The sequence below is a fragment of the Lotus japonicus genome, chromosome 4, assembly GCF_012489685.1.
Source record: "Lotus japonicus ecotype B-129 chromosome 4, LjGifu_v1.2".
NCBI classification, from domain to species: Eukaryota; Viridiplantae; Streptophyta; class Magnoliopsida; order Fabales; family Fabaceae; genus Lotus; species Lotus japonicus.
Genome location: NC_080044.1, coordinates 16006469 through 16149661, shown reverse-complemented (window position 1 = coordinate 16149661; position 143193 = coordinate 16006469). Strand labels below are relative to the sequence as shown.

Sequence of the window (143193 nt, the reverse complement as noted above, 5' to 3'; positions counted from 1 at the left end):
TCGTCAGGAAGGTACAGTTGCTTTTGTACTTGGATAGCGACTTGACCTTTAAACCTAGGAGACTTCTGATCCGGAGAAAGCTTCATGTTGGAACTTGTGAAGCCGGTTGATCAGAGTCAGAGGGAAAGCCCAGATCCTCTGACCATTGTTTCTTCTGATTCTGAACTCAGAGGGAAGTACATGGTCTTCAGAGTATCTTGCTTCTGGACATCAGAATTTCACTAATCAGCTTCTGGATCTTCAGAGTCTTCTACACCATCAGAATATCTGAGCCTTCAGTGTTTCTTGGTTATCAGACCTTCTGGATCTTCAGAACTTCTAGTGACTGAGTCCACATCAGAGTTTGTATAACTTCATAACTTCTGAAGCTTTTCCACTGTTCATACTGAACATGGTGAATGCGAAAGCGTTGCTTGGGTCGCTCTTTATACACAGTGCTTCTGATTTGTGTGAGATTGAGTTGAGGTCAAAGCATGTGAATAGCACACTCAGAAAAACACGTTAGAGTACCACAATTGTTCATATCAAAAGGTTAACTTGTAATCATCAAAACATAGAGTTGTACTACTAGATCAAGACTTGATCTTACAATCTCCCCCTTTTTGATGATGACAAAACTAAGATTTTTGATGAACAATTCTTAAACATTAAACTGAATTCACTCAGAGTTTAGAGATATAGAACAAGACTTATCCTGATGTGAATAGTTTATCTTGCTCATTCTGAATTCAAGTCACTGCTTGATTCTGAGCTTAGCTCCCCCTGAATCTAATACTTGATGAAAACATTAGTAAAGTCTAGATTCTGAGCTAAATGATATAAGAGTTCAGAGTGAAAAACTTATGACATAGATGAAAATAGAGTAATCAGAGCGCATAAGTAATCAGAGTCACGGACAAGGTATCAGAGTTTTGGATATCAGAGTCAAATTAGAATCACTTCAGAAGAAGTGAAATGTATTCCTTGTATTTGCCCAGTGACACATCTATGGTCATAAAGGTGGAACTCTTAAATTCTCCAAAAGAAAAATAAATCACACTAACACATCTTACACATCAAAAACTGGGTTTACTCCCCCTTTTTGTCATAAGCAAAAAGCTTGGGGTGTGAAAAACTTAGCTTGAAGTACAAGGTACTCCCCCTTAGAGAAGGTCTAAGTTTAAAGAAAATGAAAACGATGCATGAATCAGAGTTAGGCGAAATAAATAGAAGAGTTAATGCAAGATAAGAACGTTTACCACCGGCCAAGGGAGTAAAGAGGAGGGTCAGTTACCAAGAACTTAACCTCGATAAACTGTAGGAGCATTAACTTTCAGAGAGAAAGTGAAGCCTATATAAAGCGTTGGAGAGAGGGGTAAGCTTCACAACATCATACCAGAGAAAAATGGCGTCAGACATGATCGCATTAGAGGAGCTGAAAAAGAGAGCCTTTGAGGAGGACTTGTTTCTCAACATTAGGCATCCAGAGGGTACAACAACCATCTCAGAGCTAACACGGACACTGCTGGAGGAGGACCTGCGTCCAGAGTTGAAGAGAGACTTGAGGGAATTTCTCGCCTTCGTGGAGGAGGTGCAAGAACTCAGCCAGCTTGAACTAAAGCTGCTGGAAGAAAAAGAAATCTTGGAAAAGAAGCTCAAGACTGCAGAAGAGATTCTGGAGAGGGATGAGCTAAAAGACAGGCTCAACAACATCCAGTATGCACTGGAGCGTCTGGAGAAGGAGAGGTCAGAGCAGCGCCAGGAGTGTAGAAGAATGAGGAGGGATCCTCCATTCTAGGATTTTAGGAAAAAGAGAGAAAATGTATGATGTAAAAGCGGTTATGATGAATAATAATAAAAAAATTGCAAACATAATGTCAGATATATATATATATATATATATATGCATAGATAATCACAAACGAGCAAAGTAAAGATTAACAAGAAAGAGCCAGAGGTTAACGAAATAAAACACAGATAAAGAAAAAGAAATCAAAACGAAGAGATCCTAAAGCTAGGGTTTATCAGATCGACGCAGAAGTTCCATCATCATTTGCTTCATTTCAATCAGCAGAGACTCATGAGCGTCAAGACGTTATTCCACAATGTCGAGTCTAGACGAGTTTGGCTGTGTAGAACTAGAAGGAACATTCTGAGCAGCGTGAGGAGCTGGAGTGGAAGCAAAAGCAGCAGGAGTAAAAACTACGGGTGCAAGTGCTTGGCATCTAAGAGCTTCAGCCTCAGCTTCAAGTCGTTCTGTCTCTAATTTGGCTTGTTCAGCTTGAGCTGCTGCTTGACGTGCAGCTTCTTCTGCTTGTTCTTTCTTTCTTTTGGCTTCTTCAATAGCTTCAAGTAGCTTATGTCTCTGTTCTTGTTCATGAAGAGCCACCCTTCTAGCAAACCTTTGCTTTGCAGCCTCGATCCTCTGACTTCCCTCTGCATGCAGGAGCTGCATCATAACTGGAACTTGAGCCACTAGCCAAGTGCTCAGATTGTTCCACTCTTCAGCCACATGTTCAGCATTCTCGCTTAGGTCAGTCTGACCTTGCACATTGCGTAGCATCAATGAGGCTTCATGATAGAAAATATTGATGCACTCAGAGAGAGATGTGGGTCGGAGGTGAGTGTAAGGAATTATAGAGAGGTTGGTTTCAGGAGAGGCTGGGTGATTGCTGCTGTGAGCTTCAGAGGCACCTTGTGGAGAGTCAATGTTAAACATTTGAGCATTTGGTTCAGAGGTTCCAAGGTGAGGTTCTGAAGTTTCAACCAGAGGATGGGGTGATCTAACTGAGGAGTGGTTAGACACAGATTGTTCTGGTTCAGGTTCTGGTTGAACATGCTCTTGTTGGTTAGGGGCAGGGTGAGCTTGTTGAGCCAAAGGGTCTGCCTCATGTAAAGGATTGGCCAAGATAGGTTCATCTGGGTCAACTAGACGTTCAGGTCTAGGGCCAGGATATCTCCTAGGGCTTGGACAAGTGAGGTAATATTCTTCTAAGGTAGACACCTTTTCTTTTCTAACTTCCATGAATTTTCGAAGGGATTCAGAGTTGTTGGAAGGAGAAGAGTCAGCGACATTTGTTGGGAAGGATACAGGTGTAAGGGCTGTGGAAGAGTCTGTATCCGTGGTTCTGGGAGCCAGACGTTCTGATGCTCTTGGGACAGAGTGATCAGAGGTTCTGGGTCCAGGTTCTGTTTGGTTAGGCTCTGGTTGCTCATGGATGATGGGTTCAGAAGTTAATGGGTTGTACTGGATGGTAATGGGAGAGGTTGGTTCATCTGGCCTAGAGGGTTGGTTCTGGAGCAAATTTCAGAGAGGTGCTTCAGTAGGAGAAGGTTGAAAAAATGAAGACCTTGGGGAATGTGGTGGGGAGGTGGTTTGTGCAGCTGGTTGGGACTCAGGAATAGGAGTGAGTGGATTTGAAGATTGTTTGAGCATGGCTGATATGGGGAGTGCATCAAATAAATTCAAATCATCATCAGAAGCAACTGCAGACTTACTTGATTGTGCTGATGATCTTGTCACTCTAGCAGGAGTTTCAATCCTTCTGATCACTTCAGCAGCTGGTTCCACCCGAGTAGGCTTCACCACAATTCTGACCTGCTTCTTCTTCTTCTTAGGAGAACGAGGACCATCCTCATTATCACCATCATCACCATCATCTGGCTTGCTGGTTTCATCATGTTTTCTCTTGGATTGACCAGCCTTCTTCCCTTTGGTCAGAGGGACATCTGATTCCTCAGAAGATTCTTCTAGGATCATCTTCCTCTGAACTTTCTTCTTGATAGGAGAAGGAAACTCTGGAGCTGGCGGTAGTCTGCTGAAGAATTCATCGAGATCAATTTCATAGCCTTGAGCCCTTAGGTCTTCAACATAGCACCTAATGGCTTCAGGATTGTCTGCCTGTGTCCACATAGGGTAGTCATTCAGAGGCACCCTTCTACTTCTGATTTCAGAAGATGTGTCTTCATGGGCAGGAGCAATCTTCTTCTTGACTAGGCCCATTTTCTTTAGAGAATTCGCAGTGAAGACATCACTGACAATGGTGGTCAGATCCTCTGTGCATCCAGCATTTACCAGATCTTGAATGAGGCCACTCTCAATGAAGAGATCACACAACAGTCTCCCAAAGGGAATATACTTGATTGCTGACTTGATGAAGGAAGTGGTACGAGACTTCCGGATACACTCCTTCAAGTAGGAGAACAGGAAGTAGGGAAGGCAGATCTTCTTCTTGTCTTGGATGAAGAACAACATCGCCTTCTGGTTGAAGTTGATGTAGTCTGGGGAACTGCCCTTTGGTCTCTGGTGTATGCAGTTGAGCAAAATCTTGTGCCAGATCCTGAGCTTGGGATGAAGGTCCATCACTTTGTAATTAGTCTTGCCCGGTTTGTAATTGGTGTACAGGGCCTTGTTGGTCTCATCCTTCGTCTTGGGTTTCAGCTTCGATTCAGTGAATTGGAAACGATACCCAAGAGCAGTTTCTGCACCCAGCAGATTCACGAAAGACTTCTCTGTAATGATGATCTTCCTTCCAAGAATGTGAGATACCACCTGAGTATCATCGCAGTCGGCGTGCTTCCAGAATTCCTTGATCAGTTTGTCATACACCGGTCCTCGAAGCCTGTTGAAGTAATTTCCCCAACCTTGAGCTTGGACTTCAGGACGAAGATCATACCCATTTGTAGCAAGGTTGTCGAGGTCGAATCTCCATTCTGCCAGTACTTGAAGTTCCTCAGGAGCATATACGCAGTGAACGGCACAGCCCCATTCTGCAATCGGAATAATCTGCTCTTGAGCTTGACCTTGATCTTGATTCGGATTCTCAGGACCCCTTTGACCTGTTGCTAGACCAACTACCATATGAGGGAACTGGGTTGCATCTGCAGTAGCTCTTCTGGTTTGACTCACCATTTTTGGAGCGGTTGAAGGTTTAGGTAGAAGATGAAGGTTGAAAGATGAAGAGAGATCGAGAGAGAAATCGAGGGTAAGCGGTTTTGAAATAGCAGAAGAGAGAGAGAGTAAAAACCGAAAGTGAAGGAGATCGTGTGTGTATAGTGGGTTTTGACAAATAACCGTTGTTGATTCAAAAAGCAATTTAAAATCAACGGTTGAAAATTAAAGATAGATAGTAACAGTAAATACACATATCACACACAGGAGAGAAGCACATCTACACGCAACATGACAGACTGTCACACGGGCACAAGGAACTATGCATCAGAAATACTGACACACGTGTTGCTGTCTCAGCTTCAGAGTCAGTACCAATGGGTACACACACTCTGATTGAGTTACCTTCTGGACTAGACATCTTCTGATCAAGAAGTATCATAGTCAGAGGTTCTGATCCATCTTCACTCTGGACAAAAGTCCATGTTCAGATTTTTCAGAATAAAATTAAATCTATCCGCTGCTAAGGGCTTTGTAAAGATATCTGCCCATTGATGGTCAGTATCAACAAACTTCAGAAGAAGTACGCCCTTCTATACATAATCTCTAATAAAGTGATACTTTACCTCAATGTGCTTTGCCCTTGAATGCAAGATAGGATTCTTACTCAATGAGATTGCAGCAGTGTTATCACAATAGATTGGGATATTGCTCTCAAGGATCTGATAATCCTCCAGCTGATGTTTCATCCAGAGCATCTGAGTGCTGCATATTGCTGCTGAGATATATTCTGCCTCTGCAGTTGATAGTGCAATGGTTGATTGCCTCTTGCTTGCCCATGAGACTAGATTGCTTCCCAGAAATTGACAATTTCCAGAAGTACTTTTTCTCTCTGTTCTATCTCCAGCATAATCAGCATCACAATAACCTGAAAGCTTATACTCTGATGTTTTCTTATACATCAAGCCAAGGTTAGTGGTGCCTTTCAGATACCTTAGGATCCTCTTAACAGCAGTTAAGTGGGTTTCCCTTGGATCTGATTGGAAACGAGCACATAAATGAACACTAAATAGTATGTCTGGCCTAGATGCAGTTAAGTATAGAAGTGAACCTATCATGCCACGATAGAGCTTCTAACATACTTTACCACTTTTATCTTCTTTCTCCAGAATGCATGTAGGATGCATTGGAGTCTTGGCCACTGTAGATTCCAGCATATTGAACTTCTTCAGAAGTTCTTTAGTGTACTTGCTCTGATGGATATATGTTCCTTCTGGTGTTTGATCAACTTGTATTCCCATAAAGTACTTTAATTCTCCCATCATACTCATCTCAGATTCAGCCTGCATCATCTCAGAAAATTCTTTGCATAGAGATTGATTAGCAGAACCAAATATAATATCATCAACATAAATTTGCACAATTAAGATATCATCTTTATAAGTTTTGCAAAAAAGAGTTGTATCTACTTTACCCCTTACAAACTCATTCTCCAGAAGGAATGAGCTGAGTCTCTCATACCATGCTCTGGGAGCTTGCTTCAGACCATAGAGTGACTTCTTCAATTTGAACACATGGTCTGGCTTCTTGTCATCTTCAAAACCTGGGGGTTTATGAACATAGACTTCCTCTGAAATATAACCATTTAGGAAGGCACTCTTCACGTCCATTTGATGTAGAACTATGTTGTGATTCACTGAGAAAGAGATCAACAGTCTGATTGCCTCCAGTCTTGCTACTGGAGCAAATGTTTCAGTGTAGTCTATTCCTTCCTGCTGGCTGTAGCCTTGAGCAACTAGCCTTGCCTTGTTTCTGACTACATCTCCTTTCTCATTCAGCTTGTTTCTGAATACCCATTTTGTTCCAATTACATGGACACTCTCAGGCTTCTTCACTAAGCTCCAAACATCGTTCTTGGAGAATTGATTCAATTCTTCTTCCATGGCCAGAATCCAATCCTTGTCCTGAAGAGCTTCATCTATGGACTTGGGTTCAATTAAGGACACCAATCCTTTCAGACTGAGCAAGGTCTCTTCAGAGGGTCTGAAGGCTGATCTGGTTCTGACTGGTTCGTCTTTGTTGCCCAGAATCAATTCCTTAGGGTGAGCAGCAGTGATTCTGCTCTTCTTCAGAGTTTGTGAGTCAGAGGGACCAGCTTCTTCCTCTGGCTCAGCTTCCTCTGGAGCTTTGCCTTTGTCAGAAACATTAATGCTTAAATCTGCAAACATCTCAACTAGCTTTGACTGGTCAGAGTCAAGCTTATCATCAAATCTAACATGAATAGATTCTTCAATAGTCTTGGCATCAGTATTATAAAATCTAAAACCTTTAGATCTATCAGAATAACCAAGTAATAGACACTTAGAAGACTTAGCATCAAATTTATGCAATCTATCCTTAGTATTGAGAACATAACAAACACAGCCAAAAGGATGAAAATAAGAAATGTTGGGTTTTATGTTCTTCCACAATTCATAAGGAGTCTTATTCAGAATTGGTCTCACAGAGATTCTGTTCTGAATGTAACATGCTGTATTTACTGCCTCTGCCCAAAAGTGCTTAGCCATGCCAGTTTCTTGGAGCATGGTTCTAGCCATCTCCTGAAGAGTTCTGTTCTTCCTCTCAACAACACCATTTTGTTGAGGAGTTCTGGGACAAGAGAAATCATGTGCAATTCCATAGGAATCAAACAGACTCTCAAACTTGTCATTCTCAAACTCTCCACCATGGTCACTTCTGACACGCACAATCCTACAAGCCTTCTCGTTTTGCACTTGGGCAATGAAGGTAGAGAACACAGCATGAGACTCATCCTTGCGGGTTAGAAACTTTACCCATGTCCAGCGGCTATAGTCATCAACGATAACCATCCCATATCTCTTTCCACCTATAGACTCAGATTTCACTGGTCCAAAAAGGTCGATATGCAGAAGTTCCAACGGCCTTGAGGTTGAGACAACATTCTTTGCCTTGAAAGGGACTTTTGTGAATTTGCCTTTCTGACATGCTTCACAAAGAGCGTCTGAAGCAAACTTCAGATTGGGTAAGCCCCTGACAAGGTTTAGCTTGCTCAGCTGAGAAATCTTTCTCATACTGGCATGCCCTAACCGTCTATGCCATACCCACTGCTCTTCATTAACAGACAGAAGGCACTTCACATTCTGAGCCTCCAACTCAGATAATCTGATCTTATAAATGTTGTTCTTCCTCTTGCTGTTAAACAGAACAGAGCCATCGATTTGACTTACAGCCCGGCAGGACTTTTGATTGAATATAACATCATAACCCTTGTCAGCTAATTGACTTATAGACAATAAGTTATGTGTTAAGCCGTCTACCAATAACACATTATCAATGCATGGACTACTATCTACACAAATAGTACCAGTACCAACAATTTTACCCTTTTCATTTCCTCCAAAGCCAACTTCGCCTCCAGGCTTAAGTTTTAGCTCTTGGAACATACGCCTTTCTCCCGTCATGTGACGCGAGCATCCACTGTCCAGATACCATGATTGGTGTTTCAGTGGAGCTATCAAGGATATCTGCAACATAGATAATCTTGTCCTTAGGTACCCACTTTCTGGGTCCTTTCTTGTTAGTTACCCCAGAGGTTCTGATCACCTTGGGTGTCTCAACATGATATTTTAAAGGAATATTTGCATGATATTTAGACATAGAGAGGGATCCCTTTTTAAGAGGGTTTTTAGCAACTTTAGCAGGTAAAGGATCAGGCAATATGGTACCAGAGGGAACAAAGCATTCATACAAGGATTTAGCTTTAGACACAGAGGGCTCATTTCTAATTGGTTTAGAATAGCCAATGCCATGCATTCCATTTCTGCTTACGCCATAGATCATTGAAGCCATTAAGCTTCTATCCACGCTTTTAGCTAGGAATCTTTGAAAATACTTTTCATACTTAGACTCATTTCTACAATCAGAGGCATCACAAGCAACAATTTCTTCTAACTTAGCAATCTGGTTCTTAAGCACAGAGTTAGAATTGATCAAAGCATGATTATCATTTTTCAAATCAGGAATAATTTTCTCATGTTCAGAAGGAGTCTTGGAAACAGCAGATAAGTCCTTTTTCAGCTTCTTATGCTTAGACAAAAAGGAGTTATACTTATCCATGATATCAGACAATGCATGTTTCAGTTCAGAGGTAGAGAAAGAAGCGAATACCTCATTTTCATCGTCTGAGTTAGGATCTCCTTCTGATTCTGAGTCAGAGTCAACAGCTCCCTTTGACTCTGCTTCTTTGTCTTTGACAATAGCCATGAGTCCTTGGACTTCACCATCAGAGTCAACATCCTCTGACTCTGATTCATCAAATGTCACCATCAGACTCTTCTTTGTCTTGAAGTGCTTCTTTGGCTTCTTGTCCTTCTTCAACTTTGGACAGTCACTTTTGTAGTGCCCTGATTCTTTGCACTCAAAGCATGTGACTTCCTTAAGTGAGGACTTCTTCTGACCTGAGGATTCAGACTTTCCTTTTGCCTTTCCAGAGCCTTTGTATTTGCTCTGCCTGTGCTTCCAGATGCGATTGAGTCTCTTGGAGATCAGAGTCATCTCATCTTCATCAGAATCTTCTGATGCTTCTTCAGATTCCTCTTCTTCAGCTTGAAGAGCTTTTGACTTCTCAGCCTTAGCCTTTTCAGATTTAGATTTCAAGGCTATGGACTTTTTCCTCAGATCTTGCATCTCTGAGCGCTTCAGCTCATGGCATTTCAAAATGCTGATGAGTTCTTCTAAACTCATATTCTCAACATCTCTCGTGAGCTCTATTGAAGTCACTAAAGGCATCCAACTTTCAGGAAGACACCTGATGACCCTTATGACATGATCTTTTGTTGTGTAGCTCTTGTTGAGAGGTCGTATGCCAGCTACAAGCAACTGAAATCTCGAGAACATTTCTTCAATGGACTCATTTGGCTCCATGATGAAGGATTCATACTTTTGGATCAAAGACAATGCCTTTGATTCTTTGACTTTCTTGTTTCCTTCATGAGACATCTTCAGAGATTCGAAAATGCCTTTCGCAAAGTCACGATCTGTAATCTTCTGGTACTCTTCATAGGAAATAGCACTTAGAAGAATTGCTCTTGCTTTGTGATGTTGTGAGTACAGCTTCTTTTGATCTGCAGTCATCTCTGACCTTGGGATCTTCTTGCCATCTGCATCAACTGGACGCTCGTAGCCATCCACAATAATATCCCAGAGATCTGCATCGAAACCCAGAAAGAAACTTTCCAGTCTATCTTTCCAATATTCGAACCTTTGACCGTCGAACATAGGAGGCTTTGCATTGTAACCATCTCTTTGAGTTTCACTGGTGGTGGCAGCCATTGTTTTTCACACCGGCCCGGATCACTGAACACTGTTAGGTGTGGTAATCAGAACTTGCGCTCTGATACCAATTGAAGGTATGAAAAACGGTAGAAAGGGGGGGTTTGAATAACGTTTTCAAGATAAAGCTTCCACCTTAAAGATTTTGACAAATCTTTCGAGAACTTAAGTGCTAAAGATAAGAGATAGAAAAGCACACAAGGATTTTATCCTGGTTCACTTGATAAATCACTCAAGCTACTCCAGTCCACCCGTTAAGGTGATTTCTTCCTTCTTAGAATGAAGGCAATCCACTAATCAGGTAAGAGTTACAACTGCACTTGAAACCTACAAGTGACTAACAATTACACTGACTTAGCTCACACTAAGATTCACTGTCTTAGTCTTCTCTAGGATCCGATCAACCTTGATCTCCTAAAGGAACTAAACAAACTGTTTATCAAAGAATTGTTTACAAGAGATTTGCTTCTAAAAAGCTAATAGTAAACTCAATGAATTTCAGATGAAAGAAAGCTTAGAAGAATTTGAATTTGTCTTGCGCGTATGTGAATGCTTCTCACCGCTTCTTTCAGTCTTCAGCCTCTTTATATACTCCAAGGATTAGGGTTGAGCGTTGCATGGGAAATGCTACCGTTGGAGGGCAGTTCTGGAAAATCCAGCTTCTGCTGTGTCTGAGACTGTTAGGTAGGTCGTCAGGAAGGTACAGTTGCTTTTGTACTTGGATAGCGACTTGACCTTTAAACCTAGGAGACTTCTGATCAGGAGAAAGCTTCATGTTGGAACTTGTGAAGCCGGTTGATCAGAGTCAGAGGGAAAGCCCAGATCCTCTGACCATTGTTTCTTCTGATTCTGAACTCAGAGGGAAGTACATGGTCTTCAGAGTATCTTGCTTCTGGACATCAGAATTTCACTAATCAGCTTCTGGATCTTCAGAGTCTTCTACACCATCAGAATATCTGAGCCTTCAGTGTTTCTTGGTTATCAGACCTTCTGGATCTTCAGAACTTCTAGTGACTGAGTCCACATCAGAGTTTGTATAACTTCATAACTTCTGAAGCTTTTCCACTGTTCATACTGAACATGGTGAATGCGAAAGCGTTGCTTGGGTCGCTCTTTATACACAGTGCTTCTGATTTGTGTGAGATTGAGTTGAGGTCAAAGCCTGTGAATAGCACACTCAGAAAAACACGTTAGAGTATCACAATTGTTCATATCAAAAGGTTAACTTGTAATCATCAAAACATAGAGTTGTACTACTAGATCAAAACTTGATCTTACACATAACACTTGCATCCAACTTTGATGTACAATTTGCAATACTTGTTGGCTTGGAATGTAGGTGATGGAGTTCTTGTTTGTCTAATCTCTGTGGAAAATGAAGTGGTTGTTTTCTTGCTCATAAACCTGAATTTCTACTTCTCAAAGATAAGTGTGAGCTGAGTTTTTATGTTTTAGGAAGTACTTGTTATCATAATTGATTTTCTGAATCTTATTTGAAGTTAAGTTTTGCCCAGGAGTGCAAAAGGTTAAGTGTGGGGGTATTTGATAAGCGCATAATTAATGCACTTTACGTGTGTCTTTCTAAGCTTCATTATATATATTTTTGTGCTTAATTGTTATGACTTAGCCATGTTTTGACCATTAGGGTTTATTTGGATTATTCATGGAAAAGTGCTTAATTCTACACTTTTAGTTTCTGTGACTGTTTTGCTAGAACAGATTGAATATGGAGCTAGAAATATCGAAATAAGGCCTATAATATGTCGTTGGAAAGCTAACTCGAAGCCCTAACACTTTCATGTCAGAGAAATTCGAGAACAAGCTTCTAACATGGTCAGAATTGCCTTGCAAAGTTGCTGTCGCTAATTCTGCGAGTCTGGAACAGTCTGCACTAAAATGATCATATCTTGGGCTACAGAACTCCGAATTAGGATCCGATTGAAGGCCCGCGAAGCTGACTTAAATATATACAACTCTCATGTTTGCCTCAATTGAAGATTCAGACTTCTTGTGAGACCCGCGAATGCCTGATTGTTCAGCAGCTTACTCCTTTATGTGGGCCCGATTTTGTGAAGATTTAGAAAAGATTTAGATAACAAAGATTGTTACTTGATGAACAAGTTTATTTATTAGTATAAATAAGTGAGTTTAGGCTTTTGTTAGACCTAACCACCTCACCACATCTCACCATCACCTCCTCCACCTTCTTCTAATATCTCTCTCCATCTTTTCTAGTATGAGTTGCTAAACTCCATAGTTAGTCTTAGGATTTTTAATATTCTTGTGTTTGCAAACTTGAGGTTTTGTTCTTAATGCAAATTCCTTCTTTATTAATTCTCTTCATCTTTATTTCTGATCTAGGGTTTGCTTAATTCCGTAGTTTTAGAAATAAGAGTTGATGCATGTTCGCTTAGTTCATGTTAGTTCGTAACTGTTTCTTAATCGCTTAGTTTAGGAAACTGAGAATTGATTTTCGCTTAGTTAATCAACTCTCACGAATTAGGGAAACAATGAGGAAGATTTAATCTTTTGTAACCGATGAAGGTTTGTTGCACTTGAATGTTATAATCCGATGACTAACGCTTTCTCTCTTCTGTCTAGTCTATTTAGTTATTGCTTTGTTACTTTTCAATCCAATCAATCAACCCCCTTTTAGGTTTTTTTGTTTTACTCTAATATCATTTGATAATTTATCAAGTCCTTGTGAGAACGATCCTGGTGTTAACACCTTGTACTGCATTCAAAGCAAAAATACTTTGACACGCACCCGCGACAGTGCGTTCGTCAACTCTGAAGACCATGTACTTCCCTCTGAGTTCAGAATCAGAAGATACAACGGTCAAAGGATCTGTGCTTCCCTCTGACTCTGATCAACCGGCTTCACAAGTTCCAACATGAAGCATTCCCCTGATCAGAAGTCTCCTAGGTTTAAAGGTCAAGTCACTATCCAAGTACAAAAGCAAATGTACTATCCTGACGACCTACCTAGCATTCTCAGCCACAGCAGAAGCTGGAATTTCCAGAACTGCCCTCCAACGGTAGCATTTCCATGCAACGTTCAAACCCTAATCCTTGGAGTATAAATAGAGGCTGAAGATTGAAAGATGCGGTTGGAAGAATTACACACGCGCAAGCTATATTCAAAACCTTCTAAGCATTCTTTCATCTGAATTCATTGTGTTTACTATCAGCTTTTCAGAAGCAAACTCTTTGTAAACATTCTTTCTTAAACAGTTGTTTAGTTACCTTTAGGAGATCAAGTTTGATCGGATCCTAGAGAAGACTAAGAGAGTGAATTTAGTGTGAGCTAAGTCAGTGTAATTGTTAGTCACTTGTAGGTTTCAAGTGCAGTTGTAACACTTACCTGATTAGTGGATTGCCTTCATTCTAAGAAGGAAGAAATCACCTTAACGGGTGGACTGGATTAGCTTGAGGGATTTATCAAGTGAACCAGGATAAAATCCTTGTGTGCTTTTCTATCTCTTATCTTAAGCACTTTGTTCTCGAAAGATTTGTTAAAATCTTTAAGGTGGAAGTTTTATTCTGAAAACGTTATTCAAACCTCCCCTTTCTACCGTTTTTCATACCTTCACTTAAGATAAGAGATAGGAAAGCACACAAGGATTTTATCCTGGTTCACTTGATGAATCACTCAAGCTAATCCAGTCCACCCGTTAAGGTGATTTCTTCCTTCTTAGAATGAAGACAATCCACTAATCAGGTAAAGTTACAACTGCACTTGAAACCTACAAGTGACTAACAATACACTGACTTAGCTCACACTAAGATTCACTCTCTTAGTCTTCTCTAGGATCCGATCAACCTTGATCTCCTAAAGGTAAACTAAACAACTGTTTAATTGAGATTCGTTTACAAAGTGATTGCTTCTAAAAAGCTTGTAGTAAACACAATGAATTCAGAGATGAAAGAATGCTTAGAAGGTTTGAATATAGCTTGCGCGAATGAGATTCTTCCAACCGTATCTTTCAATCTTCAGCCTCTATTTATACTCCAAGGATTAGGGTTTGAACACTGCATGGGAATGCTACCGTTGGAGGGCAGGTCTGGAATTTCCAGCTTCTGTTGTGGCTGAGAGTGTTAGGTAGGTCGTCAGGATAGTACATTTGCTTTTGTACTTGGATAGTGACTTGACCTTAAACCTAGTAGACTTCTGATCAGAGTAATGCTTTGTGTTGGAACTTGTGAAGCTCGTTGATCAGAGTCAGAGGGAAGCATGGATCCTCTGACCATTGTATCTTCTGATTCTGAACTCAGAGCGAAGTACTTGGTCTTCAGAGCCATCTTGCTTCTGGACATCAGAGTCTCCACTTTTCAGCTTCTGGATCTTCAGAGTCTTCTACACCTTCAGAACATCTGAACCTTCAGAGTGTCTGGGTTGTCAGAACGTCTGGATCTTCAGAACTTCAAATGACTGAGTCCACATCAGATCTTGATATACTTCAGATCTTCTGAAGCTTTTCTATTGTTCAGACTGAACATAGAGATTGCGAAAGCGTTGCTTGGGACACTCTTTATACACAGTGCTTCTGATTTGTGTGAGATTAGATATAGGTCAGAGCCTGTAAAAGCACACTCAGAAAAACACGTTAGAGTATCAAAATTGTTCATACTAAAATGTTAACATGTAATCATCAAAACATAGAGTTGTACTACTCGATCAAAACTTGATCTTACAATCTCCCCCTTTTTGATGATGACAAAACCAAGTATTTTGATGAACAATTCTTAAACAATAAACTGAATTCACTCAGAGTATAAAGAATAGAAATAGACTTATCCTGATGTGAATGGTTTATTTTGCTCATTCTGAATCCAAGTTAGAACTTGATTCTGAGCTTAGCCCCCCCTGAATCTAAGACTTAATGAAAACGTTAGTAATGTCTAGATTCTGAGCTAAATAATATAAGAGTTCAGAGTGAAAGCGCATGACATAGATGAAATGAAATAATCAGAGCGCATAGGTATTCAGAGTCACAAGCAGGGTATCAGAGTCAAATTAAATCACTTCAGAAGAAGTGAAATGTATTCCTTGTATTTGCCCAGTGACATATTTATGGTCATAGCAGTGGAACTCTTAAATTCTCCAAATAATTAAATCACACTAATCAGCATATACATCAAAAACTTTGAGTTATATTTCCCCTTTTTGTCATAAGCAAAAAGCTTGGGGGTGTGAAAAACTTAGCTTGAAGTACAAGGTACTCCCCCTGAAGGAAGGATTAAGTTCGAAAAGACGGAGAATTAAGTACTGAGATTAATGAATTAAGGAGTTAATTAATGCATGTGTAGAACGTTTACCACCGGCCACGAGAGTAAAGAGAAGCTTCAGTTACCAAGGATTTATCCTCGAGAAACTGCAGTAGCAAAAACTTCCGGAGAGAAGGGGATTCTTATATAAAGCAGGTAGAAACGGAGTAAACTTCACAACAAGCTTAATTCCATAAAGATAAATGGCTTCATACATAGTTGCATTAGAAGAGCTCAGAAGGAAAGCCTTCGAGGAAGATATGTTCCTCAACGTCTGGCACCCTGATGGTTCAAGAACCATACATGAGCTGACGAAGACACTGCTGCAGGAAGATCTTGGTCCAGAGCTGGAGAAAGATCTGAAGGAATTCCTCTGCTTCGTGGAGGAGATTCAGGAGCTATGCCAGCTGGAGCTGAATCTGCTGGAAGAGAAAGAAATAGTGGAAAGGAGACTCAAGACGATAGAAGATGGTCTGGAGAAGGAAGAGCTGAGTATCAAACTCGGCAACCTAGAGTATACACTGGATCGTCTGGAGAAGGAGAGAGTGGAGCAGCGCCAAGAATGCAGAAGAATGAGGAAGGATCCTCCATTCTAGATATAGGGATATAATGTATGATGTAATGATTATGGATGATATATGAAAAAAAAAATTGCGAACATGTGTTATAATTGATGCAATAATAAACACAGAATGAACAAATACTTAAGAAATTAAACAAGTATAACTCATAAAGCAAATATCTTAAAATAAAAGTAAAATAGATTAAAGAAGAAAAATGAAAGAAATCCTAAAAACTAAGGCTTTTCAGAGCGACGCAGAAGTTCTTGAAGGGCTCGATTCATGTCCATCAGGAGAGTCTCATTGGAGTTGAGACGTTGTTCCAAGATATCAAGTCTGGAAGAACTTGGCTGTGTAGAAGTTGAGGGAACATCCTGAGCAGAGTGAGGAACTTCAGCATGTGTGAAAGGTACTGTGCAAGTGCTTGACATCTGAGACCTTCAGCTTCAGCTTCTAGCCTTTCAGCCTCTAACTTTGCATTTGCAATCCTTTCAGCCTCTGACGAGCAGCTTCTTCTGCTTGTTCTTTCTTTCTTCTGGCTTCTTCAACAGCTTCCAATAACTTACTTCTCAGCTGTTGTTCATGCAGAACCACTCTTCTGTTGAATTTCACCATTTTTGAGCGGTTGAAGGTTTGGGTCGAAGAGAGGGGATGAAGAGAGAGAGAGAGAGAGAGAGAGAGAGAGAGAGATCGTGGGGATACGGGTTTTACAAACGAAGAGAGAGAGATAGTATAAACAGAAGTGATGGAGATCGTGTGTGTATAGTGGGTTTTGAAAATAACCGTTGTTGATTAAAAACAAAATAAAATCAACGGTTGAGAAAATAAATTTATCATAGCAGCAGCTAATACCAATAGCGCACGTTGGAGAGAAGCACATCAACACTCATTACGACAGACTGTCAGACGGGCACAAGGAACGATGTATCATAGCAACTGACACACGTTTACTATCTCAGCTTCAGGGTGAGCACCAATGGGTACTTAAACTCTGATGGAGTTACCTTCTGAACTAGACATCTTCTGATAGAGAAGCATCATAGTCAGAGGTTCTGATCCATCTTCATGCTGGACAAAAGTCCATATTCAGATTTTTCAGAATGAAGTTAAAGCTATCCTCTGCTAAGGGTTTTGTAAAGATATCTGCCCATTGATGGTCAGTATCAACAAACTTCAAAAGAAGTACGCCCTTTTGAACATAATCTCTAATAAAATGATACTTTACCTCAATGTGCTTTGCCCTTGAATGTAAGATAGGATTCTTACTTAGTGACATTGCAGCAGTGTTATCATAGTAGATTGGGATATTGCTCTCAAGGATTTGATAATCCTCCAGCTGATGTTTCATCCAGAGCATCTGAGTGCTGCATATTGCTGCTGAGATGTATTCTGCCTCTGCAGTAGATAGTGCAATGGTTGATTGCCTCTTGCTTGCCCATGAGACTAGATTGCTTCCCAGAAATTGACAATTTCCAGAAGTGCTTTTTCTCTCTGTTCTATCTCCAGCATAATCAGCATCACAATAACCTGAAAGCTTATACTCTGATGTTTTCTTATACATCAAGCCAAGGTTAGTGGTACCTTTCAGATATCTCAGGATCCTCTTAACAGCAGTTAAGTGGGTTTCCCTCGGATCTGATTGGAAACGAGCACATAAGTGAACACTAAACAAGATATCTGGCCTAGATGCAGTTAAGTATAGAAGTGATCCTATCATACCACGATAGAGCTTCTGACAAACTTTACCACTTGCATCTTCTTTCTCCAGGATGCATGTAGGATGCATTGGAGTTTTGGCAACTGTAGATTCCAGCATGTTGAACTTCTTCAGAAGTTCTTTAGTGTACTTGCTCTGATGGATATATGTTCCTTCTGGTGTTTGATCAACATATATTTGCACAATTAAGATATCATCTTTGTAAGTTTTGCAAAAGAGAGTTGTATCTACTTTACCCCTTACAAACTCGTTCTCCAGAAGGAATGAGCTGAGTCTCTCATACCATGCTCTGGGAGCTTGCTTCAGACCATATAGGGATTTCTTTAGTTTGAAAACATGGTATGGGTTCTTCTCATCTTCAAAGCCTGGGGGTTGATGAACATAGACTTCCTCTGAGATGTAACCGTTTAGGAAGGCACTCTTGACATCCATCTGATGAAGAATTATATTGTGATTCACTGAGAAAGAGATCAACAGTCTAATTGCTTCTAGTCTTGCTACTGGAGCAAACGTTTCAGTGTAGTCTATTCCTTCCTGCTGACTGTAGCCTTGAGCAACTAGCCTTGCCTTATTTATGACTACATCTCCTTTCTCATTCAGTTTGTTTCTGAATACCCATTTGGCTCCAATCACATGGACACTTTGAGGTTTCTTCACTAGGCTCCAAACATCATTTTTGGAAAATTGATTCAGTTCTTCTTCCATAGCCAGAATCCAGTCCTTGTCCTGAAGAGCTTCATCAATGGACTTGGGTTCAATTAAGGACACCAATCCTTTCAGACTAAGCAAGGTCTCTTCAGAGGGTCTGAAGGCTGATCTGGTTCTGACAGGTTCATCTTTGTTGCCCAGAATCAATTCCTTAGGATGAGCCGCAGTGATTCTGCTCTTCTTCTGAGATTGTGAATCAGAGGGACCAGCTTCTTCTGGTTCATCTTCCTCTGGCTCAGCTTCCTCTGGAGCTTTGCCTTTGTCAGAAACACTTATACTTAAATCTGCAAATTTTTCAACTAGCTTTGACTCGTCAGAGTCAAGCTTATCGTCAAATCTGACATGAATAGATTCTTCAATTGTTTTAGCATCAGTATTATAGAATCTGAAACCTTTAGAACGATCAGAGTAACCAAGTAATAGACATTTAGAAGACTTAGCATCAAATTTATGCAATATATCCTTAGTATTAAGAACATAACAAACACAACCAAAAGGATGAAAATATGAAATGTTGGGTTTTATATTCTTCCACAATTCATAGGGAGTCTTATTCAGAATTGGTCTCACAGAGATTCTGTTCTGAATGTAACACGCTGTGTTTACTGCCTCTGCCCAAAAGTGCTTAGCCATGCCAGTTTCTTGGAGCATGGTTCCTCTCAACAACCCCATTTTGTTGAGGAGTTCTGGGACAAGAGAAATCATGTGCAATTCCATAGGAATCAAACAGACTCTCAAACTTGTCATTCTCAAACTCTCCACCATGGTCACTTCTGACACGCACAATCCTACAAGCCTTCTCGTTTTGCACTTGGGCTATGAAGGTAGAGAACACAGAATGAGACTCATCCTTGCGGGTTAGAAATTTTACCCATGTCCAGCGGCTATAGTCGTCAACAATGACCATCCCATATCTCTTGCCACCTATAGACTCAGTTTTCACTGGTCCAAACAGGTCGATATGCAGAAGTTCCAACGGCCTTGAGGTTGAGACAACATTCATTGCCTTGAAAGGGACTTTTGTGAATTTGCCTTTCTGACATGCTTCACAAAGAGCGTCTGAAGAGAACTTTAGAGTGGGTAAGCCCCTGACAAGGTTTAGCTTACTCAGCTGAGAAATCTTTCTCATACTGGCATGCCCTAACCGTCTATGCCATACCCATTGCTCTTCATTAACAGAAAGAAGGCACTTCACATTCTGAGATTCCAACTCAGATAATCTGATCTTATAAATGTTGTTCTTCCTCTTGCTGTTAAACAGAACAGAGCCATCGATCTGACTTACAGCCCGGCAGGACTTTTGATTGAAGATAACATCATAACCCTTGTCAGCTAATTGACTTATAGACAATAAGTTATGTGTTAAGCCATCTACCAATAACACATTATCAATGCATGGACTACTATCTACACAAATAGTACCAGTACCAACAATTTTACCCTTTTCGTTGCCACCAAAGCCAACTTCGCCTCCAGGCTTAAGTTTTAGCTCTTGGAACATACGCTTTTCTCCCGTCATGTGACGCGAGCATCCACTGTCCAGATACCATGATTTGTGTTTCAGTGGAGCCATCAAGGATATCTGCAACATAGATAATCTTGTCCTTAGGTACCCACTTTCTGGGTCCTCTCTTGTTAGTTACCCCAGAGGTTCTGATTACCTTGGGTTTCTCAACATGATAGTGTAAAGGAATTTTTGCAAGATACTTAGACATGGAGAAGGTTCCCTTTTTGAGAGGGGGGTTAGCAACTTTAACAGGTAATGGATCAGGCAATATAGTACCAGAGGGAACAAAGCATTCATATAATGATTTAGCCTTAGGCATAGAAGGCTCATTTCTATTAGGTTTAGAATAGCTAATTCCATGCATTCCATTTCTGCTTACGCCATAGATCATTGAAGCCATTAAGCTTCTGTCTACGCTTTTAGTCAGGAATGTTTGAAAAGATTTTTCATACTTAGATTCATGTTTACTATCAGAGGCATCACAAGCAATTACTTCTTCTAACTTAGCAATTTGGTTCTTAAGCACAGAGTTAGAATTCACTAAAGCATGATTATCATTTTTCAAGTCAGAAATAATTTTCTCATGTTTAGAGGGAGTCTTAGAAGCAGAAGAGAAATCCTTTTTCAACTTTTTATGCTTAGTAAATAAGGAGTTATACTTATCAATAATATCAGACAAAGCATGTTTCAGTTCAGAGGTTGAGAAAGAAGCGAATACCTCATTTTCATCGTCTGAGTTAGGATCTCCTTCTGATGCTGAGTCAGAGTCAGTTTCATCTTTTGACTCTGCTCCTTTGTCTTTGACAATAGCCATAAGACCTTGAACTTCACTATCAGAGTCACCATCCTCTGACTCTGATTCATCAAAAGTCACCATCAGACTTTTCTTTGTCTTGAAGTGCTTCTTTGGCTTCTTGTCCTTTTTCAGCCTTGGACAGTCACTTTTGTAGTGTCCTGATTCTTTGCACTCGAAACATGTGACTTCCTTGATTTAGGACTTCTTCTGCCCTGATGAGGATTCAGACTTTCCTTTGGCCTTTCCAGAGCCTCTGTACTTGCTCTGTCTGTGCTTCCAGATGCGGTTGAGTCTCTTTGAAATCAGAGTCAGCTCATCTTCATCAGAATCTTCTGATGCTTCTTCAGATTCTTCTGCTTCAGCTTGGAGAGCTTTTGACTTCTCATATTTAGCCTTCTCAGATTTAGATTTTAAGGCTATTGATTTCTTCCTCAGATCCTGCATCTCTGAGCGCGTCAGCTCATGACATTTCAGTATGCTTATGAGTTCTTCTAGACTCATACTCTCAATATCTCTTGTGAGCTCTATTGAGGTCACTAAAGGCATCCAGCTTTCAGGAAGGCTTCTGATGACCCTTATGACATGATCTTTTGTTGTGTAGCTCTTGTTGAGAGGTCTAATTCCAGCTACCAGCAACTGAAATCTGGAAAAACATATCCTCAATGGACTCGCTGGGCTCCATGATGAAGGATTCATATTTCTGGATCAAGGACAGCGCCTTTGATTGTTTCACTTTCTTGTTTCCTTCATGAGACATCTTCAAGGAATCAAAGATGCCCTTGGCAAACTCACGATCTGTGATCTTCTGGTACTCTTCATAGGAAATAGCACTAAGAAGAATAGCTCTAGCTTTATGGTGCTGTGAGTAGAGCTTCTTTTGTTCAGCAGTCATCTCTGATCTAGAAATCTTCTTACCATCTGCATCAACTGGACGCTCATAGCCATCCACAGTGATATCCCAGAGATCTGCATCGAAACCCAGAAAGAAGCTTTCTAATCTGTCTTTCCAATATTCGAATCTTTGCCCATCGAACATGGGAGGTTTTGCATTGTAACCATCTTTTTGCGTTTCACTGGTGGTAACCATTTGTTTTTCACACCGGCCCGGATCACTGAACACTGTTAGGTGTGGTAATCAGAACTTGCGCTCTGATACCAATTGAAGGTATGAAAAACGGTAGAAAGGGGGGGTCTGAATAACGTTTTCAGAATAAAAACTTTCACCTTAAGATTTTATCAAATCTTTCGTGAACAAATAAAGTGCTTAAGATAAGAGATAGGAAAGCACACAAGGATTTATCCTGGTTCACTTGATGAATCACTCAAGCTAATCCAGTCCACCCGTTAAGGTGATTTCTTCCTTCTTAGAATGAAGGCAATCCACTAATCAGGTAAAGTTACAACTGCACTTGAAACCTACAAGTGACTAATAATACACTGACTTAGCTCACACTAAGATTCACTCTCTTAGTCTTCTCTAGGATCCGATCAACCTTGATCTCCTAAAGGTAAACTAAACAACTGTTTAATTGAGATTCGTTTACAAAGAGATTGCTTCTAAAAAGCTTGTAGTAAACATAATGAATTCAGAGATGAAAGAATGCTTAGAAGGTTTGAATATAGCTTGCGCGAATGAGATTCTTCCAACCGCATCTTTCAATCTTCAGCCTCTATTTATACTCCATGGATTAGGGTTTGAACACTGCATGGGAATGCTACCGTTGGAGGGCAGGTCTGGAATTTCCATCTTCTGTTGTGGCTGAGAGTGTTAGGTAGGTCGTCAGGATAGTACATTTGCTTTTGTACTTGGATAGTGACTTGACCTTAAACCTAGTAGACTTCTGATCAGAGTAATGCTTCGTGTTGGAACTTGTGAAGCTCGTTGCTAAGAGTCAGAGGGAAGCATGGATCCTCTGTCCATTGTATCTTCTGATTCTGAACTCAGAGCGAAGTACTTGGTCTTCAAAGCCATCTTGCTTCTGGACATCAGAGTCTCCACTTTTCAACTTCTGGATCTTCAGAGTCTTCTACACCTTCAGAACATCTGAACCTTCAGAGTGTCTGGGTTGTCAGAACGTCTGGATCTTCAGAACTTCAAATGACTGAGTCCACATCAGATCTTGATATACTTCAGATCTTCTGAAGCTTTTCTATTGTTCAGACTGAACATAGAGATTGCGAAAGCGTTGCTTGGGACACTCTTTAAGCACAGTGCTTCTGATTTGTGTGAGATTAGATATAGGTCAGAGCCTGTAAAAGCACACTCAGAAAAACACGTTAGAGTATCAAAATTGTTCATACTAAAATGTTAACTTGTAATCATCAAAACATAGAGTTGTACTACTCGATCAAAACTTGATCTTACAATAACCAGTTGAAGCACCTCTTCCCTTTGGGTCCAAGAAAGAAGATCCACGGTATGATGGCACTAGAAACTCCCCACTGAAGCTGTCTGGCTTCCCAGATGCTACCAACTGTTTGATGGTGAAAAGGAACGGAACACGCTCGCCACCGGGAAGCTGAACTGTGACAGCAGCGTAGTCAATGCCATCTTTCTCCTCTAACTTGACAGTGAAATCAGAGGAAACCTCAAAGGATCCTTCGATCTCGTCGAGGGTGTAGGTCAGACTGAAGGTATGAAAAACGGTAGAAAGGGGGGGTTTGAATAACGTTTTCAGTACAAAACTTCCACCTTAAAGATTTTGACAAATCTTTCGAGAACTTAAGTGCTAAAGATAAGAGATAGAAAAGCACACAAGGATTTTATCCTGGTTCACTTGATAAATCACTCAAACTACTCCAGTCCACCCGTTAAGGTGATTTCTTCCTTCTTAGAATGAAGGCAATCCACTAATCAGATAATTGTTACAACTGCACTTGAAAACTACAAGTGACTAACAATACACTGACTTAGCTCACACTAAGATTCACTCTCTTAGTCTTCTCTAGGATCCGATCAACCTTGATCTCCTAAAGGAACTAAACAAACTGTTTATCAAAGAATTGTTTACAAGAGATTTGCTTCTAAAAAGCTAATAGTAAACTCAATGAATTTCAGATGAAAGAAAGCTTAGAATAATTTGAATATGTCTTGCGCGTATGTATTACTTCTAGCCACTTCTTTCAATCTTCAGCCTCTATATATACTCCAAGGATTAGGGTTGAGCAATGCATGGGAAATGCTACCGTTGGAGGGCAGTTCTGGAAAATCCAGCTTCTGCTGTGGCTGAGAACGTTAGGTAGGTCGTCAGGAAGGTACACTTGCTTTTGTACTCGGATAGTGACTTGACCTTTTAACCTAGGAGACTTCTGATCAGAGAAATGCTTCGTATTGGAACTTGTGAAGCCGGTTGATCAGAGTCAGAGGGAAAGCACAGATCCTCTGACCATTGTTTCTTCTGATTCTGAACTCAGAGGGAAGAACATGGCCTTCAGAGTTTCTTGCTTCTGGACTTCAGAGTTTCCACTATTCAGCTTCTGGATCTTCAGAGTCTTCTACACCATCAGAACATCTGAACCTTCAGTGTTTCTTGGTTATCAGAACTTCTGGATCTTCAGAGCTTCTAGTGACTGAGTCCTCATCAGAGTTTGTAGAACTTCTGAAGCTTTTCCACTGTTCATACTGAACATGGTGAATGCGAAAGCGTTGCTTGGGTCACTCTTTATACACAGTGCTTCTGATTTGTGTGAGATTGAGTTGAGGTCAGAGCCTGTAAATAGCACACTCAGAAAAACACGTTAGAGTACCACAATTGTTCATATCAAAAGGTTAACTTGTAATCATCAAAACATAGAGTTGTACTACTAGATCAAAACTTGATCTTACACAGACGTGTCATGAGCTTGGTGTTTTGGAACTCAAGTGGGGCGTTCTTGGCTACTCCCTCTGCCTTCACTGTGAATGAAGTGGGTTCAAGGCAGAACTTCTTGGCATTGTACTTCCCGGCCTTGAAGGAAAATGATTCCACTCCCCCTTCAATGGTGGGGCATTGGTTTGCGGTTCCGGTTCCCTTCACTTCCATGTATGTCTTGCTCTGAATTTCATCGAAGGTTAGCCTCTTCGGAGCACCTTCCGCACTTGCTCTCTGATGGCGAAGAAGGAATTTGAAGAAACTGATAGCGGCGAGGGCGGAGGAACGGTTGAAGCAACGAACACAATCGCTGGACGTTTCGAAGTTTGCAACGACGTATCGGCGGAGGGTCGGGAGACAGTGGGGGCGACTGCATCGGTACATAGTGATATGGACCGCGGATTTCGAGGGAATAAAGGCTCATACTGACGATCTGGTAGTGGTAATGGTAAGAATAAAAGGTTTCAATGTATAGAGGGTGCTTTTAGACCAGGGCAGCTCGGCGGATATAATCTATGAGGACGCATTCAGACAGATGGGGCTGACGGACAAGGATTTAAAGCCATACGCGGGAAGTTTGGTAGGTTTCTCTGGGAAACAAGTTTAGGTACGTGGCTACGTAGAGTTGGATACAGTTTTCGGAGTGGGCGAGGACGCCGAGCTCTTGAGGATAAAATATCTGGTCCTACAAGTCGCGACCGCTTATAACGTCATCAAAGGGCGAGGTACCTTAAATCGCCTCCATGCAGTGATATCTACAGCCCACCTTGCGGTAAAATATCCCCTACTTTGCGGGAGGATAGGGAAACTGGCAGTAGACCAAAAGGGGGCGAGGAAGTGCCATAGCCACTGCTTCAACCTGTATGGCAGAAAAGGAGCTGGCGACGGGCACAGGTGCCACGAGATTGGGACGTCTGAAGGCGGTGAAGGCGAACAAGAGCGTTTGGGAGCACAGAGCCAGAGTGACAGCGACGAAGGGAAGGGGAGGAATCAGGGCGAAGAATCCCGTAGGATAAGAGAAGGCAAGCTCTACGCTCAAAAAGATAATGAGTGGTATGACGAGGACTGGGACATGAACGCTACCAGTAGAGGAATACTGGCAATCGAGCCCAGACTCACCAAGGACTAAGAACAATGCTTGAGTGAACTCGTAGAAGATAACGTTGACCTCTTCAATTAGGGGAAAAGAGGAACTGTTTGTGGGGAGCCGCCTGCATTTGCTTGGCCCCCTCGGAAGACAGGAGAGGGAGAAACTCATCGTCAGACTAGGAATGAAGGAAAGAAAATAGCACAAGGAAGGGGTAACAAGAGGGAGGCCGAGCGATTAAGGGATGTGGGCGGAAGACCAACGAAGTCAGCTCGACCCGCCAATCGCGAAGAAGAACGGGGACAAATCCCTCGCAACGGCGGGAAAGGCAAAGAGGGCGAGGAAGACAGGACGCTGGGAGTTATACTTTAATCGAGAAGGAGACCCAAAAAGCAAGGACCAAAATAAAGATGCACTCTTTTTCTCCGACACGGGAGTTTTTTAACGAGGCATCCCTTGATGTAAAATTTAAACAAATCAAATAAAAAAGGATATTCTTAGCAATACTCCTAACTATCGAACTGAGACGGCAACCTGGTAGGAAAATTTTCCTGAAGGTGGCGATCCCAACACGACCATGATGTGTGGGGATCGCTCCGGAAAGTTCGGCGCTGACCGTAGCCCCTGCAGGCGACGTGTGCGGATGAGCTTCCTGCCGCCACCCGTTGGCGGTGTGCGCGAATAAGCTCTTTATCCAAAGAACCTCCCCGAAATATGGGCGAGTCGAGTCTTCCCGAAACGCGGGAAGCATTTTTAACTAGGCCAAAATTCTCGGGTACACTCATATGGCCATTGGGCCCCGAGCAACTCTAAGTCCCCACCTAATAAGGCTGGAGGGGCCACACCTGCTCTTACGGGAAATATTGGTGCGAACAAAAGCCTCAGTAAAATACCGAGCGAAAGTCCTAGTTACACGTAGCACACTCTCGAAAAATTACTCACGCAAAACTGGGAGGCTAGCACTGAAAACACGTGCTAAACAGCGATGAACAAAAGGCGAAGATAAGTAGCGGGCCGCCCGCCTCGCCCGCTTAACTATCCTTCGCTCATTTAATTATTCATCTATTCCTTCATTTATCTGTTTATATTGGGGCGACTTACTAACTCGATTATTAGTTTGCTCGTATGTTCATAATAGTGCACGTCAAAACAATTCGGGAAACAAAACTTTTATTAAAATACTTGACTTAATACATTTAAAAGGGGGGGTCTCTCCTCATTTTCCTACATTCTTTGCGCTGCTCTGTCCTCTCAAGCTCCAACCGGTATTGCCTGTACTCTAAGTTGCAAAGTTTCCGGCTCAGCTCCCGCTTCTCAGGACCTTCTTCCACCGTCTCCAAAGCTGTTATCACCGTTTCTTTCTCCTCTAGCAGATCTAGCTCCCGCCGACAGAGCTCTTGAATTTCCTCCACGAAGCAGAGAAAATATCGGAGGATAGCGTCCATCTCAGGACTCAGATCCATTCCCAACAGTTTGTTGGTCAGGTCGTAGACGTTGGGATCTTCCGGATGCCTGACGTTGATGAAGAGGTCTTCATCAAAAGCTTTCTTCCTGAGCTCTCCCAAACAGGCAATGTAGGATGCCATTTCCTTGATGTTTTAGAAAGCAGATGAGATGTGAATATTGTGCGTTTTGGTTCTTATTTATAAGCCCGGTTCAGTCTCCTGAAGTTATTGATGGAGCAGTTTCTCGAGGAGTTTTTCTTAGAAAAGGAGCGACTTGCAATAAAGGCTTGAGAGTTCGTGGCCGGTGGTCAACGGTGAACCGTTGGAACGTGGGGAAGAAGCACATGGGCAGACGTTTAAAATTCCCTAAGAGGAACGTCCCGCATAGTTTATCTCCCGGCGGGAGGCATACAATTAAGACTCATAGCAAAAGCATTAAAAACTTGGGGTAACTTGGGGTCCTCATTCGAAAAGAAAAAAAAAAGAGAAGAGAAAAAAAGGAAGACCCTTGGTACAAAGAAAACAAAGATAATCTAAGGACTCCTAACATTTTGAGTTGGCTCTACATGTTCTTCCGTCAGGAAACGCTCGGCGACGAAGCCTGGAGGATTGTCGGGCCCGACCAATCCTGTGGGTGTAACCCTCTTAAATGTTCCCATCTGGCTGAGATCAATCAGAGGATGGAGATGGTCGACTTGGGCTTTGGCAAGGAAGAAGCCTCAGCCGCGTTCAGAAGCGGCAGCAACAGCAGCCTCTGACCTCAATCTTTCTTCTAAGGCCTTCGCGTCAAGAAGGGCTTGAGTCTTCCCTGAGGATAGAAGATCATCTTTCTTCGCCAGGTCAGATCAAAGGTTTTCAAGGTCGGCCTTCGTCAAAGCTATTTGGTCTGCTTTCGCGCTCGATTCTAGCTGCGCCTCCTGTCGCAGCTCTACAAGAGTTTTCTCCAATTCAGAAATCCTCCTGTCGCGGAACTCTAAGCTAAATTCAGCACGAGCGGACTGCTCGACTAGTTCTTTGGAAAAGGAGTTTTCCTTGGCGATCAATTGAGCGGCGAACACTTCGCGATCCTCAGCAAGTTGAGAATTGAGAGCGCGGAGGCGCGCCACTTCGGATCGTAATTCGTCAGCATCCTGGGAGGAGCGCCTATAGCAGTGGAACGCGTGGAGCACTCCCGCCACAGCCCCTTCAGAGACATTATCCAAACCACGCTGCTTAACAACTTCATCCATTCGCGCCATTTGGGCTGATGTCAAAGTTAGAGAACACGGGAATCTTCGACTCACAGACCCTGAGGAGAGGGTGGAAGTATGAATAGGTGGAGGAGGGGCGTTGGCGGAAGACGTCAGGTTTAGACCAAGCGGCGATGAGATAACTGTTGGACGGAAAAGTGAGCTGTCGACAAGACCGTGTTGGGATAGGTTTTTGAGTTTTATAGAGATTGGAGAAGGGAGGTGAAATTGAAGAAGGTGAATGAGATGAGCATTGTAGTGTTACCCAAGAAAAGACGAATGCTTGTTGTTGTGTTGCCAAATTGTGGTTGTTTATGTCGTCGCATAGCATAGCATAACATTAAAGTTGGCATGAATTGGCATGTTCTAAGTTGGAGCGAATGCTCACCTATGCTGGCCTGGATTGACATGTTCTTAGTTGAAGGCTTATGCCTTGTGTTGAAGGCTTATGCCTTGTGCCTCGGTAAACCGACAATTTTCTAAGTTGGGAGTTCTGCTCCAATGGTACGACATGCATCTGCACAGTTGAGTCACATTGCATTTGCATATAGTCTTGTGTTATTGTTGATGTGATGAGTTATGGTGATGATGAATGATGAGTATGATTTCGGCTTTTGTACCCTAGTAGTATAGTTTAGGGTTTGAAAATTACAACTTTGGGGTACTTTTTCTTTTATTTACCAATCTAGTATAAATCGCTAATGTCAGTGGCGATTCTATTTGTTTTTTAAAAATTTTTAAAGAATCGCCAATAGCATTGGCGTTTTCATTTTTTTTTTCGTTTTTTATATAAATCGCCAACACGGTTGGTGTTTTCTTATTTTTTTATTTTTGTTTTTTCTTACAATCGCCAACTATGTTGGCGTTTTTTACCTTTTTGTTTTATTTTTTAAATCACCCACACGTATTTTTTATTTTTTTAATTAGTAATTAAAATGGTGTTTAATCAATTGATACTCACACACAATTTTGTGTCATTATTCACTTTTGCAGCACTTTAATCATAAATATTTGAACCGATATTTAAAAATAAACACATGCATTACATAGTTTAGTTGGGGATGAAGAGTATTGGTCATCTTACTCAGGTCCCAATTGTATGCCAAATCCTCAGCTTAGGCGAGAACTTGTCGGTAGACCATATAATTGAAGGTATGAAAAACGGTAGAAAGGGGGGGGTTTGAATAACGTTTTCAGAACAAAACTTCCACCTTAAAGATTTTGACAAATCTTTCGAGAACTTAAGTGCTAAAGATAAGAGATAGAAAAGCACACAAGGATTTTATCCTGGTTCACTTGATAAATCACTCAAGCTACTCCAGTCCACCCGTTAAGGTGATTTCTTCCTTCTTAGAATGAAGGCAATCCACTAATCAGGTAAGAGTTACAACTGCACTTGAAACCTACAAGTGACTAACAATTACACTGACTTAGCTCACACTAAGATTCACTCTCTTAGTCTTCTCTAGGATCCGATCAACCTTGATCTCCAAAAGGAACTAAACAAACTGTTTATCAAAGAATTGTTTACAAGAGATTTGCTTCTAAAAAGCTAATTGTAAACTCAATGAATTTCAGATGAAAGAAAGCTTAGAATATTTTGAATATGTCTTGCGCGTGTGTATTTCTTTTTCTTAGCCGCTTCTTTCAATCTTCAGCCTCTATATATACTCCAAGGATTAGGGTTGAGCGTTGCATGGGAAATGCTACCGTTGGAGGGCAGTTCTGGAAAATCCAGCTTCTGCTGTGGCTGAGAACGTTAGGTAGGTCGTCAGGAAGGTACACTTGCTTTTGTACTTGGATAGCGACTTGACCTTTTAACCTAGGAGACTTCTGATCAGGGGAATACTTCATATTGGAACTTGTGAAGCCGGTTGATCAGAGTCAGAGGGAAAGCACAGATCCTCTGACCATTGTATCTTCTGATTCTGAACTCAGAGGGAAGAACATGGCCTTCAGAGTTTCTTGCTTCTGGACTTCAGAGTTTCCACTATTCAGCTTCTGGATCTTCAGAGTTTTCTACACCATCAGAACATCTGAACCTTCAGTGTTTCTTGGTTATCAGAACTTCTGGATCTTCAGAGCTTCTAGCGACTGAGTCCACATCAGAGTTTGTATAGCTTCAGAACTTCTGAAGCTTTTCCACTGTTCATACTGAACATGGTGAATGCGAAAGCGTTTCTTGGGTTACCCTTTATACACAGTGCTCCTGATTTGTGTGAGATTGAGTTGAGGTCAGAGCCTGTAAATAGCACACTCAGAAAAACACGTTAGAGTACCACAATTGTTCATATCAAAAGGTTAACTTGTAATCATCAAAACATAGAGTTGTACTACTAGATCAAAACTTGATCTTACAATCTCCCCCTTTTTGATGATGACAAAACTAAGATTTTTGATGAACAATTCTTAAACATTAAACTGAATTCACTCAGAGTTTAGAGATATAGAATAAGACTTATCCTGATGTGAATAGTTTATCTTGCTCATTCTGAATTCAAGTCACTGCTTGATTCTGAGCTTAGCTCCCCCTGAATCTAATACTTGATGAAAACGTTAGTAAAGTCTAGATTCTGAGCTAAAAAAAAATATAAGAGTTCAGAGTGAAAAGCTTATGACATAGATGAAAAACGAATAATCAGAGCGCATAAGTGATCAGAGTCAGGGACAAGGTATCAGAGTCTTGGGTATCAGAGTCAACTTAGAATCACTTCAGAAGAAGTGAAATGTATTCCTTGTATTTGCCCAGTGACACATCTATGGTCATGAAGGTGGAACTCTTAAAATCTCCAAAAGAAAAATAAGTCACACTAACACATCTTACAAATCAAAAACTGGGTTTACTCCCCCTTTTTGTCATAAGCAAAAAGCTTGGGGTGTGAAAAACTTAGCTTGAAGTACAAGGTACTCCCCCTTAGAGAAGGTCTAAGTTTAAAAGAAAATGAAAACGATGTAAGAATCAGAGTTAGGCGAAAATAAATAGAAGAGTTAATGCAAGGGATGAACGTTTACCACCGGTCAAGTGAGTAAATAGAAGGGTCAGTTACCAAGAACTTAACCTCGAGAAACTGTAAGAGCATTAACTTTCAGAGAGAAAGTGAAGCCTATAAAAAGCGTTGGAGAGAAAGGTAAGCTTCACACCTCGAATAATTTTCAGTAAGAAAAAATGGCATCATACAACGTAGCACTAGAAGAGCTGAGGAAGAAGGCCTTTGAAGAGGACTTGATCCTGAACATCAGGCATCCAGAGGGTGCAACTACCATCGCGGAGCTGACACGGACACTGCTGGAAGAGGACCTGCGTCCAGAGTTGGAGAGAGACCTGAAGGAATTTCTTGCCTTCGTGGAGGAGGTGCAAGAACTCAGCCGGCTTGAACTCAAGCTGCTGGAAGAGAAAGAGAGTTTGGAAGAGAAGCTCAAGACTTCAGAAGAGATTCTGGAGAGGGATGAGCTAAAGATCAGGCTCAGCAACATCCAGCATGTACTGGAGCGTCTGGAGAAGGATAGGTCAGAGCAGCGCCAGGAGTGCAGAAGAATGAGGAGAGATCCTCCATTCTAGATTATATGATGGAAAGAAATATGATGTAAACACAAAACAATTATGAATAAAACGAGTTTAGCAAACATATGTGACATAAGTATATAGTTATGCATATATAATCACAAACGAACAAAAGAGAATAAATAAATAACAAGAAACAGAGTTTAACAAAGGAAAACAAAGGTAACGAAAAAGAAGAAAAAGAAGAGATCCTAAAACTAAGGTTTGTCAGTGCGTCGCAGAAGTTCCATCATCATGTGCTTCATCTCAATCAGCATGGATTCATGAGTGTCAAGACGTTGTTCCATGATGTCGAGTCTGGATGAGCTTGTCTGAGTAGAACTGGAAGGAACATTCTGAGCAGCTTGAGGATCTGGAATGGAAGCAGAAGCAGCAGGAGTAAACACAACTGGTGCAAGTGCTTGGCATCTAAGAGCTTCAGCCTCAGCTTCAAGTCGCTCTGCCTCAAGTCTGGCTTGTGCAGCTTGAGCTGCTGCTTGACGTGCAGCTTCTTCTGCTTGTTCTTTCTTTCTCTTGGCTTCTTCAATAGCTTCAAGAAGCTTATTTCTCTGTTCTAGTTCATGAAGAGCCACCCTTCTAGCAAACCTTTGCTTTGCAGCCTCAATGCTCTGACTGCCCTCTGCATGCAGGAGCTGCATCATAATCGGAACTTGAGCCACTAGCCAAGTGCTCAGATTGTTCCACTCATCAGCCACATTTTCAGCATTCTCACTGAGATCAGTCTGACCGTGCACATTGCGGAGCCTCAAGGAGGCTTCATGATAGAAGATATTGATGCACTCAGAGAGAGATGTGGGTTGAAGGTGAGTATAGGGAATGATGGAGAGGTTGGGTGCAGGAGAGGCTGGGTGATTGCTGCTATGAGCTTCAGAGGCACCTTGTGGAGAACCAATGTTAATCATGGGAGCATTGGGTTCAGAGGTTCCAAGGTGAGGGTCTGAAGTTTCAACCAGAGGGTGAGGTGATCTAACCGAGGATTGGTTAGACACTGATTGTTCGGGTTCAGGGTCTGGTTGAATGGGCTCTTGTTGGTCAGGGACAGGGTGAGCTTGTTGAACTAAGGGGTCTGCCTCTTGGATAGGATCGGCCAAGATAGGTTCATCTGGGTCAACTAGACGTTCAGGTCTAGGGCCAGGATATCTCCTAGGGCTTGGACAGGTAAGGTAATACGCTTCCAAGGCAGACACCTTCTCTTTTCTAACCTCCATGAATTTTCTAATGGATTCAGAGTTATTGGAGGGAGAAGAGTCAGCAACATTGGTTGGGAAGGATACAGGTGTAAAGGCTGTTGAAGAGTCTGTATCCGTGGTTCTGGCAGCAGGACGTGCTGATGCTCTGGGAGCAGAGTGATCAGACGTTCTGGGTTGTGGTTCTGTTTGGTTGGGCTCTGGTTGGTCATGGATGATGGGTTCAGAAGATAATGGGTCGTACGGAATGGTAAGGAGAGAGGTTGGATCTTCTGACCTAGAGGTTGGGTTCTGAAGCAAATTCCAGAGAGGTGCTTCGGTAGGAGAAGGTTGAAAGAAGGAGGATCGTGGGGAATGTGGTGGAGAGGTGGTTTGTGCGGCTGGTTGGGATTCAGGAATAGGAGTAAGGGGATTTGAGGAGTGTTGAAGCAAGGCAGAAATAGGAAGTGCATCAAATAAATTCAAATCATCATCAGAAGCAAGTGCAGGCTTACTTGAATGTGCTGATGATCGAGTCACTCTGGCAGGAGGTTCAGTCCTTCTGACCACTGCAGCAGCTGGTTCCACCCGAGTAGGCTTCACCACGATTCTGACCTTCTTCTGCTTCTTCTTTGGAGGACCATCCTCACTATCACTATCATCACCATCATCAGGCTTTCTCTTTGTCTTCTTGACCAGAGGGACATCAGATTCTTCAGAGGATTCTTCCAGAACCATCTTCCTCTGAGCTTTCTTCTTGGGAGGAGAAGGAAACTCTGGAGCTGGCGGCAGTCTGCTGAAGAAATCATCAAGATCAATTTCGAATCCTTGAGCCCTGAGGTCTTCAACATAGCATCTGATGGCTTCAGGATTGTCTGCTTGAGTCCACAGTGGGTAGTCATTCAGAGGCATCCTTCTTCCTCTGATCTCAAAAGATGTGTCTTCATGAGCAGGAGCAATCTTCTTCTGGACCAAACCCATCTTCTTCAGAGAGTTGGCAGTGAAGACATCGCTGACAATTGTGCTCAAGTCCTCTGTGCAACCAGCATTGATCAGGTCTTGAATGAGGCCACTCTCAATGAAGAGATCAGACAGCAGTCTCCCAAAGGGGATATACTTGATTGCTGACTTGATTGAGGCAGTAGTCCTAGACTTCCGGATACACTCCTTCAAGTAGGAGAACAGGATGTAGGGAAGGCAGATCTTCCTCTTGTCTTGAATGAAAAACAGCATCGCCTTCTGGTTGAAGTTGATGTAATCTGGGGAACTGCCCTTCGGTCTCTGATTGATACAGTTGAGCAGGATCTTGTGCCAGATCCTGAGTTTGGGGTGAAGGTCCATCACTTTGTAACTTGTCTTGCCCGGTTTGAAAGTGGTGTACAGGGCCTGGTTGGTTTTGTCTTTGGTGCTGGGTTTCAGCTTCGACTCAGTGAATTGGAATCGAAACCCATAAGCAGTGTCTGCACCTAGCAGATTCACGAATGACTTCTCCGTGATGATGATCTTCCTGCCAAGAATATGAGATACCACTTGAGTATCATCGCAGTCGGCGTGCTTCCAGAATTCCTTGACCAACTTCTCATACACCGGTCCTCGAAGTCGGTTGAAGTAGTTTCCCCAACCTTGAGCTTGGACTTCAGGACGAAGATCAAACCCATTTGCAGCCAGGTTGTCGAGGTCGAATCTCCATTCTGCCAGGACTTGGAGTTCCTCAGGAGCAAATACGCAGTGAACGGCACAGCCCCGTTCTGCAATTGGAACAATCTGCTCTTGAGCTTGAACTTGTTCTTGTGCCGGGTTCTCAGAGCCCCTTTGACCCGTTGCCAAACCAACTTCCATGTGAGGGAACTGAGGTGCATCTGCAGTAGATCTTCTGGTTTGTCTCACCATTTTGAAGAGGTTGAAGGTTTGAGGTAGAAGATGAAGTTTGAAGGATGAAGAGAGATCGAGAGAGAAATCAAGAAAGAGGCGGTTTTGAAAAGCAGAGAGTGCGAGAGTGAAAACCGGAAGTGAACGAGAACGTGTGTGTATAGTGGGTTTTATCAAATAACCGTTGTTGATTCAAAAAGCACTTTAAGATCAACGGTTGAAAATTAAAGATAGATAGTAACAGTAAAATACACAATCACACACAGGAGATAAGCATATCTACACGCAATCATAACAGACTGTCACACGGGCACAAGGAATTATGCATCAGAAATTCTGACACACGTGTTGTTGTCTCAGCTTCAGAGTCAGTACCAGTGGGCACACACACTCTGATTGAGTTACCTTCTGGACTAGACATCTTCTGATCAAGAAGTATCATAGTCAGAGGTTCTGATCCATCTTCACTCTGGACAAAAGTCCATGTTTAGATTTTTCAGAATAAAATTAAATCTATCCTCTGCTAAGGGCTTTGTAAAGATATCTGCCCATTGATGGTCAGTATCAACAAACTTCAGAAGAAGTACGCCCTTCTGTACATAATCTCTAATAAAGTGATACTTTACCTCAATGTGCTTTGCCCTTGAATGCAAGATAGGATTCTTACTCAATGAGATTGCAGCAGTGTTATCACAATAGATTGGGATATTGCTCTCAAGGATCTGATAATCCTCCAGCTGATGTTTCATCCAGAGCATCTGAGTGCTGCATATTGCTGCTGAGATATATTCTGCCTCTGCAGTTGATAGTGCAATGGTTGATTGCCTCTTGCTTGCCCATGAGACTAGATTGCTTCCCAGAAATTGACAATTTCCAGAAGTACTTTTTCTCTCTGTTCTATCTCCAGCATAATCAGCATCACAATAACCTGAAAGCTTATACTCTGATGTTTTCTTATACATCAAGCCAAGGTTAGTGGTGCCTTTCAGATACCTTAGGATCCTCTTAACAGCAGTTAAGTGGGTTTCCCTTGGATCTGATTGGAAACGAGCACATAAGTGAACACTAAATAATATGTCTGGCCTAGATGCAGTTAAGTATAGAAGTGAACCTATCATTCCACGATAGAGCTTCTGACATACTTTACCACTTTTATCTTCTTTCTCCAAAATGCATGTAGGATGCATTGGAGTCTTGGCCACTGTAGATTCCAGCATATTGAACTTCTTCAGAAGTTCTTTAGTGTACTTGCTCTGATGGATATATGTTCCTTCTGGTGTTTGATCAACTTGTATTCCCAGAAAGTACTTTAATTCTCCCATCATACTCATCTCAAATTCAGCCTGCATCATCTCAGAAAATTCTTTGCATAGAGATTGATTAGCAGAACCAAATATAATATCATCAACATAAATTTGCACAATTAAGATATCATCTTTATAAGTCTTGCAAAAAAAGAGTTGTATCTACTTTACCCCTTACAAACTCATTCTCCAGAAGGAATGAGCTAAGTCTCTCATACCATGCTCTGGGAGCTTGCTTCAGACCGTAGAGTGATTTCTTCAATTTGAACACATGGTCTGGTTTCTTTTCATCTTCAAAACCTGGGGGTTGATGAACATAGACTTCCTCTGAGATATAACCATTTAGGAAGGCACTCTTTACGTCCATTTGATGTAGAACTATGTTGTGATTTACTGAGAAGGAGATCAACAGTCTGATTGCCTCCAGTCTTGCTACTGGAGCAAATGTTTCGGTGTAGTCTATTCCTTCCTGCTGGCTGTAGCCTTGAGCAACTATCCTTGCCTTGTTTCTGACTACATCTCCTTTCTCATTCAGCTTGTTTCTGAATACCCACTTCGTTCCAATAACATGGACACTCTCAGGCTTCTTCACTAAGCTCCAAACATCGTTCTTGGAAAATTGATTCAATTCTTCTTCCATGGCCAGAATCCAATCCAAACATCTATGGACTTGGGTTCAATTAAGGACACCAATCCTTTCAGACTCAGCAAGGTCTCTTCAGAGGGTCTGAAGGCAGATCTGGTTCTGACTGGTTCATCTTTGTTGCCCAGAATCAATTCCTTAGGGTGAGCTGCAGTGATTCTGCTCTTCTTCAGAGTTTGTGAGTTAAAGGGACCAGCTTCTTCCTCTGGTTCATCTTCCTCTGGCTCAACTTCCTCTGGAGCTTTGCCTTTGTCAGAAACATTAATGCTTAAATCTGCAAACTTTTCAACTAGCTTTGACTGGTCAGAGTCAAGCTTATCATCAAATCTAACATGAATAGATTCTTCAATAGTCTTGGCATCAGTATTATAAAATCTAAAACCTTTAGATCTATCAGAATAACCAAGTAATAGACACTTAGAAGACTTAGCATCAAATTTATGCAATCTATCCTTAGTATTGAGAACATAACAAACACAGCCAAAAGGATGAAAATAAGAAATGTTGGGTTTTATGTTCTTCCACAATTCATAAGGAGTCTTATTCAGAATTGGTCTCACAGAGATTCTGTTCTGAATGTAACATGCTGTATTTACTGCCTCTGCCCAAAAGTGCTTAGCCATGCCAGTTTCTTGGAGCATGGTTCTAGCCATCTCCTGAAGAGTTCTGTTCTTCCTCTCAACAACACCATTTTGTTGAGGAGTTCTGGGACAAGAGAAATCATGTGCAATTCCATAGGAATCAAACAGACTCTCAAACTTGTCATTCTCAAACTCTCCACCATGGTCACTTCTGACACGCACAATCCTACAAGCCTTCTCGTTTTGCACTTGAGCAATGAAGGTAGAGAACACAGCATGAGACTCATCCTTGCGGGTTAGAAACTTTACCCATGTCCAGCGGCTATAGTCATCAACGATAACCATCCCATATCTCTTGCCACCTATAGACTCAGTTTTCACTAGTCCAAACAGGTCGATATGCAGAAGTTCTAACGGCCTTGAGGTTGAGACAACATTCTTTGCCTTGAAAGGGACTTTTGTGAATTTGCCTTTCTGACATGCTTCACAAAGAGCGTCTGAAGCGAACTTCAGATTGGGTAAGCCCCTGACAAGATTTAGCTTGCTCAGCTGAGAAATCTTTCTCATACTGGCATGCCCTAACCGTCTATGCCATACCCACTGCTCTTCATTAACAGACAGAAGGCACTTCACATTCTGAGCCTCCAACTCAGATAATCTGATCTTATATATGTTGTTCTTCCTCTTGCTGTTAAACAGAACAGAGCCATCGATCTGACTTACAGCCCGGCAGGACTTTTGATTGAATATAACATCATAACCCTTGTCAGCTAATTGACTTATAGACAATAAGTTATGTGTTAAGCCGTCTACCAATAAAACATTATCAATGCATGGACTACTATCTACACAAATAGTACCAGTACCAACAATTTTACCCTTTTCATTTCCTCCGAAGCCAACTTCGCCTCCAGGCTTAAGTTTCAGCTCTCGGAACATACGCTTTTCTCCCGTCATGTGACGCGAGCATCCACTGTCCAGATACCATGATTGGTGTTTCAGTGGAGCTATCAAGGATATCTGCAACATAGATAATCTTGTCCTTAGGTACCCACTTTCTGGGTCCTCTTTTGTTAGTTACCCCAGAGGTTCTGATCACCTTGGGTGTCTCAACATAATATTTTAAAGGAATATTTGCATGATATTTAGTCATAGAGAAAGATCCCTTTTTAAGAGGGTTTTTAGCAATTTTAGCAGGTACAGGATCAGGCAATATGGTACCAGAGGGAACAAAGCATTCATACAAGGATTTAGCTTTAGACACAGAAGGCTCATTTCTAATTGGTTTAGAATAGCCAATGCCATGCATTCCATTTCTGCTTACGCCATAGATCATTGAAGCCATTAAGCTTCTATCCACGCTTTTAGCTAGGAATCTTTGAAAAGACTTTTCATACTTAGATTCATTTCTACAATCAGAGGCATCACAGGCAACAATTTCTTCTAACTTAGCAATCTGGTTCTTAAGCACAGAGTTAGAATTTACCAAACCATGATTTTCATTTTTCAAATCAGAAATAATTTTCTCATGTTCAGAAGGAGTCTTGGAGACAGCAGATAAGTTCTTTTTCAACTTTTTATGCTTAGACAATAAAGAGTTATACTTATCCATGATATCAGACAAAGCATGTTTCAGTTCAGAGGTAGAGAAAGAAGCAAATACCTCATTTTCATCGTCTGAGTTAGGATCTCCTTCTGATTCTGAGTCAGAGTCAACAGCTTCCTTTGACTCTGCTTCCTTGTCTTTGACAATTGCCATGAGTCCTTGGACTTCACCATCAGAGTCAACATCCTCTGACTCTGATTCATCAAATGTCACCATCAGACTCTTCTTCGTCTTGAAGTGCTTCTTTGGCTTCTTGTCTTTCTTCAACTTTGGACAATCACTTTTGTAGTGCCCAGATTCTTTGCACTCAAAACATGTGACTTCCTTGATTGAAGACTTCTTCTGGCCTGAGGACTCATACTTTCCTTTTGCCTTTCCAGAGCCTTTGAACTTGCTCTGCCTGTGCTTCCAGATGCGGTTGAGTCTCTTGGAGATCAGAGTCAGCTCATCTTCATCAGAATCTTCTGATGCTTCTTCAGATTCTTCTTCTTCAGCTTGAAGAGCCTTTGACTTCTCAACCTTAGCCTTTTCAGATTTGGATTTCAAGGCTATGGACTTTTTCCTCAGATCTTGCATCTCTGAGCGTTTCAGCTCATGGCATTTCAAAATGCTGATGAGTTCTTCTAAACTCATATTCTCAACGTCTCTCGTGAGCTCTATTGAAGTCACCAAAGGCATCCAACTTTCAGGAAGACACCTGATGACCCTTATGACATGATCTTTTGTTGTGTAGCTCTTGTTGAGAGGTCGTATGCCAGCTACAAGCAATTGAAATCTGGAGAACATTTCTTCAATGGACTCATTTGGCTCCATGATGAAGGATTCATACTTTTGGATCAAAGACAATGCCTTTGATTCTTTGACTTTCTTGTTTCCTTCATGAGACATCTTCAGAGATTCAAAAATGCCTTTAGCAAACTCACGATCTGTAATCTTCTGGTACTCCTCATAGGAAATAGCACTTAGAAGAATTGCTCTTGCTTTGTGATGTTGTGAGTACAGCTTCTTTTGATCTGCAGTCATCTCTGACCTTGGGATCTTCTTGCCATCTGCATCAACTGGACGCTCATAGCCATCCACAATAATATCCCAGAGATCTGCATCGAAACCCAGAAAGAAACTTTCCAGTCTATCTTTCCAATATTCGAACCTTTGACCATCGAACATAGGAGGCTTTGCGTTGTAACCATCTCTTTGAGTTTCACTGGTGGTGGCAGCCATTGTTTTTCACACCGGCCCGGATCACTGAACACTGTTAGGTGTGGTAATCAGAACTTGCGCTCTGATACCAATTGAAGGTATGAAAAACGGTAGAAAGGGGGGGTTTGAATAACGTTTTCAGAATAAAACTTCCACCTTAAAGATTTTGACAAATCTTTCGAGAACTTAAGTGCTAAAGATAAGAGATAGAAAAGCACACAAGGATTTTATCCTGGTTCACTTGATAAATCACTCAAGCTACTCCAGTCCACCCGTTAAGGTGATTTCTTCCTTCTTAGAATGAAGGCAATCCACTAATCAGGTAAGAGTTACAACTGCACTTGAAACCTACAAGTGACTAACAATTACACTGACTTAGCTCACACTAAGATTCACTCTCTTAGTCTTCTCTAGGATCCGATCAACCTTGATCTCCTAAAGGAACTAAACAAACTGTTTATCAAAGAATTGTTTACAAGAGATTTGCTTCTAAAAAGCTAATTGTAAACTCAATGAATTTCAGATGAAAGAAAGCTTAGAATATTTTGAATATGTCTTGCGCGTGTGTATTTCTTTTTCTTAGCCGCTTCTTTCAATCTTCAGCCTCTATATATACTCCAAGGATTAGGGTTGAGCATTGCATGGGAAATGCTACCGTTGGAGGGCAGTTCTGGAAAATCCAGCTTCTGCTGTGGCTGAGAACGTTAGGTAGGTCGTCAGGAAGGTACACTTGCTTTTGTACTTGGATAGCGACTTGACCTTTTAACCTAGGAGACTTCTGATCAGGGGAATACTTCATATTGGAACTTGTGAAGCCGGTTGATCAGAGTCAGAGGGAAAGCACAGATCCTCTGACCATTGTATCTTCTGATTCTGAACTCAGAGGGAAGAACATGGCCTTCAGAGTTTCTTGCTTCTGGACTTCAGAGTTTCCACTATTCAGCTTCTGGATCTTCAGAGTTTTCTACACCATCAGAACATCTGAACCTTCAGTGTTTCTTGGTTATCAGAACTTCTAGATCTTCAGAGCTTCTAGCGACTGAGTCCACATCAGAGTTTGTATAGCTTCAGAACTTCTGAAGCTTTTCCACTGTTCATACTGAACATGGTGAATGCGAAAGCGTTGCTTGGGTTACCCTTTATACACAGTGCTTCTGATTTGTGTGAGATTGAGTTGAGGTCAGCGCCTGTAAATAGCACACTCAGAAAAACACGTTAGAGTACCACAATTGTTCATATCAAAAGGTTAACTTGTAATCATCAAAACATAGAGTTGTACTACTAGATCAAAACTTGATCTTACAATAATTTATTATCAAAGTGCTGCTAAAGTGAGTAATGACACAAAATTGTGTGTGAGCATCAATTGATTAAATTCCATTTTAATTACTAATTTAAAAAAAATTAAAAAAACGTGTGGGCTATTTAAAAAAAAATAAAAAGATAAAAAACGCCAACATGGTTGGCGATTTATATAAAAAACAAAAAAAAATGAAAACGCCAATGCTATTAGCAATTCTTTAAAAAAATAAATAGAATATAATTGATGAGTTGAGGTGAATGATGAATATAATTGAATCTGTATAATTATATATGGAGTATTATGTTGACATTGCATGATTGTTGATTAATTGAATGTGTGATATATGATTGTATATAACTGCATTATATTTTTATTATGCAATTTATATATAATGAAAGTCTCACCCTTTCTGTTGTATTGTTGTTCTCCGGAACATCAACCAGGTGCAGGAGGATCTGGAACTAGCCATAGTGGTTAGTAGAGGAGATGACAAATGTCATGTCTAGTAGAGTAGGATGATCATGCCTAGGATGTAACACTGGGGGTTTCTGTTATGTTTTATTCTCATTAGAGGACTATATATTTTCTCTAAATGTTTTGGATTTATGTAGTTGGCCTTTGTGCCTAATTCTGTAGATTGTTGTCCGCTGCGTTATATGCATGAATCATTATTTATGATTATTATTTTGGTGATTTGAACAATGTATATCCTCTAATGCATGTTTTACTCCCTCGGTTTTTCACGATGAAAACATAGATCTATTGCTGCCTTCTTCCTCCTCCTCCTTCAGCGTAGCGGCCATAGCGCTACACGCTATAGCGCTATTGCGGATTTTGGGCTCGCCGCTACGCGACGCTATCCGCCATTAACAACACTGGAAGACACCAGGCTATATAAGGTCAATACAAACAAAAATTTAGAAGGATTAAAAGGATGGACAGGCTACAAATTATGGTATGTTTTGTTTGAGTACATTGAAAAAAGCATTTAGAATCATCTTCATGGAAATACTTGGACACACGTCTCCAACCCATTTATCCTCACTACGACTTGAGCTATAATTTACGGAATAAAAATAGTAAACATGGTATATTTTTTTTGCTACAGAAAACACATTTTGAAATTTCTAGTTAGTTAAAACGGAGAGAGAGAAGTGTGACATGTGTACTCTCAAGGCCTTCTTTTACTCTATATATTGTAGATGTAGATTGTAGATAGATTCACGCAAACCTAATTTCATTCTCGTCGTTCCTCTTGTTCGTTCTCTCAAGGTTTGTCTCGATTTTCTCTCACTCCTTCATACAATCTGATTAGGTTTAATCTTGTTTGTTATATTGTCTGTGTTTTCGTAGTCAATTATACGTTCAGTTCTTTCCCCTATCAATTTCGAAAATTTCAATTGCTTCTGTTGGATATTAGGGTTTTGAGATTCAATCCTTTTCCCAATTTTCCATTCTTACAATTCCATTATCCTGTCTGTCTAGATTTTCGTTGTTAATTTTACTGGTTCAATTATTCTGCTCAACGCGTTCACTAATTTTGATTCTTTCCCAAATTTTGTCATTTAGGGTTATGTTTTAGTTTGATATTATTAGGGTTTGTGATTTTATTTCCAATGTTTTGCTCTATTATTTTCAATAGATGCAAATCTTACTACGAACCTTGTCCAGTGACTACATCCCTGTCGAGGTGAAGGGTTCTGATTCCATTGACAGCATCAAAGCTAAGATCAAAGAGAAGGAAGGCATCCCAGCTCATATGCAAAGGATTATCTTTGACATCCACGACGTCTCCAAGGAGACCTTGTCACTGAGAACCATCAACCTTGACGACACCATTGACACCATTGATAATGTGAAGGCCAAGATGACCACCAACAGTCAAGTGAAGAAAGCCGGAGGAGAAGAAGAAAGCACAGAGATAGAGCCAAACAAACTTGCTGATGATGATGATGATTCTGATCATGATGATGATGAAGAAAGCACAGAGATAGAGCCAAACAAACTTGCTGATGATGATGATGATTCTGATGATGATGATGATGATGATGATGATGATGATGATGATGATTCTGATGATGATGATGATGAAGAAAGCACAGAGATAGAGCCAAACAAACTTGCTGATGATGATGATTCTTATGATGATGATTCTGATGCACGTACTGGATGTAGTATTTGCGGATGTCGCTGCGGATGTGGTAGTTTTCTTAACCCTAATAGGGTCTGTATCCATCACTATGAAGAATTAGATCATATTCTTGCGTGTCTGGAAGACAGTGACGATCCCAATGACAAGTTATTGTATCTAAAGCGTAAGGCTCAGTACGATGATTTGATTTTTGATCTTTCGTAAGGCTGGGAAGCAGTTGGAGGATGGCAGGACTTTGGCAGATTACAATATCTAGAAGGAGTCAACCCTGCATCTTGTCCTGCGCCTTTGTGGTGGTTTCTCAAGTGTCAAAGCGCTTTCCTCTTCTGTGTCAGTTCCCTTTGTGCTGGTTTCCTTTTGTTTCTTTTATCCCAAATCCAGTCTTTGACTTGTAGTTTGCAGCCCCTGTATAGTGGCTGTAACTATGTTCTAATGTTTCTGAACCTGCTTTAATGATTTCATTCCCTTATGTTGAAGTTTTAATAGGGTAATGTCATGCTTGTGTTTCACTAATGTCATGGGCTCGTTTATTGTTGTCTCTTTTCTTTTGGTTTGTTGCTGGTTTTTGTATGCTCATTTAGCAATTGGTGCTGGCATTATTAACTTCTTAGTGTTGAGACCAAAATGTATCATTCCAAATTGCTATGAACCAAAATGCAGTTGCCTTAGCAAAACCAAATTAAGTTTTGTAGGTAGATCTCTTGGAGTAGATAACTATTGCTAAATATATAACTAGTAGTAATAATCTTAACACTATGACTTGCAGGCAAATGTGTTGAGTTTTCCAATATAAGTTCCTTTCTGTTAGTTTGGCATCTAAACATGAAGTCCTCAGTTTAGCTCTGCAGATTGTGCTCTTTTGTGGTAGTTGAAATTAACACTTCAAATATAAGATATATGCCCTCTTTCCTTTTCATTCTATAAGATATATTCCCTTGAAGATATCAATAACTCTCAAGATTTGATTGTGACATGTTCAGGATGATTGAAATTCTTCAATTAGAATTGTTAGACGTACTGGACGCGTTATGCATCAGACGATATAGTCTTGGAAGTTTCCTTCATATACACAAGCATACATGCTCAAAACTCATCTGACATCTCTATATTAGGAACAATCTCTTAATTTGACCAATTCTACATGGGGATATCAGGTTTTCTCATAAATTTTACATTCTGTTACCAGGTTGAGTCTCTTAATGTAGTGAGGAAGAGTCACGGTGTATGTGTGTTAATTTTTTGTATACAATGGACAAAATAGCAGTGATGTTGAATGAACTAAACTAGGGAAGGGAATATTATGGATCAGACTCTCATTTGGTACAAGGTAAAAAGATGCACAAAGTTATGTCACTAATCCTATTGGCACTACTTTACTTTTGGGTTAACGATGTTTTTGGTCCAGATGAAAAAAGCGAGATTTAATTTTAGTCCCTCATCGAAAGAAAGTTGCTAAAAGATCTTGATGTTTGGGAAATAACTCACTTTTAGTCCTCATATGAGGCTTAACTCCAACAACTATGCCCCATAAACGTATAACGCTTTACTTTTCTTAATAGTTTAAGTAATTTAAGAAAGACTGCAAAGAAACTCTCAATTTTCCAGTTACATACTTATAACAGAATTGTGAAGATGATGATGATGAACTTTTGAATTAGTAGACTACATTCAACACACCGGAAGGAAATGATTCTGTTGCATTGGATCTTAGCTCGATGGGAAAAGGCGAGGCTTGGGTTAATGGACAAAGCATTGGTCGTTATTGGATTAAGTTTCATGATTCCAAGGGCAAACCCTCACAATCACTGTAAGTTAATCCACTAGAAAACCATTAAATTCAATCTTGTTAATTGTTGTTATAAAGATTTTCTAGCTCATATTGTTTATATGCTCTAACTAGAATCACGGTGCTGAGATAGTGCTAGTTAATGCTGTCAATGTGTTATGGTGGTGCAGATATCATGTGACTCGGTCTTTCCTTAAAGACAAAGCAAACAACACTTTGGTTTTGGTGGAGGAAGGTGGTGGGAACCCTCTTCATATCTCCATCAACACTGTTTCAGCACTCACAGATTTACATGATAACTTTTCTAAATTATCACTCACTTCCTCCGTTTAGTATTGTTTATCATAAAGAAAGAAAACACATGTAAATCACACACATACAGAACCTGTTTCCTTTTCAAGGCTAGAATGAGAACATTTCTTGCTTGTAACATTATTAAAATATGATTAATATAAAAAATTAGTAATTCATATGATCTTTGGTCTCATGTGACAAGAGATGGTTATTTATTTCGAAAGAAGAAAATCTCGTGTTCATTTGCGATCAATCCTCTGAATAGAATTGAAAAGATAAAAGTTAAATTTATTGGATTTTTTCTTATATTTAAGATTTTATAAAAATGTGTCAGAAAATTAGTTCATGTTTGATATACAATGAAAATCAGGATGTATATAAACCATATATGGGTACATGTGATTTTTGACCTGCTATAATCAGTCTTAACATGTTTTCTCGGGGCCATTTTAATAAATTAAAAACGATTGGGGTTAATCTCACAAATTGTGTAATGATAAAGGACCTTTTGTTGAGGCGCTTCTGATTCGGCTAAACGATGAAGGAAAACGCTGCCGTGAGAGGTGAATACGTCGTGATTGCCGTCGCTGACGGCGGTAAGGCGTGGAATTTTGATGGTGGCTCCGACAACCACCTTCTTGTGCAGAAGGTCATGCAAATTGTGATGTTCGTTGTTAGTTTCACGGTGGTTGGAATGTGCCTCCACAACTATGCGTCTTCGCTTGGATTCATCTCGCACTACTTCGTTGTTTATAGGGGTGTCAAATGGATGAGTTGGGTGAGTTTAGATATGGATTTTAATGGATTGGTTAAAGCCAATACATTAACCCACTAGTGACCCATTAAAAACAGCTCAAAAAATCAAACCCATCCATGACCCATTTAACAAAATCTCATCCAACCCATCCGTTAGTGATTTTCAATGGATGGATATCCAACCCATCCATATACTTAATTGACAAAACAAAATTATACTTAATTTTTTAAAAAGTTAACAATTCGGGCCGAAACTTAAAAAGTCGGTTTGAAACCCTAAAACCGACTAAAACTCAAAAAGTCGTGGTTAAACACAATAAGTGGGCCTGAAACCCTGAAATCGGTCAAAACTCAAAAAGTCGGGCCGAAACTCAAAAAGTCAGCCTAAAACTCTAGAATCGGCAAAAACTCACAAAGTCTGGCCGATACTCAAAAAGTTATGTCGAAACCCTAAAATCGGCCAAAACTCAAAAAGTCGGGCCAAAATTCAAAAGTCGGTCCGTTTCAAAATCAGTAACTACCTAGAGAGAGAGAGAGAGAGAGAGTGTGTGTGTGTGTTTGTGTGTGCGGGCGTGCGCGTGTGCACACACGGTATAGCCTCAAATATTATATATTCAGTTTCCTTTCCAGCATTCAGTTTTGTTTAACTAATGAGAAAACATACAAATTAGCGATTTGTCAAATTTGAAAGAGTTTGACTAGATGGCATGGCATCGATGATTAAGCAGATGATATTTGACGATACATGGTATTTGACGTGTTAGTAACTAAAACTACAATTACGAATATGATTCTATATATATACAAAATCCAAGAAAAAATAAAACTACTCCACCAATTCTTTACACATCACCACCAAGGGCCCCCACCAATCGGTCAAACCTCACTTTCCTCAATGCCCTATAACATGCAGACACTGATTTACTTGTTTACAAGCAAAAACGAGCAGATGCCAGCAAAACGTGACAACAAAAAACGAGTGAAGGGCGTGGAGGGCAAAAAAATTAGATGTTACAACTTACAGTGTCAAAATTTGTAGTTTTTCTCTTGGGTGAAATGTGTAGAGCATTAAGCTTTGCCAAGAATTGATCCAGATTGGATTCATCTGTATAATGTGATTGGTCCCATAGATCCACCAATCCCCCACTTCCTACTAATTCAGTGACTCCATCAGAGTGGTCAACTGAACTTTTCGCTGACAGAAGCCTACACAATTGATCATGCCCAAAGCATTAGAAACTAAAAATAAACCATGATGCTTAATATTCACTGAAATAACAAAAGAATCAAGCTTGTACTGAACATATTTCCTATGTGAGGGCATACAAATTCTAAAAACTTAAGCCCAAGTTTTTTTTCTAGAGTATATTCACCCACACGATGGTGAGAGACTAATCTCTTAGGGTACTGTCACACACCAAAGTGGGGACCGCTTTTAATAGTGTTGTTTCATAAACAAGGATCTGGATCAAACCCAGAACCATATGAAACCTGAGCCCCTTCCACTCAAACCAACACTTTGTTGGTGGCACACAATAATCCTTTTGGAATCTAAGATTGCCAGGACAGACATACATATAGATTATAGCATATACAACACAGGTTAATGATGCTAATTCGCCATTCTCAAAACCATTTGCCGTCATAGTAAAGTAATAACATTCTGCATTTCTGCATTTAGAGAATACCAGACAACATGTATTCATACCATAGTTGTCAATAGCGGCAAATAGCGCCGCTATCGCGGCGTCGCGTCGCGTAACGGCTGCTACCCGCGATTCTGGGCAAATCGCGTCGCGGAAACGAATCGCGGCCGTCGCGGCGCGAATCGCGGCTCAATCGTGGCCAATCGCGGCCTGTAGCGCCGCTCCCATATCGAATCTTTAAATGACAGAAAAACCCATATTTTTAAACCGTTGGAGTTTTATAGTCAGGGGCAAAACAGGTAATTCGAATGAAATTAGGTCTACTTTATTCTTCCTCTCTTCCTTACTCTCTCATTCGTGTTGAGCCGTTCACGAATCAGTGTTCTGCTTCTTCCTCTCTTCCTTGCTTGGACATTCCACCTCTTCCTCTCCTTCTCCGGCGCTCTCCTTCTCCGGCGACAAGCTCTCCGGCGAGAGCTTCTTCTCCGGCGACATACCAACGAGGTTAGTTGTTTTCTTCCTTCTCTCTCTCGGTTTCCTCTTCTCTCTTTCCCTCTCTGTTTTTTTTTTCCACTTTTCTCTTCTTTCCCTCTGTTTTTCGTTTACCTCTTCTTTCCCATCTTCCTGTTTCTATTTCCAGCATCTGTTCTATTTTTCATACTCTGCTCTGTTTTTCATTTTCCTCTTCTTTCCCCTCTTTCTGTTTCTATTTTTGGTTTTGTGCTCACTTTCTCTTCACTACAATAATGCTCTGTTTTAGTAATGCTCACTCCCTATTCTGATTTCTGACCAGCCATGGCATCCCCCTCTGAACCAAACGACTGTGAGGTTGTAAATAATTGCAAGCGGGCTGAAAATGGGCTTTACAAGCCTATAGGAGACAACATTGATATAGCATGGCAGTGGAACAGCTTGAAGAATCCACATGATAGGAAGAGAGTAACATGTGATTTCTGTGGGGTGACAACTTCAGGAGGAATTACAAGGGCAAAACGTCATCAAATGAAAAAAAAGGGAGATTGTAATTCATGTAGGAAAGTTCCAGAGGAAGTGATACTATTGTTGAAGGAAGCTCTTGCTAAGAAACAAGGGCAACAAGAACACTTGACTGAATTGAATGAAGATGAAGAGGAGGAAGATCAGTTGCAAGAAATTGTGTCAATTAAAAGTGGGAAAAGACCTATAAGTTCAAGTGGGGCTTCCTCTACTCTTCCTAAGAAGCCAAATGTTAAAGGCCCCTTGGATATACTTTTTATGAGAGATCCGGAGACAAGCTTGAAGTTGACAAAAGCGAAGAATCAAACAAGCATGATTGATGCAGGTGATAAAGAAGCTAGAGCAAGGACAATCCAATATATTGCTAGATTCTTTATTCGGAATAGCATTCCATTCAATGTTGTGCGATCAAAGAGCTTCAAGTTGATGCTTGAGGTCGTTGGAAGCTATGGCCCTCACTTGAAAGCTCCAAGCTACCATGAGATGAGAGTCCCCCTCCTAAAAAAGGAGTTGGAATACACCAAAAACTTGATGAAGAAAAATGTGGAAGAGAGAGGAAAGCATGGTTGCTCGATTATGTCCGATGCTTGGACGGATAGGAAGCAAAGGACTTTGATTAATTTTCTAGTGAATAGCCCAGCTGGATCTATGTTTGTCAGGAGTAATGATGGATCTTCATACATGAAGACCGGAGAAAAGTTATTCACTTTTTTGGACAGCCTTGTTGAGGAGATTGGTGAGAAGAATGTTGTGCAAGTGGTGACCGACAACGGAAGCAATTATGTATTGGCCGGTATGTGACGTTAACTATTACTTTGTTAAATACTTTATTAGTGTGTTAGTGATAATGTGTTGCTCTTGCTCATTTCAATTTTTTAATTTGGAATGGGGTCTTAGGTAAAATTCTACAAGCTAAGAGGAAGCACTTATTTTGGACTCCATGTGCTGCCCATTGCATTGATTTGATCTTAGAAGACATTGGCAAGCTTAAAAGAGTTCAAAAGACCATCAAAAGGGGTATAAGTCTTGTTGGCTTTTTCTATAATCACACTTTGGCATTGAACATCATGAGAAAGTACACCAACAAATCAGAATTGGTTAGACATGGAGTTACAAGATTTGCCACCACATTTCTCACTTTGCGAAGGTTGTAGACTCAAAGAAACAACCTTAGAAAGATGTTCACTTCCGATGATTGGACAAATACTACCTTGGCTAAAGTCACTAAGGGGAAAGGGGTAGCAAATGTGGTTCTCATGAACACATTTTGGAATGACGTTGCTTATTGTCTTAGGTCTATGGGGCCATTGGTGGGTGTCCTAAGGCTTGTTGATAATGAAAGGAAGCCGGCAATGGGTTACATATATGAAGCTATGGATAGGGCTAAGGAGGCTATTAAAAGTGGTTTTAAAGGAAATGAAAGCAAGTACAAGGAGATTTGGGCAATTATTGATAATAGGTGGGAATGTCAACTTCACCATCCATTGCATGCTGCGGGACATTTTCTGAATCCAGAATACTTTTATGATAATCCGGATATGGATCGTAATCTAGAAATCATGGAAGGTGTCTACAAATGTATTGATGTACTTAGTGAGAATGATGAAGTGAATGATAAAGTTACGCTTGAATTGGCTACGTATAAGGTGGCTGGAGGCTTCTTTGGAAAGAAACAAGCCGTAAGAGCAAGGAAAACAATGTCTCCGGGTAAGTGAGAACCATGCTCCTTATTTAGATTAAATCTTCAAGCATCATGAACTAACTTATGTTGCATTATCATTGTAGCTGAGTGGTGGAGGTCCTTTGGACAATGTACTCCTCATTTGACGGCACTTGCTATTAAAGTGCTAAGCTTGACGTGCAGTTCATCCGGTTGTGAGCGAAACTGGAGTATCTTTGAGCATGTAAGTTAATACTCTATTTATTTATTTTTATAAAGTATTAGTTTAGAGTTTAGACTTTAGAGTTTCATAAAATAATTATGAAACTAACATTTATTTTATATTATAATATAGATTCACTCAAAGAAGAGGAGTCGCCTTGAGCATCAAAAGTTGCAAGATTTAGTCTATGTGAAATACAACCAAGCTCTTAGAGAAAGATTTGATTGTCGTGATGCCATTGACCCCATTGCCCTAGATGGCATTGATGATAGTAATGAGTGGTTGTTTGGAGAAATGGGTGGAGATGGAGAAGAACATGCTGAAAATGATTTGGTTTTTGAAGATGATGACTTAACTTGGGGAGATGTTGCAAATGCAGGAGGTGTTGATGAGCCCTTGACATATACTAGAAGGACATCAAGAAGGGGAATTGATGCTGCCACTACATCTTCTACTACTAGGCCTTCAACTTCAACCACTAGAGGCCGAGGGAGAGGACAAAGAAGAGGCAAGGGAGTGGTGATAGAAGAAGTTGATTTGGAGAGTGAAGAGGAAAGTGAAGAGGAAGAGGAGGTGGGGGAAGAAATCTACCACACGGACACAAGTGAAAGTGACAATGAAGAGGATCCCGAGCTAGAAGAAGATGATGATTGATGATTTCTTATGTAGCTAGGAGTCTAGTAACTCTTATTTTAAATTTCAATGTTGTTGTTTCATGTTTTAAATCTTGGAGGCTTGAACTTCTTTAGTTTTTAAACCTTATGACTATTAGGTATTATGAATGTTATGAATTTTAAGTAATATTTGTCATGTTTTAGTATTTATATGTATATTGAATTAAACTGTTATTTATATTTAAAAAAAATCAAAATAGCGGTCATCCCGCTATCCGCTATCCCATTTTTGGGGCCGGCCGCTATGCGCCGCTATCCGGGATTAACTACTATCAATATACTTCTCTATCTCAAAGGCCCAGTGCCCAACTAGTGTTGATGGGCAAATTATTTAAGATGGCAGAAGATCACCATTCCCTTGATGTTCTGCTATATCAGAGGCTACAATGGCTGATGCTTGAAGTGTCTTACCAAGCCCAATATCATCACATAAAATTCCATGAAGCTTGGAACGCTTTAGAAAAGCTAACCAATTTATACCTTGGTGCTGATTGCTGGAAGCACAGGAAAAAATATATAAAAGGCTAAACTAACAGATTGCAAATCTATTAATCTAATAATATATGAAAAGATTATTGACAGAAGTCATGAATCAAGCAACTAGAAGAAAAAGAAAAGTGCGTAGTGGGTGGACTGTCATGGATGAGATCAAATAGGGTTGAAAATTGAAGATCAAGCTAGAAGATACAGGGATTGAGCACCACTGGAGAGATATCATCTTCAGTGTGAAGACTTAAACAAAATGAATTTATAGAAACAACAACCAGAACTATGAGAAGGTTTAAAACTGGATTTCAACATTAAACCATGCTTCCCATGCAATTTCATAAAAAAAATCCACCATACTTTCATCATCCATTCCATTAAACCTGGAACTAGATGAGCAACAAGTGGCAAATGGAATAAAGTTAGCAATATTACCCCAACAAAAAAAAAACAGAAGCCCAATTTACCTTCTCAATGTTACTTTCAATTTAGTGCAAACTTATACTCTTCAATATGAGAGTAGTCAAGTAGTTGCTCCGGAAAATGTAGATTTCTGGACATACCTTCCCCTACATTTAGTTTTTTCTCAAGCTCTAATAGGTCCTCCAACCACAGATCCTTAGATTTTTTTTTTATAAGCCCACAGATCTGCTCTCATTAAATTATCCAACTCCTTCTCCTTTTCAGCTTGCAGCTTCTTAAGACTTTCAAAGGTCAAAGTGCACATGGGCAAAAGATGTTCATAGTTTTTGGCGCCTCCAACATTTTCCCCTTTCTGTGACAAAGGTTTGAAACCATTACCCTTCAGTTTCAACACCAATTCAGCTTTGCTCATGTTTTTGCTCAGCACAATCATGTTAAATACAACTTCTGAAATGAATCTAACTTGGTCTTTAAGTTGTCGAACACTAGGCGCCTGCAAAAGCATAACCAAATTGCATTTCAGTTCTTACTAATAGGTTCAGAGAAGATTAAGTATATTCCCCATTGCCAATATAAAAAGAGAAGATAAAGACATCATATTCTCATTGAATAACTCACTGTTCTCATATCATAGCACTCAAGCCTATATTTACAGAATTCTTGAAGAACTGCATAAGAAAGAAAACATTGAATATTAATTAAAAACATTGATATGTTACTATTACTATTCAAACAACTCAGCATACAAAGGTTATACTTTGCTCAGGACTATCGTATTTCTGAATTCTTGCATTCCTATTAAAAAGATACATTCTGCTTCTGGGGATTTTGGAAATCAACTTGAACTCAACGAGAAGCTCCTTTTCCGTCATCTTTGTTTCCAGCTTCAGTTTGACTTTTATATCAACCATGCTATTATCTCCATTCTGCCAGAAAGCCTGCATGAAGAAAATTATTGGAATGAAAAATTACCCAACTTAACATAAACCAAGTAAATTTGTATATATATATATACATATATATGGTAAAGAAATGTTTAGGTCAGTTACCTCAATGAGAGGATGATCCTTAAGGAACTTCTCATATTTTTTAGTCCAGGTGCTGACGGGCAGCTCTGTTATTCTAAAACTTTGATCATCAATTACTTCAACTTTACCACTCACTACATACCCCTCCTCTATACTTTTATCAATGGTTCCCTTAAATCCTTTGTACCAGGGAACCATTGGTTGCAACTTGTCATCATTTAAGAAACACTTAATGTTTGCAATGATATCCTTGGGGTTGTAGCAGGGGATGGAACAATTCCAGCCTGTCGCAATTCCGCTAACACCATTGACAAGCACTAAAGGTATGATAGGAAGGTACCTATGTGCCAAATGGAATTTGTATTAGTATATTGTGTTTCTTAGTAGATACTAAGAACAAACAGCCTTTGAAAACAAAAGAGCAAAAAGAAAATACCACTCAGGTTCAACTGAGATTCCATCCTCATTCAAGTATTTGAGAAGTTTAATGTCAATCTCGGGGAAGAGGAAACGAGAAATAGGGTTAAGCTCAGTGTATATGTATCTTGGAGATGCATGGTCTTTGCCACCCTGGAAGAGCAAGTTATTGAGTAAGTACTACAAAAGCATGGAGAAAATTGAAACAAAGTTCATAAGCAGTTTCATCTCACCTGGTTACGAGTACCAAATTGACCGTTTGCCATCAGGAGATTTATATTCATGCTACCAACATAATCTCGAGCCATTCTCATAAGGGTGGTAGCCAAACTGGATTCATCATGATGGTAAGCAGAATGCTCAGCTACATAACCAATAAGTTTGTCCACTCTTATTTCAGTGAACAACTCTCTCTTGAATGCACCGTAAAGGATCTTCCTTTGGGAGGGCTTCTGACCATCTATCAACGAAGGAATGCACCTCCGTACACTCGCCATCGAGTACAATATAAATTCTTTCTGTAGAAAATCCTTGTAGCAGATACTAAGATCTGTATAATCGCGATAATCGCTAGACTGCAAGAAAAGAGAAACGACTTTTTATTAGCTTCTCTACAACTAACATGTGTATAAATAAAAATGTGTCTACCACCTTAAATTTAAGCCTCAATCCCCTCCTTTCTCTAGTCTTTGACTTCGAGAATGCAATATTAATGGCATCTAGATCCTCATCGTTGCGCCAAACAAAGTATTTTCTCTGAATTTCAACATTTTGAAAGAATTCTTTCCCTTCCTCAGGAGTAAAGCTACCCAGCCCCTATAGAAAAACACCAGAAGCCAAATAAGGAAAAACTAGAAGAAGAAAAAAAAACATGTGGTTCTACAAGTTAAAAACACCACCTTATAGTACTTGATTCTCCAATCAGAATTCCCCCAGTTCTTCCACCATTTTTCATATTCGGGATATGAATAAAATGATAATTTTTGAATCCCATTGCAATGAAAAGCCTGTGTGATTTCCAAAGCGTAAAAATGATAAGTATAATAAATGATAAGTATCATTATCAACAAAAGATAATTTCTCATACTTACTTATGATAGAATCAAGGGGAAACCTATTACTTCTGTTTATGTCAGAAGACAGAAAGAGTAGGTCTGTTAGTAGCTTTTGGGGTTTAATATGTAATTAGCCAGAATTATAATGGCTAGGAGGTTAAACAGTAATAAGTAGTTCTTAGGGACTATTCTGTAAATAATAGCTATTCTGTTAGTACTTCTATAAATAGAAGGAAGTTAGTTAGGAATAGCATCTTTTGGGAAGTTGAAGGTTGTTGGAACTGAATCGTGGGATTCAGTGTTCTTCTTCTCCAAGAGAATTGTATTTCCCCTTTTTCCCAAAATTATCAATAAACGATGCTTCTCAACTTCCAGAATTCAGTGTGAATTCTGGAGTGAGCTTTCTTCTTGATTGTGTGTGTGTGATTAGGTGTAATCTGGTACCGGTTCTAACAACTTACCCTTATTATGGGAGTGATCAATTCAGACAAAAAATATGGAATTCTAAGCAGTGATGGGCTGAGCATATAAAAGAAGTTTATCAATAACCCCTTGATGTGAGATCCATCATAGTCCTGAACAAAAAACAAGGTAGTAACCAGTACGTTAAGACAAAACAAAATCAAAACATGATTAAAAACTATACAATCTTTAGGCAACTTACCTGATCAGCCATATACATCACCCGACCATATCTAAAAGACTCCATGGACTCGTCTATACTCTCTTTCCTTGGTTTTTTTTTTTTGGTCAATTCTTTCCATGTTTTTTTTTGGTCAATTCTTTCCTTGGTTTAAATCCGAGAATTTTCAATATACCTCGAGTTTTAGCCTTTTTTATAAACTCCTTAGGGTTTGTCTTCATCGCATTTAGAAGTTTGCCATTCAATGCAAAAACACCAAAATAGTCCCGTTGCGCGTCAGAGAGCGCAGCCATCTATCGTAAATTGAAGAAGTTTATTGTAAATTGAAGTTTATATGAAAAATAAAGGGGAATTGTAAATTGAAACTGAAGACTTACAACAAGGCTCATCGCAGAAATCCCCTCTGTCAATATCAGGGTACACTGTTTACGGTTCGGTCCACCAGCTTCATTGGCGTCTTCGAGGTTTGGAATGTCACAGAGTTTCATGGCGGTGGGAGAGGAGATTGGCGTCTGATTCGGAGGAGGGGGTTTGAGAGGGTGAGATTAGCAGTGGCGGTCGAAGGAGGGAGGCCGAAGGAGCGAGTCGTACGGCGGCGACGGTGGCCCTGGGCGCGCTGGAGGTTGCTGGACGCTTGGTGTTGTCGTGCGTGAAACGTGTTGGTGAGATCGAGAGTGAGTTCGAACGCGTGAATAGAGATTCAATCTAGAAGGTTCTGGTTCTTTGGTGATTTTATTATTTTAGTCCCTTAAGTTTATTTGTTTTCATCTTTTGCCCATTTATTCATCTTTTTCGTGTAACATGGCCAGCCAACACTCATGAGCCTGGGCCAGCCAACAAATGTTTGGCCCATTCCTTCTTTTTTACAACCAATTTTTTTTTTTCTTTGAGAATTTTTTTGGGGGAGCCTGGGCACCTGCCCTAGCAGGCCGGGGCAATAAACGCGTTCGAACTCACTCTCGATCTCACCAACACGTTTCACGCACGGCAACACCAAGCGTCCAGCAACCTCCAGCGCGCCCAGGGCCACCGTCGCCGCCGTACGACTCGCTCCTTCGGCCTCCCTCCTTCGACCGCCACTGCTAATCTCACCCTCTCAAACCCCCTCCTTCGAATCAGACGCCAATCTCCTCTCCCACCACCATGAAACTCTGTGACATTCCAAACCTTGAAGACGCCAATGAAGCTGGTGGACCGAACCGTAAACAGTGTACCCTAATATTGACAGAGGGGATTTCTGCGATGAGCCTTGTTGTAAGTCTTCAGTTTCAATTTACAATTCCCCTTTATTTTTCATATAAACTTCAATTTACAATAAACTTCTTCAATTTACTCGCTCCTGACCAAGCCTGTGTGCTTTATCCATAGCCTGCAGGTTATTATTGATATAAGAAACTGTCAATTACAAAAACAAATATTGAACATTCCTTCCCCTTGAATGCAAGAGGAGAAATCTCCATGTTTTAAGCATTTGAGATGGCAATAGTCCAAGAAGGCACCATATACGCTCAACGCTGAAACAAGGCTGGAAACAACCCTGATTAGACGCTTGTTGAAAAAAACCAAATACAGCAATTAATTTTGTATCCCAGATCCCAAAATCATAGCGGTTAGAACTGAAATAGAATCTAGAGAAAGCAATTAATGGACCATAATCACCTGATGATCACGCATAGGATTCCGGTCATGCTCCACAAAAACAAGGGTGTCTGCAGATGTCAGGTTCAGACCAAATCCCCCGACTGCAAATAAAGAATTTTATATAATTTAAAAAACTTAAGCTACAATTACTAGAAAAATACATTGGCACAAGGTAAAAAAGTTGTTACCATGTGTTGTAAGCAGCAAGACATTAATGTTAGGGTCTGAATTGAAATCTTGGACGATTTTAAAATGCGTTTCTGGCTCATTTGATCCATCCAGCCTCAAATATTTGACACTAATGAAATAACAAAAATGAGAATTGTCATTATCAATTGGAATCAAAATCAATTGATTTAGAGCAGCATAATTCCATGAAAAAGCATGCAACATCTGTTCATTAACAAAGGTTTTATAATTTATCTAAAAGCTTTAAACGCAAGCATGTGAACTAAACAACCAATCTAGTATGATTATCTGGATGATAGTTCCAGGAACTTACTTCTTCATGTGCGTCTGAAACAAACATTTTTCAATTATATCTAGAAAAGCCTGCAAAACAAGCTATTGTTAAATGACAAATTCAGTAAACCATTTATTAATCTACAGAAATAAATTAGCCCTAAAGAAAAGGGTAATATTTACCTTGTGTTGAGCAAATATCAAGACCTTATGCTGCCCAACGCTAACAGCAGCCTCAGAACCTGAAGCATCAACTCCAATTCCAGACTTTTTAAGAATTTCAAAAAGAGCATCTAATTTTGGAGAGTGACGGAGATTCCCAAGTTCTAAATTGGCATCAGAGCCAGCAGGAAACAGTTCTGGGAATAAGCCAGGAATTGAATCTAGAATCTTCCTATCAACAACAAGCAACGGATGACTGCAGAGTTTTAGCAAGTATTGGAATGCCTGATGCATGGAATGGATTGGACGTCAAAAAACAAACTGATGAAACAATAACTAGCTGATTATTAAAAAAAATCATATTGCCTGGAAAACATGTGAAGCCGCTTTAGTAGTATGGCTACTTCCTTCTGCTGCAGCAGGTTCGTTTGTCGTTACAACAGACGACATTTCTTGCTTTGCAGGAGAATCAGAAAACTGTTCATAAAGTTTACGTTGTACATCGCCCAAATTACAGTATATGTAATGAATTATTCTGTCCGGCAAATCAGACAAGACTTCATCCTTTGTCCTTCGAAGGAGGAAAGGCACAACCTAGAGGATAGAGGCATCTAGTTAGAAGACAAAACACAATTTTGCAGTGCAAATGTGCAATAATGATAGAATTCTAAAGAACTGAATATATTATGAACAAAAATGAAATTTAAATATCATTCATTCTGACACAGTGATTACAGGATGCACATTGCTCGAGTATACAGCTGAGCTGTTTATTCAATTAATCAATAGTTAGTTACTGTGTAATCTGTTAAAAGTCTCTAACAGAATTAGTAATAGCTGTCATGTTAGATAGATTAGTTAGCTTAGAGGATAAGTTTCTACTGAGTGATATAAACTATGAATTTGCACATTCACCAAAGTCGGAGTAATAAGAAGTTTTTGCATTTCTCAATTCTCTTCTACTTCTCCATTTCCAATACCCATATCTAGACAGAGCTATATCATAACTGAATGTAAAGCTAACTAACAGAATCTACAGTCACAGAAGCAACAACAACTAAGCCAACAAAATAGCTCATAGCCTAATACAACAGACTATTATGACACAAGCAGTATGTGAACTTATCTGAAGAGAAAAGCAGGTTTTTACAAATAACAAGAGAAGATCGCCTGCTTATGCAATGCCTTCATAGCAAGTGCTCCTGCTTCAGCATCCTTAGCAGAGCGCTTTGGATCTCTAGCAGCTAAAAGTGGTTTTCCATATGTACCTTGGAACTGTTAAATCCAAATTAAATGAATGCCAGGTGAGACAACAATAAAAATGGATGATAAAATGAAAACCAACAATTTTTGCAACATCGTCCATTAAAATGATGAGCGCAAAAACGTACCTGTCTTTCTGCTCCAAGGAAACCAGGCATCAGAAAATCAAAAAGAGACCACAAATCCATTATGTTATTCTGCAGGAAAAGGTAACACGTTTATCAGATTAGTGCTTATCAGATTAGTGGCATAGGTTTTACCTTTAACGAGAAAATAAACTCGTTACCAACCTGTATTGGTGTCCCACTCAATATTAAGCGGTGTTGGGCTTTCAACTGCTTTACAGCAAGTGTAACCTTAGACTTAGCATTTTGGATTATATGCCCTTCATCTAAAATACAGTAATTCCATAACAGCTTCCCCAAATATTGAATATCTTGACGGACAACATCATATGATGTTATAATGACATTATATTCGCACAAATTAGCTCGAAGAAGCATCCGTGCCGAGCCAACATACTGAAGACTAGATATCACTGGATCCTCAATATACTTCTCTATCTCAAAGGCCCAGTGCCCAACTAGTGTTGATGGGCAAATTATTAAAGATGGCAGAAGATCACCATTCCCTTGATGTTCTGCTATATCAGAGGCTACAATGGCTGATGCTTGAAGTGTCTTACCAAGCCCCATATCATCACATAAAATTCCATGAGCCAATAACTTGCAATTTAGAATGACAAAAGAAAGCAGTCAATAAGTTTCAAAACCAGTAAATATATGAATAAAAAGTAGTCAAATGCAACTTGATTAGCCAACTTTTTCCTCTAGTTCCGATCCTCTGTAAGAGACAAGGTATCACTTTCAATAACTTCTCCTTCTGCAATCATATACTTTTTAACTAAACAACTTGGTCTATATTTTCATTTTACTAACTCTAATGATTGTATCAACTTCCTCCTAAAGTATGCTTTTTTTATAAATTATTTGCATTTGAAATGGTGAACGGAAGAAGAAGAATTTCAATTACCTGAGAAATTTTCGTTTTCGTTAACCGGCGATGGAGGATGAGGGTTCACGAGTTTTCCCTTAAGCTTGTGGTGGTTTGCGAGCGACGAGCGGTGGAGAAGGAGAAGGCGGCGGCCATGTGAGAGTCAGACACGCGAAGGGGTTTGAAAGTTGCTGTGTGTGGCTTCGACACACAAGATGAAGGAGGCGTTGGCTGAGCGGCGGTGCAACGAAGGAACAGTGGCAGAGGGAGAGGACGCGCGAGATCTGGAGATTTGGGCGCGGTTGAAGATCTGCAGAGGGAGAGAGAGAGCAAGAGAGCGGCTGGGAGTGAGAGAGGGAGAGGGGACCTACAGCCGGCGGCGGCTGGGCGTGGAAGGGAGCGGTGGCGGTGCACGGTCGGTGAGATGAGAGGGCGGCGGCCATGTGAGAGGAGAGGTTTCGATCTGAGTGTGTTAGTGAGCATGAGTGTTTGGAAATATTTTAACCTCGGAGTGTTTCTAAAGTTAAATATACTTATTTCATTACATATTACAAAATATATCATCTAGTTCAAATGGCTAAGGCCTTCCCTTTTGGAGACAAGTCCCAGGTTCGAATCTGGAGGAAAATTATTCATTTTTAAAAATAATATATTTAGCGACGGAATTTCTGTTAGCTTTCCGTCGCTAACTTCTTACAAAATTTACCGAGGGAATTAGCGACGGGAGGTCATCAGCGACGGCGTAAATCCGTCGCTAATTTGCAATATAAAATAGGTTAAAAAGCACTTTTGGCACCTGATGTTTTAAGTTTGTGCAAATTCTGCCCCTACTCTATTTTTGTCGATGTCGATGTTTCTACCCCTCATGTTTTCAAACAGTGCACCGTCTACCCCTCCGTCAGTCAGACGTTAACAAACTAACGGTATGAGCTGATTTGACTTTTTTTTTAATAATTTTTTGACCTGCCACGTGGAAATTACAAGTGAAATTGGAAAAAGGGGCATGGGAGATTCAAACTCAAGACCTGTAAGTAGCAAAACATGCATTTAACCAGTTCAGTTACATACATAATTGATATATACATCAAGCAAATTTAATTTATATCATTTCCTTGATCATCATCAACTTCATATACTCCTCTTCATCTCTCCAATCCACTCAGGAACCTCTCCTGAGAAAGCCTGACTGGCGGAGGGGTAGAGGGTGCACTGTTTGAAAACATGAGGGGTATAAATGTCAACAAAAATAGAGTAGGGGCAGAATTTGCACAAACTTGAAACATTAGGGGCCAAAAATGCATTTTAGCCTATAAAATAATAAAATGGAATTAGCGAGGGAATTAGCGACGAAACAACAGCGAGGGGTAAAATCCGTCGCTAAATTCTAAAACTGAATGTTCATTTCCAAAACGTCGATCCGTCGCTGATTCCGTCGCTCATTTCCAATCGTGTTTTTTTAGTAGTGAGAAGTGGTTGAGATGCACAGGCTGCAAAAGATCACCAATATGTCAAAAACTAGAAATTTCAAAATGTGTTTAGTCATTATTATTGAAAAAAATTTCATATAATTATATTATTTAAGTGCATAACGTAACACCCTCTAACCCCAAATATATATATATAATAATAATTAATCAGAGTAAAACATGCATTAGAGGATATACATTATTCAAATCACCAAAATAATAATCATAAATAATGATTCATGCATATAACGCAGCGGACAACAATCTACCGAATTAGGCACAAAGGCCAACCACATAAATCCAAAACATTTAGAGAAAATATATAGTTCTCTAATGAGAATAAAACATAACAGAAACCCCCAGTGTTACATCCTAGGCATGATCAAAATGGCGTTCTCGGATTCAATCGACTGGACCACCATATCGCGGTGGTCAGCGGGGGATTCGGCGGAAATGACAAGGAAGTGGTGAGGGAGTACTTCCACTTTCAGATCTAGGATGAGTTATGGGAAAAAAAATTGATTTTGTTTTTAGGTCTTTTCAGAAAATCAAAGGATGAATGAAGAAGATGAATAATCATATAATATCTGGATTTCTGTTTTTTTTTTTTTTTTTTAACGGAATGGACGGATAACTTAACGGCAGGGATGAAAAACAAAATATTAGATATGTTAAGGATTTAAAACGTCGAAAAAATTTCTCAAGGACTAAAAACGACGAAGGGGTATATTTCAGGGACCAAAAGCTTAATTAAGCCTATTTAAAGCATTGAATTCATGTGATCATCTCCATATGCAGATTACTCAACTTGAAGACACCAGTGTTGTCAATAGCGCGCGATTACGGCACAATAGCGGCGCTGCGTGGCAGAGCGGTGGTTGACCGCTACGCTGGAGGTCGTTGCGGTGCGGAAATCGCGTCGCGGCGGTAGCGGCCGCAATCGCGTCTGGAGCGGCGCCATTGCGGCGCAAGGAAGAAAGAAGGAGGAAAAACCCTAATTTTCAGGACGAAAACCCCAAGTTACCCATATTTAAACATTAGGTTAAACTTTTTAAGGGTAATTTGAGGTTTTCATTTCTTTAGTGAAACGCAGTGTTTCAAGTGAGAATAAAAACCCTACTGTTCGGAGGGAAAACCCCAAAATGCCCTCAGATTTAAACATAATTTTAAACTTTTTAAGGGCATTTTGGGGCTTTCATAGTTTCTTTAAATGGAACGCTGCGTTTTACTCTTCTTCAACCTTGCTTCTGCGTTCTCCCTCTGTTTTTCACGATGAAAACATAGATCTATTGCTGCCTTCTTCCTCCTCCTCCTTCAGCGTAGCGGCCATAGCGCTACACGCTATAGCGCTATTGCGGATTTTGGGCTCGCCGCTACCCGACGCTATCCGCCATTAACAACACTGGAAGACACCAGGCTATATAAGGTCAATACAAACAAAAATTTAGAAGGATTAAAAGGATGGACAGGCTACAAATTATGGTATGTTTTGTTTGAGTACATTGAAAAAAGCATTTAGAATCATCTTCATGGAAATACTTGGACACACGTCTTCAACCCATTTATCCTCACTACGACTTGAGCTATAATTTACGGAATAAAAATAGTAAACATGGTATATTTTTTTTGCTACAGAAAACACATTTTGAAATTTCTAGTTAGTTAAAACGGAGAGAGAGAAGTGTGACATGTGTACTCTCAAGGCCTTCTTTTACTCTATATATTGTAGATGTAGATTGTAGATAGATTCACGCAAACCTAATTTCATTCTCGCCGTTCCTCTTGTTCGTTCTCTCAAGGTTTGTCTCAATTTTCTCTCACTCCTTCATACAATCTGATTAGGTTTAATCTTGTTTGTTATATTGTCTGTGTTTTCGTAGTCAATTATACGTTCAGTTCTTTCCCCTATCAATTTCGAAAATTTCAATTGCTTCTGTTGGATATTAGGGTTTTGAGATTCAATCCTTTTCCCAATTTTCCATTCTTACAATTCCATTATCCTGTCTGTCTAGATTTTCGTTGTTAATTTTACTGGTTCAATTATTCTGCTCAACGCGTTCACTAATTTTGATTCTTTCCCAAATTTTGTCATTTAGGGTTATGTTTTAGTTTGATATTATTAGGGTTTGTGATTTTATTTCCAATGTTTTGCTCTATTGTTTTCAACAGATGCAAATCTTACTACGAACCTTGTCCGGTGACTACATCCCTGTCGAGGTGAAGGGTTCTGATTCCATTGACAGCATCAAAGCTAAGATCGAAGAGAAGGAAGGCATCCCAGCTCATATGCAAAGGATTATCTTTGACATCCACGACGTCTCCAAGGAGACCTTGTCACTGAGAACCATCAACCTTGACGACACCATTGACACCATTGATAATGTGAAGGCCAAGATGACCACCAACAGTCAAGTGAAGAAAGCCGGAGGAGAAGAAGAAAGCACAGAGATAGAGCCAAACAAACTTGCTGATGATGATGATGATTCTGATGATGATGATGATGAAGAAAGCACAGAGATAGAGCCAAACAAACTTGCTGCTGATGATGATGATGAAGAAAGCACAGAGATAGAGCCAAACAAACTTGCTGCTGATGATGATGATGAAGAAAGCACAGAGATAGAGCCAAACAAACTTGTTGATGATGATGATGATGATGATTCTTATGCACGTACTAAATGTAGTATTTGCGGATGTCGCTGTGGATGTGGTAGTTTTCTTAACCCTAATAGGGTATGTATCCATCACTATGAAGAATTAGATCATACTCTTGCGTGTCTGGAAGACAGTGACGATCCCAATGACAAGTTATTGTATCTAAAGCGTAAGGCTCAATACGATGATTCGATTTTTGATCTTTCGTAAGGCTGGGAAGCAGTTGGAGGATGGCAGGACTTTGGCAGATTACAATATCTTGAAGGAGTCAACCCTGCATCTTGTCCTGCGCCTTTGTGGTGGTTTCTCAAGTGTCAAAGCGCTTTCCTCTTCTGTGTCAGTTCCCTTTCTGTTGGTTTCCTTTTGTTTCTTTTATCCCAAATCCAGTCTTAGACTTGTAGTTTGCAACCCCTGTATAGTGGTTGTAACTATGTTCTAATGTTTCTGAACCTGCTTTAATGATTTCATTCCCTTATGTTGAACTTTTAATAGGGTAATGTCATGCTTGTGTTTCACTAATGTCATGGGCTCGTTTATTGTTGTCTCTTTTCTTTTGGTTTGTTGTTGGTTTTTGTATGCTCATTTAGCAATTGGTGCTGGCATGATTAACTTCTTAGTGTTGAGACCAAAATGTATCATTCCAAATTGCTATGAACCAAAATGTAGTTGCCTTAGCAAAACCAAATTAAGTTTTGTAGGTAGATCTCTTGGAGTAGATAACTATTGCTAAATATATAACTAGTAGTAATAATCTTAACACTATGACTTGCAGGCAAATGTGTTGAGTTTTCCAATATAACTTCCTTTCTATTAGTTTGGCATCTAAACATGAAGTCCTCAGTTTAGCTCTGCAGATTGTGCTCTTTTGTGGTAGTTGAAATTAACACTTCAAATATAAGATATATGCCCTCTTTCCTTTTCATTCTATAAGATATATTCCCTTGAAGATATCAATAACTCTCAAGATTTGATTGTGACATGTTCAGGATGATTGAAATTCTTCAATTAGAATTGTTAGACGTACTGGACGCGTTATGCATAAGACGATATAGTCTTGGAAGTTTCCTTCATATACACAAGCATACATGCTCAAAACTCATCTGACATCTCTATATTAGGAACAGTCTCTTAATTTGACCAATTCTACATGGGGATATCAGGTTTTCAAATAAATTTTACATTCTGTTACCAGGAAGAGTCTCTTAATGCAGTGAGGAAGAGTCACGGTGTTTGTGTGTTAATTTTTTGTATACAATGGACAAAATAGCAGTGATGTTGAATGAACTAAACTAGGGAATAGGGATGGCAATGGGTAGGGTTTGGGTAGGGTACTATAGTACCCATCCCCATACCCGCGTTTTCAAAAAGTACCCGTACCCGTCCCCATACCTGCGTGGGTGGCAACCCGGATGCCCGTCCCTGTACCCTGTGGGTACCTATATGCCCGTACCCGTACCCGTTACCCACAATTTAGCTAGCGAAAATTTAACTTTCTTCATTAAAAAATCAAAATATAAATTTTATTATAAAATAAAAAGCATAAATTAAAAATACAAACGATCATCCGAATGTTTAAGAAGTAAAATCATTGGAATAGGTATAAATTTTATATAAAAAAAATAAGCGAGAGTTGAAGCTTTAAATTTGTAAATTTAGATTATTAATAAACTCCTAAAGTTGCTGGTTAATAATTTATTTTAAAAATAAGTAAGAATAATTATGAACTGTATATATAATATTAAGACTTCACTTACGTATTTTTTAAAAGAAGTTAGGAAGTTATACTTTAAGTTTATTAAAATATACTACTAATTATGTGTATGTATGTATATGTATAATATGTGTGCGGGTATGGGGCGGGTTGGGTACTATAGTGCCCATACCCGCACCCGTACCCATTAATTTTTTGGGGTATTTACCCATACCCAACCCCATACCCATCTAGCGGGTTTTTACCCTACCCGTTGTGGGTATTTTTTGCGGGTACCCAATGGGTATTGGACCCATTGTCATCCCTACTAGGGAATATTATGGATCAGACTCTCATTTGGTACAAGGTAAAAAGATGCATAAAGTTATGTCACTAATCCTAATGGCACTACTTTACTTTTGGGTTAACGATGTTTTTGGTCCAGATGAAAAAAGCGAGATTTAATTTTAGTCCCTCATCGAAAGAAAGTTGCTAAAAGATCTTGATGTTTGGGAAATAACTCACTTTTAGTCCTCATATGAGGCTTAACTCCAACAACTATGCCCCATAAACGCATAACGCTTTACTTTTCTTAATAGTTTAAGTAATTTAAGAAAGACTGCAAAGAAACTCTCAATTTTCCAGTTACATACTTATAACAGAATTGTGATGATGATGATGAACTTTTGAATTAGTAGACTACATTCGACACACCGGAAGGAAATGATTCTGTTGCATTGGATCTTAGCTCGATGGGAAAAGGCAAGGCTTGGGTTAATGGACAAAGCATTGGTCGTTATTGGATTATGTTTCATGATTCCAAGGGCAAACCTTCACAATCACTGTAAGTTAATCCACTAGAAAACCATTAAATTCAATCTTGTTAATTGTTGTTATAAAGATTTTCTAGCTCATATTGTTTATATGCTCTAACTAGAATCACGGTACTGATATAGTACTAGTTAATGCTGTCAATGTGTTATGGTGGTGCAGATATCATGTGACTCGGTCTTTCCTTAAAGACAAAGAAAACAACACTTTGGTTTTGGTGGAGAAAGGTGGTGGGAACCCTATTCATATCTCCATCAACACTGTTTCAGCACTCACAGATTTACATGATAACTTTTCTAAATTATCACTCCCTTCCTCCGTTTAGTATTGTTTATCATAAAGAAAGAAAACACATGTAAATCACACACATACAGAACCTGTTTCCTTTCAAGGCTAGAATGGGAACATTTCTTGCTTGTAACATTATTAAAATATGATTAATATAAAAAATTAGTAATTCATATGATCTTTGGTCTCACATGACAAGAGATGGTTATTTATTTCGAAAGAAGAAAATCTCGTGTTCATTTGCGATCAATCCTCTGAATAGAATTGAAAAGATAAAAGTTAAATTTATTGGATTTTTTCTTATATTTAAGATTTGATAAAAATGTGTTAGACAATTAGTTCATGTTTGATATACAATGAAAATCAGGATGTATATAAACCATATATGGGTACATGTGATTTTTGACCTGCTATAATCAGTCTTAACATGTTTTCTCGGGGCCATTTTAATAAATTAAAAACGATTGGGGTTAATCTCACAAATTGTGTAATGATAAAGGACCTTTTGTTGAGGCGCTTCTGATTCAGCTAAACGATGAAGGAAAACGTTGTCGTGAGAGGGGAATACGTCGTGATTGCCGTCGCTGACGGCGGTAAGGCGTGGAATTTTGATGGTGGCTCCGACAACCACCTTCTTGTGCAGAGGGTCGTGCAAATTGTGATGTTCGTTGTTAGTTTCACGGTGGTTGGAATGTGCCTCCACAACTATGCGTCTTCGCTTGGATTCATCTCGCACTACTTCGTTGTTTATAGGGGTGTCAAATGGATGAGTTGGGTGAGTTTAGATATGGATTTTAATGGATTGGTTAAAGCCAATACATTAACCCACTAGTGACCCATTAAAAACAACTCAAAAAATCAAACCCATCCATGACCCATTTAACAAAATCTCATCCAACCCATCCGTTAGTGATTTTCAATGGATGGATATCCAACCCATCCATATACTTAATTAACAAAACAAAATTATACTTAATTTTAAAAAGTTAAAAATTCGGGCCGAAACTTAAAAAGTCGGTTTGAAACCCTAAAACCGACTAAAACTCAAAAAGTCGTGGTTAAACACAATAAGTGGGCCTGAAACCCTGAAATCGGTCAAAAATCAAAAAGTCGGGCCGAAACTCAAAAAGTCAGCCTAAAACTCTAGAATCGGCAAAAACTCACAAAATCTGGCCGATACTAAAAAAGTTATGCCGAAACCCTAAAATCGGCCAAAACTCAAAAAGTCGGGCCAAAATTCAAAAGTCGGCCCGTTTCAAAATCTGTAACTACCTAGAGAGAGAGAGAGAGACTATGTGTGTGTGTGTGTGTGCGGGCGTGCGCGTGTGCACACACTGTATAGCCTCAAATATTATATATTCAGTTTCCTTTCCAGCATTCAGTTTTGTTTAACTAATGAGAAAACATACAAATTAGCGATTTGTCAAATTTGAAAGAGTTTGACTAGATGGCATGACATCGATGATTAAGCAGATGATATTTGACGATACATGGTATTTGACGTGTTAGCAACTAAAACTACGATTACGAATATGATTCTATATATATACAAAATCCAAGAAAAAATAAAACTATACACATCACCACCAAGGGCCCCCACCAATCGGTCAAACCTCACTTTCCTCAATGCCCTGTAACATGCAGACACTGATTTACTTGTTTACAAGCAAAAACGAGTAGATGCCAGCAAAACGTGACAACAAAAAACGAGTGAAGGGCGTGGAGGACAAAAAAATTAGATGTTACAACTTACAGTGTCAAAATTTGGAGTTTTTCTCTTGGGTGAAATGTGTAGAGCATTAAGCTTTGCCAAGAATTGATCCAGATTGGATTCATCTGTATAATATGATTGGTCCCATAGATCCACCAATCCCCCACTTCCTACTAATTCAGTGACTCCATCAGAGTGGTCAACTGAACTTTTCGCTGACAGAAGCCTACACAATTGATCATGCCCAAAGCATTAGAAACTAAAAATAAACCATGGTGCTTAATATTCACTGAAATAACAAAAGAATCAAGCTTGTACTGAACATATTTCCTATGTGAGGGCATACAAATTCTAAAAACTTAAGCCCAAGTTTTTTTTCTAGAGCATATCCACCCTCACGATGGTGAGAGACTAATCTCTTAGGGTACTGTCACACACCAAAGTGGGGACCGCTCCTAATAGTGTTGTTTCATAAACAAGGATCTGGATCAAACCCAGAACCATATGAAACCTGAGCCCCTTCCACTCAAACCAACACTTTGTTGGTGGCACACAATAATCCTTTTGGAATCTAAGATTGCCAGGACAGACATACATATAGATTATAGCATATACAACACAGGTTAATGATGCTAATTCGCCATTCTCAAAACCATTTGCCGTCATAGTAAAGTAATAACATTCTGCATTTCTGCATTTAGAGAATACCAGACAACATGTATTCATACCTTCTTGGGGATTTCTGCTGATGCAAATAAATCAAGCCACTGATCTGTATTCATACCTTAGGTTATTGGCAGCATTAGCCACTGACACCTCGAACCTTTCTTTGCTCATAACCTGCTCTTCCAAAGTTTCACGCATTATTAGACGGTGTACATTAACTACTTTTTCCTAGCCAAGCCTGTGTGCTTTACCCATAGCCTGCAGGTTATTATTGATATAAGAAACTGTCAATTACAAAAACAAATATTGAACATTCCTTCCCCTTGAATGCAAGAGGAGAAATCTCCATGTTTTAAGCATTAGAGATGGCAATAGTCCAGGAAGGCACCATATACGCTCAACGTTGAAACAAGGCTGGAAACAACCCTGATTAGACGCTTGTTGAAAAAAACCAAATACAGCAATTAATTTTGTATCCCAGATCCCAAAATCATAGCGGTTAGAACTGAAATAGAATCCAGAGAAAGCAATTAATGGACCATAATCACCTGATGATCACGCATAGGATTCCGGTCATGCTCCACAAAAACAAGGGTGTCTGCAGATGTCAGGTTCAGACCAAATTCCCCGACTGCAGATAAAGAATTTTATATAATTTAAAAACTTAAGCTACAATTACTAGAAAAATACATTGGCACAAGGTAAAAAAGTTGTTACCATGTGTTGTAAGCAGCAAGACATTAATGTTAGGGTCTGAATTGAAATCTTGGACGATTTTAAAATGCGTTTCTGGCTCATTTGATCCATCCAGCCTCAAATATTTGACACTAATGAAATAACAAAAATGAGAATTGTCATTATCAATTGGAATCAAAATCAATTGATTTAAAGCAACATAATTCCATGAAAAAGCATGCAACATCTGTTCATTAACAAAGGTTTTATAATTTATCTAAAAGCTTTAAACGCAAGCATGTGAACTAAACAACCAATCTAGTATGATTATCTGGATGATAGTTCCAGGAACTTACTTCTTCATGTGCGTCTGAAACAAACATTTTTCAATTATATCTAGAAAAGCCTGCAAAACAAGCTATTGTTAAATGACAAATTCAGTAAACCATTTATTAATCTACAGAAATAAATTAGCCCTAAAGAAAAGGGTAATATTTACCTTGTGTTGAGCAAATATCAAGACCTTATGCTGCCCAACGCTAACAGCAGCCTCAGAACCTGAAGCATCAACTCCAATTCCAGACTTTTTAAGAATTTCAAAAAGAGCATCTAATTTTGGAGAGTGACGGAGATTCCCAAGTTCTAAATTGGCATCAGAGCCAGCAGGAAACAGTTCTGGGAATAAGCCAGGAATTGAATCTAGAATCTTCCTATCAACAACAAGCAACGGATGACTGCAGAGTTTTAGCAAGTATTGGAATGCCTGATGCATGGAATGGATTGGACGTCAAAAAACAAACTGATGAAACAATAACTAGCTGATTATTAAAAAAAATCATATTGCCTGGAAAACATGTGAAGCCGCTTTAGTAGTATGGCTACTTCCTTCTGCTGTAGCAGGTTCGTTTGTCGTTACAACAGACGACATTTCTTGCTTTGCAGGAGAATTAGAAAACTGTTCATAAAGTTTACGTTGTACATCGCCCAAATTACAGTATATGTCATGAATTATTCTGTCCGGCAAATCAGACAAGACTTCATCCTTTGTCCTTCGAAGGAGGAAAGGCACAACCTAGAGGATAGAGGCATCTAGTTAGAAGACAAAACACAATTTTGCAGTGCAAATGTGCAATAATGATAGAATTCTAAAGAACTGAATATATTATGAACAAAAATGAAATTTAAATATCATTCATTCTGACACAGTGATTACAGGATGCACATTGCTCGAGTATACAGCTGAGCTGTTTATTCAATTAATCAATAGTTAGTTACTGTGTAATCTGTTAAAAGTCTCTAACAGAATTAGTAATAGCTGTCATGTTAGATAGATTAGTTAGCTTAGAGGATAAGTTTCTACTGAGTGATATAAACTATGAATTTGCACATTCACCAAAGTCGGAGTAATAAGAAGTTTTTGCATTTCTCAATTCTCTTCTACTTCTCCATTTCCAATACCCATATCTAGACAGAGCTATATCATAACTGAATGTAAAGCTAACTAACAGAATCTACAGTCACAGAAGCAACAACAACTAAGCCAACAAAATAGCTCATAGCCTAATACAACAGACTATTATGACACAAGCAGTATGTGAACTTATCTGAAGAGAAAAGCAGGTTTTTACAAATAACAAGAGAAGATCGCCTGCTTATGCAATGCCTTCATAGCAAGTGCTCCTGCTTCAGCATCCTTAGCAGAGCGCTTTGGATCTCTAGCAGCTAAAAGTGGTTTTCCATATGTACCTTGGAACTGTTAAATCCAAATTAAATGAATGCCAGGTGAGACAACAATAAAAATGGATGATAAAATGAAAACCAACAATTTTTGCAACATCGTCCATTAAAATGATGAGCGCAAAAACGTACCTGTCTTTCTGCTCCAAGGAAACCAGGCATCAGAAAATCAAAAAGAGACCACAAATCCATTATGTTATTCTGCAGGAAAAGGTAACACGTTTATCAGATTAGTGCTTATCAGATTAGTGGCATAGGTTTTACCTTTAACGAGAAAATAAACTCGTTACCAACCTGTATTGGTGTCCCACTCAATATTAAGCGGTGTTGGGCTTTCAACTGCTTCACAGCAAGTGTAACCTTAGACTTAGCATTTTGGATTATATGCCCTTCATCTAAAATACAGTAATTCCATAACAGCTTTCCCAAATATTGAATATCTTGACGGACAACATCATATGATGTTATAATGACATTATATTCGCACAAATTAGCTCGAAGAAGCATCCGTGCCGAGCCAACATACTGAAGACTAGATATCACTGGATCCTCAATATACTTCTCTATCTCAAAGGCCCAGTGCCCAACTAGTGTTGATGGGCAAATTATTTAAGATGGCAGAAGATCACCATTCCCTTGATGTTCTGCTATATCAGAGGCTACAATGGCTGATGCTTGAAGTGTCTTACCAAGCCCCATATCATCACATAAAATTCCATGAAGCTTGGAACGCTTTAGAAAAGCTAACCAATTTATACCTTGCTGCTGATTGCTGGAAGCACAGGTAAAAAATATATAAAAGGCTAAACTAACAGATTGCAAATCTATTAATCTAATAATACATGAATCAAGCAACTAGAAGAAAAAGAAAAGTGCGTAGTGGGTGGACTGTTATGGATGAGATCAAAATAGGGTTGAAAATTGAAGATCAAGCTAGAAGATACAGGGATTGAGCACCACTGGAGAGATATCATCTTCAGTGTGAAGACTTAAACAAAATGAATTTATAGAAACAACAACCAGAACTATGAGAAGGTTTAAAACTGGATTTCAACATTAAACCATGCTTCCCATGCAATTTCATAAAAAAAATCCACCATACTTTCATCATTTATTCCATTAAACCTGGAACTAGATGAGCAACAAGTGGCAAATGGAATAAAGTTAGCAATATTACCCCAACAAAAAAAAAACAGAAGCCCAATTTACCTTCTCAATGTTACTTTCAATTTAGTGCACAACTTATACTCTTCAATATGAGAGTAGTCAAGTAGTTGCTCCGGAAAATGTAGATTTCTGGACATACCTTCCTCTACATTTAGTTTTTTCTCAAGCTCTAATAGGTCCTCCAACCACAGATCCTTAGATTTTTTTTTTTATAAGCCCACAGATCTGCTCTCATTAAATTATCCAACTCCTTCTCCTTTTCAGCTTGCAGCTTCTTAAGACTTTCAAAGGCCAAAGTGCACATGGGCAAAAGATGTTCATAGTTTTTCGCGCCTCCAACATTTTCCCCTTTCTGTGACAAAGGTTTGAAACCATTACCCTTCAGTTTCAACACCAATTCAGCTTTGCTCATGTTTTTGCTCAGCACAATCTTGTTAGATACAACTTCTGAAATGAATCTAACTTGGTCTTGAAGTTGTCGAACACTAGGCGCCTGCAAAAGCATAACCAAATTGCATTTCAGTTCTTACTAATAGGTTCAGAGAAGATTAAGTATATTCCCCATTGCCAATATAAAAAGAGAAGATAAAGACATCATATTCTCATTGTTTAACTCACTGTTCTCATATCATAGCACTCAAGCCTATATTTACAGAATTCTTGAAGAACTGCATAAGAAAGAAAACATTGAATATTAATTAAAAACATTGATATGTTACTATTACTATTCAAACAACTCAGCATACAAAGGTTATACTTTGCTCAGGACTATCGTATTTCTGAATTCTCGCATTCCTATTAAAAAGATACATTCTGCTTCTAGGGATTTTGGAAATCAACTTGAACTCAACGAGAAGCTCCTTTTCCGTCATCTTTGTTTGCAGCTTCAGTTTGACTTTTATATCAACCATGCTATTATCTCCATTCTGCCAGAAAGCCTGCATGAAGAAAATTATTGGAATGAAAAATTACCCAACTTAACATAAACCAAGTAAATTTGTATATATATATATATATATATATATATATATATATGGTAAAGAAATGTTTAGGTCAGTTGCCTCAATGAGAGGATGATCCTTAAGGAACTTCTCATATTTTTTAGTCCAGGTGCCGACGGGCAGCTCTGTTATTCTAAAACTTTGATCATCAATTACTTCAACTTTACCACTCACTACATACCCCCTATACTTTTATCAATGGTTCCCTTAAATCCTTTGTACCAGGGAACCATTGGTTGCAACTTGTCATCATTTAAGAAACGCTTAATGTTTGCAATGATATCCTTGGGGTTGTAGCAGGGGATGGAACAATTCCAGCCTGTCGCAATTCCGCTAACACCATTGACAAGCACTAAAGGTATGATAGGAAGGTACCTATGTACCAAATGGAATTTGTATTAGTATATTGTGTTTCTTAGTAGATACTAAGAACAAACATCCTTTGAAAACAAAAGAGAAAAAAGAAAATACCACTCAGGTTCAACTGAGATTCCATCCTCATTCAAGTATTTGAGAAGTTTATTGTCAATCTCGGGGAAGAGGAAACGAGAAATAGGGTTAAGCTCAGTGTATATGTATCTTGGAGATGCATGGTCTTTGCCACCCTGGAAGAGCAAGTTATTGAGTAAGTACTACAAAAGCATGGAGAAAATTCAAACAAAGTTCATAAGCAGTTTCATCTCACCTGGATATGAGTACCAAATTGACCGTTTGCCATCAGGAGATTTATATTCATGCTACCAACATAATCTCGAGCCATTCTCATAAGGGTGGTAGCCAAACTGGATTCATCATGGTGGTAAGCAGAATGCTCAGCTACATAACCAATAAGTTTGTCCACTCTTATTTCAGTGAACAACTCTCTCTTGAATGCACCGTAAAGGATCTTCCTTTGGGAGGGCTTCTGACCATCTATCAACGAAGGAATGCACCTCCGTACACTCGCCATCGAGTACAATATAAATTCTTTCTGTAGAAAATCCTTGTAGCAGATACTAAGATCTGTATAATCGCGATAATCGCTAGACTGCAAGAAAAGAGAAACGACTTTTTATTAGCTTCTCTACAACTAACATGTGTATAAATAAAAATGTGTCTACCACCTTAAATTTAAGCATCAATCCCCTCCTTTCTCTAGTCTTTGACTTCGAGAATGCAATATTAATGGCATCTAGATCCTCATCGTTGCGCCAAACAAAGTATTTTCTCTGAATTTCAACATTTTGAAAGAATTCTTTCCCTTCCTCATGAGTAAAGCTACCCAGCCCCTATAGAAAAACACCAGAAGCCAAATAAGGAAAAACTAGAAGAAGAAAAAAAAACATGTGGTTCTACAAGTTAAAAACACCACCTTATAGTACTTGATTCTCCAATCAGAATTCCCCCAGTTCTTCCACCATTTTTCATATTCGGGATATGAATAAAATGATAATTTTTGAATCCCATTGCAATGAAAAGCCTGTGTGATTTCCAAAGCGTAAAAATGATAAGTATAATAAATGATAAGTATCATTATCAACAAAAGATAATTTCTCATACTTACTTATGATAGAATCAAGGGGAAACCTATTACTTCTGTTTATGTCAGAAGACAGAAAGAGTAGGTCTGTTAGTAGCTTTTGGGGTTTAATATGTAATTAGCCAGAATTATAATGGCTAGGAGGTTAAACAGTAATAAGTAGTTCTTAGGGACTATTCTGTAAATAATAGCTATTCTGTTAGTACTTCTATAAATAGAAGGAAGTTAGTTAGGAATAGCATCTTTTGGGAAGTTGAAGGTTGTTGGAACTGAATCGTGGGATTCAGTGTTCTTCTTCTCCAAGAGAATTGTATTTCCCCTTTTTCCCAAAATTATCAATAAACGATGCTTCTCAACTTCCAGAATTCAGTGTGAATTCTGGAGTGAGCTTTCTTCTTGATTGTGTGTGTGTGATTAGGTGTAATCTGGTATCGGTTCTAACAACTTACCCTTATTATGGGAGTGATCAATTCAGACAAAAAATATGGAATTCTAAGCAGTGATGGGCTGAGCATATAAAAGAAGTTTATCAATAACCCCTTGATGTGAGATCCATCATAGTCCTGAACAAAAAACAAGGTAGTAACTAGTACGTTAAGACAAAACAAAGTCAAAACATGATTAAAAACTATACAATCTTTAGGCAACTTACCTGATCAGCCATAAACATCACCCGGCCATATCTAAAATGCTGAAATTTAATTGACCCCAAATAGATCATATAAACATAGATACAGATTATAACATGTTGTGATTCAATAGTGTAAATGAATTGTGCACCTGGAAGCATTAAAGAATCCATGAGTCTGTTGTTTGACCAGATAATGAAAGTGAAAAGGACCCAGAGGAGTGGAACTGCTCTCAACACCTGGTAATACGTTCTCGGGATAAACTATCTAATGGGGCAGCAATTTATATATCACCAGTTGAGACCAGGGTCCCCTCATTAGGCAGAGTTAACTGACCTAACCCATCATAGGACAGTTAATAACAAAAGCCTAATCTACCATCCATCATAATACATGTAATTGAATTAAATTACATAATTCACATAATTGATATTAATGACTAAACAAAATATATTCTAATTAATTGATAATTTTAATCCACATAACAAAAGAGATAATTAATTATAAATAAATCTAACATAAAAGACTCCATGGACTCGTCTATACTCTCTTTCCTTGGTTTTTTTTTTGGTCAATTCTTTCCTTGGTTTAAATCCGAGAATTTTCAATATACCTCGAGTTTTAGCCTTTTTTATAAACTCCTTAGGGTTTGTCTTCATCGCATTTAGAAGTTTGCCATTCAATGCAAAAACACCAAAATAGTCCCGTTGCGCGTCAGAGAGCGCAGCCATCTATCGTAAATTGAAGAAGTTTATTGTAAATTGAAGTTTATATGAAAAATAAAGGGGAATTGTAAATTGAAACTGAAGACTTACAACAAGGCTCATCGCAGAAATCCCCTCTGTCAATATCAGGGTACACTGTTTACGGTTCGATCCACCAGCTTCATTGGCGTCTTCGAGGTTTGGAATGTCACAGAGTTTCATGGCGGTGGGAGAGGAGATTGGCGTCTGATTCGAAGGAGGGGGTTTGAGAGGGTGAGATTAGCAGTGGCGGTCGAAGGAGGGAGGCCAAAGGAGCGAGTCGTACGGCGGCGACGGTGGCCCTGGGCGCGCTGGAGGTTGCTGGACGCTTGGTGTTGCCGTGCGTGAAACGTGTTGGTGAGATCGAGAGTGAGTTCGAACGCGTGAATAGAGATTCAATCTAGAAGGTTCTGGTTCTTTGGTGACTTTATTATTTTAGTCCCTTAAGTTTATTTGTTTTCATATTTTGCCCATTTATTCATCTTTTTCGTGTAACATGGCCAGCCAACACTCATGAGCCTGGGCCAGCCAACAAATGTTTGGCCCATTCCTTCTTCTTTTTTACAACCAATTTTTTTTTTTTTGAGAATTTTTTTGGGGGAGCCTGGGCACCTGCCCTAGCAGGCCGGGCCTTGGCTGCGCCCCTGTATATACACCCGCATATTAGCTTGCATACTCTGACATGAATGAATATGCTTGTTTTATATTGGTTTTGAGTGGTTGATATGATGAGTTGATATTAAATATATCTCTTTATTTATTTCTTCCTGTTGGTAGGAACATCAATATTTTCCATGCTGATATAAGTGATATGTGATTTGGGTTTAGTTTCCATTAGCTGTGAAGAATTTTACATTGACAATGATTCTTGAAAATCTTATCCTACAGTTTGTCTTGCCTTTCTCCCTATTTCCTTATTAAAGGAGCAATGTTCTGAGTTCAACGGGTTAATCACTGACATACTGAAAGAATGCACATAATTCAAGACCTAATCACATGAAAATAAGCTTAAATTCTTTTGAAAGTTGAATTAGTCTGTTTTTGTCTCTACCTTCATTCTTTTACTCTGTTCTCAATTGCACGGGTTTTGTGCATGTATGTTTTCTTCTGGTGATATTTCACTAAATGCATTGATTCGTCCTACTGGTTGATTTGGTGTTGTTTCATGAAACAGTTTTTGGCGCCTCCCTAGCTAATACAAAATCTGGTGCTGGATAACAATTTCATTGTTTTTAGAAAAATGATACGGATCTGATTAATATTTGAATTAAAAGAGCCTGGAAATTTTCAAAAATATTATAGAAATTTAACCTACATTTTAGTTAAACCAGTTTGTATTAAGTGATGGTATAGAGCTACTCTAAAATATCTTTCATTCAATTACCATTGTCCAAACTATTTGATACCTGGCTTAATTAGAAGCCTAAAGACAAACGGAGAAAACTCTCAATTCCAAAATTGAAATATGCTTCAAGAGTTTTCTTTTTATAGCCTTAAGAAAGAGAATAAATTAGTTAAAAGAAATACAAAGATATATGGGTAGATGAAGCTGGGTAGATGTAACTGGGTATATAATTAATGGGCAATATTAGCACGAACCATCCCTCCTCTTCCACGTCCTGCAGAAGTTCCACTTCGTTGTTGACCTCTGCCATTGGTTCCACCTTCTTTGCGTGCACGTTCACCCCACCACTCAGGATGTCCAATAATTTGGAAGCAACTTTTACCATCATGTCCTGTTTTACCACAGTGTGAACACACCATTGATTTGTCTTTTGGATCTGGCCGCCCCTTTGTCTTAAGTCCTGCTTGTACAACATGGCCCATGACTTCTCCTCTTTCTTCCTTTGATCTTGTAATTGTTTTCATTCTCTCTTCTTGAACCAAGGTAGCATATACCCGATTCAGTGAGGGTAATGGATCAACAGCTAGTACGTTAGAGCGCACCGTACCATAGCTCACATCATCGAGGCCCATCAAGAATTGATGAACCCTCTCCTCTTCTCTTCTCTTCTCAAGTTTAGATGCAATATCACATTTGCATCCTCCACATGAACACCTTGGGATTTGCTCATAATTTGCCAGTTCATCCCAAAGTGTTTTTAATTTCCCAAAGTATGCAACCATGGTCATTCCCTGCTGCTTGCAATCTGCTAGGTCCGCTTTTAGTTGTTGGATCCTCAGTCCATTCACAACTGAGAAGCGTTCTCGAAAATCCTCCCATAGCTCCTTTGCATTCTCCATGTATGTCACGGTTGAACGCAAGGTAGGCTCGATGGTATTCATTATCCATGAAACGAGCATGGACTGCACAGTCCACCAGTCTTCCATCTCTGTGGCTTTTCCATCTGGTTGAACAAGAGTTCCATCTATGAAACCCCACTTCCGCCGTGCACGTAGAGAGATTCTTACAGCTCGAGCCCATTCGTCGTAGTTCTCGCCCCGCAACTGCACTTGTGTGATCACTATAAGACCCAGGATTTTAGAATTAAATAACTAGACTATTGATTTATTTTCGATTTATTAATTTAATTGAGTGTTTATATTCTATTGTTTTATGTTTGATTATGGCAAGTGTTCCATTATGGAACTTTTGACTGTAAGATCGATAGGTTTCGCTTTCCGGAAATCCGATAAAGTTAGACTTTATCTCCGCAGGGACTAAAGTGAGACCCTGCCCCAAAGGATTTGTGTTCGGGGCTCCTTCCGGAGTTTCCGTCCACGTAGTTATAATCATTTCGTCTCAATAAATCTTTTTCGTGAATGAAGTTTTTTCATCCGGAGAATATTTCCTTAATCAGTTTTGTGTCAGATTTTGGAGCAGGTCGTTTCCAAAATATTTTCTCCTCAAATGATAATAATCACTATTGTCATTTTCCTATAATTCATACTTAGCTTAGACGCATAATATGACGACGTCATATTTGTTCTAATTGTCCCACAATTATTCTTTAATTCAGTTTTTACTCACTTTCTTGTCCATGGATCATTTTATTTAGCTCAAAGTGATTCAATTTTATATCTTATTATTTCATAGAGTTCCTCATAATTTTTGAGATAATAATATATCACCTCTATATTTTTCTCTTAACTCTATAAATTAAATCATTCAGTGTCTAAATAAATTCGTACTGATTTTAAAATATCTTCTCCCTAAATATCTAAACCATCCGTCCTTATCCTCCCTCACTCACGTTCACTCTCTCCTTCTCTTTCATTGTCACGTTTCTTTCTTTCTCTTGCAGCAGACCATAATCTTTCTTCTTATTCTTCTTCTTCTCTATTTCTATATATATATATATATATATATATATATCTGGTACCACTCTCTTGTCCACGCACGTTCTTATCCTCTTCTTCCTTATAATACCAATTATTTAGTCTCCTATCATATGCTAACTTGCGTCCTCTCTCTTCCATTCAACTAAGACCATTTTCTCTCATCATTTTCTTGCTTCCTGGACCGAGAGAGAGAAGCAACACCCAAGTGTTTTTATTTTATTTTATAGCATATAAAGAAATCAGCCACACAAAGCTTGTTCCCTTCCTAGTAAATATGAGATTCATTCCTCACCCAGTAAAACAACACAGTGCTCGAGCCTTTTCTTCACTCCCTATGACCCACGGCTAGAGAACCCCCATGGTTTCACCTTCATCATTGGTCACCAACGACAGCCACTCCTCACCATCATTATCTTCTCTTTTCATGGTAAAACCTCTTCTCCTTTTTATCATGTTTTTAATGGGTAAAGTTTGAGTTTTGATTTGTTATGTTTTTTCAAAAATGACTTCCATCCAAAATGTTTTTACAATTGTTGTTCTCCATCACCGGATTTATGGATTTCACCGATTAGTTTTTTAAAAAGTTGTTTTTTTGAGTTAAGTGATTTTGAGATTTTAATGATTTAATTTAAGCCTTGATTAGTTATTTTTAAATGTTAAAAATTGCTTTGGAAGTGATTTGGGGAAAAATGAAAATTTATACATATTTATGTAGACGTGGCCGAGCCTATGACTTGTGTTTTGGGCTTGGAAAATTAATTCTAAAACTTGTTTTTGGTTAGTGAAAATCCTAAGTTAAGTTTGAGGACTAAAAATTTAGTGTGGGAAAACTTTGGGCTTAATACACAAGAGGCTGAAGAGTTTTGGGTTAAACTTGAATCTTAAAAGTCTTGGGGTTTGTTTGATAAATTTATTAAAGGTTGAGGGTTGAAAAAGAACTCACTTATAGTTGAGGACTTGTTTGCAAAATGAGATTTTTTTAAGGACCTTTCTTTTAAACTCACAAATATCTTCGGTTTGGACTTTAGTCCTTGAAACATAAAGCATGTGAATTAGCCTAAGTGAGTTAGAAAGATTAGCTAAGCTTGTTTTGGAACTTTAGATATGATCTTAGAGGCTAAGGTTTAGCATATGTACTTATGAAGGGTACGGACAACGGGAACACTTGGCGAGGAAGCCAAAGAACAAAAGGGAAGCGAGCCGACACGGGAAAGCAAGGATGTGATTGGATTGAAGTTGCAGTTTAGGAAGGAAATTGACTAAGGTAAGGGTAACTCAGTTTTAGCGTGTCTTTGAGTCTTGCCTGCTTTTATCGCACTGCCTGTGTTTGAGATGAAGATGTTTATATTGATTGACATTGGATTATGATTATTATGCTGAATTGGGAAAATGTTTTCTGGAGGCTTCGGCCAAGTGAACTTATTGAGGCGTGTGTCTTCGTTTTCTGAGAGACTTCGGCCGTTTACTGGTTTCCGTCATTACTGCTTTCTAGTGGATAAGACATGGTTATTGTTGATTGATTTTGGCGAATGGTCCCAGAAGGCTCGCCGGAGTTCAACCTTTTTGGGGAAGGGCGAGGATCCTCCTCGCCAAGGGGCCGTTTCCCGCCCGCCTGGATTCTCAACATAGACGCCTTGTCGCCTTTCAAATTTATTCGAGGGGGAAAGGAGACGTTCTTTTTCTTCTCAAAGGCCGCCAGAAGCTCCTCATCGACACAGTGAGTTTGCCCTAAAAATAAAAATAAAAAAAGAGAAGGAAAATGTAAGCTGGTAGAAAATAGAAAGAACGAGAGGGGTAGAAGAGGAAGATTTACCAATCACGCGAGAGCAGTCTGAAACGGCGAGACGGGCCAGAAAGTCGATGACAGCCTTGTGTTCAGGAGTGAGGGAGTCCTCGGACGGGTCAATTATCTGGCGCGCGCCCTGAGTCCAGTAGAAAGGAAATCGAGCGGTGCCATCTCTGTGTGTGAAAACCTCAGGATATTCGTGGGACACCACAACCCTGAAGAATTTCCTGGCTAAATCGATGGTGATGCTAGGCCAGATAGGGATGAAGCGCTGGCGACCAGGCCTAGCTTCCAGGGAAACCCAGCTGCGTTGCGGGGAGGGCTGGACAGATACGCGATAGAAATAAAAGAAGGTCAAAGGTTCAGGTTCCTGGTGAATCGCGTCGCAGAGAATTTCGAAACACCAGAGGAAGGCCCAACTGTTGGGATGAAGTTGACTAGGAGTCACATTGATATTGTGAAGAACGGAGCAGATAAAAGGGGAAAAACGAAATTTAATCTTCAAATTTGTGAACATATACCCATACACGTAAAAAAAGTGAGGAGCACCCACGAAGTCGTCTTTGGGACGAAGCCAAGGGCGTTCAAGGGGTGAGCAGGCACTGACATACAGAAGCTTGTCAAGAGGTTTCTCATGACAAAATCCGCCGGATTCTGTGGAAATCTCCCAAATGGACGATTCTTTTTTCAAGCTTGACCGTTGGTTAGGCATTGTCCCGGCGGGCAAAGCCCTCACGGCGGGAGCACTTAAAGTTTTCCAAGTCTTCGTTCGGAAGGCAATGCCGTCTTTTTCTTTAAGAGGAACGCCTTCGGGAGGGGGCGGGAGAACAGGAGAAACGCACCGGAGAGGGGTGGTGTTTACACCAAAATTCTCAGGTTTAGAAATTAATTATTGAGATATAGTGCACATAGATACATGTTATGTTTTAGTGTAGTTTCTATCTTACTGCTAAATTATTGTCAAATACATACATGTCGAATGTTATAGCTTGCTGGGTCGAAATTCATACTCATTATTGGTCAAATTCTCATGCCAAATTGATAAGCCAATAAACCAAAGACAATTTAAGTTTCATGTTGCCTGTGAAGTTAAGATATGTTCGATCATTAATCTTGGAATTATATAGTGACTTTTTGTTTATGTTTCCCAAGGTCGAAATAGTGGCATCATGATTCAAAGACAATGTTATATAATATTCGACCTTTAATATATATTGTGAACTTAAGTCTGGGTGCTTGTAGTATATGGAGTAATATTTCGACATTCTTTGTGTGGCACTAGACAAGTATATTTCGACCAAAGGCAAAGGATTTCGATAGCAAAAGAAGAAATGCAACAGTGTTGGAAGCAAAATGGAAGAAAGGAGATCTAGCAAGGCAGAAGCAGAACTGAAGATGGCGGTTACAAGAAATCAAAGGCTCTGATTAGGAAGTTATATTCTATGTTTAAATCTTAACCATAGGATTATGTTAGCAGTTTTATTTCAAACATTATAAATAGTAGGTTGTAACTAAGAATAATTAGATTTCACACATTTAGGGCTCTTAGACTCTGAAAGCCAACAAGTCAATCACACAGACAAATGGCAATTAGGAGATCATGAGCATGATTGTGGTGTAATCTCATCTACTTTGCATTTCAATTCATACTGTTTCATCTTTTCTTCTTTTTCCCTTTTATTTTGCCTTTATTTGTCTCAATTTCTTTACTTTATCTTGTTCTTCATGAAAAAATCTGGAATTGACACTCAAACGTTTTCACCAAAAAACTCAAGAGGACTCGAATCCAGTCCCCAGATTGATCATTGGATTCTCTATTTATTTTACCAAAATTTAGTGTAAACAAATTGGCACACTAAGTGGGACAAGTTTTGTGAAAATTATGTTTTTCAAAGTGTCAATCAATTTGGTCTTGAGTCTGTTGTGAACGTGCTCAAAGCGATACTTGGTTTTGATTTGTGGTTGAAATTCTACGTGCACCCGTGTTCACTTGCACTTGAATATACACAAATTTCATGATTTGATAAATGTTATATATTGTTAGTTTCAGACAATATTTTAGCCTTCAAATTGAGTTCTCATTGTGTCCAACATCGAAACTGGACATTGATCGTTATTGTACTCTTATTTGTTTTTGAGAAGTGGAGAACTTGAGAAAATGTTTAATGGCAAAATAACAGATGTTGCCATTTTTGAAAATTATGGGCAAGAAGAAAATCAAAATGGTCAAGAACATATACAGTTCGGCATATTGGGAATGACCATGCATTTGATTCAAAGTGGTTCAATGAATTTATTTCCTTCAAATTCAACCACTGATATTGATTTACAATCAATTAGGCAACTAATTGATGAGAGTAAGTACAATATGGTGAACATGTTGACACAACAAATGTCAATTATCTTTGATCCTCTCATTCAAAATATGAATCAAAATTCTCAACACTTGACTCGACAACTGTGTCGAATTGCTGATGTTTTTGGGGCACCGCCTTTGAACCGAACGATCCAGCAAATTGTTGATTATGGTCAAAATGTTCATCAAAACTTGACTCAAAATGAAATTCAGAATTTGGGTCGAAATGAACCTGATAACTTAGTCGAAAATCAGAATGTTGATAATCTCCAAGGAAGAATTTGTCAACACAATTTTGGGGATTTAGACTATTCGATTAAAAAGAACTTGGTTAACGATGAGTTCAGGGATATGGCTTAAAAGGTTAAACGAGTAGAGAAACTAAGGTTTGAGAAATACAAGCCTGAAAAATATTGTAAAGGAGAAGAAAGTTCTTGCGTAAAAGTCACTCAAAATCCTGAAATTGGTCAAGATGGATTTGATCAATCTGATGATGAGGATAGTGATAGTGATGAAAATGAAGTAAATATGGCTGAATTTAAGGTGATGCCTCCCTATACTTCTCATATTTTAAAGCCTTTTGGCCATAAAGGTGGGAATAAGAGAAAAATTTCTGCAAAATCATTTAAAAAGTTGAAGACTAAAAATGATTATCAGAAGATGATGGTTAAAAGAGGCCAAGATTGGCCAAGAACTTCAAACCCAAAAGGGATTGGCTGAAGTACAAATACTTTAGTTCGAATTTCGGTCTATATGACCGAAAATAAAATCGGCTTTCGCAGCCGTAAAAGAGTTGGTTTTCGAGACCACATGATAAATGTCGGAATATTAATTTGCCCAGCATATGGTTTTAGCATTCGAAATAATGCTTCTGCCAAATTGATGATTCGAGAACAGTATGTCAAGAGGCTCTAAATTGTTAAGATCGAAGGGATTAAGTGAGTTGGTCGAAAAAAAAAATTGAAGAATGGCATGTAGCTTTATCATCTTTGGCTTCGACCTGAATATACATGGTTGAAAATTCTAATGTCATTGGCAAAGTAGTAAACCAAGTCGAAGGTGATGTTGATGATTGGTTCAAAAACTTGGTTTTTGATATTGGATTCTAATGACATATATGTAGAAATTGCTTCATAGATGCCAGATATGAAAAATGGTATCAATCTTGGCAATTGAAAGGTAAATAAACCCAAGTAAGCGACCAATAGATCTGAATAGATTTAAAAATATGGTTGCTGGTTGCGATCCACATATATCTTGATTGGTAAGCTTGGTCGAAATTTTTATGGTCATTGACTAAGTGAAATTCATTTTGTCGACCAAGTAATATGATGAGGTTTAGTCTACTATTTCGACCTGAACTGGAAAGAATGTTGAGTCATGTTTACGCTGAATTTTGGTAAACAAGCAGAATCCAAAAGCAATATAAGGACCGGATTCGGAGTCCTCTTCGGGTTCTTTAGTGAAGACGTTTTAAATGTCAAGGCTGGATTTTTGTGAAGAACGGTATGAACAAAAGGGAAAGGTAAAAGATTGAAAGGAAAAAAAAAAGAACAGAAAGTAAGAGGAAATCAAAATGGCAAAGGAAATGAAATTGCATTGAAAATTAAAGGTGAGAATCACAGCACACTCTTAGTCTCTTTGTAGCCATATGTCACATGAGACTTGAAGGCATCCATGGAGAGTTTTGAGTAATTGTGTGAGTCTACTTACATTACAATTTGAACTAGTATTTATAGACTAAGTTTCTGATAACTACTCTTGCCCACTAAAGGACATGTGTTTATTTAAAATAAACTGCCTAAGCCACTAATAACCTCCACTTAAGCCACTAAGTAAGTGCTAGTAACTGCTTCCTTTGACAACCTCTTCCGGTAACTTTCCACCTCATAACTTCTGCTGCTGACTCTTCATCTTTTGTTCCTTCGAGGGTCTCCATATCTTCATCGAAAAAGTGGCTTCAAATGTTGTTCATGGTTTAGTCGAAAACATCACTATGTCGAGCTCTATCAATTCTTAATATGCATATATATATAGCATCCAAATCATGTTCCAGTAATCTCATGATTGGTATTGCCACAATCTCAATCTAAAATCTAGAAGAGATTGACCTTGGCATAATATATAATAGTAGCCAAATCCATTAGCCTCCAACATATAACTTCGAGTAACTCTGCCAATATATGTCATATATATATTTCGACTAAAGTACACCTTGGCATTAACATGTTGCCATGTTTTCTCACTCTGTCTAATAGACTTTGCCATTGATTTATATACTATCAACACTTGGGTCGAAGAAGTGTTTTCTCCTATCTGGTCGAAATACCGGTCCAAGATATCCTTAATTACAATTTCGACCCCAGCAACTTCTACTAATTTGGCAGTAAAGTATAAATTACACTGAAACATGTCATGCATCCATGTACACCGTATCTCAATGGCTAATTTCCAAACCTGTAAATTTTGGTGCTAACAGAGGCCCCCCAAAATGTTGTTTCTCGAATGAAGTGAGAGGAATAACATTTTGAGTTATATCACCAAAATTTTAAGCAAACACCCCATGGCCTTTTGAAATCACTTAACCACTTTTCCTTTGAATTTGTAACTCTCCATTTCGATTGCCACCTGCCACCTTCAGCATATAAAATTCGACTAAACCATTTAATGGCTAAGCCAAAGATTAGTGGAAAAATTAGAAAATTGGAAGAGTTCAAGAGTAAGCCATTATTCATTTTCTTTGGTCGAAATGATATCATTTTCTAACGTGGTCGAGATACGTCCAGTACCATCATGCAATTTCAACATTTCGACATTGGCATTTGGATATTACCATGGCAATATGTTTCATCAACATATAATATCAATCCAAAGAAAGTATCAAATCTCAACCATGACCCCAATACTTAGCAACACAAACTTCGACCAATTCACTGTTTATTACCAAGTTGGCATATCATTTTGCCACGAAGAACATTTCTCTTTTATTTTCGGCAACGTGTGCCGAATTCCTGCAATGTATGCCGAATTTCAAACAAAAATATTTATATTTCAGCCAACCCCTTTTGGGCTTGAGGTCCTTGGAAAATTCTGGCTCCTTTTCACCATAACCTTCTGATAGCCACTTGTAGTCTTCAATTCTTTAAAGGATTTTGCTGGAAATTTTCTTTTGCTCCCATCTTCATAAGTATAGGGAGACTTTGGCTTAAATTCAGCCATATTCACTTCATTTTCATCACTACCACTATCCTCATCAGATTGATCAATTTCATCTTGACCAATTTCAGGATTCTGAGTGGCTCTTATGCAAGAACTTTCTTCTCCTTGAAAAACTTCTTCAGGCTTGTATTTCTCAAGCCTTAGTTTCTCTACTCTTTTAACCTTATGAGCCAATTGAGTCATATCTATGAACTCATCATTAACCAAATTCTTTTTAATTGAATAGTCTAGGCCCCCAATAGCCATTTTTACTAATTTGAATTCAGGCACATGAGTAGAACATCTAGTTTCCATATGCCTAAATCGAATTAAGTAGTCATCTATTGGCTCATTCGGTTGCCTCTCAACATTAGCCAAGTCCAGTAATGACACTTTGGTTTCTCCTCTAAAGAATTGCTCATGAAAAGCCATCTCCAATTCATTCCAATTATGGATCGAATTAGGAGGTAGAGTAGTAAACCATGTGAAAGCATTCTTCGTCAAGGAACTTGGAAAATATTTCATTTTCAACTGTTCATTGTTAGCAAGATCACCAATTTCAAGCTGGTACCTTGCAATATGTTCAACAGTTGATTCACCTGTGTCTCCTGAAAATTTAGTAACTTTTGGAACATTTCCTCCCCTTGGAAGTTCTGCTTGAAGAACTACTTCAGAAAACGGAGACGTGAAATTTGGACGATTGGCATATCCAACATTGAAACCATGATGATTTAGAACTTCTTCGACTTTTGTGGCCCCCCATAGTCATTTTGATTTCGATTAACTAAGACATTGTTGTCTAAATTCTGATCAAAATTCTGTGGCTGATTCTGGACTGAATTTTCTTGTCCATTCAAAACTTCGTTTGGACCAAAATTCTGATCTTGAGGCAAATTTTGAGGCTCATTTTGACTAAAATTCTGAACTTCATGTTGAGTAAAATTTAGAGGCACACTTTGACCATAATCAGGAACTTGCTGGAACGTTTGGTTCAAAGGCGGTGCTCCAAAAACATCAGCAATTCGACACAATTGTCGAGTCAAGTGTTGAGTATTTTGAATGAGAGGATTAAGCATAGTTGACATCTGTTGTGTCAACATGTTCACCATGTTGTACTTACTCTCGTCAATTTGTTGCCTTATTAATTGTAAATCAATATTAGTGGTTGAATTTGAAGGAAATAAATTCATTGAACCACTTTGAATCAAAGGCATGGTCATTCCCAATGTGTTGAACTGGGTATGTTCTTGACCATTTTGATTTGCTCTCTGCCCAGAATTTTCAGAAATGGCATCATTTATCATTCTGCCATTAAACATTTTCTCAAATTCTTCACTTCTTAAATTGAAATCAAAAGGACCAATTATAATTGGCGGTGGACTCCAGCTTTTGATCCAAATTCGAATTCAATTTAGAGGCCAAATATATCTCCTTTGTATGAAACTAGTGATATATAAGAAAAATATGGCCTTTATCAAGTAAAGAAATCTGGGTATAGTGATATTGGATACACGAACAATGTCAAATCACTTATGGTCTTAATATTGAATCCTGAAACCCAAATAGATTCAAGGCCAGATATAAATGACACTTTAAAACTTAGTTTCCACAAAAATGGTCCCACCAGGTGTGCCAATTTGTTTACGCTGAATTTTGGTAAACAAGCAGAATCCAAAAGCAATTTAAGGACCGGATTTGGAGTCCTCTTCGGGTTCTTTAGTGAAGACGTTTTAAATGTCAAGGCTGGGTTTTTGTGAAGAACGGTATGAACAAAAGGGAAAGGTAAAAGATTGAAAGGAAAAAAAAAAAGAAGAACAGAAAGTAAAAGGAAATCAAAATGGCAAGGAAATGAAATTGCATTGAAAATTAAATGTGAGAATCACAGCACACTCTTAGTCTCTTTGTAGCCATATGTCACATGAGACTTGAAGGCATCCATGGAGAGTTTTGAGTAATTGTGTGAGTCTACTTACATTACAATTTGAACTAGTATTTATAGACTAAGTTTCTGATAACTACTCTTGCCCACTAAAGGACATGTGTTTATTTAAAATAAACTGCCTAAGCCACTAATAACCTCCACTTAAGCCACTAAGTAAGTGCTAGTAACTGCTTCCTTTGACAACCTCTTCCGGTAACTTTCCACCTCATAACTTCTGCTGCTGACTCTTCATCCTTTGTTCCTTCGAGGGTCTCCATATCTTCATCGAAAAAGTGGCTTCAAATGTTGTTCATGGTTTAGTCGAAAACATCACTATGTCGAGCTCTATCAATTCTTAATATGCATACATATATAGCATCCAAATCATGTTCCAGTAATCTCATGATTGGTATTGCCACAATCTCAATCTAAAATCTAGAAGAGATTGACCTTGGCATAGTATATAATAGTAGCCAAATCCATTAGCCTCCAACATATAACTTCGAGTAACTCTGCCAATATATGTCATATATATATTTCGACTAAAGTACACCTTGGCATTAACATGTTGCCATGTTTTCTCACTCTGTCTAATAGCCTTTGCCATTGATTTATATACTATCAACACTTGGGTCGAAGAAGTGTTTTCTCCTATCTGGTCGAAATACTGGTCCAAGATATCCTTAATTACAATTTCGACCCCAGCAACTTCTACTAATTTGGCAGTAAAGTATAAATTACACTGAAACATGTCATGCATCCATGTACACCATATCTCAATGGCTAATTTCCAAACCTGTAAATTTTGGTGCTAGCAAGTCCCTATATAAAAAAAATGTGGCTGAAATCCTCATAAGCTTTCCCCAAGGAATTGGCCAAGTTATTTAAGAAAGCCATACAATGTTTAGTTAATTTTGTGGCATAATTCAAAATGTTATTCCTCTCACTTCCTTCGAGAAACAACATTTTGGGGGGCCTCTGTTTACACCAAAATTCTCAGGTTTAGAAATTAATTATTGAGATATGGTGCACATAGATACATGTTATGTTTTAGTGTAGTTTTTATCTTACTGCTAAATTATTGTCAAATACATACATGTCGAATGTTATAGCTTGCTGGGTCGAAATTCATACTCATTATTGGTCAAATTCTCATGCCAAATTGATAAGCCAATAAACCAAAGACAATTTAAGTTTCATGTTGCCTGTGAAGTTAAGATATGTTCGATCATTAATCTTGGAATTATATAGTGACTTTGTTTATGTTTCCCAAGGTCGAAATAGTGGCATCATGATTCAAAGACAATGTTATATAATATTCGACCTTTAATATATATTGTGAACTTAAGTCTGGGTGCTTGTAGTATATGGAGTAATATTTCGACATTCTTTGTGTGGCACTAGACAAGTATATTTCGACCAAAGGCAAAGGATTTCGATAGCAAAAGAAGAAATGCAACAGTGTTGGAAGCAAAATGGAAGAAAGGAGATCTAGCAAGGCAGAAGCAGAACTGAAGATGGCGGTTACAAGAAATCAAAGGCTCTGATTAGGAAGTTATTTTCTATGTTTAAATCTTAATCATAGGATTATGTTAGCAGTTTTATTTCAAACATTATAAATAGTAGGTTGTAACTAAGAATAATTAGATTTCACACATTTAGGCTCTTAGACTCTGAAAACCAACAAGTCAATCACACAGACAAATGGCAATTAGGAGATCATGAGCATGATTGTGGTGTAATCTCATCTACTTTGCATTTCAATTCATATTGTTTCATCTTTTCTTCTTTTTCCCTTTTATTTTGCCTTTATTTGCCTCAATTTCTTTACTTTATCTTGTTCTTCATGAAAAAATCTGGAATTGACACTCAAACGTTTTCACCAAAGAACTCAAGAGGACTCGAATCCAGTCCCCAGATTGATCATTGGATTCTCTATTTGTTTTACCAAAATTTGGTGTAAACAGGTGGTAGCGACGACATTACGTTTGGAGCTTTTGGTCTGGCGCTTTGGAGTCATTGAAGAGGGATTGCAAGGAATAAAGGTAATTTTAACATTGGACAAGTTCGCGTAAGGGTGATGAAGCAAAGGTTCGTAATCGTAAAGGAACGAAAGGGGTTAGTAAGATAATGCTGTTATAAGCGGGGAGTGACGTGCAGAGGGGGACGTGTAGGAAGAAGTTGTGGACGGTTACCGAGAGAGGTGGAGGAAAAAGGGAGGTTGTGCCCCATGACGTCAGGAAATGACATGATTGCAGTTGCGAAATTCTGGGGAGTGAGAAAGACGCATTAAAAGAAAAGCTGCAACGGTTGCTGCCAATTGGTTAAAATTCAAATTGTCAAAGTTGTGATGTGACTGGAAGGGACATGTCAAAGGTAGCGGTTGAGATTTTGTGGATTCACTGACCCTGGCGTCACTTCAAGGCTCGACGCGTGGGATGGACACAACAAGCGACAGAGTTCCACGATTCAAGGCACGTGCATAACTATGGTGAGGCGGGTGGACTAGAAGCCCCCACCACAAGCCTGCTTGTGGACTGGGGTCGCCCGGAAGAAGAGGGCGTAGCTGAAGGCCCAAAGTGTCGATTGCAAAAGGCTTTTTTTATCAGGCCGTGTTGGCCATCGTTTTTTACTTCTAGATTTTAAGTTTTTAAGTTTTAGTCGGCATCCTTAGGGCTCTCGCCTTGTTTCTTGCTTAAAGACACACTTAGCTCTCATGCTTCGAGCTCGGTGTCTTGTGGACTTGTGGACTGGGCGAGACCCCAGGGTCCCTTGCCCAGGAGACCCGACCTTGGGCGTGGGACGCGCCATGACCTTGGGCCTCCCTTCCCGAGGCCCAACTGGCCCATTCGGACAGACTAAGAGCGCCAAAGCCAACCTCCACCTCTATAAATAGGAGGGGAATACCAACTGTAAGGGACTCTTAGCTCATTTGAATAATAATAGCATTGAAATTCAGTTATACTTTCTCTCTCTAAGCGGTTAGAGTTTCTCCCTCTAAGCGGTTACAGTTTCTCCCTCTAAGCGGTTAGAGTTTCTCTCTCTAAGCATTCTCATCACCTTCCTCATACTTTGGGCACTACCTTCCCTCTCTATGTTCTAGCACGGAACACATGGCTAGAGTTGTTTGTATTGGCCATGGTGAAGAAGCTGGGCTGGGTGATTGTGGTGATTGAGAGAGGGAGTGAGTTGAAGGTTCTTATGTGGATAAGGTGATTTGCAATGAGTTTTGTGAGTCATTATATAAGAGTTTATCATTAGTTTTTTTTCATAACATATGGCTTACGTGTGAGAATTTAATGGACATTGTCGCATTAGTTAATAATAACCAATAAAGTCGTATAATTGAATTCAATGAATTGATTGCTCGCATTAATTTTTATTTTGAGTTGAGTTGACTAATTACCACATTAATATTTTTTTTAAAGAATTACCACGACTTAATCGCACTTTTGGTCCCCCACGAAAGCGATATGTGCCATCGGGGTCCCTAAACTTTAAAAATCCCATTCTGCATCCCCAACGTTAACCTCCGTTAACAGTTTTGGTCCCCGAACAGTTTTCCATCCAAAAACTAACGTTTCTAAGGACAAAAATTTAATTAAACCATAACAATAAAATAAACTTAAAAACCCAAAAAACATGATTGTTAGGATAGAAACCTTCATCTGAAAAACCCAGATATTCATTGTCTTCATTCCATTTTTCCATTATCTTCATCTAAACGTACTAAATCAAAATAAAATTTATCCTCCCAATAAATAAAAAATCCTCCCACTCTAATCAAAATCACCTTCACCCACTCTTGAACCAAACCTTCTCACCTTCATCCACCAAGATTGGGGATTAGGTTTCGGATCAATAAACTCAGAAATCAGCATACATAGAAGTAATAAACCCAGAAATCAGCTTGCCCCAATCAACCCTATAATCTTATAAAACCTAAATCAATCCAGAAATCAGACAAGATTCAGGTTTTCCACTTACGAAAGAGAGAGAGAGAGAGAGAGAGATAGAGATCAGTGGCTTCCAGGGTGATTACTGCGGTGAGGAACAACGATGAAGATGGCTTCAGAAGGTGCGCAGTGGTGGCTTGCAGCTTTGATTCTCTAGAGTGGTGGCTGTCAACGTGAACAGGTTCTCTCACAAATTTGACTCTCTTGGAGTCTTTCAATGCTTCTAGGTTCATGTGCTACGGGTCTTTTGGGGAATGCTTTCAGATCTGAAAATTTTGAACCCGGTGTACTCCCTCGCATATGCTGTGGCTGTTGCTGATATGCTGTTTATAGGTGGCTAGTGGATTTGTTATTTATGGTTTTTCTATGGGCATTGGGTGAGTATGGAGGATTTTGGATGGAGTATTTGGGGTTACATGGTGGGGTGTGGTATGCTATGTAGCGTTTTCCCCAGTTTTTGTTTGCAATGAGTTTGGTTTTTTCAAAAAAGTAGTAGTGTGGGGTGTTAAGATGTGTAATCTGGGTCTGCTATGGGTTTGATTTTTTTGGATATTTCTCGGATTTTGGGTTTGAAGATAATAGAGGAAGATGATGAAGATGAAGAACAACATTAATGTTTTTGGATTTTTTATTTTTCAAGAATCTTTTCAGCTTAATTACACTTTTGATCCCCGAAACCATTAATTTTTGGATGGAAAACTGCCTAGGGATCAAAACTGTTAACGGAGGTTAACGTTGGGGATGCATAATGAGATTTTTAGGGACCCTGATGGCACACATCGCTTTCGTGGGGGACCAAAAGTGCGATTAAGCCAATTACCACATTAATGTGGTAAGGTGTTATTTGTTTTTTAACAAAGTGGTAAAAACAATCTTATCCAAGGTATCACTATAGCTGGAAGTTGTAAGACTAATACATTGCCTCATCATCAGTGCACTAAGCAGTAGAGGCTGACTAATAAGTTTTTTTCATTCGCATGAGTCGAGAATTGAATCCCCAACTACTTGCTTAAAGAGTGTTGAACCACCACAACACTTCACTTAGTGAAATAGATATTAAATATATATAAAACATAAATATATTTTAATGAGTATTAATTTAATTTTGAAAGACATTTATTACCATTTGTTTGTTGCATCTTTTCTGCTTCTTTCAAAGGGTTATTAATGTGACAGTTTTGAAATATTTATGTCCTTCTTTAATATTTCATGTAGTCAAAGTGAGAGGCTGATTCAACTAAATAAATAATATTTTTAATCTATATATTTCTTTATTTTAGGAGAAAGGTAAATAGAACCATAGGTAATATACATACAACACACGATTGAGCGATTCACTCTTTAATTGATAGCTCTCATCCTTTGAATGAATACTTACTTTTTTCAAATTCTTTATAAAGCTTCAGTATAATTATCGATGAATATGTAAAAGGTTTTGATAGGAATAAACTACTTAACCTAGAAATACTAACACAATTTTTACCTCAATTGACAACTCTTTCAAGGAACTCCTATGCGATCTTCTGCATATTACTTTACCATTTAACATTTTCATGTAAAAAAATTTAGAAAAACCTTTTTAAGAACTTTTAAATGTCATTAATTGGAACTCACACACTTCAATAGATTTCGTCGACTTTAGATTGTTTTATTTGTTTTTAGATGAGTCTTCTTAGTTAATATTAGGGATTCCAGCCAAATTGTCATCTAAGTCAAAATTAAATAAAACTTTATACAAAATCCAATAATTCATTAATTTAAAATATAACATAAGCTTAATAGATATTTTAATCATAACAAGTAATATGATTAAAACAGAATACAATTTGAATGAGAATTATATACGCCAAGTATAAACTTGTTATAACTTTTAAATACGACAAGTATGAAGTAGCAAGAAAGCATATAATTCAAAGTGATGTGAATTTTTTTTCTATATATACGCGTGTCGAGCATTAACTTATTCAAATATTATATAAACTGGTATTTGGTATGATATTTTTGGGGCAGTTTTATATCAACAACATCTCCAACATGTTCTTGATCATAATGATTTTTTTCTTAATTTCTTTATTAGTCTACCATTGGTCTTGAACTAGTGAAAATTGGTAGAAACTTGAAATTTTGTGAAGTATTTTGTATATGTGTGACTTGTTATCGCAAAGGCACTATCAATGACAATATGCACATGGTGGTTATCTTATATTGTCACTTATTTTCTTTTTCATTTCCTTCTCTATGTCATCATTCATTGTAATTGTCATTGTCACCTTTGGTTTTTTAGTTGAATTCGATGTTAATGCCAAAACCATATGTCGACGATTGTTGGACTCTTATGGAGTTCAAAACTCAGTATAGTGTATTTTTTAGAAGAGTTATATTTTTGCCAAATTTATTTCAAAAATAAGGGCTTTGAGAATAGACGAGTTGTCCTTGGGAGAACTACAAAAGCAAAGGTTGGCTTGGTAAACTTTCCCACCTGGGTCAAAAGAAAAAGCAACTAACACTCGATCAATGGAAGTTGCAATGAAGGTTACCTCTTCTCTTGTCCAGCCCATCCAATTGAATCTAGCATCAAGCAGTACGATAGCACAGTCAGCGCAATACTGAAGCACACATCTCTATCAAGGTCAAAAAAGACGTTGAAGTTGAGTTCTAACTATTTAGAGATCTAGAGCAAATTGTTTTTGTGGATGAGTGTATTTTTCTTTCCTTTTTTATTTTCAATTTTCTAATGTTTAAGTAATTTAAATCAAGCGAGCCTATGATATTTTTTATAAGCCAAAAAAATTATTAATAGGGAGCACATGAGTAGTCACAACCAGAACAAAGGTAGGAGTACAAAAATGAAAAAGATGAAATTAGTAGAACAACTCAATTGCTACACAAGGGAGCAAGTGCAAAGGGACTAAGACATAATACACAAGTATCCAAGAAGCAAGGCCACCATTCATAGTAGTCCTGGAAGGCAAACCCTATTTATATGTCAAAAAGCTCACCATATCTTCTCCACCTGTCAAGGTGTCACAACCAACTTCTAGGCTATTATACCAATTCAGTATCATATTTTAGCTTAAAGACATGCCAGCCTATAATGTATTGTGATTTTGTGGTACTTTATTGTATTTCTATCAGTGTGAAACTTGATTAATTTGTAAGTGTCATTTCACTTGAGTTTAGTCCTTAATATATATTATTGAGTGTAAGTGTCATTCAAAAAAAATTATTGACTTTGAAAGGTTGTTATCTATGAGGTAAAACAAAGCTATAGTTCACATCAACACGAATCTAGTATTTAATGACAAAAACAAAAACACTGATATATTACTGGAAAATTGAAAGATTAATCACTAAGTCAAACAGATGAAAGTCCAAGCAGCAAAAAAAAACAAAATATTGATGGCGATAGGTCATACATAAATGTTTATAAGCACAAATGCCTAAATATTAAAGCCCTTAACATTGGCTTCCTGACCCAAACAACAACACCAACACTACAAACGACACAAGGATACGAAACCCTAAAAACTGACATTATTCAAACACATTAGAGAAATTATGCAGAAGGCTCTAATTTGATTTTTTCACCAGCTAATCCATCACCAAGAGCTTCCATTCCATGAGTAGGGTCTTCTTCACTAGAAACCCTTGATGTCCCTGCACCCTCAAAAGGAATGGGAACGACAGTGAGTCCACCACTAACCTTTTTAAGGGCAAAATTTCTCCTTTGAAATTTTGATAAAGTTCTCTTCCTCCTCTGGTCTTTGCTTTCATACTTGTAGTGATCACGGGTATGCGAAGCAAAGTGCTGAGATGTCACAAATTGTTTTTCGCACTGTGGGCACGGATATGGTCCATTTTTTATGTGTGGACCACTACGAATCTTACCATCATAATCTTCATTGATCTGATGACCAGAAACAATGTCCTTCTCAGTACGATCCACAGTTGATTTAGATGAAGGATTCACACCTTCATAAGTGACACCAACCTTGGTTTGGTTATTGTCACCAATTGTCCAAGGAGTTAATATAACTGGAGTAGAATATTTTTCGATTGCTCGAGCGTAGGCAGCAAAGGAAGCATGGCTAGAGTTGTTTGTACTGGCCATGGTGAAGAAACTTGGCTGGTGATTGTGGAGATTGAGAGGGGGAGTTAATTGAAGGTTCTTATCTGGATAAGGTGATTTGCAATGAGTATTGTGAGTCCTTATATAGGAGTTTTGGAGTAGTTTTTTTTCATAACATTTATGACTGACGTGTGAGAATTAAATGGACATTGTCGCATTAATTAATAATAACTCATAAAGTCGTAGAATTGAATTTAATGAATTTATTGCTCGCATTAATTTTTATTTTGGATTGAATTGACTAATTACCACATTGATATTTTTTTTAAAGAATTACCTCTTTAATATGGTAAGGCGTTATTTGTTTTTTGAACAAAGTGGTAAAAACAATCTTATCCAAGGTATCACTACAGCTGGTAGGTGTAAGATTAATACATTGCCTCATCATCAGTGCACTAAGCAGTAGAGGCTGACTAATGAGTTTTTTTCATTCACATGAGTCGAGAATTGAACCCCCAACTACTTGCTTAAAGAGTTTTGAACCACCACAACATTTCACTTAGTGAAATAGATATTAAATATATATAAAACATAAATATATTTTAAGGAGTATTAATTTAATTTTCAAAGGCATTTATTACCATTTGTTTGTTGCATTTTTTCTACTTCTTTCAAAGGGTTATTAATGTGACAGTTTTGAAATATTTATGTCCTTCTTTAATTTTTCATGTGGTCAAAGTGATAGGCTGATTCAACTAAATAAATAATTTTTTTAATATATGTATTTCTTTATTTTAGGAGAAAGGTAAATAGAACCATAGGTAATATACATACAACACACGATTGAATAGTAACTTCAGTCCGTGAGTTATACAACCAACCACTTAGATTACCCTACGACAAAAATTGGCAAAATTGTCCTTGATTTTTTTAAATGTTTGTCACATTGGTCTCTCAATTAGCCTGTATAACCAAATGTTTTATGTGGTAATTAATGTTCTTATTATGACGTTCAATCTTGTAACTCCAACGAGACTTACTATATAAAAATCAATAATATATTTTAAATGAGTATTAGATTAATTTTAAAAATAATTTATTACTATTTGTCTGTTGCGTTATCAAAGGGTTATTACTGTGGTAGTTTTGAAGTATTTATGTCCTTTAATTTTCCATGTGGTCAAAGTGGAAGACTGATTCAACTAAATAAATATTTTTTGTAATCTATTTATTTCTTTATTTAAAGAGAAGGGTAAGTAGAATCATAAGTAATATACATACAACGTACACAATTGAATAGTAACTTCAATCAGTGAACGATACAACCAACCACTTAAATTACCCTACAACAAAAACTGGCAAATTTGTATGTGATTCTTTCAAATGTTAGTCACATTGGTCTCCCAATTAGCTTGTATCACCAAATGTTTCATGTGACCATTAAAGTTCTTATTATGACATTCATTCTTGTGACACCAACAAGAGTTACTATTACACTAAAAAATTAAAATATATCCTTAAAAATGCCTTTTCAACCTCCGATTATAACATCAACACTTATCATTTAAACTTACAACTATGTCTATGCCTTATTCTACTACATTTACCATTAAACTTAACTCTAGTAAATACCATAAAACATGATCCTAAATCATATTCTCTTATCCACCGATTGCTATTATGACTTAATAACTTTGGTGCATAACATATAATCCTCTATCTACATCCATAGACTTGTCCCTCATATTTCAACGACACAATTTTTTTCTCCAATAGCTATCATAGATAAAAGAGGAGAGAAAAACCAAGAGAAAAAATAGAGGAGTGAGAAGCATTCAACACAATCTTGTCAAGGTATAATATTACATGAATAAGCTTTACACACCAGAACCATCAAATCCATCAAATGCAATGTAATGCATGATACTTTTCCAAAATCACTATATGTTTTACATGTGATACCCACGACATGTTCAGTAAACGTTGAACATAAATCAGCCGTCAAACTCATAAACATGTCGAGAATAATGATGTGTAAACTTTGAAACCTCTTTACCGACCATGATAGCCACCGGGGGATCTGCAAAATGACTAGGCTCGCGATGAGAACTGAGGGTCTCACCTACCCATTCTCAAAGAACCACGCTCGCCAAAAACCACGACAAATACCCTGAGATTTATCACCTTCATCCAAAGGATGAGGCCTGGTTGGCAGTCCAAACTGTGATTCACTAGCTTTCTGACCTCCACTTACTCACAAAGCTAAGGTAAATGTAAATCATGGATGAATTTCCACAAGAAATATCCCAAACTTCTTTGTAAAACCAAAAACTCAAAAGACTAAGGCATGGGTACTAATTTTAAGAGATGAAATCATTGTCTAGGAAAATCAAAGTTTGTTTGGATTGATTTTTAACATGCAAAAAATAAAAGAGCAATAAAAATGGCAGATAAAATTAGAGCATCCAGTCCTTAAGATTATGATGGTAATTGATTAAAATCCCCCAGTTTATGTTCACTTCAGTTCAAAATATAGTTTAATCCTCATATGGGCATAAAATGTTTGATAATTTTTGTGAACCAGAGCTGAGGAAGCAACTGCAACCACATTTGTTTTCTTTTGCTATCAAACCACTAAATGCAGAGCAGGAAGAAAAGAGTAACCTACAGTCTAACACCATATTCAGATCACATAGCTGAGCTATCATTCCGGGATTCAATGAAGCATCTCTTTAAACACAAGGGTAACCTTGCTACTACCATATTACCATAAATGGGGAACAAAAATAATCGAATTCCAGAACAGAAGCTGTAAGATAGACACACACACACCATTAATTTAAACCTTTGACATTTTCGAGCATTATAATTGAAAGTCGATAGTATACATTCAAACAAGGATAACACTCTCATGCTTGGACAGTTGTGTCAAAGGTAATTGTAGCAACACTGTGAAGTTACAACAAAATACAAAATAAAGCAGAAGAGAGATAAAGTTGTCTATGACTCAAGCTGAGCATACCAAACTCCCTGGATCTTCACATCCTTTGGAGCTTTCGCTCCCAAATCAGTGTTGGGCGGTTGAATGCTCTCGAACACACCAATCACATCACCGGTATCAGGCTTTCTCTGTGTCACGCTCAATGTGATCTTCCCTTTGGATGAAGAAGCACTCTTGTTGTTCTCCTTAGCAAGTTCTTCCACATCTCCTCTGCCACCAGAAGGCAATGCGTCAACTTTGTCATAACCAGTTGAAGCACCTCTTCCTTTTGGGTCCAAGAAGGAAGATCCACGGTATGATGGCACTAGAAACTCCCCACTGAAGCTGTCTGGCTTCCTAGATGCTTCCAAGGAGTATAACATGATTCCTGCTCCTTTTTTTTCATTTGATGATTATATTTCACAAAAAAACTCTATTTTTAAATTATTATACTGATACACTAGTCACAGTTCTATTAGACTATAATCCCTCCCATTTCAATGGATACCAAACAATGAACTACATAGAAATCAGGAGCAGATCCTCCAACAATAATGAAAAAAAAAATCAAAATTTGATCTTTACCATATCATCAAACAGAAACTACTCAATTTTGCTTTTAATTAAATGAATCATGCAAACTATGCTGAAAAATGGAAGTAAAGAAGAAATAGAAAAAGAGCTGAAGATAAGGTAATATACAGAGACAACTAGAGCAGAGGTGGCAAAAGCAAACCCTGCAATTTTGGTGGCTTCAACACACTTGTGAGTCGACTCCCTGAATTCAGCCTAAAGGGTGTTGGGGGAGATAGGGGAACCCATGGGCCGAAAAGTAAGACACCAAAAGATATCGACGTCACATCTTAACCCAAAATCTTAAGGCATTAGGTTTAGGAGTCACATCTTTTATAAAATCTTCTCCTCACCCATACTTAACAATGTGGGACTCCAACTCCGCACTTGAATTCTCAACATAAGGAACATGAGACCTTAGCTGTAGAGGGCTCCAATCCAAAAGCCTTAGAAATGGATTGAGTATATTTCAGCTGCAAAGTGTTGCTGCGACCAAACTTGGTTGGTTGCATGAGAGTAGATGCTGCCATTGTAGTGAGGCTGCCAGTGTTTGAATATTTTTATTTGCGGATAGTCTGAGTGTCTTCTTGAGGACAAGCTTAGTTTAAGTGGCGAGGTGACGAGTGTCGACTTTATGGTCATAGCATTTTTTACTATGTTTTCTAGCTATAAACTGTGCCTACTTTGTTACACTTTCTTTACAAAAGTCACATGTTCAAAATTTGCAATAGGTAAGTCACGATTGGAAAAATGGAAAAGAGAAGGAAAACATGGAAACAAAGAAAAAAAGTATTTGGAGAAGTCTGCAAGCCGGAAACTCTGATCAGTCTCCGTAGAATGGGTATTCCTGATTTATTCATTGTTGGATCATGCATAACATTTAAGATGTTGTTAATAAAACCCAAAACGTACCGAAGTCATGAGTTATTTCTGATTTACTAATTTTCTTAATCTTAGTGAGTCAGGTAAAAAATACTTTGGTAACAAGCCTTTAAAATGGATATGACCAAGAACGTGGTCATGTTTTGACTTGTGCTTGTTTTGGTCATGTTGCATTGATTTTTTATCAACAACTCACTACATTATCAATAGGTTATTAATAGATCTAAGGAGAAAATCACAATTTCCACCTTAAGCAATTAATCTCTTTAATTGATTGCTTTCATTTTGTGCATTAATATTCAATTTTTTCAAATTCCTTACGATAAGGATATAAAGTTTTAGTATGTCAACGATAAATATATAAAAGGTTTTAATAGGAATAGACTACTTAATCTAAAAATACTAATACATTTTTTACCTCCACAGACTACCCTTTCAAGGAATTCTTATATGATCATTTAATTAGCATATTAATTTACCATTTTAACATTTCCATGTAAAAAAAGTTAGAAACACTTATTTAAAAACTCCTTTTAAATATAATTATTGGAACTCACCCACTTCAAAAGATTCTGCCATGGTATATTTCTTCGAATTCATAGTTCTTTTTTTTGCATTAGACTTCATAGTTAATACTATAGAGATTCCATGCTTGTGATGTTCTGTTGTTGTTGTCACTGCTGTTAAACGAAAATAAACAGTCTGACACTCCTGGAATTTTTTCATGATTGTAGGGGCTGATTCTTATTGTATCTTGATGCAAAATGGCTGTCCCAAGATTGTAGTACTCTTTTTCCTTGCTTGGTTTTTATCTCAATGAGTTTTTCCTAGTAAGGTTTTAATGAGACTCTTTCTTGGGATTACGCTTTTGCCATTTTGCGGGTTGGTGGTGGGTTTTTTGTTTCTCAGCTTCATGTAAATTGTACTTTGCCTGGTTTGCTTCTCTGGCTCAGACTTTCTTATTAATAATATATCTTCCATTTTCAAAAAAAATACTATAGAGATACCACCCAAATTGTCATCTAGGTTAAAATTAAATAAAAAAAAATTAACTAACCTTTATACAAAATCCAATAATTCATTAATTGAAAAAATAACATAAGCTTAACATATATTTTAATCATAATTTAAGTAACATGATTAAAAAACAATACAATTTGAATGATAATTATATACCATAAGCATACACTTGTTATAACTTTTAATTACGACAAGTATGAAGCATTAGAAAACAATATAATTCAAAGTGATGCGAATCTTTTATATATATATATATATATATATATATATGTTAGAAGTCCCACATTGGCTAGAGATAAGGCCAATCAAGTGTTTATAAGGGTTGTGCAAACCTCAACTCTTGAGCTAGCTTTTGTGGTTGAGTATAGGCCTCCCAATTTCTAATATGGTATCAGAGCCTATCCTAGATCCATTTGTTGTGGAGACCACCCATATTTGGGCCACCCGTTGTTGATCCCACGTTCCAGTCTGTTCAATCCTGGGCGTGAGGGGGTGTGTTAGAAGTCCCACATTGGCTAGAGATAAGGTCAATCAAGTGTTTATAAGGGTTGTGCAAACCTCAACTCTTGAGCTAGCTTTTGTGGTTGAGTATAGGCCTCCCAATTTCTAATAATATATATATATATATATATATATATATATATATATATTTGTGTGTGTGTGCGCGCGCGCGCCAAGCGTTAACTCATTCAAGTATTATATAAACTAGTATTTTGGGTGATCTTTTGGGCGATTTTATATCGACAATATCTCCAACATGTTCTTGATCATAAACAAGTGAAAATGGTTGAAACTTTAAATTTTATGACGTATTTTGAATTTGTGTGGCTTGTTATCGCAAGGCACTATCAATGACAATATGCATATTGTAGTTATCTTTATATCGTCACTTATTTTCTTTTTCATCTCCTTCTCTCTATCACCACTCATTGTCATTTTTGTTGTCACCCACCTCCTCCTATGATTTTTCAGTTGAATTCGACGTTGCTGCCAAAACCATATGTGGATGTATGATTGTTGGACTCTTATGAAGCTCATAACGCAGTGTAGTGTCTTCCTTTAGAAGAGTTATTCTTTTGCCAAATTTATTTCAAGAATAAGGGCTTCAAGGGGGAATCTAGCATCAGGGAAGTATGATAGTACACTTAGCGCAATACTAGAGCACACATCTCTATCAAGGTTAAAAAAGACGTTGAAGTTCGAGTTCTAACTATTAAGAGATCTAAGGAAATTTTTTGGTGTGGGTGACTAAATTTTTCTTTCTTTTTTTCTTTTCAATTTCTAATGTTTATTTAATTTAAATCAAGCGAGCATATAATTTTTTATATGCGAAAAATTTATATAATTGGGAGCACATGGTTGTACTAACCGGAACAAAAGAGGAAATACAAAATGAAAAAAAGATAAAAATATCAGAAAAGTCGATTGCTACACAAGGGAGCAAGTGAGAAGGGGCTAAAACAAAATACACTAGTATCCAAGAAGCAAGGCCACCATTTAAAGTAGTCATCCAAGTCAAATTCCATTATATGTAAAAAAAAACTCACCATCAAAAATATTCTCCATCCGGTGTCACACCCAACTCATAGGCTAATATAACAATTCAGTATCAGATTTTAGCTTGAAGACATTCTAGCCTATAATGTATTGGGTATGTAACTTGGTTTGTAAGTGTTATTTTACTTGAGATTAGTCCTTAATATAATTTTCATTCACAAAAAAATTAGACTTTGAAAGGATGTTATCTTGAAAGTAAAATGAAGCTATAATTCATATCAACTTGAATCTAGTATTTAATGACATACCAAAACAGTGATATATTACTGAAAAATTGAAAGACTAATCACTGAGTCAAAACAGATAAAAGTCAAAGCAGCAAAAAAACCAAAATGTTGATGGTGATAGGTCATACATAAAAGTTCAAAAGCACAATTGCATAAATATTAAAGCCCTTAACATTGGCTGTCTGACCCTAACAACAACACCAACACTACAAACGACACAAGGATACGAAACCCTAAAAACTGACATTATTCAAACACATTAGAGAAATTATGCAGAAGGCTCTAATTTGATTTTTTCACCAGCTAATCCATCACCAAGAGCTTCCATTCCATGAGTAGGGTCTTCTTCACTAGAAACCCTTGATGTCCCTGCACCCTCAAAAGGAATGGGAACGACAGTAAGTCCACCACTAACCTTTTGAAGGGAAAAATTTCTCCTTCGAAATTTTGATAAAGTTCTCTTCCTCCTCTGGTCTTTGCTTTCATACTTGTAGTGATCCGCACGGGCATGCGAAGCAAAGTGTTGAGATGTCACAAATTGTTTTTCGCACTTTCGGCACGTATATGGTCCATATTTTATGTGTGGACCACTACGAATCTTACCATCATAATCTTCATTGATCTGATGACCATAAACAATGTCGTTCTTAGTACGATTCACAGTTGGTTTAGATGAAGGATTCACACCTTCATAAGTGACACCAACCTTGGTTTAGTTATTGTCACCAATTTTCCTAGGAGTTAATATAACTGGAGTACAATATTTTTCGATCGCTCGGGCGTAATAATCAATTGAAACAACAAAGGAAGCATGGCTAGAGTAGTTTGTATTGGCCATGGTGAAGAAACTGGGCTGGGTGATTGTGGAGATTGAGAGGGGGAGTGAGTTGAAGGTTCTTATGTGGATAAGGTGATTTGCAATGAGTGTTGTGAGTCATTATATAGGAGTTTTTCATTAGTTTTTTTTCATCACATTTATGACTTACGTGTGAGAATTAAATGGACATTGTCACATTAATTAATAATAACCCATAGAGTCATAGAATTGAATTCAATGAATTAATTGCTCGCATTAATTATTTTCTTGAATTGAATTATTAATAACTACCACATTAATATGTTAAGGTGTGCTGTATTTTTTTCGACAAAGAGGTAAAAAAACAATTACCCATGGTATCACTACAGTTGTAGGTGTAAGACTAATACATTGCCTTATCATCAGTGCACCAAGCAGGAGAGGTTGGCCAATGAGTGTTTTCATTCACATGAGTCGAGAATTAAACCCCCAACTACTTTTTTAAGTGGTGTTGATCCACTACATCATTTCTCTTAGTTAAATAAATATCATTTATATAAATCATAAATATAATAGGCATTTATTACCATTTGTCTGTTCCATTTTTTTTCTACTTCTATCAATTGGTTATTAATGTGGCAGTTTTGAAATATTTATTTCTTCTTTAATTTTCTATGTGGCCACAGTGAGCAATTGATTCAATTAAATAAATAATTTTTTAATCTACATATTTCCTTGTTAAAAGAGAAAGGTAGATAGAACCATAGATAATATACACACAAATCACGAGTGAATTGTAACTTCAGTCCGTGAAAGATACAATCAACCACTTTGGCTACTCTACGACATAAATTGGTAAGTTTGTCCTTGACTTTATTCAAATGTTAGTCACATCGGTCTCTCAATTAGTCTGTATCCCCAAATTTTTTTATGTGGCAACTAATGTTCCTATTGTGACGCTCATTCTTGTAACACCAACTAGAGTTACTATTGCACTAAAAATTTAAAATATACTCCCTCCGTTCCAGATATTTTGTTGTTTAAGGTTACACACATTTTTTAAGAGTGCAATCATTGATATATTAGTTGACATAAACACCCCTATTTAATGTAGAGTTAGAGTGAAGAGAGAGAATGATAGTTATTGGTTAAAAAACTTGTTATGATTTTGATTGGTGAAAATAAGAGGTGGTAGGTGAGAGATATAAAATTAAATGAGGATATACATGGAATAATTTGGGAAAAAATGCATTGGGTTTGTAAAACAACAAAAGTTTTGAAATTTAGACCAAAAGTTAAAACAACAAAAGATCAGGAACGAATGGAGTATTCTTAAAAAAACCTTTCAACCTCCGATTATAACATCAAAACTTATCAGTTAAACTTATAACTATGTTAATGCGTTATTCCACTGCATTTAGCATTAAACTTAACTCTAGTAAATTCCATAATACATGATCCCAAATCATATTCTCTTACCCACCGATTGCTACCATGACTTAATAGCTTCGGTGTATAGCATATAATACTCAAACTACACCCATAGACTTGTCCCACATATCTCAAAGACACAATTTCTTATCTCCAGTGGCTATCACTGGTAAAAGAGGAGATAAAAAACAAGAGACAAAATAAATAAGTGAGAAGCATTCAACAAAATCATGAATAAGCTTCACACACTAGCACCATCAAATGCAATGTAATGCATGATACCTTTTCCAAAATCACTATTACATGAAGACTATGCAGGTGATGCCCACGAGATGTTCAGTAAACGTTGAACATAAATCAACCGTCAAACTCAAAAATCTGTCGAGAATAGTGTTGAGTAAATGTCGAAACCTCTTTATTGACCATTATAATCATCCGGAAGTCTGCAGAATGACTAGGCTCGTGATGAGAAAACCTCAGGTAAACTGTTTAAGGGTCTCACCTACCCATTCTCAAAGAACCATGCTCGACAAGAACCATGACAAATACCCTTAGGTTTATCATCTTCAACCAAAGGAAGAGGCATGGCTTTCTAGCCTCCACTTGCTCCCAGAGCTAAGGAAAACCTTCCTCACAAAGCTAAGGTAAATGCAAATGATGCATGAATCACCACAAGAAATACCCAAAACTTCTTTGTAAAACCAAAAGCTCATGAACTACATTGGGGAACTCCATTCGTGTTTGCAACTCAAGTAAACGTTAGAGTGCAAACAATAATCTTTCAAATATGCAACTCAGGAAAACATTAGAGTGCATTTGTCTTTGTTAAAACATGCAACTCAAGTAAATGTTGGGGTGCATTTGTAATTATTTAAAGACAAAATCAAAAGTCATTCTCAAAATTACGGGCATTCTTTATTAGTTTCCTCAGTCTCACACAAGACTTTCATAAATGCATCATTTTCATTTGAATTATCTCCACACAACATATATATATGAGGGAGTATCTAGTGAGAGGAAGGTTTTTTATATGAGAGTGAGAGGATCAATTTTTAACCATTGGATTATAGTTAATGGCTCTGATTTAAAGGTTTTTAAAATCAACCCGTGTGCATCCTTCTAGGGTGATGCTTCTCTCTATCCATGTTGCCATCATGTGTTCATAAACCACGGTATTTTCTTCTTCCATAATATGTACCGTCATCGTGGATCGGCATTGCAGAAAATCTTCTTCCCCGTCTTCTCTTCTCCTTTCATAATCCCTCGTTTTCATAAATTAAAACTAGTCATGCCATGAAGCTTTCTTTCAATGATTAACAATTTGTTTCTCTTTTTTAATCCTCCACAGTATCACGCCACACAACCTGCTCCAAATTTCAAAGTATGTAGATAGATATTTAATTAGGACCATCCATAGTCACGGACCTTCCTTCCATCCCTATAATTGGATTTGCTTCGGATGTTTTTTACCAATGTGTCAAGTGTCAGTGCGTATAACACAAAATTGTTGAGAAAAATAATTCAGCAATTCAGTCTACAATGGACAAGATTGTGGATGTAGATACGAGATAACAATTTACGAAGAGAAAGGAGAAAATGAGGAAGAAGATTTTGGGGGAAAACAATCGACCGTGACGGCAATTTAGAACTAGAAGGATGCACATGGGATGATTTTCAAAACCTTTTAATCTCGCCCATTCATTTTGATCAAAAGGTCAAAAATTTCTCCTCTCACTCTCATATAAAAACCCTCCCTCTCACTAGATACCTCTCTCTCTCTCTCTCTCTCTCTCTATATATATATATATATATATATATATATATATATATATATATATATATATACATTTTCAATAAAAATCAAGGATCTCATAGATTGAAGAACAACATGAGTCATATCATCATCCAACATCAAACAACACAGGCTCAATTAATATCATGAACACACATTCAATCAGAATCAATCACCATAATGTATAACATGTGGACAAGAAAGGGACCTAAGGAAGGTGTAAATACTCATTTGTTCCCCATGTCCTGGTTGATGACCTCTCCCCTTTACCTTAAGTCCTCGTAGTTGGTTTGAATGTTCATTCGAACCAACTACGAGGACTTAAGGAGAACACGATGGTGGTCATGGCGCCTCAAACGATGTTCGGGAGGGGCGGGGGGAACACGTTCAAGGGCTTGAATATTCAGGCCAACTCGCCAGAAAAATCATAGCTGAGGCGAGAACACCTACCAGAATTGCTCAATAACATCCCTGAAACTCGTGAAATCAACCCAAAACACGTTTAAGACTTCCAGAAATAACCTTGAGAAGGATTATAATGAAAGAAAAGGAAGAACAATGTTGAAACTTGTTGAAGTTCTTTATGTCTCTCTTTCTCTGTCTCTCTTTCTCTCTCTTTATCTCTCTCTCTCTCTCCCACTCTCTCTCTCTCTCACTCTCTCTCTCTCTCTCAGTTTAAGAGACCTTCTCTTACTAAACCTAAGCTGCAAGTTGAGACTGATGAAGGAAAATTAGTTTCTCTTTATATATATATATATGTATATATATCTTTCTCCCTCTATATCTATATCTATCTATCTATGTATCTCTATTTCTGTTTTAGAGAGAATGGAGAGCTTATCTCACTAAATCTAAGCTATAGGTCGGGAATGAGTAATGAAAATGATCTTCATAATGTGTATATGAGAGCGAGTGAGAGAAAGAAAGGGAACACTTTCTTAATCTCAACGCAATTATTAAGGCTGGTGTGCGTGAATATTTTCTTAATTTCCGCATAATTATTAAGGCTTATTAGTGCCTTCATTGAGTCAACAAATAATTTTCACAATGATATAAAATAATATTATATGAAAATAAATTATATTTAAAGAAATTAGTGATAGATTTTAGGTTTTGAATTTCTCATAAAATAACAACTATTCATGGGGGTTTCTATTTCACTTTGCTTTCAAATTAATTTTTCTAAAATATATTAAAAAAATACTTATTAATAATATAACTTGAACTCCGATTATTCACATGATATTAAATATATTTTCCTTCTCTTCTTAATTCATCAAATATCTCTTATGCTTTGGTTCACGCGTTAGAAATCATAATATAAAACAATTCATATGGTTATTAGCCAAAAGTTTAAGTTTTTGAGATAATTCATACTTACACCTATCACATACTCGGGATCCTAATAAGATTGGTTGAGTTATTTAAATATAAGAGTGGATGAGATGCAAATTTTGTGGATGCGATCCGAGAAGTTTTTTGATCCTGATGCAAACTACTCTCATGGATTAAAAGAGTTATAAGGCTTCCTGAGCTTGGAAGTTGAATAATAATCTTTTCACACACCAATTCCACCTCTACTCACCAAATTATGAAGAAAAGAGAGGTAAATGAGTGATATGATAGGTGATGTGATAAGAAATGCATAAAAAAAAAAAAAAGTGTAAATGATATTTAAGAGAAAGAGAAGTGTGAGTATATCACAACTCCTTGGAAGTTATTTGCATATGGAAAATCAAATAAGTGATGAGACTCTAAAAGTAAAGATGTTCCGACATGCCATTACAAGAACCTAAGAAAATACTTGCAAGTTGGCTGAATTCAACTCATGAAGATCCATAGGATGAAGTACAAGCTTGGATGGGAGATGACTTGAATTGACTCTACTCAAGTACAAATTTTGATAATATTTTCGAGTAAAGCTTTTGGAATAATTGGTTCATATCAGTGCCTCTACGCCTAAACAATATAGAGTTCGATCATTCTCACCCCAATTCTTCTAATAAAACAAATTAAATCTCAACAAATGCTAGGTGGGCTTATGCTTTGGTTCACGCATTAGAAATCATAATATAAAACAATTATAGTTTAAGCTTTTGAGACAATTCGTACTTACACCTATTACATACTTGGGATCCTAATTTGGTCGAGTAACCCCCCCCCGTGTTAGTTCATTCCATATTGCAGCATTTTTAGAATTTTGAAAAGCTCCTCTTTATGAGCTATGACCCAATCACATGATTTAGTTCAAAATATTTAATCCTCGTACGGGCATAAAAATGTTTGAAATTTTTTGTGAACCAGAGCTGAGGAGGCAACCACATTTGTTTTCTTCTGCTATCAAACCACTAACAGTCTAAGTCTAACACCATATTCAGATCACATAGCTGAGCTATCGTTCCGTGATTCAATGAAACCTCTCTTCAAATACAGTGGTGACCTTGTTACTACCATATTACCATTTACCAGCAATGAGGAACAAAAACAATCGAATTCCAGAATAGAAGCTGTAAAACACACACACACCACCAATTTAAACCTTTGACATTTTCGAGCATTATAATTGAAAGTCGATAGTATACATACAAACAAGGATAACACTCTCATGCTTGGACAGTTGTGTCAAAGGTAATTGCAGCAACACTGAGAAGTTACAACAAAATACAAAATAAAGCAGAAGAGAGATAAAGCTGTCTATGACTCGAGCTGAGCATACCAAACTCCCTGGATCTTCACATCCTTTGGAGCTTTCGCTCCCAAATCAGTGTCGGACGGCTGAATGCTCTCGAACACACCAATCACCTCACCGGTATCAGGCTTGCTCTGTGTCACGCTCAATGTGATCTTCCCTTTGGATGAAGAAGCACTCTTGTTGTTCTCCTTAGCAAGTTCTTCCTCATCTCCTCTGCCACCAGCAGGCAATGCGACAGCATTGTCATAACCAGTTGACGCACCTCTTCCCTTTGGGTCCAAGAAGGAAGATCCACGGTATGAAGGCACTAGAAACTCCCCACTGAAGCTGTCTGGCTTCCCAGATGCTACCAACTGTTTGATGGTGAAAAGGAATGGAACACGCTCGCCACCGGGAAGCTGAACTGTGACAGCAGCGTAGTCAATGCCATCTTTCTCCTCGAACTTGACAGTGCCATCAGAGGAAACCTCAAAGGGTCCTTCGATCTCGTCGAGGGTGTAGGTCAGACGTGTCATGAGCTTGGTGTTTTGGAACTCAAGTGGGGCGTTCTTGGCTACTCCCTCTGCCTTCACTGTGAATGAAGTGGGTTCAAGGCAGAACTTCTTGGCATTGTACTTCCCGGCCTTGAAGGAAAATGATTCCACTCCCCCTTCAATGGTGGGGCACTGGTTTGCGGTTCCGGTTCCCTTCACTTCCATGTATGTCTTGCTCTGGATTTCATCGAAGGTTAGCCTCTTCGGAGCACCTTCCGCACTTGCTCCCTGCGTATTCATAGTTAGTAATGTGCTTTGCAAATCACAATGAAATAAGCAGCAGGACAACTAGTAAGTACTCAGTTCTCATCAACTCTAGCAAATAATCTCTGATCTAAGTTAGTAGGCTTTGTCTACCGTAGATCAACAAAAATGTTCACAAGTGAAAATAATTCTCTTCAAATTAATTGTAGCATATTGTGAATAACATGTACTACAATAGCTTTTAACATAGCCCACTATAGAATTGCCTACTAGCATGTTCATATGAGTTTCTCTTTTCACCGAATCAATTCTGACACTCAGAAGCTACTCACCATAGAGGTTCTCCCCTCAATTGGTTTTAGAATCAATTGTAGAAGAATATCCAAATATGATTCAGTTTGGCTATGATTATGTGGTGTAAACTAACTACAGACCACAGACTTGGGTGGGGAATGGGATCACAAACTTCTTATGCTGAATGTCACATGAAAAATAATAATAATAATAATAATAAAGCACATTTTTTCATTACATTGCATAATTTGCAATTGATCTCAAACCTAACCCAATATGCCATGACAATTTCTTCTATTTGAGCAAGTATAACATGATTTTAACATGATTCTTTCTTTTTTTATTTAAATTTGATGATTATATTTCACAAAAAAATCTATGTTTAAATTAGACCATAATCTCTCCCATTTCAATGGACACCAGAACAATGAACTACTAAGAAACCAGGAGCAGATCATCCAACAATAATAAAAAAAAAAATCAAGAGTTGATCTTTACTATACCATCAAACAGAAAATACTCAATTTTGCTTTAATTAAATGAATCATGCAAACTAAGCTGGAAAACGGAAGTAAACAAGAAATAGAAAGAGAGGTGAAGATAAGGTAACATACAGAGACAACTAGAGCAGAGGTGGCAAGAGCAAACCCAGCAATCTTGGTAGCTTCAACACACTTGTGAGCCAACTCCTTGAAATCAGCCTGAAGGGAACATGAGACCTTAGCTGCAGAGGGCTCCAACCCAAAAGCCTTAGAAATGGATTGAGTAGATTTCAGCTGCAAAGTGTTGGTGCGACCAAACTTGGTTGGTTGCATGAAAGTAGCTGCTGCTTGTAGTGAGGCTGCCATTGTTCCCACCACCGCCACTATTGTCTCTAATGTTTTCTCCAAAGAAGCTAGTTTGTGAGCGTTTTTGTGTTGGTGGAGAATAGAGAGGAGACAGTTATTTGGTGGATGTGGTGTGAGTAAGATAACGGATAGGATAAGGTGGTCTCTTATTGGAGGATTGAAGCTAATGTGAATTGTTTTCTTGGTTGCCACGTTGTAAAATTCACAATTGGGATAAAGATACTGGGATCCACAGAGTTTTGGTGACTGTGATCCGACCACAAACTCCAACGTTGAAAAATCAGGAAGAACATGGATCCAAAAATACACTATGCATTTTAAATAAATAGAGGAGAAACATTATGAAAAGCATATGACTTTATATTGTTAAATAAAGATTTCCGACTGCTGGCTTAAGCCTTAGACTTAGACTAATACTATTACACTTGTTAAACAACTATTTATCCTAAACGTTTAAGTTTTTTTTTTTTTTTGGTATGGAGCACATAAATAGTGTATATTATTATTTCTAATACGTTCTCTCACGTAAGAGTTCATATTAAACTTGCCCATTTGAGGTTAAAGCGTGAAGAATGTGTTTTAATTCATTTCTTATTAGAATAATTGAGGGGTGACACTGATCGAACTCTACACCGCTTGATTATAGGGACTATAATATCATGTCAAACAAGTAATTATCTTTTAAGAAAAGTTGATTCAACACATGGTAAGTAAGTACGTCCATTATTCACGCTTCAAAACCCAATTGAGTTATTGCGTGAAGAAGCGTGTTAGAAATAATAATAATAATAATAATAATAATAATAATAATAATAGAATATGAAAATATATCTGATATCTTAATTATATCTTATCATATCTTGATCTTATTTTTGGCAAATTAGATTATTGCTTAGATTGATTTGTTTCCTTGTTTAATTAGGAATACGAGTCTTATCATTATTATAAATGTGAGTAAGTCTTTTATCTTTTGATCAATCAATTATTCACAATGTAAGGCCTAACGCTTTGGCTTTACTTCTTCATCTCAATTTTTTCTTTGCATTGCTTCTCTTAACATGTACCAAGAGTAAGTTTTATCATTGACACCAACTTCGTGGTGAGTTGGAATGGTGGAACAAATATGTTGTTTACGGGTAGACCCACTATCTGTTGGCGTAATATTTTTGGTAACAATGTCTCATTTTCAATTTTTGGCTCTTCTTATTGTCGTGTTTCCTTTTGCGGTACTCACTCCACTTTCTATCCACCCCTTTGATTTCCGACGACCACTACTTACCCCAAACCAACCCCTCCATAGTATTCATTGTCCTTAGATCCACCAGAACCCGAAGTTGGGTCAGCAGAAAGTGTCGCATGTGCCTCTACGCGTCATCCTCCTCATTGTGTGAGAATCACACGTCTCGCCACCTCCTTTGCACATGGCGGCGCTACCTACCATCGGACCGCCGCTTGGTTTATTGTTCTCATCTTCCTCTCTTCTGTAAAAAACCTGGGAACGTTTACAGTTGCCACACCTTTCCCTTTCTTTATTTCCATGACAATGGCTTCGAGACCATGGTAGTGAAGCGGTCTATGGCTTTCCTTGGTGACTCTATTCTCAAATGGTGGCGTAGTGGCCATCCGATCTTCATCAAAGGTGATACTTTGTCAACTGCGAAGAAACACCTCTCTGTCACGACGACGCTCGACAAAACCTCTTGCTCCCCTTCTCTCTTGTGCAACGCAGGCTTGAGATCTTTCCTCACGCTGACCCTCAACAGAAGCTCTCTCACTCTCTCTCACGCACACGCGCAACGACGGCCTATATAGGCATATGATCTCCTCTCATGATGTGGCTCAAGATCACAACTCCTTTCCTCGAGGTGAGTTGTAATCAGCCACAAAGGCTAGGACTCCAACATAGATCAAGGTGCCAAAAAAAAGGCCATCTAAGAGTAATTCCTCTTATTCTCCCTTTGGTTGTTCTTCTTTTATTTGGCAACAACAGTAGTATCTCTTCTTTTCTCATCTTCCCTAAGGAAATAGAAATGACAATTGTAACGTCCTGATTTCTTGAGGGTTAGAATCGTAAATATCAAATAGAATAAAGGCAATAATGACATCGAAAAGACTGACTCAATAAAACTTCCATTAAAAAGGGGTCCATAAAGGCATTAATCCAAAACTCAAGGAAAAATGAAGATACTAATGTAATCCTCTCGAGTCAACACACAAGATGAAACTTCAAGGACGGTGATGACCCTATACCGATAAAGAAACAAAGATGGTTTAGAGTTATAGACTCAACCCCAAAGAACCAACTAAAGATCCAAGACACTCAAGAGCCATATGTCTAACGACCATCCGAACAAGACACTCAAGAACCATATGTCTAACGACCATCCGAACAAGACACTCATATGCTCGTCTCTAGAACACACCCTTAGTTGTCTCCAATGTCACTCCTTTATGAAAAGTCCATCACGGACAAGGTTCCCCAATGGCGTAGCATTCCATCTTGGGATCAAGCGCCCCCACAACACACAATCAAACAAACAAGGGTCAACTCAAAGAAAACATGACGTCATACAATAGCATGTTATACAAGCATTTTCATATAAGCAACAAAATATAATATCCAAACAAGATAACAAGTTCAAACGACACAATTTAACAAGTCAAATACTATATGTCAACTACCAAACAAAACTAGTCTAAACGTCTAACAAGACTGGACAATCACAAGGACACCCAATTACTAGTCTCACCACTAGTAACCTATTAGGTATATGCCACTTCAATCGAAACACCTTGCAAGGTGGACAATCACACGTGACAACAAACCGTCACGTCACCACTTCATCATAACGTCCGGGATCTCAATTCCTACAACGCTCAATGCCCTGCAACAAGTTCCAAGAGACATGCTAGTCTTTCCAATAATTCAAGTTAGCAACAAAAGGTATTTAGGATCAAATATTCAACAAATTCATAGGAAAGTAGAGCAACCACAATTCAAATATCAAACATAGACAACAACCAAACATAAGAAACTTCATCTCAATCATATGCATAAATATGACAAAGCATACTAGGACCGAGTTACCCTTACAACAATCATATAGCATGAATTCAAACAAAAAAGTTACACAGAATAACACACAAAATACGCTTTAGAGACGAGTGCCCTTACCTCTATCAACCTTGAGAGCCTTGGAACTTTTGGCTTTTGTTTTGAAAGCCATTGACTTGTTCTTCCTTCCTCCATCATCTTTTTCTAGTTCCACTTCATGGACCATCAATGAGCCAATAAGATCTTCTAATTTTAGAGTTCTAAGATCTTTGGCTTCTTGAATTAAAGTGAATTTGAGTCTCCACCTTTTGGACAAACATCGTAGGATCTTGTTAACTTGATCAACATTATCTTAGGTTCTTCCCAAATGTCTCATTTGATGGATGATTTCCTGGAATCTAGAAAACATTTAAATGATGTTTTCATCTTCCTTCATCTTGAACATCTCATACTGAGTGACAACATACTGTTTTTAGTTTGCTTCACATTTGATGTTCTTTCATGTGTTATGGCTAAAGCATCCCAGATTTCTTTGGCTATTTCACAACCATCAACTCTATCATGCTCACATGAGCTCAACGCACAGATGAGACTTAATTCTATCTTGCTTAGATTTCTTTGGCTATTTCACAACCATAAGCTCTATCATGGTTGTATAGACGATGCTCATAAGTCCATTGGATATTAGGAATATGTTCTCCAGTGTCAAAATTGGTAGGAACGTAGTAACCTATTTCAACTATGTCCCACATTTTGTAACTGGTTGACTCTAGAAAAAAATCTCATTTGTTTCTTTCATTGTGGATAATTTGCTTCATCAAAGTAGGGAGGCTTGTACGTGGCAGAACCCGTTATATTAAGCTAATTGATTGATCTAATCTTATATTCGAATGATATTTGCAATAAGTAATACCCAATAAAAAACATAATTAGGGTTAATGAACTTCTAATTAATTTTTTGTATTAAAAATAACATAGGTCTTCAAGGCTAATCATGCAAGTCAACTTTTCTCCTTCATTACAATTAATAAAGAGAAAACTCAAAGAAAAATGTTAATTTGTGGATAATCATCAACACACAACTCCATCTCATACCCAACATCATGAAGTCAAATGTGTTTACGGAACTTAATCAATCTTTTATAATCTAACATGAGCATATGAACACTGTATTTTAATTTTTCTTTACATTGCCCAGATATTCATGTCAAATAATCAAAGATTGAATAAATAAATCCAATAAACATATCATAATGTTTGATATATGATGAAGTTGTGAATTGATAATGATTCAACAAATTAATGTTTCTCTTTGAGGACAAAACTCTATGTTATACTTAAATAGAAAACTAGTAGAGTCTCATTTACCCTAACTGATTTTTTTTGTTATTAAACATTACAAAATCAATACCAATATAAAAATTTATTGAGATTTTTAATTAGATCACTCAATTTATCCCATATATATTATTAAGTCAAATATAATATATATAATTGATATTGTCTATTAATTACCACAAAATAATTGATTTTTTTCGATGAGTGGGGCGGGCTTAACAACCCGAACTACAAGCCTTGAAAGTAGATTGTGAGGCACTATCAGACAAAACTCTAATGCAATGAGTGTTGTGAGTCATTTTATAGGAGATTTGCACTATCTGAGAATTTCGTGTGCAGGGCGATGGCGATTGAAGGTGAAGGTGACGTTGGGGGTGAGGGTGAGGTTGCAGGTGGGTGGGTGTTGGGGTTGAGGGGGTGTGGGTGAGGGTGAGGTTTAAGGGTGTGGTAAGGTTGCAGATGGGGTGAGGGCGAGGTTGCAGCGAGTTAGGGTTTGGGGAAGGGTGAGGTTACAGGTGGGTGAGGGTGAGGTTTAGGGTTGATGGTAGAAGATGATGATGATGATGATGATGATGATGATGATGATGAAGAGCATGGGCGGACCCATGTTGAGGCTAGGTGTGCCTTTAGCCACACCAGTTTATTTATTTTTATTTTTTTTAGGCTTAAAGGGTCAAATTGCCCCTGAAATTACAAAAGGAATAAGTTCCAGGACCTAAAATATTTTTACATCAAACTGGGTCCCTATAAATGTTTTTAATTCAATTAAGGTCAAATTGGTCCAACAGATCATGTGGCTCGAATTTTAGCGTACTCAGCTTTTCCACGTGGCATTTCTAATTTTTTTAAATTGAAAAAAATTGAAATTTTAAATTTTTTATTCCAAATCATAAATTAAAAATAAAATCTTAATACAAAACCTAAACTAAACACTAGTCTAATCTACTCAGCCCCAATTAAAAAAAAAAAACTCATCATTAACAAAGCCTCTGAATTAGGGTTTTCGGAAAAAGACTATGGATTAGGGTTTTCGGAGGTTGATGAGGAACCAGCCGCCGTCAAGATCTCGCCTGGATCTGGAGGAGGCGGTGGGGGCGAGATTCCCGAAATTCTGTGGAGGCATGAGTGGTTTCGACGGGTTTGGGTTTCGGGTTTGTATGGAGGCGCAGATCTGGGTTTCCATGGAGGCATGCGTGGTTTCGATGGAGAAGAGGTGGCTGCGTAAGGGTTTGAGGTTGCGAGTTGGTGGCCGGTAAGGGTGGTGCAACTCTGGCTGGGTAAGAGGTGGATCAAGAAGATAATGATGAAGATAAAAGATTAGAAGGCTGAATTTGAAGCCGAATTATTTTTTGGATTTGATCTTGTTGCTGAATGATGAGAGCGAGCAGTGAGCAACGTTGTTCTGGGTGTTGGAATTTCTGGGTTTGAAAGCTTTCTTCACACCTCTTCTGTTCTTCCTTCTCCTTCTTCGATATTGGTTACTTTCTTTTGTAGCTTTGTAATTATTTATTTTTTTAATTTAATTTTAATTACTGATGTGTTGTGAATAGGGTGAGAACAGAAGATTAGGGATTAGTGATTAGTGATTATTAGATTAGGTTTCTGTTTAGGTTAGGAATTAATTAGATTAGAGATTTTATTTAAATTAGAGATTTTATTAAGTTTTTTTTCCTGCTTAAATAAATGAGTTGAAATTAAAAAAATAAATTTTTATAATTTTTCTAGTTAAAAAAATTAAAAATGTCACATGGAATTGCTGAGTAGGACAAAATTAAAGGCTGACAACATTTGGCCTTAATTGAATTAAAAAAATTTATAGGGACTCAATTTGATGTAAAAAAAATTAAGGTCCTGGAACTGATTCTCTTTGTAATTTCAGGGGTCATTTGACCCTTTAAACCATTTTTTTAAAAAATTTATATGCTTTCATTTTATATGCTCTCACAATTTATATGCTTTCATTAAATTAGTATTCACTCAAATTATTGTGCTAATCATGTCATCCAATATAATACATATAGAAAGAAGAATATACTCAAACATATAAAATAAATGTTTATCAAAAAAAAAACTCAAACATATAAATTATAATAAACGACAAAACCTTCACTCAGCACTTTACAAGCTACTCAAAAAATTCATTAGAAGAAATTTTGTTGTGCTACTGTGGATTTCTAATGCACCTCCTATTTTTTGGCCTCCACTATTAGTGTGGTATAAATTGTTGTCTTCCTATTGTATTTTCCCTGTTTTATTGTTCTTGTTTATTTATTGTACTGTTGTTTTCACTTTGTTTCTTTTGTTATATTTCGTTGTAAGTCTAATCCTTATATTTCCATGAGAAACTCTCTCATGGTTTTATCTATAATAAAAAAAAAATTATTTGGAATATATTTTAGTCTCTCATGGTTTTATCTTTAATTTTAGTTAATTAATTTCGGGTAATTTTTGTTTTCTGTTTCGTGACAGCGTTGTTGTGTGTCTTCTGCCCGGCTAAGGTTCAGGTGCTGGTTCTTTTCCATTGGTAACTCAAGGAGCTGTTGAGGAAGTGAGAAGTTTTCCTCCCCTGTTCTTTGTGCTGGAAGGCGTTGCATCTGTTATCTTGGCCTTTTTAGCTCTCCATTCTGGTGGGGCTATCTGTCTCCCCAAATCAAGTGGGATGTCACTCAGACTTGGGTCTCGTGACTGTAGGAGAATGTATGTTGCAGGAAATCCGCTACCATATTGCCAGGAAATCCGCAACCATATTGCCAGGAAATCCGCAACCATATTGCCTTCCCTTCTAGAAAACATGAATGATTTGCCTTCCCCAAATCAAGTGGGATGTCACTCAGACTCGGGTTCCCATCACAATCATTCGGGATTGGCAAGCAAAATCATGGAACCTTATAGTTACTCACACTATCAGGGAAGGGAATATGGTCTCTTTTGATCCAGGAACTCATCTCCTCCGAAACCCCCCTCCGGGATGCAATCTACTCCTGATTGGTGACTCTTCGGGAGCTTCCCTCCCTAGGCAGGTCTTAATGTAGGCTTTGGGGGCTCAGCCCCTCCATTTAACCAAAAAAAAAAAAATTGAAAATAGTTCTATTAGGATTTAAACTAGTTTTATTAAAGTTTGCAAAAAGACGCGTCCCTTCAAAAGGGATAATTTTGAAACTATAAGTACAAAACAAAATGTAAAAGCCCGATAAGTAAGGCCTATATATATAACCAAGAAAAAGGTTTCATTTTATCAGTTACCTATAAAATTAACAAAACTTAAATGTATCTTTGACCTCAGAAGAAATAACTTAAAAAACCAAAAATTAGCGATATTATTCTACAAGAAAAATTAGAATCAACCGGAAGAAAACAAATACAGAAATAATATTTCAAGCATTGGCATTCAGAATGAGTAGGAGGATTGTTATCAACACATGATAATCAGATGACAATAAACATCATCATAATGCCAATTTAATAACTAAGAAAACTCAAAACTGAGAAAATAGAATTAAAAAAAATAAAACACAGATGAATGAAGTTGAAGAAGAGTGGATTTCTCTCAGACAAATGCCTCGTTTTGTCGTCACAATTGTTATATATGAATGGATCGGACTCGTCATCGTTGTTGATCATCATCGAGAAAACCACAACTTCGTAATCATTCAACAAAATTCATACGATTGAAATCTAAAAACAGAAAAACATCAGATCAATCTACCAAATATGAGACAAAAAAATTGAAATTCAGAACAAGAAGAGGTGAAACTGTGGTCTGTGACCACTGTTTTGCGCCGTGGAAGAATGGGAATGGGAATGAGAAATTGTGAAGCCACCGCTTCGATTTTATAGAGTGCGGGGTCAGTGATGTGCGATTTAGGGTTTTTAACAGCTGCTAGGGTTTAATAGAACGCGTACTAACATTCATTGGGCTCTGATTTTTAATGGGCCTGGTCTTTATTTTAGTTTAAGATTCATTGACCCAGAAAAATTGAACTGAGTAACTGTTCAGGAAAATATTAGGCTTGTTGACCAAAAAAAAAAAATTTAAGGGGGCATCGGTGCATATGAAATATGAGAAGCGTTTGAAACCCCACAATTTGCTTTAGAAGGAGTAGTTGCAACCAACCTCCCTTTCTGAGCCTTATGACATGGGGTCATCACACCTTCAAACCTAGCCACTGTACTGTCTCAACCAAACGATCCACAGCATGCGAGCATAACTCGTCGTTGAAGAGATCATGGTTAAGGTCGAAGAGACAGACAAGTGGGTTGGGTTGTGATGGAAAAGGATGATCGAAAGTTGTCCTGCTTTATTACCCTCAAATCCACCTTATGCTCGAACCCATCTTGTTTTAAGGGTAATTTTGTATTTTCACTCAAACTTAGAAATGACATTTTTTGAAATTTGAAGGATAAATTAAGGGTAACTTCATAATCTCACTCAAAGAATTAGGTGAGGCATTGGTATCCCCGTTAAATAAAGATGCATTGTAGCCTTCACCATAAATTAGACTTATTGAAACTTTTTTTGGGTCAAATTTCATAAGACACTACCACACCAACATTAAATTAAAGAAGAAGATGTGGTGGCTCCCTAATTCTTTGTTCCATATCATCCTTTTCATTGAATTTTGATTCCTCTCAATTGGATAATAATAATCAGTAAAAAGCTCAATGGAATTGCACATAAAACCAATTTCACAAATACACTAAAAATCAAAACCACAATTTTATAACCAACTTAGAAATTGCAAAAATTCACAATCACGACAACTCATAAATGTCTTTTAAAAAAGCAAAAGTGCAAATCAAAGTCTAACATTCTCACAATAACATAGCCTTAGTTTAAAACTTCTTAGCTCTAACATGGTTTTAGTGATAAGCGCATAATTAGTGCTTATCTGGATTATTCATAGAAAAGGGCTTAGTTCTACACTTTTAGCTTCTATAACTCTTTTGATAGAACAGGTTAAATATGGAGCTAGAGTTACCCGAATGAGGCGTGTAATATATCATTAGAAAGCTAGAAGAAATCTCTACAACTTTCATATTCAACCTAGACATGGCATTTGCTTCTTATTTCCTTCTCTTTCATACACTCATCATCCCCTTCATCTATCCCTCTATAATTCAACCAAATTGCATAACGTGCCTCTAGCTTTGTCAGAAATGCTTTGCAGAGTTTCTGTCGCTGATCTGCGAGACTAGAACAATCTGGACTAAATTAATCATAACTTGGGCTACAAAACTATGAATTATCCGTGGTCGGTGGCTACAGAAAGCTAACTCAAATATATACAACTTTCAAGGATGTATGTTTTGAATATTCGGCCATATAAAGTGGTTTTCACAGCTCCGAAGTTAGCAGATCTGTTAGCACTTTAATTGAGTCAGTTGAGCAATGGATCACTTACTCCCTTTGGGCCCAACCTTGCATTAGCTGAAATTAGCTTCTGAATTAGATAAGATATTACTTTGAAATAAGTTTACTTGGAAGAGAAGTTGATTATTAATATAAATAAGTGAGGTTTAAGTTTTTGTTAGATACCTCCTACTATCTCCTTTTCTTTAATCCTTATTTTTATAATTCTAGTATGCATTACTAAACTCCTTAGTTAGTCTTAGGATTTTAAATATTCTTGTGTTTGCAAACCTTAGGTCCAGTTCTTAATAAATTTCGTTTTCCTATTAAAGTTGATTTATGTTCTTTAACTCTTGCTTGTCTTCTTGAGTATTATTTTGGTTTTGAAGATTTTCGAAATCAAGGTAATTGCGTTAAAATTATTATGATCCAAGACACGATCATGAATTCATTCCCTAAGAACGTAAATCTCTAACGTCGATCGATTGTTAACTTTGAGGATTCTGTGGGCATAGATAGTTCTTGTATTTTGAAGCGACGATTGCCAAGCTTCTTAACTTTTACGAATCATATTATGAATGATTGTTCAGAGGAGAATCACGGTTTCCATCTCACGATTGTAAGTTGAGATTCAACTCAAAGACTTGTTGAAAAGCAGAATTAATATTTTATAACCAGTGAAGTTTTGTTGCACTTGAATGATATAATTTGAGGACTAACGTTTTCACTTATCTGAATTAAATATCCTTTAATTTATGTTTTCTTACTTGCAATCAAATCAACCAAAATCCCCTCTTTTATTTACTTTCGTTTACTTTGTATCTTCAATCAATTGTTCATGAAGTCCTCGTGAGATCGATCATAGTGTCCAATACATTGTATTGCATTCAAAGCATAATACTTTGACACGCATCACGACAGTGTGTTCGTCACTTATTTCAAAACATTAGATGCCCTCTTGAAAGAAGATGCACCCGCTTTTCCATTACCACCGCCATCATCATCTTTAAAATCTCAATCACCAGGTTAATGTAGACTACTGGAGGGACGAGGCAGACCCGACCCGTCCTTAGCCCACCGAAATACGAGTTGAATTGGTCGATCCACTTTGGGCATTTGAGTTGAAAGTCTTAACCCAACCCAACTCACCATTAAGGTGGGCCAAACATGTCGGTCTAACGGGTCAAGCTAATTTCACCACTTCTAAGTACTAAGTACCGCTAATTGCACATTTTAACTTTTTTCTTATTGGACAAAGAAACTAGGAGCAATGTTTTTGACTTTTTACTTATTCCACAATCTCTTTGTTTCTCTCATTATATTCTTAAAAGTGCGCTAGCTCGTTAACATGTCATCATGCCAAAATGTAGATTGAATTGAGATTTTCAATTCAAATACCCAAAACGGCCAGGGCACAACCCAACCCACATTCCCCTCTCTTTCATTATTAAGAGAGTGTACTATCGGTCCATTGTTTGCTTCACAGAATTGGAGGATTCAAACCAAACCTTTTTAACATCCAAAACTGGTAATGAGTAGAAATTCCGCATGAGAGCACAAAAGATAAGTCAAATTACGTTTGCTAGTATATTTTGAGGACAATTTACACTAAACTCCGCATTGGTTGGGGCAAACACACTGTCTAAAAAAATCAGTATAATTTTAAATTATCTAAATATATTGTCGTACACAGCAAAAATTGTCATCTAAAATTAAATCACTGGAGTTCTCATGCATGCACCATTCTCTGCATATACCAGACTCCACCATGTATAAATTTATTTTCCTAACATCATCACTGACTATTATATATCCTATAATGCTTCATATACTTAATTAATGGATAACCAATGACCATACTGGATAGACTATGAGGAGGAGGATGCCAAGAGTATTTGAAATTCCATGTTTCTGGGTGAAGGAATTTCTGAATCCCCCTGTAGCTCTGATATGTTCTTGTAGAAGGTAACAACCAATGAAAAGATCAATTGCTACTCCAACCCAGTTGTTCCTGAACCTCTGAGCAAACAAGTCTGGGGCCACTGTTAAAAGAAGGATCATTGATCCAGGTATTTCCAGCAAATCTGAAAGGATTTCCAGCCAATTTTACAATTAGTTAAGTTTAACACAAAGGGGTGCCCATGTCTCCAAATATAGAATTCCAAAAGTGTAAATAAAAAATATGACATGCAACAAGAAAAATCTGGTTCCCAAGTTATAAAAAACTTTTATGTAAATTAATCTTAGCCCATAGAGAGCATATAGTAAATAACTTGATAGTTAATAGTAAAACATGAATTTTGATTCTCTCCAGCCGTGTAGTCACATAAGTTTTTATAGTTCAATTTCAAATTGATCAATCTCAATTATTCAATATAACAATCCACATACAACATTTTGCAGGATAGCTAGGCTGGCTAGCGAGGATCCATTTACTAATAGTTCATGAGTAGACCGATTTTTAACATAATCCACCATAGAGACTTGCCCTAAACAAATAACCCAATTTTTTTAGTTAATGAGATATTTGGCCCATAATATGGTATAAGCATTGCTTTTGAATTCCCATTACATTCACGCAATAGTAGTTTCATTCTAATCTATTGTCACACATAAATTTTTATATTTTTATCGGCCAAATTTTCCCTTCAGGAATTGATCTTTGGACCGTTCCCTCCCTAACCCATATGTCCTAGACTCTTATCACTTGAGCTATATTTCAGGAACACATAAGTTTTCGTTGAAAGTGCTTTCAAGCATTGTTGAGAGAAGTCACACACACAATTGGTGGTTTAACAAAACTTGCATGATCTCTTACCAACATATTGATGTTAGGCTTGTGTGCGATAATATGTTAGAAATATGATGTGAAATTGTTCATGTGTCTTTGTCCAACCGAGTAAATGTATAGGATGATTGATCGACCATGACATTGTATCAAATTAACATTAACACATATGAAATGTGCAAACTGAAGAATCTTTTGGTAAAATTCACCAATATGTTGTTTTAGTACTAGAAGTATAGTAACATACCGGGAAAATTTCTATGAAAGAAAAGCCTCAGCACCACTGCAATGAAAGCGATCCATTTTCCAACTTCTCCTCTGAATAATAGAAATGGAATTTTTAGTCAACTTCAACATGAAGCTAGTAATTGTAAAGAAGAGAGGAAATGGGATTGGGAAAGCAAAAGAGAAGGGAAGAAGAATCTTCCAAATGTTGCTGTTATTACCTGAGAAAGTGGAACAGAGACCCGGGAAAACTGAAGAATATGTAAGGCACTAACAATGAAGTCAGCATATTTGTCCTCCAATTTGTGCGATCCAGTATCAGTAGATATCTGAAATGATGAACATTTTCTTGTAAAGTCAATTTAAATAAAATTTTCCTCATTAAGCTGGTCACAAAGTAACTTGTCAATGTACTAACAATGGTTTATATGGGAATGTTATAGTCCAATTGCCCTTAAAGTTTTGGCTTAAATGCATTTGGTGCCCCTGATGTATTTCAAAAGTGCAAATGATAACCCTACTCTTTTTTTGTAAACGTTTGTGCCCCCATTGTTTTGAGAAAGTACACCGAATGCCCCTCTGTCAGGTTGACGTTAAAATCCTAACGGAGGAGCTGACGTGGATATTACCCTCATTCACGCTCTCTCTCTTCTCACTCACTCGACATCTCTCTTTCTCTCTTCTTCTCCAAACCCATTTTCCTCTTCTTCTGATACAGCAGCAAGAATCATCACCCTCACCATGTTTCCCTCCTTCCTCTCACGCCAGCAACCACCGCGTGCCAGCCGCCACCACCGCGCCCTCCTCACGCGAGCCAGAGCACCACCACCTTCTCCCTCACGAACCAGCACCATCAAGCCATCATCTTCCTCTTTTCCTTACCTCTGGTTCAGATACGAGCACACCACCAACGTCCAGCACCACCGCGTGCCAGCCGCCACCACCGCGCCCTCCTCACGCGAGCCAGAGCACCACCACCTTCTCCCTCACGAACCAACACCATCAAGCCATCATCTTCCTCTTTTCCTTACCTCTGGTTCAGATACGAGCACACCACCAACGTCCAGCACCACCGCGAGCACCATCATCACCAACATGATGAGAAACAACAGAGAAATAGAGGAGAAACCAAACCCTAGCCGCCACCTTCAACCTCCAATCTCCGGCGAACCGCTCTCCTTTTGGAGAAACCAACACCATGGCTAAACTCCCCTCATCATCCGCTTCAAAACCCCTCAATCAATTTGACGATCGGCCACCGTCACTCCGGCGACCGCCACCACCGCCACCGGCGTTTCTCTGGCGAGCTTTGTTCTGAGAAAGAAGACCAATTTCTTGAAGCCTTTGTCATTTTTCTTTTTTTTTGTTTTTAGTTGATAAAATCCACGTGGCATTAGAGAAAATAAAGGAAAAAGTAAAAATAATATCCACGTCAGCTCCTCCGTTAGGATTTTAACGTCAACCTGACGGAGGGGCATTCGGTGTACTTTCTCAAAACAAAGGGGGTACAAACGTTTACAAAAAAAGAGTAGGGTTATCATTTGCACTTTTGAAATACATCAGGGGCACCAAATGCATTTAAGCCTAAAGTTTTGGACTATACTACATCCTCTAAAGCTCAAAAACTCTCCTAGGCCAACCTATACAAAAATATCCATGAACCATACTACAATGTAAATAACTACGGACACCCATATAATAAAATGTGTATCCTAACGTATTTTAGCGGTTCACGTATCAATGCTGCTACCTGTAAGCTGTATCTTCTTTTTTCGTTGAAATTTAACACAACTTTTTTAGGGATTTAATTTTTTTAATTTTTGTCATTACCGAAACAATACAGACAACAACAAAAAACCAACCCCATTGATTCATAGCTTTTTTCGGTTTTGTGCGGGTCTTGAACCGAGAACCCTTTGGTTTTGTGAAATTCTCTAAACCAACAAATCACTCTTCAAACGGGCCCATTGATTCATAACTGATTCTTCCTTCCTAAACAAGCAAATATGTATTGGTTATCAACTAATCATGCAAAAAATTGACCTTACATGGCAGCAAAGGAAGCCATCCATTTAAGGAAAGAAGTGCCAAACCCTCTGCCTCCTAGCATACTTGCATCATGGAAGAGCTTCTGTGCTGCAAGCTTGAGCTCATCCAAATCAGAATCGATTAAACTAGCGATAACGGGGTCCGTTTTGGTAGCCAGATACTGCATTAGTATTCTACCCATCGTGCTCACAATTCACAAACACTGTCAAATGGGATTAGACGTAGAGATGAAAATTTGAAAACAAAGAAGGCTCTAGTTCTAGAGAATCGATGTGACTAGTGTTGAGGTTGTCATTTATAGAACTAGAAAGTTAGAAGAACCATGTGAGAGGCTCTGATTAAAAGTTTCAAGCAATGGTCATGGGTGTAAACTGGTGCGAATTTTTGGATCTCTTGCCAATTTCCACCTATTTTCTTGGGCTTTGACTGATTTTGTGAGCTCCCCATGTTTATTGGTCTGGTGGGGTGGTACTACACCCATACATCAAAATGCCATTTTGTTTGAAACGTTGCCAAATAGAATTAGTTCTTTTATGGATCAAGATACTACTCCTATATATCATCACAAATCGTGTCTAGATTTTATGTTCCATCAATAAAATGTTTCTATGTCAATTAAAAATACGCGAGTGAGGTATTTATAGTAGTTTTTAGTTAACATGTCAAAATTGTAATCACAAGACCTATCATGGCAAAGCTCGAATAAAATGTTTGGAGGGATCAAATGAATTGTTTTTTCAATATAAATAACAATACACAGTCATGTTAATTATATTTTATAGATATATTCAATAACCTTTTGTCATTTTACTAAACTATAATGAAATTTAAAAAATTATAAGTAGGTATGATGAAGAAATGTAATTAGATACCTGTAAAAAGATTTACATTAAATATATAATACTTTTTTATAGGCATATGTTAGTTGTTAGTAATGTTAGTAAATTAGTCTCTTCTCACTTCTCAGGGTTCGAACCCTGGACCCTTCACCCTTCGGCTATGTTTGGATTGATGAAACATAATGGAGCGGAACGGAGTGGAATATAATGGAATGGAATGGAGCGGAACGGAATGGAATGAAAATCCCAGTCCATTGTTTGGGTATGTTATGATGGAACGGAACAAAGTTACCACTTCATCGTTTGGATAATGGACGGAGCGGAATGAATTATAACTTTTTCATTCCTATATTACCCTTTCTTATATTTTTATTTTATTTTTATAATTTTTCAAATATAATTCTCAAATCATATAACCCAAGTAAACATATTTCTTTCCATTCTAATATTATTTTAATTCTATTATTTTACCTCTTGTCACAGAATTTATTTAGCATTTGTCATTCATTCATTTTTTTATAAAAAAAACTCAAATATTTGAGCTTTGTGGCTGTGACTTTAGCTCTGTGGCTACGTACGACTTTAGCAGGCTCATTAACATTGAAGAGAAATAAAAAACATACCTTGCCAAGAGAAACAATTGATGGCAAAATCTGAAGTAGCGAAAGCAGGAGCTTTTTCACAGTTTAAGCAACGTAAAGGGAGAAGAATGGTGAAAACATGGAATTATGGAGGAAGTTACAAAAGGGTAAAATAGTATTTTAATAATTGTATTAGACATCAGTTATTTTGCTCCATCCCATTCCTCCCAAATTTGGGGGGAACAAAAGTGGGGGAAAGTAGTGGTATGTGATGGAATGTGTGCCACTGAATTCCATCCCTTTCCATCCATTTTTAATTAATCCAAACAAAGGACCTCTTCCTCCATCCCCTCCACTCCATCCCGCTCCATCCCCTTCCACCAATCCAAACGAAGCCTTCATCACACCCGACGTTTATGTCCCCCTAACTCTTACCACTTGAGCTAACTTTCGGGGACAAATATATAATACTTAAATCCTAAACAAACATACTATTTCCAGTCCTATTTATAAGTACCAAATGAGAGGTACTTTGATCAATTTTATTTTATTTTATTTTTATTTTTATTTTTATTTTTTTTGATAAGCCTTTGATCAATTTTATAAAAACAAACTTAAAGTTTGTAGTGTATTAATTACTTTTTTGACAAGAGTAACCTATTTAATTGGACTTGCTCTCTCTTTTCACTATCTGAAGCATTAATGATGTGTAAAAAATTAAGAAAAATGAGTTAGGGCAATTTAGGAAGTTCAATATTAATTCTGTAAGGAAAAAAAATAAGTATTTGGCAAAATGCGGACAACTCTGAACACTATCCGTAGAATGGATATTCCTGATTTATTCCTTGTTGGATCAGGCTGAATATTTAACATGTTATTTTTTTTTGAAATGATTTAACATGTTATTAATAACACCCAAAACTTTAATCTAAACGGTTTGATTGTTTAGAAATGGTGGTGTAGAGTAGGGGTGTTCGCGGATTGGATTGGATCGGTTTTGAGGAGAAAAATCATCCGATCCGATCTCATCGGTTTTATGATTTTGTCATCCAATGGATTTTTTACTAAATTCAAATCCGAACCAATCCGATCCAATCTATAGCGGTTTGGATTGGATTGGATTGTTCGGTTTTTGTTTCACTTTTTTGTACTTAAAAATTGTGTTGTATAAATTTAAAAAATATATAATATATGATAAATACAACGATACATAATTTATAACATTAATATAACATTCATAAGTTATAACATAATCAACATATTTTTAAATTATGATTATAATTGTTTACTTTGATGCATGTATATAGTTCAAATAATTACTTGAACTGTTTTTATTAAAACGTAATTTTATAAATAAGCATGTGTGATATAATCAATATATACAATAAATATGTACTATGTAAGTGTAAATGGAATGATATATGTATAACTAAAATTATACATATTTGTGAATGTTCGGTTTGGATTGGATTGGTTCGGTTTTGGAAATCAAATCCAAAATCCGATCCGATCCAATAAATAATTTCGGTTTTTTTCAATTTTCAGTCCGTTCGGTTTTCGGTTTGATTGGATTTCGGTTTTTTTGGATCGGTTTTTCGGTTTTATTTGGATTGGTTCGGTTATGAACACCCCTAGTGTAGAGAGAACGATAGAGTTTAAGTTAGCACACCTATTTTCAAAAAAAAAAAAGTTAGCACACCTAAGTTGATTTTTAGCATGGTTATGGAACTGTTATTGAGCATGACCGTGCTAGTGCTATGCACGACCTGATGAGTTAATATCATGACATGAAGTTTATTAATTCTGTAAATATACGCCTAAGTCAAATAAATTGATTTCTACACTTCCTAGAACAATTTGGAGTATCATGGAGGTAGAGGAACAAGGAGGAATTCCTCAGAGGAATATCGAAGGTGGAGAGGGTCCCCTTTATCGACTTATCTCTTATCTTTTATCTGGGATGCTAGACATGATTTAGGGATGTCAAAATTACCTACACCCGTGAATACCCGCGGATAAAAACCCGCTATGGGTAAAATTGCCCACGCTCACGGGTATCCACAGATTTATTTAATGGATATTTTCACTATCCATTTATTAATGGGGCGGGTACGGATATTGATGTATCCATACCCATGGATATCCACCCGATATATAAAATATTAAAATATTTTTTATATATATACATAGATGTATATTAAATATCTAATGAATTTGTGTTTGAGTTATAGTTATCTTTCAAGTAAACTTTTACAATATAATGGTAAAAAGAAGCTCTTAGACCAAAAAAATGGTAGAAAAGAAGTATTTTCCTATACACATTGATTGACTGTAAAGTAAAATTTAAATTTTATATTTATTATAATTTTATTTTGAATAAATATATGTGAATTCATTTATATTCATGGGTGTCGGGTGCTCATGGATATCCACGGATATTTTAAAATCCGGTTAAAACTCACTTAATGAATATTCATGTGGGTATGGAGCAGGTACGGGTATAAATTTTTACAAGTAGAGCGGGTGGTGGAAATATACTATCCATGCCCACCCGTACCCATTGACATCCCTACTATTTCGTATTCTTTATGTAAATTATGTTTGGCTAAACATCTTCCATAAGATTATGATGTAGTTGGTGATGTGAACCTTAGTTTACCATTTTATATAGTTTCGTTTCCATTATTGAATAATGTTTTCTTTATGCGCTTACATATATTGCGACCAAATAAAAAATGGTATAAGCATAGTATTTAGCTCACACATGAAATAATGTTAATTTAGGGATTTGAGAGAGAACCAAGTAGAAGAGATTCACTCTTTACTCACCTATAGCGGGGTGTTAGGAATAGTCTTTCTAATATTTCCAATTCACTAAGGAAAGGTGGACTATAAAACGTTCATTAGGCAGCTTCCCAACACTTCATCCTTATCCACTCCAACACACATGCTGTCAGTCATTGCTAGATAGTGCATTTAGCTAAAATTAACATTTGGTCATCGGTTGTTTCCAGTTTGGAAATTTGAGAGTTATAATTGGAAATTATAGGATTCAATAGTGAAACATAAACTGGGGGATTTTAATCAATTACCATCTGTTAAGCTAAAATTATGAGCACTACAATTCTCGACATTATGTTGGAAAGGTGGTTGCTCGACAGAAAGGACTATGACGAAACTTGCGACTCAGCACGTGGTGTCCCTCAAAGGCAAGTTAGTAAGAGCCATATCACGACAAACTCAGCAGATGAAGGAACTTCGATCATCTTAACGGAAGAGGCAGTTACCGAGTGATGGGCAATTACGAGCACGTGCGTATACCCACGATGCCACGAATGGCAACGGTTACCCACGACTCAAGACCACCCACGTGGCAATTAAGTCACGTGCTCAGAATCTCCGGCTGAACGTGGGGTGAGACGCCAAAATTCAAACCCACTAAGCCCTTACACATTGAAGAAAAACCGCCAAGTACGTGGAGAAAAGGAGAGCACTATAAATAGAAGAAGCAGCATCAGAAAAAGGGTTCCCAACTCAAACTCTGAAAATTCACCAAAAAGCTCTAAATGTCCGCATCAATGAGACTCAAGGAGTAAGACGTGATGATGGAGGAGTACGTTGCAGAACCAACATTTTAGTTTTCTTGTATTAAGCTTGTCAATTTCCAGTTCCTTTATGCAGTTTCCTGTCGAAATTTACATTTCTTGTAGCTTTCGTGTTATTTTGATTTATGTGACTTCTTTGTAATTGACCCGTGCTTAATGAAATCCAGTTCTATTTGAATCGTTCGTTGTTGTCGAAAAACACTCACGCACACACAACACTTTGGCAAAGCGTTTTCTCAAAAGGACCCTGAATCTAAACTTCCTTTAGTCGAACTAAGAGGATATTTGTTTACAAAAAATCAGTGTAAACAAATTGGCACGCCCAGTGGGACCGTTTTTGTGAAAACTAAGATTTACAGAAGCGTTTTGTGTGTTCGGTTTATTGCATGATATCTGGTATTTGTTACTTGCCTTGATTGTGGTTTACGTTTTATATGCACCTGAGAAGTGGTAAGACTGTAAGTATGGCAAGCAATCGAGGAAGAACCTCCCCCCAAGGGTCTAACGTAGGCAATCAGAGCAGCCCCGGGGGAAGTAGCGGTAACAATAATGAAGAAGTGTCTACTGGGATGGGACTTGGCACTACCATGCCAACCCAGAACGTAGCAATTTCTGCAGTTGCAGAAATGCCTGTATCTACATCAGTGCAGGCACAAATTGTTCCAACGGTTACAAGAGGAGATATGCCTTATGGTATGCCTATATCCGTAATGCAAGGCATACAAGGTACATATTCGACATTCCCCGAGAGTGTTCCCCCATTTAGCATTCCCCCCTTTGGGGCAAATGGAACAATGTTAAACTTAGGGAGTCGAGTTAGTCCTCCTGGCCCTATTCCTGGGTCCAGTTCACAAATTTATTTGTCTACAGGTATGAACACCGGTTCACTTCAAGCCATTAGGCAGCAAGTAGATGATAGTAACCATGAAATGGTTAACATGCTATCTCGTCAGATAGGTGAAATAATTAACCCTGTGCTCCAAAACAATGTTGCCAATAATCAGCATTTGGCACGTCAGATGGATCGTTTGGCTACAGCCCTGGGGGCACCAGTCGAAATTCAACAAGCACCAGGGGTTAACCAAATCCCATTGCCTAATCATGTCCCTGCCCCTGTGCGTTATCAAGCGCCACAACACCAAGATATGGGGGCAAACCCTTTGTTTAGGGGAAACGAGGCGGTGCAGCCACCATTGCAAAATGTGTATATGGTGAACAGGGAAGAACACGCTGATGGTGTGCTAGAAAGAATTCGACATCAGAACGCTGGGGGGCAGCAAAATGTTGCTGCTGTAGTGGAACAATTGTTGAACCAACATGGCTTCAACGTGGGTTTCGCGAATAGACCCCATTTTGTGTCGGCCTTTACAGAGGAAGTTCTCGAATCAGAACTTCCTCGAGGCTGGAAGGTCCCCAAATTCACTAAGTTCTCTGGGGATTCCGGAGAGTATACTGTAGAACACATAGCCAGGTACCAAATCGAAGCAGGGGATTTAGCCATCAATGAAAATTTAAAAATGAAGTACTTCCCGAGTTCTTTAACTAAGAATGCATTTACCTGGTTCACCACCCTCGCCCCTAGGTCAGTCCATACATGGGCCCAGTTGGAAAGAATTTTCCATGAACAATTCTTTAGGGGAGAGTGCAAAGTGAGTTTGAAAGATTTGGCTAGTGTCAAAAGAAAGCCAGCAGAATCCATTGATGATTATCTAAACAGGTTTAGGATGCTTAAATCTCGATGTTTCACTCATGTCCCTGAACATGAGTTAGTGGTCTTAGCCGCTGGTGGTCTAGAGTATTCTATCAGGAAGAAAATCGATACTCAGTACATTCGAGATATGTTTCTGCTCGCAGACAGAGTGAGGCACATCGAATTACTAAAGGCTGAAAAGTCTGAAGAAAGGGCCAAAACTACTAAGTGGCCAAAGAAGGAAAAAATAGCGTACATAGACACTGATCCAGTGTGTCAAAGTCCATGTGTTTATCGAGAGGTCCCTGCAGACGTCGACTTAAATGATGTCAATCTGGCTGAACTTCAGCCAGGCGATCCTTATGTTTGTAAAGCATTGAAACCATATGAAAACAAACTTGGGGGGGGGGGGGAAACCCCAAGAACACGATTCCTGCTGTGAAAACTTATACTTTTGATGTGACCAAATGTGATGCAATTTATGATATACTTGTATCTGATGGTTTGCTTGTGGTCCCTAAAGACCAAAAACTTCCTTCTCCTGAGCAAAGGAAAGGGAAGAAATATTGCAAATATCACAACTTTTTTGGTCATTGGACCTCACAGTGTGTTCGTTTCAGGGATCTTGTGCAGGGAGCATTGGATTCAGGAAGACTCAAGTATGATGAAAAAGCCAAAAACCAAATGAAGATTGACTCTGATCCGTTGCAGGTAGCTGAAGCTAACTATGTGGAACCTTTCTACATTGGCATGGTCGACATTTCTGAGAAGCTAGATCTGGGCCTGACACTTGGGGAGGCAAAGGAGGAAAACATTGCTGTCGAAGAACCAGAGGTCGAGAAAGAGATGAGCCTAGAGGAGGTTTACCCCAAGGCCGGAGAAACTCTTGTTGAGTTTTTGTCCCGGAGCAAAGATGGCGAGAAAGAAGTCATGCTGTGCCCTCGATGCAGCACCGTTTTCGACAAGTCTGCAGCTAAAGCCTACCAAGATTCTGAAATGAAAAGACATTATCAGAACAAAGTGCCTGTGTCTAGGAGGTTGAAATATCCCTATGAGGAGTGGGTTGAAAGAGGCCAGGAACTCGATGGCCATAAAGGCCAGAAGTCGAGGAATAAAGACAAGACTTACGTCCCTGATGCTGGGTTGCCAAAAAACCAATGGTTCAGGCCAGCACCCCCAAGGCCAAAACAACACCAAAAGTGGCAGAAAATCGACCTGGGCCAGGGATCCTCTTACATCAACAATTCCCGTGTGTCGCGAAGCTATTCCTATGGCTCTGGGAACTACTATACTCCTGAGCAAATGACCAGAACTTAGTTCAGACGCTTCCTGAGGAAGAGGAAAGTTGAAAGGGAAAAAGGTGGCAAGTTTCGTTCATTATGTGACATAAAGCCAGAAGACAACCCTCGCAATGAACCTAGTGTGGTGTCGATTATCAATCAGCTCGACCACGCCATTAAACAAGGAACAACTGTGCCACCAAACCCGGCTAAGGAAAAGGGGAAAGACGCTGTTGAAGATGAGGATGAAGATATGCTCGAAGATTTCGACGACAGTGATGGAGAAGACCTCAACATCATCTGCATAGTGTCTATCTTACCTGCTGAATTCGATAGAATCTCAGAAGTTACAGAAAGCGAAGAAGATTACTATGTCGAGGAAGAACCAGATGACAACCCTTTGTGTTATTATGTGATGTAGAGAGGGTCTGTCGAGGATGAGAGAGCTATTTTCCAGAGGCCAACTGAGCAAATGAAGAGCCATTTGAAACCATTATTTGTTTGGGCCAAAGTCGAGGAGAAAGGAGTTAATAAAGTCCTTGTCGACGGGGGAGCTGCAATCAACCTGATGCCTGGGTTTATGCTCAAAAAGTTGGGTAAAACCGAAGCAGATCTAATCCCACATGATATGGTACTTTCTGATTATGAAGGAAAGACAGGTTCTTCCCTGGGGGCAATCATGCTGAACATAACAGTAGGAACAGTGGCCCGCTCCACATTGTTCATTGTGGTCCCTTCAAAGGCTAATTACAATTTGCTGTTAGGAAGAGAATGGATTCATGGCGTGGGGGCAGTACCCTCGACTTTGCACCAACGTATATCCATTTGGAAGTCTGATGGGGTCGTCGAAAATGTACAAGCAGATCAAAGCTACTACTTAGCAGAGACAGGTTACGTTGGTAAGAAGAATTTCGAGAAGAGCCTAGCCACCATAGCTCCTTTGGACACAGTGGCTAATCAATACTTCAACCCATACTCAGAATACTCAGTGACATTGGATCCCATCCGGGGGCTAAACCTCAATGAAGCATGCAAACCTGATGCCATGAGTGGATGGCACAACGATGAAGAAAAAGATGCCACTACTGAGTGGCAAACCAGTGGTAAAGATGATTAATTCGAGCATAGCTCGAATTTCGGCTTACGCAGCCGAAAACAAAATGAGAACGACCTTCGAGGCTGAAAGAATGGCCAAAGAAATGGCTATTGATGAAGCTAGTGTCTCAATTCTGCTTGTCGAAATGACATCTCAGGAGGAGGCAACAACGAATAAGGATAACACGCGCTTGGAAGAAGACGAGCAGAGTGTCGAAGAATTTGAAGATCTCTGTAATTTAAGGCTGGATTGCATCTACGATGATAGCCCATTGGGTTTCGAGAAGCCAGCGATCGACATTTCCAAGAAAATGGAAGCACAAGACCCTTTGGAAGAAGTGGACTTGGGTGATGGCTCAGAAAAGAAGCCAACATACATCAGTGCTCTTATTGACCCAGAGTTAAAGGATAGGATGGTGAAATTACTCAAAGAATTCAAAGACTGTTTCGCTTGGGATTATGATGAAATGCCAGGACTGAGTCGAGAACTGGTAGAATTGCAGTTACCCATCAAAGAAGATAAGAAACCAGTCAAGCAATTACCTAGGAGGTTCCATCCAGATGTGTTGGTAAAAATCAAAGAGGAAATCGAAAGGCTCCTCAGGTGCAAGTTTATCAGGACAGCTCGATATGTGGATTGGTTAGCCAACGTGGTCCCAGTAATCAAGAAGAATGGAAAGATGAGGGTTTGCATTGAGTTTCGAGATCTTAATGCTGCCACTCCAAAAGACGAGTATCACATGCCCATTGCCGAGATGATGGTGGATTCAGCTGCTGGCCACGAATACTTAAGCCTGTTAGATGGTTATTCAGGCTACAACCAAATCTTCATAGCAGAAGAAGATGTGTCGAAGACAGCTTTTCGATGTCCTGGTGCCTTGGAGACATATGAGTGGGTGGTCATGCCATTTGGGCTGAAAAAAGCTGGCGCGACCTACCAAAGGGTAATGAATACCATTTTTCATGATTTTATTGAAACTTTCATGCAGGTTTACATTGATGATATTGTGGTGAAATCCCCATCAAGGGATGACCATTTATCCCATCTAAGGAAATCCTTTGAGAGGATGAGGAAATATGGCTTAAAGATGAACCCCCTTAAATGTGCCTTCGGTGTTATTGCAGGTGATTTTTTGGGTTTTGTGGTGCATAAAAAGGGCATCGAGATCAACAAAAACAAGGCTAAAGCCATTCTCGACACAAGTCCACCAACCAGCAAGAAACAACTGCAATCGTTACTGGGAAAGATCAACTTCCTGAGGAGATTCATTGCCAACCTCAGCGAGAAGACTAAATCATTTTCCTCACTTCTTCGACTTAAAAAAGAAGATGTGTTCCGCTGGGAAGCAGAACATCAAAAAGCATTTGATGAGCTCAAAGAGTACTTGTCCAACCCACCTGTGATGGCACCACCCATAGGAGGGAGGCCAATGAAGCTGTATATCTCCGCCAAAGATGAAACCATTGGAAGCATGTTGGCTCAAGAAGATAAAGGTGGCAAAGAAAGAGCCATATTTTACTTAAGTAGGATGTTGAATGACGCAGAAACTCGATATACTATGATCGAGAAATTGTGTTTATGCTTGTACTTCTCTTGTCTAAAGCTGAAATATTATATAAAGCCAATTGATGTAATGGTTTTTTCTCATTATGATATAATAAAACACATGTTATCCAAACCTATCTTGCACAGTCGAATTGGTAAATGGGCTTTGGCCCTAACCGAATATTCACTAACTTATGCCCCACTAAAAGCAATTAAGGGGCAGGAAATTGCCGATTTCTTGGCAGATCACACCTTGCCTAAAGAAATCGTAACTTATGTGGGCATCCAACCTTGGAAGCTATTTTTCGACGGTTCCAGCCATAAAAATGGAACTGGAATCGGGATGTTCATAGTATCCCCAGGGGGCATCCCCACGAAATTCAAGTTTAGGATTAAGAGTAACTGCTCGAACAATGAGGCTGAATATGAGGCGTTAATATCAGGCCTCGAAATCTTGATAGCCCTTGGGGCAAAGAATGTTGTCATAAAAGGAGATTCTGAGTTGGTGATAAAGCAACTTACCAAGGAATACAAATGCGTTAGTGAAAATCTAGCTAGATACTACACGAAAGCGAATAATTTGTTGGCCAAATTCGACGAAGCTGGAATAGGCCATGTTTCCAGGATAGATAATCAAGAGGCCAATGAATTGGCACAAATCGCGTCAGGATACGTGGTCGATAAATTTAGGCTGAAAGAGCTTATCGAGGTCAAAGAAAAACTAAACCCCTCCGACCTCGACATCCTGGTCATTAACAATATGGCACCTAATGATTGGAGAAAGCCAATTGTCGATTACTTGCAAAATCCTGTGGGCACCACAGATAGAAAAACAAAGTACAGGGCGATGAACTATGTCGTCATGGGGAACGAGCTATTCAAGAAGCATGTCGACGGAACACTACTGAAGTGTCTAAGTAAAGACGACGCGTTCATAGCGATCTCGGCTGTTCACGATGGGTTATGTGGTGCCCACCAGGCAGGAATCAAGATGAAGTGGATCCTATTTCGACAAGGGATGTATTGGCCTACTATCATGAAGGATTGCATGGAGTATGCCAAGGGGTGCCAAGATTGCCAGAGACACGCAGGGATACAACATGTGCCAGCAAGTGAATTACACTCAATCATTAAACCATGGCCATTCAGGGGATGGGCTTTAGACCTAATTGGCGAGATTAACCCATCTTCTTCTAGGCAACATAAGTACATAATAGTGGCCATAGACTATTTTACCAAGTGGGTAGAGGCAGTTCCTTTACAAAACGTTACCCAAGACACAGTGATCGATTTCATTCAGGATCACATAGTGTACCGTTTCGGGTTACCTGAATCACTCACTACAGACCAAGGCACAGTATTTTTAGGTCAAAAAGTGGCATCATTTGCAGAGTCTTGGGGTATAAAACTTCTAACCTCGACTCCTTATTATGCTCAAGCGAATGGCCAAGTAGAAGCGGCCAACAGAACATTAATCTCCTTGATTAAAAAACATGTTGGTCGAAAACCTAAAAGCTGGCATCAAACGTTGGGCCAAGTGCTTTGGGCTTACAGGAATTCACCTAAGGAGGCTACCGGAGCAACACCATTTCGACTAGCATACGGCCAAGAAGCGGTGTTACCAGCAGAAGTATATTTACAGTCATGTAGAATCCAAAGGCAAGAAGAAATTCCAAGTGAAGACTATTGGAACATGATGCTTGATGAGTTAGTCGATCTCGACGAAGAGAGACTATCGGCATTGGATACTTTAACCAGGCAAAAGGATCGCATTGCTAGAGCTTATAATAAAAAGGTTAGAGCTAAATCTTTTATGCCCGGTGATTACGTATGGAAGGTTGTCTTACCAGTCAATAAAAAAGATAAACGTTACGGAAAGTGGGCTCCAAACTGGGAAGGTCCTTTCACAGTTGAGAAAGTGCTTTTAAATAACGCTTATTCGATCAGGGAATTAGGAGTTCGGAATCGACAAATGACAATAAATGGCAAATACTTAAAAGCGTATAAGCCAACGTTGCATGAAATAAACATCGAATAAGGAGTAAAAATAAATTGCCAAAAATCGAATGTTTTATTAATTGAAATGAAGCATTACAAATATGGCAAAAAAGCTCTAAAAGGGAAGGTTGGCCCTACAACTATTGTATCTGGCCCTAAGACGCTCCATGCGCCTTAAGACATCTTCTTGTTGGGATTCCAGTCGTGATTTCTCCTGTCGAAGATACAGTTCCTCGCGAGCGGTGGTGGAAAGCTTGTCCACCAAGGCTTTCAGAGCTCCCACACTCCCCTCAGGATCCACTTGGTTCAGAGCAGCCCTCAACGCTTCGAATTCCTCCATCTTCTCATCAATTTGGTGTTCAGCAAAGAACACTCGAGCAGCGAATTCCCGGTGTTCTTCATACAGAGGCACTGCTTCATGCAGAAGGTCCAAGAACTCCAGGAGAGGAGTTCTCACAGATGCAATGATATTCCGCTGCAGAAGCTGGTTGATGAGCCCAGTAAGCTCTTCAGCCAAGGAGAGGGAAGAATGTAACTCCCAAAACAAGTCTTGATCAAAGGCTAAACTCCGGATTTGATTAAGGATACGGCGGCTAGCCATGGCTGAGGAAGTTTGTAGAAACAAGAAGAAATTATGGGGAAGTTACTGGGAGAGAATAAGAGGGAGTTTGAAGAAGTTACTGAGGAAAGGTAACAAAGAATGCTCTATTTATAGTGTAACAACAAAGGATTGCATTAATTAATGGCAATCAGTTGCCAACCCTTCATCTTATGGTTACAGGCCACGTAAATTACCACTACCATCGTAAATAACTTTGGCCTTTAATGGACAAAGATTTCCATTGAATCAAGAAAACGTGGTATAAGACTGCAATAAATTGGTCCATTTCCTAAAAACCAAACGACGACTACATAAAGGGTGCGATGGAGTTTAAACGGCGCAACAATAGTAAATAGCCGTCAGAATAAATGCATAGTGGAAACTGAAAAGACTTGGCAAATTAAATGTCAAATTATATGGCCTACGTGCCAAAAACAGTGTCGAAAATTACATGCAAATTGGCATCGAAGGCCATGGTTAGAATAGTGCCATCATTACACATTGATAAGAGAGAGTCTTAAAGCAGAGATTTAAAAGAATTCAAGCGATCAGCAAAGGCAGCAATCTTAGCATCGAGATCCCTCTGCACAGCCTGGTCGACCTCCAAACCCTTGAAAACATCTTTGGTCGAAATGATCAGAGCCTTGGAGTCCTTAGTAAGCGCATCTAACTGAGTCTTCACAGCAGGGCCTTCCTCGACCAAATCAGCTCATTTCTTCTCCAACTTAGCGATCTCTCGACGCAGCTCCTCAAGCTTAGTGTCGACACTAGAAAGCTCATCCGCAACTAGAACCTTCCTGGCGGCAAGCTTCTTGAAGTCCTCTTTCATCGCTGCAACCTGAGCTTTACCAGAGGAGACCTTGGCTTCCTTGAGGCCAACAACTTGACCCACGTCCTTGGCTTGTTGAAAAGTGGCTAAGGCATCCATCAAAAAGGATTGAAGGTTAGCCAAAGTAGTAGTTTGGTGAGAATCAAGCTTTTGACCAAGTAGAAAGACAAGCAATTCCTTAGCGGCGTGACCCGTTTGAGAATCAGCTCGAATCTGGTCGAGGAATCCACTGTCGAAGATAATAGCCTTCCGCCGACCCATGCTCTCTTCAATCTGCTGAAGATTGGCAATTCCACTGGATTGAGCAGTTTCAGCAATAACATCAGCTTGACGGGGCGGAGAATCCCACTCCAAGGTGCCATCGAGAAAGCCATCCAAAGCTGTCAGTGGATCTTCCTCAAATAAAATATCAAGCTTATCACTAGACACGTGAGACGAAGAGCCACCCTTGGCTTGAGGCGAGAGTTGCACAGTAGCAGTCGCCTTTGGAGGAGGCATGGGGCCAGCATCTTTACCAGGAAGAGTCTCTGTTTCGCGAATGGGAGAAGTTGCACCTTGTGTTTCCTACAAGAAAAAAGCAGAAAAGTTAGCCTGAGCCTCTTTAGTGACCCCGTTGGTAAAATAAGATGCACATCCAGGGTGCTCGACAGAACGTGGAAACGTTGGAAAGGATGAATAATTACCTGGCGGGTAGACCCTTTGGAAGGGCTGGAGTTGGTAGAGCTCTTGGAACGGTGGGGGGATTTGTGACCAGACTTGCTCCTA

At 38.5% G+C, this 143193-nt stretch overlaps 11 protein-coding genes, 2 long non-coding RNA genes, 2 other non-coding genes and 1 pseudogene across 20 annotated transcripts; 5 read left to right on the top strand and 11 right to left on the bottom strand.

The window, feature by feature from the left end:
* Nucleotides 1-23126: 23126 nt before the first annotated feature.
* Nucleotides 23127-25013, bottom strand: LOC130712375 (oxygen-evolving enhancer protein 1, chloroplastic-like). The gene is made up of 2 exons (XM_057562211.1): nt 24595-25013; nt 23127-23406 (listed from the first exon to the last, which is right to left on the bottom strand). Exons 1-2 carry the CDS (start codon nt 25011-25013, stop codon nt 23127-23129), a joined length of 699 nt encoding a protein of 232 aa, XP_057418194.1.
* An 18253-nt stretch (nt 25014-43266) lies between these two features.
* Nucleotides 43267-43980, top strand: LOC130712374 (ubiquitin-NEDD8-like protein RUB2). Its single transcript, XM_057562210.1, has one exon. The coding sequence runs from the start codon at nt 43267-43269 to the stop codon at nt 43978-43980; it is 714 nt and encodes a 237-aa protein (XP_057418193.1).
* A 3449-nt stretch (nt 43981-47429) lies between these two features.
* LOC130712221 (DNA topoisomerase 2-like) lies at nt 47430-60876 on the bottom strand. 5 transcript variants are annotated; one of them, XR_009010864.1, is made up of 19 exons: nt 60424-60876; nt 59682-60116; nt 59520-59588; nt 59279-59403; nt 58495-58722; nt 58150-58413; nt 58007-58068; nt 57693-57802; nt 57523-57605; nt 55682-55795; nt 55065-55172; nt 54817-54981; nt 54399-54740; nt 54185-54318; nt 53770-54088; nt 53478-53658; nt 53339-53388; nt 52765-53213; nt 47430-47818 (listed from the first exon to the last, which is right to left on the bottom strand). XR_009010864.1 is itself a non-coding variant. In XM_057562060.1 (18 exons), exons 5-18 carry the CDS (start codon nt 58576-58578, stop codon nt 52917-52919), a joined length of 2313 nt encoding a protein of 770 aa, XP_057418043.1. In that variant the 5' UTR covers nt 58579-58722; nt 59279-59403; nt 59520-59588; nt 59682-60116; nt 60424-60876; the 3' UTR covers nt 52604-52916. The 5 variants fall into 5 exon arrangements, 3 of the variants coding, with proteins under 3 accessions (XP_057418043.1, XP_057418045.1, XP_057418044.1); XR_009010865.1 differs by lacking the exon at nt 47430-47818 and adding an exon at nt 52047-52305; XM_057562060.1 differs by lacking the exon at nt 47430-47818 and having other exon boundaries at nt 52604-53213.
* On the top strand, nt 49857-50473 carry LOC130712226 (uncharacterized). Its single transcript, XM_057562065.1, has 2 exons — nt 49857-50047; nt 50152-50473. The coding sequence occupies exons 1-2, from the start codon at nt 49903-49905 to the stop codon at nt 50406-50408; spliced, it is 402 nt and encodes a 133-aa protein (XP_057418048.1). The 5' UTR covers nt 49857-49902; the 3' UTR covers nt 50409-50473.
* LOC130712373 (uncharacterized) lies at nt 50433-50969 on the top strand. Its single transcript, XM_057562209.1, has one exon. The coding sequence runs from the start codon at nt 50433-50435 to the stop codon at nt 50967-50969; it is 537 nt and encodes a 178-aa protein (XP_057418192.1).
* Nucleotides 60877-63627: 2751 nt separating the features above from the next.
* Nucleotides 63628-64715, top strand: LOC130712372 (ubiquitin-NEDD8-like protein RUB2). The gene is made up of 2 exons (XM_057562208.1): nt 63628-63649; nt 64020-64715. Exon 2 carries the CDS (start codon nt 64020-64022, stop codon nt 64713-64715), a length of 696 nt encoding a protein of 231 aa, XP_057418191.1. The 5' UTR covers nt 63628-63649.
* A 3992-nt stretch (nt 64716-68707) lies between these two features.
* LOC130712228 (uncharacterized) lies at nt 68708-69251 on the bottom strand. Its single transcript, XR_009010868.1, has 2 exons — nt 69068-69251; nt 68708-68961 (listed from the first exon to the last, which is right to left on the bottom strand). It is a non-coding gene; the product is annotated as an uncharacterized LOC130712228 (long non-coding RNA).
* Nucleotides 69252-69436: 185 nt separating this feature from the next.
* On the bottom strand, nt 69437-74142 carry LOC130712371 (TATA-binding protein-associated factor BTAF1-like; annotated as a pseudogene).
* On the bottom strand, nt 73152-77150 carry LOC130712370 (DNA topoisomerase 2-like). The gene is made up of 11 exons (XM_057562207.1): nt 77033-77150; nt 76443-76570; nt 76240-76353; nt 75623-75730; nt 75375-75539; nt 74957-75298; nt 74743-74876; nt 74453-74646; nt 74028-74208; nt 73889-73938; nt 73152-73763 (listed from the first exon to the last, which is right to left on the bottom strand). Exons 1-9 carry the CDS (start codon nt 77148-77150, stop codon nt 74186-74188), a joined length of 1326 nt encoding a protein of 441 aa, XP_057418190.1. The 3' UTR covers nt 73152-73763; nt 73889-73938; nt 74028-74185.
* A 1555-nt stretch (nt 77151-78705) lies between these two features.
* On the bottom strand, nt 78706-79517 carry LOC130712224 (uncharacterized). The gene has a single exon (XM_057562064.1). It carries the CDS (start codon nt 79491-79493, stop codon nt 78738-78740), a length of 756 nt encoding a protein of 251 aa, XP_057418047.1. The 5' UTR covers nt 79494-79517; the 3' UTR covers nt 78706-78737.
* Nucleotides 79518-80254: 737 nt separating this feature from the next.
* Nucleotides 80255-83890, top strand: LOC130712227 (uncharacterized). Of its 2 annotated transcripts, XR_009010867.1 has the most exons (3): nt 80484-80871; nt 81590-81708; nt 83513-83890. It is a non-coding gene; the product is annotated as an uncharacterized LOC130712227 (long non-coding RNA). The 2 variants fall into 2 exon arrangements; XR_009010866.1 differs by having other exon boundaries at nt 80255-80871; nt 81590-83890.
* A 16840-nt stretch (nt 83891-100730) lies between these two features.
* Nucleotides 100731-101093, bottom strand: LOC130712368 (oxygen-evolving enhancer protein 1, chloroplastic-like). Its single transcript, XM_057562205.1, has one exon. It carries the CDS (start codon nt 101091-101093, stop codon nt 100731-100733), a length of 363 nt encoding a protein of 120 aa, XP_057418188.1.
* A 10427-nt stretch (nt 101094-111520) lies between these two features.
* On the bottom strand, nt 111521-113660 carry LOC130710951 (oxygen-evolving enhancer protein 1, chloroplastic). The gene is made up of 2 exons (XM_057560347.1): nt 113326-113660; nt 111521-112441 (listed from the first exon to the last, which is right to left on the bottom strand). Exons 1-2 carry the CDS (start codon nt 113557-113559, stop codon nt 111683-111685), a joined length of 993 nt encoding a protein of 330 aa, XP_057416330.1. The 5' UTR covers nt 113560-113660; the 3' UTR covers nt 111521-111682.
* A 7680-nt stretch (nt 113661-121340) lies between these two features.
* On the bottom strand, nt 121341-121410 carry LOC130716385 (small nucleolar RNA Z105). The gene has a single exon (XR_009012001.1). It is a non-coding gene; the product is annotated as a small nucleolar RNA Z105 (small nucleolar RNA).
* Nucleotides 121411-121494: 84 nt separating this feature from the next.
* On the bottom strand, nt 121495-121581 carry LOC130716432 (small nucleolar RNA SNOR75). The gene has a single exon (XR_009012045.1). It is a non-coding gene; the product is annotated as a small nucleolar RNA SNOR75 (small nucleolar RNA).
* Nucleotides 121582-124966: 3385 nt separating this feature from the next.
* On the bottom strand, nt 124967-128708 carry LOC130713935 (cold-regulated 413 plasma membrane protein 2). The gene is made up of 4 exons (XM_057563763.1): nt 128364-128708; nt 126537-126644; nt 126338-126408; nt 124967-125386 (listed from the first exon to the last, which is right to left on the bottom strand). The coding sequence occupies exons 1-4, from the start codon at nt 128543-128545 to the stop codon at nt 125139-125141; spliced, it is 609 nt and encodes a 202-aa protein (XP_057419746.1). The 5' UTR covers nt 128546-128708; the 3' UTR covers nt 124967-125138.
* Between the last annotated feature and the right edge of the window lie 14485 nt (nt 128709-143193).

Coding starts and splice junctions, on each gene's coding strand:
- LOC130712375 (XM_057562211.1), bottom strand. CDS start 25,013: ATGTACCGATGCAGTCGCCCCCACTGTCTCCCGACCCTCCGCCGATAC. Junction 23,407..24,594: donor ACACGTCTGTGTAAGATCAA/GTTTTGATCTAG, acceptor TCATACCTTCAG/TCTGACCTACACCCTCGACG.
- LOC130712374 (XM_057562210.1), top strand. CDS start 43,267: ATGCAAATCTTACTACGAACCTTGTCCAGTGACTACATCCCTGTCGAG.
- LOC130712226 (XM_057562065.1), top strand. CDS start 49,903: ATGTTTGTCAGGAGTAATGATGGATCTTCATACATGAAGACCGGAGAA. Junction 50,048..50,151: donor AAGCAATTATGTATTGGCCG/GTATGTGACGTT, acceptor ATGGGGTCTTAG/GTAAAATTCTACAAGCTAAG.
- LOC130712373 (XM_057562209.1), top strand. CDS start 50,433: ATGTTCACTTCCGATGATTGGACAAATACTACCTTGGCTAAAGTCACT.
- LOC130712221 (XM_057562061.1), bottom strand. CDS start 58,578: ATGTCGTCTGTTGTAACGACAAACGAACCTGCTGCAGCAGAAGGAAGT. Junction 54,741..54,816: donor GATTGAGGCTTAAATTTAAG/GTGGTAGACACA, acceptor CTTTTCTTGCAG/TCTAGCGATTATCGCGATTA. Junction 53,214..53,338: donor AGTGCTATGATATGAGAACA/GTGAGTTATTCA, acceptor ATGCTTTTGCAG/GCGCCTAGTGTTCGACAACT.
- LOC130712372 (XM_057562208.1), top strand. CDS start 64,020: ATGCAAATCTTACTACGAACCTTGTCCGGTGACTACATCCCTGTCGAG.
- LOC130712370 (XM_057562207.1), bottom strand. CDS start 77,150: ATGGCTGCGCTCTCTGACGCGCAACGGGACTATTTTGGTGTTTTTGCA. Junction 76,571..77,032: donor AAAAAAGGCTAAAACTCGAG/GTATATTGAAAA, acceptor TAATGCTTCCAG/GTGCACAATTCATTTACACT. Junction 75,299..75,374: donor GATTGATGCTTAAATTTAAG/GTGGTAGACACA, acceptor CTTTTCTTGCAG/TCTAGCGATTATCGCGATTA.
- LOC130712224 (XM_057562064.1), bottom strand. CDS start 79,493: ATGGAAGACTGGTGGACTGTGCAGTCCATGCTCGTTTCATGGATAATG.
- LOC130712368 (XM_057562205.1), bottom strand. CDS start 101,093: ATGTTATACTCCTTGGAAGCATCTAGGAAGCCAGACAGCTTCAGTGGG.
- LOC130710951 (XM_057560347.1), bottom strand. CDS start 113,559: ATGGCAGCCTCACTACAAGCAGCAGCTACTTTCATGCAACCAACCAAG. Junction 112,442..113,325: donor CCTCTGCTCTAGTTGTCTCT/GTATGTTACCTT, acceptor ATGAATACGCAG/GGAGCAAGTGCGGAAGGTGC.
- LOC130713935 (XM_057563763.1), bottom strand. CDS start 128,545: ATGGGTAGAATACTAATGCAGTATCTGGCTACCAAAACGGACCCCGTT. Junction 126,645..128,363: donor ATGGCTTCCTTTGCTGCCAT/GTAAGGTCAATT, acceptor TCATCATTTCAG/ATATCTACTGATACTGGATC. Junction 125,387..126,337: donor CTTTCATAGAAATTTTCCCG/GTATGTTACTAT, acceptor AAATCCTTTCAG/ATTTGCTGGAAATACCTGGA.